At 43.1% G+C, this 119,484-nt stretch overlaps 1 protein-coding gene across 4 annotated transcripts; it reads left to right on the top strand.

Moving 5' to 3' along the window:
• The first annotated feature begins 31,510 nt into the window (after positions 1 to 31,510).
• On the top strand, positions 31,511 to 116,487 carry MOB3B (MOB kinase activator 3B). Of its 4 annotated transcripts, none has more exons than XM_083185477.1 (5): positions 31,511 to 31,712; positions 46,237 to 46,756; positions 87,878 to 88,080; positions 89,282 to 89,407; positions 115,140 to 116,487. In XM_083185477.1, exons 2-4 carry the CDS (start codon positions 46,339 to 46,341, stop codon positions 89,390 to 89,392), a joined length of 732 nt encoding a protein of 243 aa, XP_083041603.1. In that variant the 5' UTR covers positions 31,511 to 31,712; positions 46,237 to 46,338; the 3' UTR covers positions 89,393 to 89,407; positions 115,140 to 116,487. The 4 variants fall into 4 exon arrangements, with proteins under 4 accessions (XP_083041603.1, XP_083041610.1, XP_083041629.1 ...); XM_083185484.1 differs by having other exon boundaries at positions 31,511 to 31,769; XM_083185494.1 differs by lacking the exon at positions 31,511 to 31,712 and adding an exon at positions 35,704 to 35,798.
• The last annotated feature ends 2,997 nt before the right edge of the window (positions 116,488 to 119,484 follow it).

The raw sequence follows: 119,484 nt of genomic DNA, 5'->3' as shown, positions 1-119,484 counted from the left end.
CTAATTATTTTAATGGAATACTGTTGCATTTGAAAAGAAGACCTAAAGGCAACCAGCAAGCTAGGACTGGAACTTCAGATTAAAAACGAATGGTACTATAGGTCAGTTTTCACCACACTAAACCATATTTATGTATTTAAAAAGTCTTTCCAAGTAGGATAATCACACAAAATAGATATTTTTTTTTATTTGTTTATGTATTATTATTATTTTTAGCTCCTACAGGTTGAGTATCCCGTATCCGGATATCTCATATCTCAATTATTATCCCCCACCATACCCTTTTTTTATACTTACCAAGTCCACCGGCATCCACTGCAGGCCTTCAGCTTCGTCTCCAGCGGTCCCAGGAGTGCATTGCTCGAGTTCCCATGCGTGCTGGTGACGTTACCGGCACTTCTGGGACTGCCGGAGACGAAGCTGAAGGCCTGCCGTGGACGCCGGGGGACTCCCATCGACGCCGAGGGACCATTGGGGACCCACCAGGGAACAGGTAAGTATGTTAAAAAAAGTTTATTCTAAAAACTGTAAAAATCCCTTATCCGGAATGCTCGTGGTCCCGAGCATTTCATATAAGGGATAATGAACCTGTATTAGTCTATCCCTCCTGCTGTTGCTTTGGTTATGGTGGATATATCCTGTACCAAAGAGAACGTGCTGCCCTATTTTTTCACAGCCATGGTCTCGTAAATAGATGATCCTGGTTTGTTTTTTTGCATGAAAATGGGCATTGTTTGATTTGCTCAAAACAAGCCTTTTTTTGAACATTTTAAAAGTTGTTTTTTTTAAATCCACAGTGACTAATTGAATTCCTCACATACAGTAATAAAATATTATTTAATGCAGTTTCGAAATATAATACATTCACAGTAACCTGAAGATAACACAATTAAAGGAAAAAATGGAATCTTAACAAATAAATATAAAAGTGTTCCTTTTAGTGTGGTATCCAATTAGCTGCAATGAAATATCAGAGAAACTTGTAGTTTTTACAGCCGCAGCCAAAAAAAGCTGGTGCTTTGTTTAGGAATCAATTCCCTGATAAGCTAAAGCCAGGCTTGCTACAATAGCCCTGGGCACAGCAAGTACTAATAATAATGAATGGAGGTAATTTGATACCCCCTTTAGTACTTTTATTTTTTTTAATACCATGCAGGTATATAAACCTGCAATAACTTTAGTTATACTTAGGGTTGCTGCTGACTAATTGTTTTGCTTTGCAGGTTGAGTCTCTTATCCGTGTATTCCAAAAAATGTAATATTCTGAAAATCGTGGTTTTTCAGAATATTTAGTTTGGTTCACTCCTTCTGACAAATTCCTTCTTAGATGGACAAAACCATGTGCACTGCAGGTGAGGCAGATGTAACTTGTGCAGAGAGAGTTAGATTTGGGTGGGGTTTTACTTCAAAGTGAGATCTATATTGCAGTGTAAAAATAAAGCAGTCAGTATTTTCCCTGCACAGAAACAAAATAGCCCCTCCTAAATCTAATTCTCTCTGCACATTTTACATTTGCCCCCCCCTGCAGTGCACAGGATTTTGTCCATCTAAGAAGGAATTTGCCAGAAGGAGTGAACCAGAATAACCCCCATTGAAGACTTCTTCACAACTATTGAACCTCTCCCTCCTTCAAGTTTTTGATAATCTGATAAATGGTTGGTTGAGGTGCAATCTTTGTAGCTAACTTGCCTGTGAAGCCCTTTTTGTGCAAAGCAATGATGACTGCGCATGTTTCCTTGCAGATAACCATGGTTAACTGAGGAAAAACCATTATGTAAAGCACCACCCTCCTTTCAAACCTTCCAGTCTGTTATCCCAACTTAATCAGAATGACACAGTGATGTCCAACTTTGTCCTGAACTGTCTCACCTGTGTTAACAAAAGAATCACTGACCTCTCAGCTGGTCGTTTTGTGACAGGGCTGAAATGCAGTGGAAATTTTTTTGGGGGGAATTCAATTAATTGTCATGGCAAAGAGGGACTTTGCAATTCATCTGATTATTATTCATGACATGCTGCAGGATATGCAAATTGGAATCCTAAAATGTAAGGCAGCAGACTTTCTGAAAAATCTATATTAGTGTCATTCTCAAAACTTTTGGCCATGGCTGTAAAAACATTATATACAGTGACATGAAAGAGAATCTAAATATGGCACTGACAAACTTATTTTACAATATAAGATGCTGGGAACAACTGGTTATGAGGCTACAAAATACGTTGTATCAAGTTTTTATATTTTTTTCAAGTATTTTGTGTGCCAGTAATCACAAGCTATTTCAGGTGTAACAAAGACAAATGAATAATTCTCTGGATTCTACTACACCTAATATTAAATTTGGCTATTCCTTCACCCTCTCCAGCAGAAATGCACCACTGGATAGATCGTATTAACCTTGCAAAATACATTGATAACAAAATAATGTAGGGTACACACCAGGACGACCCGCTCACGTTGCACATCGCGAGCGGGTCATCAGTGGCTCGTCCGACCCGCTCACGGTGACGCGGGGGGGCACGACCCGCTCACGATGTGCACCGTGAGCGGGTCCGATCCGATGGCCACCCGCACCCGGCTGTATGGTCGTCATTGAGATCCTACCTGCAGCAGGTAGGATCTCAATAATGACCGACCCGCGGGACCGCGGATCGGTATCGGTCCACACCAGGACAGAAAAGGGCCCAATCAGCACACAATCTACATCCAATTGGTCGGAATTGATCTAGATTGAGGGGATCGGGCCCTAGTCGTCCTGGTGTGTACCCAGCATAAGACTAACTAGTAGATTTATTAGCTTAATGGAATCAAGTATTAGATTATTTAAAATGATGGGTCTTCTAGTTTTACAACATTAAGTTAGAACAAGAAATGAATGCTCTCAAAAGAAGCTGGATTCTTGTAAGAGCCAGGAAGTTTGTGAGGAAAGGGAACTATTACGTAACCAAAGGGTAGAAGAATATAAAAAAACACAGAAAGTATAAGGAAGAAATGTGTAAGAGACCAAGAAGAATATAGATGAGGGGAAGCTAGATCATATAAAAGCCCCAAGAACCTAGTCCCACCCTAGTCCAGGCTCTAAAAACACATATAAAAGCCCCAGAAAAAAACACATACTACAAACCTTTAGATCTTTTCGCACCAAAATCCTTTGACTCAAAATAGGACTGATCACTTTGAATGAATACACCCAAATCTTATTGTTTTATTTTGTTGCACACCCAAAACCTACCTCTTCCAAGCATTCTAAGAATAGAACCCATAACATTATTTTGGTAAAAAAAAAACTAAAGGTGGCCATACATCAGGATGACCTGCATACAACCTGATTATATGCAGGTCGTAAGTGCTTTAAAAGTGATCTGCTTCTGAACCCAATGAAAGCTTATGGATCATACATGCAGCTCTTATGATCTGAGGGCTGACCTCTCGACCTGCGGGACTGCGCATTGTAACGACATTATGCACAATGTGCACACGATCCGTCACAAGACCCATCAAGATTGTGTGGATTGGCCAGACATCGTTCAGGTGTATGGCCCCCTTAAGACACAATTAACTGAAGTGATTAGACTACTCCAAATGCATACCAAAATCTTGGATCCTCCATAAAGAACAAGATAAGAACATTTTGAGGATCTAGAGGTGGCAGAAAGCTGCAATATCAAAAGACTACAAATTTATTAAAGAGATATAGGGGTCAATTTACTAAGATGTCTATTGTACTTCCCATGTGCTGTTGCTATGGGAAACAAATCAGAATCTACGTCTTATTTATTTAGCACTCTCTAGAAAATAGTAGAAAGGATCTGATTGGTTGCCCCTAGCAAAATAACATGTGAAGTAGAATACACATCTTAGTAAATGTCCTCCATAGTCTGGATATTTTAATCAAAAAATGTACAAATGATCTAATCCTTTTAGGATGAGGTCTCAAATGTTCTCCTACTGAAGAGACAAATCTGTTTAGTCTTTGTGTTGAGTTTAACAAATTGCTAAGAACACTCTGCTGTAGAAGGTATTTTTCCAACAAAACTATGAAGAAAATAAGATGCGATACCCACAGTGCTTGATCAAAAAGACTCATATGCGAAGGATCCGTACAATTCTCCAAGAGGATTCCAATACCCCTAAGGATATCTCCATCTCTAGCCCTTAACACAGTGGTTCCCAAACTGTGTGCCGTGGCTCCCTGGGGTGCCGTGGGACACTTGCAGGGGTGCCACGGGTTGGTGGTCCAGGACCAATTCAAATAATTCATGATCAATTATTTACAGACAAAACCAGTGCTGGTGGCTTCCAATCATAAACTATGTACAATTAGAAGCAAATTCTGCCATTTAAAACATAACTGAACCAAATAATCACATATAAACACAATCTACTTAATTTTTTATATATTTTTTTGGGCCTAGGGGTGCCGTGGAAAAATTCTGATACTCTAGGGTGCCGTGATTCGAAAAAGATTGGGAACCCCTGCCTTAACAGGACTCTTTCACGCGCCTTTTGAATGTCAATAGAAAAGCTTTAAAAATAAATAATTTCCCCCATGTTTGCTAAAGTTTCATTAATTACTTCTATAAAGCTACAATGATACATTTTAGGAATATGTACAACAACAGGGGGACTCAACAGATATTTAATCTTAATAGATGGGGAAAAAGTGCACTAACAAACCTTAAAAAACGGCAGTTTATCGTGCAATAACTTGTACAGTATATTTTAACTACTGTGTCCTTATATGAGCACCTAATCTTTATAAATACAGAGGGGTCATTCAGGTACAATTGGATTTGCTGTACTGTAATGCAGCAGAAGGCATGTACTACATGCAGACTCCTCCTGCTAAAGTAGCGACACTTGCTACTGCAGTATCTGATCTCTCTTCCACCATCAGGTGGCTGCGCAAACTACCCATCATAGAGGTAAGGAAATCTCCACCCTGCAATGGAGATCTCTAAACTCTTCAGACCCCAACATGGAAGGGAGATACCTCCGTTTTGGCAAACAGTGGCCGTAGCTGTCCTCTGTACAGCTCAAGTAATTCAGTACTTGAAAAGGATCTAGGAGCCCGAATAGACAACAAACTGGGGTGTAGTGCTCAATGTCACATAGCAACAAAGGCCAACAGAATTCTAGCATGTATTAAAAGGGGCATGGAAACGAGGGACTCAAAAGTAATTATGCCACTGTACAAAGCATTGGATAGACCTGACCTTGAATATGGAGTACAATTCTGGGCCCCGCACAATAAAAAGGACATCATAGAATTAGAAAAAAAACAAAGAAGAGCAACAAAGCTTGTTAGGGGAATGGAGAATTTAAGCTACGAGGAGAGATTGAGCAATTTGGGACTATTTATACTAGAGAAGAGACGTTTAAGGGGGAACATGCTCAACATGTACAAATATATCAAGGGCCAATATAAGGAACTGTCAAGCACCCTTTTTACTGCAAGAAAGGAATCCAGGACACGTGGGCACAGGTTTAGATTAGAAGAAGATTTTGTTACCTTCAAAGAAAAAAATGTATATACGGTCAGAGCAGTCAAACTGTGTAACTCTCTTCCTGGAGAAGTGGTGTCAGCAGACACAATAAATACGTTTAAAATAAGGCTGGAGAAACATTTATTGGTTAAAAACATCCAAGGGTACAAATAAGAATCATAATATGTCTTTAATAATATCAGAACATATAAATATGACAAGGGATAAGCTTTTAAAACCTAGGTTGAACTCGATGGATGCAAGTCTTTATTCAACCTTATCTACTATGTAACTATGTAGCAGACTCTCAGTCACTGACAGTCTGCTGCTTCCGACATCCCATTTGTGCATGCACAGAATGGGTTTTGCTCATGTACCAAGTACAGAACATTGGTACTTTGCACCTGATATCACAGGCTCAACTGCCTCTAATTAACACCAATGGGGGAAATTTACTAAGATGGGAGTCCTATTTCAGATAAGATTCTGCTATGGCAAAGCAATCAGATACTATCTATTATCTTCTAGAAGGTGCTAAGTAAATGAGAAGCCGATTCTGATTGGTTTCCCATAGCAACATCCCATGTCAATAGAACTCCCATCTTAGTAAATTTCCCCAGTTGTGTTGTTTCTCTCTCTTGCCACCAGCCCATCTTGGTGTTTAACGGTTTTCCTCCTGACTCTTGCCATTTGTGCCTTTGTTGTTAGCTCCATTTCTCACAACTCTGCTTTGTATGGCTATCTTTTGTGCATCTATGAGGATATAGGGTTCTAAATCAATAAAGCATGGTGGTAGATGAAAAGCAATAGTGATTTATTGAACAGAATTGGTGATAAACAGCTCAACATCTTCGGTAATACAATCCAAAGTGACAGTTCCCACAATGAACTCCTGGCAGAATATCACTTCTTACTAACCTAGGAGCAAATAGTCTCTCAGCTCTATGGGTAGCTCTACTTATTCCTCTAGAAGCCTCAGGTTGTACGGGTGTGTTTTGCTTTCTTTTATGGTTCAATGCGGAGAAGTACAATACATGTTTTCTAATCATTGTGCTTAAATCAGCTAAAGAAAGCCGCCCTGTCTGTCCAGATCTGGGATAAAGAAGAGGACACTACAATAGATATAGATCTCCTGTGGTTTGTGTAAACAAAGATCGCTTCTGTTGAACATTAAGGTGGAAACAGAAGGGATAATGGTATCTTACATCACTCAAGTTTTGAGTATCCCCTGTGGTATAAGTAAGCAATATAAAACTAGGGTTAACATAAATACATTAGCTAGCGTGTAACATACCATAACACAGTTGCATATATTACCAATTTTAAGGGCTGATTCAAACACAGTGTGGGGGTGAGTAGCAACATGCTATTAAGACTGGACAAACACACAAACTGTACTTATGGATAGTTATATAAAGGGACATGGGGATACAAACTAAAGCTTTATTGAGGTGGGAATTGAGGCTATTATATGATTTTCACGGACTTCTCATTTCCTCACAGCATCTGATTAGTATCATTATGCATATTCCTATATAGGGCGGTATTCAATGAGCATTTTGGCGATGTGCAGCGAATCCTGTTTAGGATTCGCTGCACATTCGCCACTGCTCGCTGCGTTCCGGAGCCTCGCCGGCTCCAGTATTCAACAAGTTAGGGGCTCTCTGCCCCTAACTGGCGAATCTGAGCTCCTGCGGCGGACGCCGCAGGGAGCCTGAGGACGGTGGCAGGCAGGGAGATGGAAGTCTCCCTGCCTGCCCCAGAACGTTTGTGGGGGGGAGGTGGGCTCCCCGGGTGCCAGGCAGCAAAGGCTGCCCCCCAGGGGTGCCAGCAGGGGACCGGGTATATTCACTACACCCGATCATGCATATGTAATGATCGGGTGCAGTGAGTATATGAATATCTAATGAGCGGCTCGGCTCCGGCCCCCTGCTGGCTGGTCTGTGTAAAAAAAAAATAATAATAATTTTTTTCTTAAAAATTAGATATATATTCATGTGCTTACAGCACATGAATAAAAATAGCATGCCCCTCCTCAGAATAAAATTCCTGATTTTTGGACACCAAATGTAAAAAACAAAACACTTTATTTTAAAAGTTCACATTCCACTTTACCATAAAAAGATAGCGATTGCTACTCGGTGAATCATGGCGAAAAAAACCTTGAAATGTATTCGCCATCTGGTCATTGAATAGGGTGATTCACCGTTTTAGTCAAAAATTCGCCTTACAGCACAAAATCGCCATAAAAACATGGCGAATCAGCCTCATTGAATACCGCCCATAGTGTATGCCATTTCCACTGCATGTGGTATTGAATGGATAATTTATCTCAAGTAAAAAGCTCTGAAGACTGCACTTGCTGTAAACTTGTTCTATCCGCATTATGGAGGTTATTCTAATGTGTTTGCTCCCCCGCATGTTCGCACAGGGGAGCGATGTTTTGGTTCTGAACAAGCTTTTCCAATAAAACAGTTTATTAATTGTGAAACAGTGTACTGTGTCTACGTACTGGAGTGCTCGTGTAAACTCCAGTACGTGGGTCGGACAACTAGAAGCTTAAAAAGCAGATTTAGGGAACACAGGAACAACATACTTAAAAAAATGCACAATCACAGTATTCCCCGTCATTTTTCAACCAAACATGGGGGTGACCCAAGTGGACTAACAGTGACAGGAATTGAACAAATTCTAAACACCAAAAGAGGAGGCGACCGGTTCAGGAAACTCTGCTTAGCTGAATCAGCCTGGATCTTTAAACTTGATACTCTAAGCCCACAGGGACTAAATGAAGCTTTAGATTTCACTTGTCTAGATTGATTTCTTGATTTTTAACCATGTAAAGATTTTTTTGGTCTCTCACAGGTTGGAGCGATAGGGATCTACCCGGCATGCGCAAGTAATTGTGACATCCCGGGTTTGCAGACCCCCCTCGCCCCACCCCCTGAGAGATCTATACATTAAATCTAGGATTCATGAAAACAGAATTTATTACATTGGTGTTTATTATAGAGTCAAATCCCTAATACTGAATATTCTACTACAAAACATTGATTAAGAAATAATAAAGAAATTTCTTTCATGAATACTTCACCTATGTACTCTGGATATTTTTTTCACAAATGTATGGACTAATCAGATGTGGTCTAGATGGGTTATTTGAGCTATCTATTATAGTATTTGTGTTTTATGAGTGTGGTTGTCCTCGATTTGGCCGTTGGAAACGGAATCAAACTGCAATAAAATAAATAAAATAAATTAAAAGATGTAGAAAACATGTTCTCTTCATCTATATAAACTCATGCATAAATATCCCCTCCACCAACGCTTTCTCTCCCACTACCAAAAGGTTTTATTTACTATTCAAATTCATACTAGATTGAAATTATGTCCTTTGATACTTGTAAATTTATTATAAATAGAGGAACTTATCCCCATTGGACTTGTCCACAGAACAATGATTATAAAAATTTGTCTAAATAGATATATTAAGCATGTCTTTTTTGTCTAGTTGTATATTATTTGTTTATTCGACTTGTGCCCGATCTATCTCCTCGAATATAATACGAGCTATTTAAAAATTTAAAAATAAAAATAATAAAGATTAAATATACAAATCTTTATATGTCCTCCTGTTATATTAACCCCTTCCCGACGAGGCCTTTTTTGTTAATTTTTTTTTCCTCCTCGCGTTCAAATAAGCGTAACTTTTTTAATTTTCCGGCTATATAGACACATGAGGGCTTTTTTTTGCGGGACAAGTTGTACTTTTTAATGGTACCATTTACTATACCGTATAATATTCTGGGGAATCAGGAAATAATTCAATGTGGGGTAAAAAAGAAAAAAAAAACGCAATTCCACAATTTTGCGCTGGTTACGTTTTTTTTGGAGTTCATAGTTCGTTTAAAATGATGGGTTATCTTTATTCTATGGGTCGTTACGATTCCGGTGATACCAAACTTATATTGTTTTCGTTACGGTTTACCACTAAAAAAAAAATAGAAAATTTTACGGTTTTTCTAATTTGCGTCGCGTCGCCATGTTCTGCGGCTTATAACTTTTTTATTTTTCCACCTACGGACCTGGGTGAGGGCTCATTTTTTGCGGGCTGAAGTGTACTTTTTAATTAATACCATTATGGGATATGGGCGACTTTCTGATCTCTTTTAGTTATTTTTTTTGGGGTAGGCGATGCGACCAAAAAACGTAGTTTTGGCGTTGGGAATTATTTTCCGTTTACGCCTTTAACCGTGCGGGATAACTAATGTTATATTTTAATAGATCGGACTTTTAGGAACGCGGCGATACCAAATATGTTTATTTTTTTTATTTTTTATTTATTTTTATTTGTGAAATGGGGAAAGGGGGGTGATTTGAACTTTTAATATTTTTTTATTTTTTTTTTATTTTTAAACTTATTTTTTTTTTTTTTTTTACTTTTACTACAAGGCCCCCTAGTGTACTTGACCACTAGGGGGCGCGATCGCCTGTACTAGGTTCAGCCATAGAGCTCTATGGCTGAACATAGTGATTTTCAGCACTTCCTATTACATCCTGCCTCAGGCAGGATGTAATAGGAATGCTGACACGGCCAGCACAGGGGTCTACATTAGACCCCTGGCTGCCATGGCAACCGATCGGCACCCTCCGATCTCGCCGCGGGGGGCCCGATCGGCGCCGGAGGGGGGCGCCCCCCCTCCGATCAGCTATTTAAGCACTGCGGGCGCTTTGCCCGCGGTGCTTAAAGGGTTAAACGGCCACGATCGGCGAACTCGCCGCTCGTGGCCGTGAGAGCAGGTACCTGGCTGTAATATACAGCCATTACCTGCTCTCTTTCAAGCCAGCTCACTCCGTGAGCTGGCTTGATTCCCCCGCAACCGACATATGACGTAAATGTACGTCATATGTCGGGAAGGGGTTAAGAGTATATTCTCTATTTTTTATTATATTTTTTTATATACGTTTTTTCATCATTATTTTCTATGTATTCATTTGTATATATACATTATTTTGCCAAATATAAGCAGTCTAAACACAAATATTTAACTGCTGTTGAACGAATTAATTTACAAATATATTTTTATATGACATTGATTCTAGGTTCAATCTGATGCGACATATAAATTTATATCTGATCCTTAGCGCATGAATTACTAAGATTCAATTGATTCACAACATGATATATTATTCCAGATCTATATAAATAATTTTAAAATAAGATTCCTTCTCTTTTTCCTTATAAATAAATATTTATCCTTATTTTTCATATGTTTATACATCATTAATATGTGCCAGTTATGTATTCACCGGACACACTGTATGCAATATGGATAGCCGTATAAATGATTGATTTTATGTAATATTACCACCTGTTTTTTGCTACTAACTATATAGCGAAATGAAATATAAACTAATCCAATTGATTAATTGACCAATTAATGTCTGAAGCAACCTCATACCTATAAATATAGTGTGCTCAGAGAACACAGTCATTCGTCTTGAAAAAGTTCCCAGCAGACTACGGGAACGAAACGCGTTGACGTCATCAATTTACCTGAGAAGGTGATCCAGCCAGCAATACCTCAGCCGCTCCACAGAGGAAGCGTAAGCCATTTAATACGCTATCGGCAAATAGCCGCTTCACGCCTCACGCTGATCCAGCCAGCAATACCCCAGCTGCTCCACAGAGGAAGCGTAAGCCATTCAAACGCTATCGGCAATTAGCCGCTTCACGCCTCACGCTGCCCGGGCTCATTGCAGCACAAACCCTCCCTCCAGGCTCACCGCCGGTTGTGCACTCATCTTTCAGCTGAAGGGCGGCTCTCCTCCATCCCGAGCTGCCGGCCATCAGCTGTGCACAAACAAACCATCTCCCACGCTACATCTAAGGGACCTGGGTCCACCGCAAAGCGGAACACTTCGCCTATCAAGTCACTCCTTATACCGCCGCAGCCAGAACGGTGATTCTCATCTAACTGCGGGCAGGTCACACCGGCGTGCTGCCGAGAGGAGTGACTATTCCATCTCGAAGGAATCCCAATTTCCAACTACTGGGACCGCTTGTAGGAGACCCCTGTAAACCTGCCTAAAGGAAACACCATCATTTTGGGTGAGCATATATTATTGTGACTGCTTATAACCTCCACAAATAAAATCAACTGGCCAGTCCATATACAATATACCCTGTATAAATCGGACTCTTCCACTCCCCCCATTTGATACTGCAGACTACCGTCATCTGCAGATTTTTCTGCATAATTCTGCTGAGCTAAAGTATATTGCTGTGAATTTACCAAAAGCTAATTAGCTAATTAATTGGGATCCCAACTCTCGCTATATTTTATATTGTTTTTATATATTGTATGTATTTTGTATTATTATACTGTTTTCAGATAAAGATTTATATATAAAAAAAGATACAGTGTGTCCGGAACTCATCTTTATTCAGCCAATCAGTGTGTACTATTGTAAAATTATTTGTGACCAGCAGCGCAATTCACTCCAACCCCCCCTCCCAATTCTTGGTTCTGCACATGCCCATAAGCTTTTATGCGCATGTGCAGGCTCCATTTGCGAGGGGGCACGAAAAATTGATTATTTGCCGGCCCGTTCACATGGAGCAGTGCGTGGGGCTGAGGTGAGGGGTAGCTCCCATGTTAATGTGGGCATGATGCGGTGGGGGGGGGGGGGCAGCTGACATCAGCCCATACAGGGCACCGCAGATCTAAGGTCAACAGAGACTGACTTAGATCTGCGAGATCTTGCTAGACATCCAAACATCCATTCGCATGTGTGCAGGGAGATTTGCGGTGCATGCAGGCGGCTCTTAGAGGACCCACAAAGCTGCAAATTTTGCAGCTTTGCAGGTGAATCATAAGGAGGGCCTAAAGGTGCCCATACACGTTACAATTATTGTATACAATATTGTATACAATATCGCATCTCATCGCATATCGGTTTTGCGATGAGATCAGATGAGATGTGCAGCACATACTTTTTGTACTAGATCTCATCTCATCTGATCTCATCGCAAAACCGATATGCGATGAGATGCGATATTGTATACAATATTGTATACAATAATTGTAACGTGTATGGGCACCTTTAGTCCTGGAACAACAGAGTGCAAGTGAGCACCACTCTCTGGGAAAATGGCTTGCTCAGACTAAAGGCCCATACACACTCGAAGACTTTCATTTCAATAGACTTTGCCAAAATCTTTGAAAGATATATCTGTCACCAAAGTAGTGTGTACACACTGAGCTATTTTCCCCAAAGAGCAAAAGATTTTCAGGAGGCGAAAGACTTTGCAGAAAATCTTTCATATAAAAGGCAATTTACATAATGGGCGGGTTTTGACTTCCAAGGGAGGGAGCAGCGGACATTTTATTCAGTGCATTTCTGTTCTTGGGGCCTGGTTCAGAACTGAATGCTGCACTGCGTATAAAAAATCTAGCTATGGCGGCACCTTTACAGGTGCCTCAGTGACAGGGGCATGCCTTCAGCCAATATGAAAGCACATCCCTGTCATTGAAACCGATGTGATTGGGCACTGGGCAGCAGATTCAGCACTGACAGTGACTGCATCCGGCTGTCTCTGTCAGTGCTGTATAGGCATTTAGCTTAGCTGCGGGGCCACTCGTACTTGCACTCAGCCCCGCTGCAATTAACTTTTACCCGATGGCAGGGCCTGCCAAACCATCACGCTGGTCCCGGACACGTTGATCGCCACACTGGAAGGCGCAGATAAGTTTCCATGCTGCCGCATTACAATTGCCGGGAAACCAGCTGCGAGTCAAACTTTGGAAGTGTGTGGCCCGGCTCCATCTCTATGGTCTCCGGCTCCGCCCCCTGGGGGGGGGTGCCAGAGCTGGACCCGCTGATTTGCCGCAGGTGCAGGGGGGGATGCGGGTGCCTAGCCAGGTGCCTCACCAGCCGCTGACCCCACTGCACGCTACTGGTGGGCAGTGGTGCCGATAATATATACATTGCTGGACTGTGCCAGCAATGTATATATTACTGGCTAATAAATACAGTAAATAATCATTGGTGGGCAGTGGTGCCACTAGTATATACAGTGCTGGCATGTGCTAGCAATGTATATACTACTGGCTTATGACATAAGCATATCATTGGTGCCCAGTGGTGCCCGTAATATATATATTGCTGGCATGTGCCAGCAATGTATATACTACTGGCTTATGGCATAAGCATATCATTGGTGCCCAGTGGTGACAGTAATATATACATTGCTGGCACATGCCAGCAATGTATTTATTACTGGCTTAAAAAAAGAAAACATTGGTGGCCAGTGGTGCTCCGTGTAGAGCAGGACGGAGCGAAGCGGAGGGAGCAGGGCGGAGGGGGGTGGGGCGTCAGCTGCAAGCCCCAGGCGGCTGAACATGGATCCGGAGGATAGAGGAAGCAGGACGGAGGGGGGCGGGGCGTCAGCTGCAAGCCCCATGCGGCTGAACCAGCAGATGAACCACCTTACTAGCGATGATGCGGGAGCGCGCATCATCGCTAGTCGGGGATCGCTGACCCATATACACTGGGAGATTTTCAGCTGAAAATTGTCAAGTGTGTATGGCCTTAACTCATTTGTAGTACAATATAAGACAAGCCTTCTCCAATTGAAGCTCAACAGCATTTGGGTTATGAAATAAGACAATGGGCCTTATTCTGGTTGGAGCGGCCGGGCCGTACGCGTACGTCCCGGGATTTTTAATGAACACTCCACAACGCTTACGGACGGGTCTCTACGTGCGAAAAAACCTATACGCGAGTGTACGGGCATTGGGGGCGGCATAGGGGCGTGATGAGGGGAGCGGCCGAAATAATGAGGGAAAATGGGCGTAAACATGGGCGTACACGGGGGTGTGCACCAAAAATGAGCGGTGCTACTACCGCACGATCGACTGAAGCACCGTTCATTTCGGACACAAAACCGACATCTCAAACCACCCCTACAGATACCGCATGCCAGCGTGCGCCTGGGTTAGCTAATTTACGCGGATTACTACCAAACACATACACCTGAATGTAATAACCAATGCTGCAGTCTATTAAGTCCAAACCATGATTTCACTACCTGCAAGCCACACATAGCACTCTAACACATTGGAAGCTTATCTTTCTATACTTCTCTACATTTAAAGTTTTTTTTAATTTAAGGTAAGAATCTTTTTAAGACCTGCTTATATATGCTAAGGTAGGTATTTGTTAAACAGTTATACACATTCACTACGTGCTTTCATAGACTTTACACAGTAGCACACTCAATCTACACAAGTCGACATGTGTCAACGTGTTCACTCTAATACAAACATAGGTTTTGTATTTATGATACAAGAACATAAACCACATCTAACACCTACAAAGGATGTTTCAGCAATGTTTTAAGCCCATGGCCACTATTTTGCACATTAATTAATTCAATCAATTAATTAATTTTCATAATTATAGTTGAAAGGCACGATTTGCAGGTCCATATATATGAAGGGTATGTCAGCGTACACGGACGTACGCTCACTCTCACGAGCGGTGACATAAGCTGACTTTTCTATTGAAAACAATAGGGACCCGTCCGTGCAAGCTGGCGTACGCCTAGATAGCCGCAAGAAGTCGGTGGGAAGACGGCCGAGAGACGTCCGTAAACGGTGGCGTACGCTCAATTGTACGCCAGTTGTCGGAGTGTAAGGGCTGGCCCGTCCGTGTACGTTGGCGTACGCTCAATTGTACGCCACTCCCCTTTGCCGATGTTTCTGGCCGTACGAATGCGGCTGAGTTGTGGGTGGACCTAACCCCAACGGCCGCGTACGGATAGCGTACGTTAATTGCGAACGTACGCACGTTTGGCCGCTACGATCAGAATAAGGCCCATGTCCCAAAACTCTGATGTAAATCAACTAAGAAAAGGCTTCAGCAGAAAACAGTTTGCCTTCCATAGTGGACAAGTCCGAGTACCCATACTGTTTGAGATGCTGTGGCATGACCTGTAGTGTTAAGTGGTTTCACCCCAGACATCCCCTAGGATGGTCCATATTTCATGATTGTTATGCAGGTCTGATCTATAGCTGCAGGAAACATTTCACCAAGGTTATTGCTGCCAAAGGAGGGACAACCAGCTATTAAATCCAAGGGTTCACATACTTTTTCCACCATACACCTGAGAATGTTTATTAGATTAGGACAGACCGTTCTATTGTGACTGACTGTAGATGAAGATCAGATCACATTTTATGACCAATTTAGGAATACATTTAAATAATTCCAAATGATTCACATACTTGTTCTTGCCAGTGTGTTATTTAACATGAAAAAGATGCTATATCACCGAAATCTGAATTGATTATGGTTTTTATGCCATATTTATATAATAACTATAATACAGGAAACTCTGAGGTTTTAAGCTGACTTTATGTGGTATAAAAGGATTGAAGATGACGTGGTTTTTAAGAAAAATTGGAAATAAGTGAGCAGGAGGTTGGTAAGACTATCCAGACACAGTGTACAGAGATAGTGAGTGCATTATAACACATTAATACATGCCAAGCTCCTATTACACATGTCTGGCCAGGAGGTAAATGGAACATCAGTGCTTATAAAAATGCTATTTCTACACTATTACAAACACCTATGGTTCATGCATGCACATGATTAGGCATACAGCTGTATATTAATATTACCATTTCATGCAGAAGGAAAAATTGTCTGCAATCAATTTATGTCCAATATTTATTCAAGAAGCACTTTAAAAACACCACTATTCAGAATGGGTGTGCATACCTGTGGAAAAGTTTTGCACACACATCTGATACTTTTGTCAAATAAATGGAGGCACACACAATTGTTTTCACCGAACCACACTGACAGGCCTATTTAAAAAGCCGATGTTTATTTCATACTTTACAAAAATATACAACAGAGAAAACTTTTTTATTATTATTATTTTCTAGACCTCTAGCTTTTCAAAATGTAAAGTGATGGGCGGGATATAAATGGGTCGTGATATAAATAGGCCGGACGTGCAGGATGACGGGCGATCTTGGATTTTTTTCTTTTAAAGGGGTAATCATTTATAAAGCATGGTTTTGCCAAAATGATTGTCTCTTTAAAAAAAATGTCTGAAATCATCCAACATTCTGCACTTCGGGCATTCTCAGACTCCACCTACAAGCCCGCCCGATATTTCAATATTAAACCACAATATTTACAGAACCATGAAGCACTCCAACAATCCAGGTTTTGGGATTATGACTGTCTGAGGTAGTAATTAAGTCACTTATGCCTAAGCATGGCTATCCTTAAAATCTAAGGGTAGATGTATGAAGCATTGATAAGAGTGTCAGTGGCGTAAGTCCATCCCAGTTGCCCGGAGGCAAGGTAAGTACTGGTGCCCCCCCAAATAGCTCATTCAGTAAGGTTTTGTCTCCAGTAAGGTCATGGGTCTAATACGGGGTGTGACACTTGCAAAAATGATGTTAGAAGGGGGAGTAAGCCACATTAGCAATATCAACGGTACTTGTTTCCTAGAACGGCCACACCGATGTTGATCGGGTCGGTCGCATCGCATCGATCGCATCGCATGCGACCAAATCGCATGCGATGCGAGCGACGCGATGGTCCCGATTTTTACATTGATTGAAATGTGAATAGGGTCCCTGGGACCCTATTTTACATTGTATTCAATGTAAAAGTCTCCCCAGACCCCAATTTTAACCCCCTCAATGGCACCCCACGATTGACGCCAACCCGAAGCGTGGCGAGCATAGCGAGCCCGCGAGGGGCGGCGGTACGCGTCCTCCGACCTTTTCATACCCCTACTATCCACGTCGGCGTGGAGTTGAGAATATAAAGTGTGGTGAGCGCAGCGAGCAACCGAGCCCGAAGCGTGGCGAGCGCAGCGAGCCCTGCGAGGGGACGCGTATAACTTCACAGGTATACGCGTCCCCTCGCGGGGCTCGCTGCGCTCGCCACGCTTCGGGCTCGGTGGCTCGCTGCGCTCACCACACTTTATATTCTCAACTCCACGCCGACGTGGATAGTAGGGGTATGAAAAGGTCGGAGGACGCGTACCGCCGCCGTTTGCCACGCTTTGGGTTGGCGTCAATCGTGGGGTGACGTTCACAATGGGGGGGGCATATACAATGAGAAATGGGCCATATTGGCCCATTTCCCATTTTTTTCCCGATTACAATGTTAAAAATATTTTAACATTGAACCCTATGGCATTGAAACCTATGGTGCATCGCGTCGGTCGCGTCGCGTGCCATGTTAATGCACCCGACCGACGCGATGGACCCGATTTTGCCTTTTCCGGCAAAATGGACCTGATTTCAAAGGAAATCGGGTCCATCGGGAGTAATCGTGTACCTTAAGTTAAGGTACACGATTACCCCCGATGGTGGCCGTTCTAGGAAACAAGTACCATATCAACTGCTTTCAATTAACTGATTCAAACTCAAAAGGAAGGAGAGGTGCCCCCTTGGGAGCAGGAGCCCGGCGGCAGATGACTCCATTGCCTCCCAGAGTTCTGCCTCTGAAGAGTGTAGAAGTTTCCCATGGCAACCAAACATCTAACCACTCGACTGTTGGGTTGCTGTGAGTGCCGAGCTTGGGAACCACTGCCTTAAACTATAAATATAAACTGTATAGAAGATTTCCATTACTACAGATAAACAGTTACAACATTTCAGGCCAAGAATATTTTTGGTGCCTCTCAATTTAGTTAGGAAAAGGGTCAGTTTACCATTTTTCAGAGAAAGTTCTCTTTTGTTAAGAGAATAATATGGCCTTTTAAAATGAGTAACACACTATGATAATAAAACTGGGTGGGTTATTTTAGCCTTTTCTTGTCCCACTCCTTGTTTTACAGATTGCTTTCTTGGTGGCTTTTATAGAAATCAATAAGTTATTTATTAACTGTCTTGCTCAGCACTTAGCATATGCTGTTTCTTATTTGTGGGTGTTTGGCAGGAGATAAAAGCTTCTCTCTTCCATTAGGCTTGGATGTCTGTAAAGCATACCAGAACCAAACAATCAAAACCTATTTAGATATGATAATGTGGAAAGGACAATTCTGGACTCTTTCTAACCTTTTTAAACGAAATGTTTTGTAGATGATGATGGTGGAACATGTACTGCGCTTAATGCTTAATACACATCCACATTTATTTTTGCCTATTGACTAGAAACCCTATTATTTTACTGCTTCACAGTTTCCTTATAAAGTTACTGTTACAAATCAACTTTCCATGTGTTACAAAATTGTTTAAATATGTCAATTTACCTAAGCAAATCACATTACTGTGTAGGTGAAACCTGCAAGTTCCATACAATGCATACAAAGTAAAAATAAATCATAAAATAAATATCCTATATACTGCTTGTATGTTTTATGGCTAAACATTCTGGGCTTGATTTAGATCCTCATGCAATGTCAATATTCTTGTAGTTGCAGAGCCTTAACAGCAATGTAGACCTTGGGCAAAGCAATGCACTGGGGCCCCTAACCACCCATACACAGGGTCCTACTGTATTTACCTGTGGGCATCTCTCCACATGCTCCATAAAGTGAATAGTTGTCAGCACTCTCATTGGTGGATAGCTCTAGCCATCTACCAATCAGCAGGTTAGGAGGCAAGTAGGGTATGCTGCTTTGATTGTATGACCACCACGACCCCTGATCAAAGGCTCGTATAATTGTGGGGCCCCGAGCAGCTGCCCAGTGTCTCTATATGTTAAGATGACCCTGAGTAGTTGAGTAATTGTTTGCAATTGTGCATATGTGAACAGTTCTGAAATCTATGTTGCAAGCCTTACCTTGAATGTACGCACAAAATTGCTGTTGTGATTGGGACAGACAGTATAAGAAGTGTGTCAAAAAAGGGATAGGAATTCCTAGGCAGTTGCTACTATGTTCAGTTTGGAAATTATGGGAGTGTCGCTAGTTTGTCAGTACAAGCATAGGAGGTCATGGTCAGCCATAGGACTGATGCAAGCATTGATGATGCTACCATAGGTGGAGTATATGAATGCACTCATCAGCATTAACAGCGAGCATGGGCGATAAAAGTGGGTGTCTCTGTCCTTGTACATTCAGCCGAATGGCTGTACACAAGGAAAGGAGTTTGAAGTCAATTTGCAAATGGGTAACCACCAATTAGGTGCTGCTGTGTGTGACTTTGCCCCCTCTGTGTCCAATGAAATATATTCCTCTTTGTCACAATATTTTATTTTGTGCTTTAATCTACTTTGTGCAACAGTTGCTATCATTGGCTTTAAGACTTTACCTGTGGTGGTGGTGGTGGTGGTGGTGGTGGTGGTGGTGGTGGTGGAGATAATAAATAACATTGTAAATCTTACTCTTGTAGTATTTTATCTGTTACCATCTTGTACAGTAGTGTTGGGCAAGTACCTTTTCTGAGCAGACATAACAATATAAAGTTGAATATGGGACTGTAAAAATAAAAATTACATTCAAAATTTGTAATATCCAACCGACCATTGATGTGTTAAGTTGCACACACTGTCAGTTCATGGATAACAGATGCTGGACTAAGTTTTAGGTGTGTAAGTAATATGTCACACTTACAGTACCTCTAGAATCACAGATTTTTGCTTGCAGTCCCATAGGGCTTAGCGTGATGCACCCAGTGCTAAGGAAAAGAGCATTGGTATTGCACTCTATGCCATTGATGGCCATACCTAGTTCACTGTGCCCACCATACGCATTTTAGTCAGTTTACAATTGCGTTGATTCAATTACCCGTGAAGAGTGTGATTTGTTCTAGCAGGTGATTGAATCAACATCATTGTACACTATGCTATGACTGACACACACATGATGAACACAGTACATTTGGGGAAATCTTTTTTCTTCTTGTCCAGATTAAGATTTGTGAGAGACCAGGGCCCCTGCCAATAAATTATGCTGGTAATGTTATTAAACATGTGTTAATGTGTTATAGTTCCCCCAATTCACTGTACTGCCTTACTGATAATCCTGCTCTTCATTTCCTTCTATCAGAAGTAAAAAGTTGCCTCCTCCTGCTGACACCCACGTGTCATACCAGCTCTCTCAGAAATGTACCCCACTCTCCCTCCCAGCCTTCCATTGGGGATAGTCAGTCTCTTGGCACCACCCTTACTACACTGGAGTCAGCGTCTGGAAGGTTTGACAAGGCCATTTGGATTGACATAGGTCATGCTAGCCCTGTCCTTTGATGTAAAGAAAACAAATTGCAATTTTGAACAGTAGGAGATGGGACTATAATGATGTGTGGCCTCATCCACACAGTAAACAGCCACAAACATGAACATTAATTAGCAGGATCGACACATCTATCTAGCTTGGATACAAAGATTTGTGAGGGGGTAACCAGTGCTAATATCAGACAGTATTAAAAGCTATTTGTGAGAAAACGGTGTTATTTCCCTTTAAATACTCCACAGAGTTTCACACCAGCATAGAAGGATCCCACTGCGCTTGGAAACCAAATGAAAGTGGACTCACATTATTATTCTATTCAGGTGTTCACATAATGGTTTCTTTACCACGACTTCTGTATATAATTTTTTTATCACCACTTCAATAATGACATGGGCTGAACTTACATTATGGTTCTTTCACGTGTTCCCATAAAGGTATCTTTTTCCATAAACAGCAGCCAAGTGATAAAGAAAGCTTTCACAATTTATTCCAATATAAAACACAGGTAAAATGACATGCAGGTTAGAAAGTTCTTAGTGTGTGGAGGGAGAGGGGAAATGGCCCGGTATAATTTCAGACGGCTCCAAGCTGATTGCCGGTGGGGCGTGCTGCAGAAACAGCCGGGACCGGAGTTGCGAGTAAGCGTCAGCGTCTGTGCATATGGATGCCGATAGCTCTCTCCTTCTCCCTCTGTTCGCCAGCAGTCCAAATCATCGCGTTTCGGATACTAAGTATATCCTTTTTCTTGAAAAAGGATATACTTAGTATCCGAAACGTGTTGAAATGATAAAGAAAACCATTATGTGCACACCTGAATAGAATATTATTGTGAGTCCACTTTCATTTGGTTTCCAAGCGCAGAGGGATCCTTCTATGCTGGTGTGAAACGCCGTGGAGTATTTAAAGGGAAATAACACCGTTTCTCACAGATAGCTTTTAATACTGTCTGATATTAGCGCTGGTTATCCCTTCGCAAATCTTTGTATCCAAGTATTGTTAGGTTGGGCGTTCACCTGTCTGGGGAGACCAGCTGCTGTTGTTAGCATGAGGCTTTGATAAACATTATTTACATCTATCTAGCTAGCTAGCTAGCTATTCCTATAAAGATTGAAAATAACACACAAAAAGTCAATATCCAAACATGATTATATTTAGTCAAAATGCTATGCAAACCTGTGTGTGTGTGTGTGTGTGTGTGTGTGTGTGTGTGTGTAAAAGACCGTCGTTTTGCGCTACTTATAGCAGCTACTCTATAAGACCTCCCTGTTAGTGAAGGTCAAAAATGGAAATGTGTACAGGTATTGGATATAGAGAGCGCTAGATAAAAACCTCCACCTTACTGTGACATTCAATAGTGGATTCACAATTTGCGATTTGTATATGTGTGTGTATACAGTATATTTGAATAAAGCATATTTCAGTTATTCTATAAGAGTTTTGTATTATTATCATGGCTGTAATATTACAACCAGAAAATGTGTTCCCAAAAGTGACAGCTGCAAAGCCTTCAGCCACTGATAAATATCTAGAATCTGTGCTATACAAATTCAATTGGCCCTTTAAGCAGCAATATCCATCTCCTTGCTCAGCAAGATAGAACTAAACGGTAGAGCAAGCAGCAGCCATCCCATGTATGAGCAGCATCCCAGTGCTGGCTGTAATTGACTCAAAACACTGCAGCATGTACAACGCAACCGTTCCAGGCTATTGAAGCGTATAATAGGTTTTGGTTAGGATCAACATCATCTTAGACTATGGACAACAGACACTTTACCCACCCAGCAAGCTGAGTAGCTGTGCCTGTGTTATCATTTTAGTCTGTCTTGTCGCAGGTGCACTCAGTCTGTTTGCTTCCTCTGGAGATGTAGGTGTACAAGTTATTATAATATAATGTTATAGGCATTATGATACTATTTATTTAATGCTAAACACTGTCTGCTTAAATTATCTTGTTCAGCCAAGTGCCCTCAAGGGATTACGACAGCAAAATAAACCCACTGACATCATATTAAATTGATTTTTGTGTCAAGACTATAGTGGGAAGAAAAGTTAAAACTTGCTTTTAATTTTTACAAGAACAGAATGTAGCTTTTTTTTTGCCTAAGAAGAAAAACAACACAAAGCAACATAAGACCAATACTAGTTGCAACTATAAGATCATATACTGTACAGTACGTAATAAAACAAAAAATTATGGTAGAATAGACTCAAACTAAAAGGGTTGGGCTTAGTTCATACATTTTAATACTAGATATAAAATCAGCAGCAACAACATCGTAAAAAAAATCGTAGTTACAGTATGTGTTCAAATAATTAGAACTGAAATATATATGCTCCCATCAGTTTGTCCCCACCCCCTGAGGAAGTCCTTTGCGACGAAACGTCGGGTAACTTCTAAGTCCTTATCTCCTGCACAAAGCTAAGCCACTCCATTTATTCTTCATATTTGTTGTTTTATATCCAGGGCATAAAGTGGTCATGCAGAGGTGGGGGAACTCATTTCTCTATGCCACCTAATTACACCCCCTCCCTCCCCCCATTAGGCAGAGACAGGGCCAGTGGTAGGGTTTTTGGCATCCCCCTGCGAACTAGAATGCTGTTCTGTGAAAATAACTGTGCAGGGCCAATGTGGAGGTTAAAATGTTCCACCTCACCATTAGAGGTGGTGGAACTCAGTTCCACCCCGTTCCTCCTCACTTTAACCCCTGTTTATATCTCACCAATAGCTTGCTTTTAGCAATTCACTGCATCTCACCAATACCTTACTTTTAACTGTACATTTTTGTATCTCTTCTGTACTCAATAGCATTTTTTTTTGTATCAACATTTTTTGTTTTTGTTTACAATTCCGGTTTTGAAACTTATGAGGATTGTTCCTATCCCCATATATTGTATTTGTATAGGTTTAATTTATATAAAATAAATATCTTTCAATCTTTATATATATACTAGTCTCTTTATATTTATTACTATAGTCGCCGGGTTCTAAATACTTTTTACAAATATATATATATATATATGTATATATATATATATATATATATATATATATATATATGCATGCATATATTATATAAATAATGTGACAGTACTGTATATTAATTTTATTAACAGTTATTTATATAGCGCACACATATTCTGTAGCGCTTTACAGAGGATATCTTGAACATTCACAAAAGTCCCTGCCCCAGTTCAGCTTACAATCTATATTCCCTATGCATGCACATACTGTATATTCATTCTAGGGTTAATTTTTAGGGAGCCAAAATTATATTTTTGGATTGTAGGAGGAAACCAGAGTACCCGGTGGAACCCCAGACAAGTATGGAGACAATTTACAAACTCTGCACAGTTAGGGCCATGGTGGGAATCAAACCCATGACCTCAGTGCTGTGAGGCAGTAATGGTAACCATAACACCGTCCTGCTGCCCTTCATCAGGACAAATTAGTTTCTATAATAGTTACTGTAAGCAGGGCCAGAGTAACAATGGGGCGGATGGAGCTGCAGCTCCGGGACTTCAAATAAAAATGGTTGGCCATACATCTTAAGTTTCAAATTTAGTTTTTATTTTCCGACACTGGGGCTTAGGACCTTATTCAGGTCCGTACACTCGCATGCAAATTCGCAAGTGAGCACCATGTTTTTGGAAGGCGCATTTCTGCGCATGTGCATGCGGCCGGATGCATGTGTCCACGGCAAACAGATTGTTTGCCGGGTGCACGCACCCAACATTGCGGCCTTTGGCTGGCTGGGGGACACGCCCATGGGAACGCCCAGCATTTCATGGATGTTCCCATGAAGATGCTGGGCGTTCCCATGAAAATCGGCCGGTGACGTGGGCGCCAGGGGCGGGTAGCTAACATTACAGCGGGGGGGGGGGGGGGGGATCCAGAGAGGAGACCGACGTGAATTGGTATATACCTGGCTCACTGCGCTCGCCGCAGGTTCTATTCTGCCTCTATTATTCTGCCGCCATTTTTGTACTTGATATATTTAAAGAGACACTAGGGCTTGGGAGCACAATGTTTTTGAAATGCATGCACCCAACATTGCGCCAGGGGGGGTGTCTGGCCTGGAGACATGCCCATGGGAACACCCAGCATTTAATGGGCGTCCCCATGAAACCGCTGGGCGTTCCCATGGAATTCACCCCGACGTGGGCACCAGGGCCGGGTAGATGACATCACCGGATGTCAGCTGCCCACCCACTTCCTTCAGAATGTTGGTCTGAGCAACCTTAGATGTGCATGTGCCTTCCACATCATTCGATGGTCGGCGACCATCGAATGATGTAGGTGTTCCTCCGCACGTTGTGAATGGATATTTAGCCAGTGGGTGCGAACACACACTGCGAATGGGTGGCGGCCAGGCCACCATTCGCAAGGCAAAGTTTGGTGGACTTGCAAGGTTGCTAATTCACAGTCTTGCAAATCAACCAAAATAACCCCCTTATAGTGTATGGGTCATACATGTCTATGTCCCCTTATCCAGCCCTGATTGTAAGTAGTAAATAAAGGTGCCCATACACGTTACAATTATTGTATACAATATTGTATACAATATCGCATCTAATCCGATCTCGGTTTTGCGATGACATCAGATGAGATGAGATCTAGTACAAAAAGTATGTGCAGCACGTACTTTTTGTACTAGATCTCATCTCATTTGATGTCATCGCAAAACCCAGATCGGATGAGATGCGATATTGTATACAATATTGTATACAATAATTGTAACGTGTATGGGCACCTTTAGGCTTTGCATTATACAGTATATGTTACTTTCCAAAAGAAGACAATTTACTTTCCAAAAGAAGACAACTTTTTTTAGCAGGGCCATATAGAGCCACCCAGGCCTCACTAGCTGGGCCGCCAACAGGGGGTGCCATGGGTACAGCTGTCCGGGCCCTGGCCTCTGGAGGGGCCTGGACAGCTGCCCAGAGTGGCATGGCACCACCCCCGCACCTGTCCACTCGGCGGCCCTCCAGCCAGGCACGCACAATACACAGTGCAGCCTGCAGAGCCTAGGATACAGAGGGGTTCGGCGCTCTGCAAGCTGCACTGTGCAGTGTGTGCTCCCAAATGTCCATGAAAGAAGAAGATGCCGCGCCACCGCTGCTGCTGGTAAGTAATAATAATTGGGGCAGTAGGGGGAGGCGGGGTGCGTGCATGCGGATGGGGGGTGCCGCAGTGCCGCTGGGGGCCCGGACTGAAGGTCAGTCCCGGGCCCCAACATTTCTAGTGGTGGCCCTGCTCACCAGGGGCATGAGGGTGTCGCCTGGAAGGGGGCATGTCCAGGCTCCTTAAAAATAAATGACATAAAAAAACAACATTAATTATGGCCCTGCACACTCCTCAGAGAGGGGGGGGGGGGGGGGGGGTCTGCTTCATACCTTGGATGCTTCTAGAAGTGGATCCCCTCCATAGTGCATGTGTACTGGAAAGCAAACACTCTCCTGAAGATGTTACTGGAAAGATGACACATTTGTGGTATGTAGTCTGGCATACTGTAAACATGCTCTATCACTAATTCTCAATCCTACTCTATTAGACAATACTTTATAATCCAAACACTATCCATGAAAAGAATATACAATTTGATTTGATTTAAATAAAATATATTTAATGTTTGCCTAACATGACTAAAAGCAAGTTACAAGTATATTCCAAGTAAATCCTCTGTTGAAATACATAATAAAATAATATTCATGATCAGTGCATAGTATAAAATACAATGGGATTACTCTTGTAAACACATTGCAACATCCTGAGGACGTATAAGGATGTAATGTGAAATGTGTAGGCTGAGGTAATGCACCATATGAGAATGTTTCACATACCAGTGAGTGGTATGACAAACATTTGCATTAATATTACCCACATTAATGCAACTATGCCAATCTCCACTCTGACCAACACGCGTCTTATTGTCTCAGCTGCCCTTCTCCAGTTATAATGTCAGCTCTGAAGCAGATCATTCCTACCTTTTGTTTTTATGCCTGTATTTATTCTGCTTATTTTATATGCCCCTATTTTACTGCAAGTATTATATATCCTGTGTTTCCTCCAGTGCTGTAGTGCACTGTGGCAACTTTGTCGATGATAGCAATAATGTGCCATGCTTTTTCAAAGGATCAATGACTTGGTCATACTCTGTTATTAGCCATTTTCCCACAATGGGCCAGATGCACTAAGCTTCAAAAGTGATAAAATGAAGAGTGATAAACAGCCAGCCAATCGGCTCCTACCTGCCATGTCACAGGCTGTGTTTGAAGAATGTCCGACAGGAGCTGATTGGCTGAATGTTTATCACTCTCCATTTTATCACTTTTGAAGCTTAGTGCTTTTGGTCCAATGTGCTTCATTCTGAAAGAAATTAGACAAAAAATAAGTGTGAGAAAGCAGTTTTTTGTTATTCACAATTAAGAAAAACTAACGTCTACGTCTTTCAGCAGACCTAAACATGCCCGTGCATGCTGTGATTCTACTGGCCTGCTAGGAATTACTTCAGTCACCATTAGATTGTATTGATGGCAGCATCAAACACCCTAGGGGCTTATGTAGAGTCGGTTGCAATTTTGTGTAAAAACATAAGGACATATGTATCAAAGCTTGGAGAGTGGAAAGAGAAGAGAGATAAAGTAGCAGCCAATTGGTTCCTAACTGCCATATTACAACTAGTGGGGCAGATGTATTAAGCCTCAACAAGAGATACTGTAAATGCAAGTGTGATACAGAGCAGGGCCGCCATCAAGGGGGGACCATGGGGACAAGTGTCCCAGGCCCTGCCACTCTGAAGAGAGAGGAGGGCCCGGTCCACTCTGCCAGCCTGGCCGCTAGTCTAGTGGTGGGCCTCCCACTGTTGTATGCAGTGATCACTGCTGCCGGATCGGGTCTCCGCTCATACATATGTAATGAGTGGGTCTCCGCTTGTGCATATGTAATGAGCGGGGACCCAGTGCAGCCCATATTGAATGAGCGGGTCCCGTGAATATGTAATGAGCGGGAACACGTGCAGCTCATTCATATTCTGTGCTGGGTCCCCGCTCATTACATATGCAGGAGCGGAGACACTCATTAAATATGCATGAGCGGAGACAGGCATCACTGCAGTCAATAATCGAGGAGCCGGTGGGAGACGCTGCGCTGCAGCCTAGTCCACTGGCCGTTGATGCCGCCCGCTGCGGTCCGCTAACACGCAGCTGCAGGAGTCAGGACACAAGTCACAACACAGAGCTTGACAAGGAAGCGCAGAGCACCCAGTGCTACCCGGAAGTGCCGGTTCTGGGAGCGCTGGCCTGCAGTGCACACCCTTGGCAACAAGCAAGTAACACCCCCAGACAATGAGCATGTATTCCTCCATGGCAACAACCATGTAACTACCCCTTAGCAGTAAGCATGTAACTCCCCAATGCCAACAAACAAGAAACTACCCCTGTGCAACTAGCATGTATTCCCCCATGGCAACAAACATGTAACTCCCCATGTCAGTGAGAATTGAATCCCCCCTACCTTGACAATGAGCAGAAAAACCCTGGCAAGAATCATTAACCCCCAGGCAAGGAGATCTAACCCCTGGCAACAAGCATGTAATTGCTGGCATCAAGCAAGAATCCCCTGGCAACTAGCATGTAACTCCTGGCAACGAGCATGTAGGTAAGCAGAAGTTATGTGGCATAACATGTTATAGGCATTACGGTGTGTGGCATAATGTGTAAAAGGCATTACGGGGTGTGGTATAATGTGTAAAAGGCATTACGGTATGTTGTATAATATATAATAGGCATTACAGTGTATGGTGTAAAATGTAAGGGCATTATGGTGTGTGACATAATATGTAATGGTTATTATGGTGTGTGTGTGACTTAATATGTAATGGACACTATGGTGAACGGAATCCGGGTGCAGTGTCTAAGGGAATCCGGGTGCAGTGCAGTGTCAACCAGGCTGTAAAAATATTGCGTAACAGTGCAGGTTCAGCAAGGCTGTAATTATTGGTGCAAGTAAGGGGGTATGTCATGCCAATAAAAAAATATGTGGCAGGTCTTGTGCCCCCAATTGCCCACTGTAGTGCTGCTTCATAATGCCCCCTGCTGTGCCCAGGGCCGGCAACAGAAATCTTGGAGCCCCATACACTAATATTTTGGGGGCCCCCACCTTCTCAAGCTAGTAGTGGTGTGGAGCAGGGCGCAGGGTGGGAGTATTGGTGGCAAGAAGGACCATATAATGGCTGCCCCCAGTGCAGACAGCCTCACCTCTGGGGACATCGGGCAGAGCTCAGAGAGAAGGCATGGAGGATCAGAGGGGGATGGGGTAGACTTCATAGAGAAGGGGACATTGAGGATCAGAGAGATTGGGGCAGGGGTGAGAATGAATGGGCCATGGAGTATCAGAAAGAGGGGGCATGGGGCAGGGCTCAGAGATAAGTGTGCATGGAGGATCAGAGAGAGTGGGGCGGGGGCAGACAGAAGGGGCCATGGAGGATCAGAGAGAGGGAGCATGGGGCAGGGCTCAGAGGGAAGTGTGCATGGAGGATCAGAGAGAGGGGGCATGGGGCAGGGCTCAGAAAGAAGGGGGCAAGGAGGATCAGAGAGAGTGGGGCAGGGGTCAGACATAAGTGTGCATGGAGGATCAGAGAGAGGGGGCATGGGGCAGGGCTCAGAGAGAAGTGTGCTTGGAGGATCAGAGAGAATAGGGCAGGGCTCAGAGAGAAGTGTGCATGGAGGATCAGAAAGAATGGGGCAGGGGCCAGAGGGAAAGATAGGAGGGACACAAAGCTCTGTTTCTGGACAAGGTGATAGTAATAGTAAATTAAGAGGGAAGTCCAGAAACAGAGCATTGTGTCCCTCCTGGAGAGGGTCACGTTGGGAGGTACGGGTGCACCTGCTGCAAGATGTGATGGCCAGATGATCCTGCAGTTTGCTGGCAGTGCTGATTCCAGGCTTCATCAGCCTGGGAGCCCTGGTAAGTGCAGAGTCTCTGCCATACAGGCCAGAGCCAACAATCATAGAGCCGATGTTGTGCTGCTTTTATGAACATAACAATCGGTAATTGATTTCTTTGGCCTGGAATAAGATGAGAACTAGTGGGGGCTGCGGAGAAGGAGCTGGAGCTTTACTGTCCAGCCGGCCCTGGCGGTGTGTATAGACTTCTTCCAGAGCCACCCTCCCCTCCCTACACCCCTGTCTGCCTCTGGGGCCCCTCAGAATCGTGAAGCCCATCACAGTTGTCCCCATAGACCCCCCCTTGTCGCCAGGCCTGGCTGTGCCACTTATACATAATGCCCCCTGTAGTGCCACTTCATAATGCCTCTAGTAGTGCCGCAGAATAATGCTCCCTGTAGTGCCGCTGCTTAATGTCCCCTTTGGTGCTGACTCACCCGTGTAGTCACAGGCCTCCTCCGTTGCTTCAAGTATTAGAGCGCAACGCACAGGCTTCCCTCACCCCTCCGGTGGCTCTTGGTCATTTCAAATATGGCGCCAACACGTGACCCAATTGGAGCTGGCGGCCCAGCAGCCAATCACCGTGGCTGCTAGTACTCAAGCTCTGATTAGCTCAGGAGCCGCTGGAGGGGTGGGGGAGCCTTCGGCACTGCTCTCGTCCTCCTCTCATTAGCGGCGGGCACCAGAGGGGTGGGGGAAGTATCGAATGTGGCAGCGCACAGCAGGGGATGCGGGGTGGTACGGTGTACCGGCCACATATTTTTTAAAGGTATACCGTACCACGCCCCTACCCACTTACTTGCACCACTGTTCTTAACAATATTGAAACTCACTGTTTGCCGCACAAGGGACGGAGCTTCCAGATCTGTCTCACTTAAGCTGGATATTCACTATATATACAATTACAGTATGTGGCAGACCATCTGTCTAGTTGGAATGAAAATCTGGTACTGTATGGGAGCAAATGACAATCAACTATTTGCTCCCTAAAACAAAAAAATGACAAAATGGTGTTTCAGACAAATGATTCTGAATCCCAAGCGCTGCACAGCAGAATGATGAAGCACGCACAGTATATTAAACACATGAAAACATGTTTTTTATATGTGCTGAGCAAGGCATGGACAAACTATGGCCCTCCAGCTGTTGTGAATCTACAACTCCCATCATGGGATGTGTAGAGTCACAACAGCTGGAGGGCCATATATTGGCCATCCCTTTGCTAAGCGTTCCTCTCCAGCACTGTATGGTCAGCGTGCAGCCACAGCTGGAAGTGTGTCAGAAAGATCCTCATTGCAACAACTCTGTGGATATTATATACAGTATATTCCAGTTATTTTATGTATATCTCATGTGCAATATTATGTTATTACTGTCTTTTTAATATGATAGTATTCAGAATAATTTAATTAAATATTATATGTTGTAAGTGTCCATGGGCCTAATTCATTCTGGATTGCAGATTTTGGGTGTTTTCATGACAGTGTTGCTAAATTCTACACTATAGTATGTTATTTATTTATTCGGTGTTTGTATATAAAACATTTGGCCACAAATTTACTATAGAAGCTCTTGATAGAAGTTTATTATATTGTTTTAGTTTCACGTTAACATAAATATAGATTATTATATGCAAATAAATTATCTCATATCCTAAACTCCAATATGTTGTTAACAAAGTGTAACTGTACATTGTGTTCTGCAATGAATGAGTTAATCGATACAAGGATATGAATCAGCCCCTATCCCAGAGCTCTGGCAGTGAACAAGTTACACGAGATGCCTGAGCCTGTTCTGTTGTGATACAATCATCACTAGAGGGCGTGGAATGCCAGCAGTCGCCAGCAGGGGGAGCAGCGCTGTACAGTATGTGAATGGAGGAACAGCCAGTGGCATGATGGTATTACTCAGGCTGCCGCTGCTGATCACTGGCTGCATCATCTGCTGCCTGCCGGGGTTATTATGTGCAACTCGCATCACGGGGCTCCTCAGTGAACTTTCCTCTCCACTATTAGTTTGGATTTGCGGAATCGTCACGGGAAACTGGCGTGAGATCCATGGACAGGAGGTAATAGAGAGGGGGCAGCACCGCATGTGCCAGTAGGATTGCCCAGGAAAGTTCATTGTGAGTCTGCTGCTGCTGTGGTGTAGCACGACCTTGCCTGTCATTAGCTTCTCTGTTTACTTTGCTGGTTGTGTTGCAATCACACCTGTGTTCATAGTGTGTGCTACAGATTCTTAATGGCTGTGAGTGCTGGAGAGTTTACACAAACTCTTGTAGACATTAACAAAGTGCCCATTTAAATGATCTTAAGTATATGAGTGAATATATTATACCAGTGATGGGCAACAGGCTGCCATGTGACTACATATGGCCCTCACTTGTGGTCTCCAGATCTCTCCTGTTTTGTTGTATGTATTTGTTTAGTATAGTTTTAAGACTGTTTAAATAGCCTATTACACAGGGGGTAATTTTCTGTAATTAAATATACAATTTCTTTGTAATTAATGCACTCACATTTACTTTAGTTTACTACTGAGACCAAAATATGTCAGGTTCCTTTCAAGATTAGCGGCCCACCCCATGTAGCCCCCAAGGTGTGTCAGGTTGCCTATCACTGTACTCAGGGCTATTTTTGTGCAGGCTCCAGCAGGAACTGTGGCCCTTATTCTAGTTCACTCTTTCTGACAAAATATTTCTTAGATGGACAAAACCATGTGCACTGCAGGTGAGGCATGTGTAAAACCCCACCCAAATCTAATTATTTCTGCACAAGTAACACCTGCCCCACCTGCAGTGCACATGGTTTTGTCCATCTAAGAAATATTTTGTCAGAAAGAGTGAACTAGAATAAGGGCCACAGTTCCTGCTGGAGCCTGCACAAAAATAGCCCTGACTGTACTGTACATGTGCATATTCTACATGTCTCCCGGTAAAACTTAATTGGGGTATGGGTAAAATCCGGAATCGGATAAGACACCGGAATGCCGGACTGGACATCAAACTCTGCATTCCGGAGCTTGTAGTATCCGGTCCGGGGGTGTCCTGTCCGGGGGTGCTCCATCTGATGAGGCTGCTCTCGCACCTGTCACCTGGGAGAGGAGAGGGGGGAGAATACAGCCTCACCGCATGGTCCGGGGGTGTAATAAAAACTGGAACGGTCCAGACCACACGGGGAGGCTGTAATCTCCCCTTCCCCATGTCCCTGGTGTGAGCAATCACAGGCATCCCCCCGGACAAGACACCCCCCGCATGGGACACCCCTCGGACCAGACACTATAAGCTCCGGAATGCAGAGTTTGATGTCTGGTCCGGCGTTCCGGTGTCTTATCCGGGTCCGGTTTTTACTTAGTCCCACTTAATTGTAACTTAACTTTAAGGAAAAAGCCCACGTGAGGTAAGCCCATATGTAAGAAGTGAGGACTCCATAACATGCATGTGTGTGTGTGTGATAGCCAATGGTAAGATACATATTGCCAAGGGCTGCAGGCAGCCTGCTCCTAATGGCATTATAGAGTTGTTTCCAGTCTCCAGATGGGCTGTGGGGCGTAAGGGTCACTACGAAGGCACTGCGCAGCGAGGACATCTGTAGGGTGGAGGGCTGCGTCTGCAGGGAGCACAAGCAGCTAATGTGCTTAGCAGTGCTCACTACAGTGTTATTAAGGATGAAGAGTCCAAGAAAATTATTATATACTGTATAAAGCTGCCTGCATTGTCTATGCTGTCATGGGACTAGATGTGTCAGGGAGAATTCCAGATACAAGTCATGAAAAGTTCACTGAAAAGTTTAGCAGATTTGTAATATTTGATTGCACTTACTGTATGTTTACTATAGAACTGTTTATTATGAACAGTCATCCTAGGTGAGCTTAACCTACACTCCCATATGAATTGCTACAATAGCTAACATAACCTCTGTATTACAAAGCAATGCCCTCCTCCACTGTAGTACAAAGGTGGGTCTGTGACCCCTGCTGTTACCTATAAACTGCTTGCGCCCATCCCCAAATTGTCCAGCTCTCTACTAATGGAGGATGTTACACATCTCTAGAGTGCTATTATAGTCCCTGAGGACATTATTAGAAGTAAGTAAGTAAGCAGGTTTAATTAGTATAGCGCACTTTCTCCAACAGGACTCAAGGCGCTTTACTGACATTAATAAACTGCACATAATACAGAGGATATAGATAATACAGTCACAGACAAAAAAAAACAAAAAAAAAAATCGCTTGAGCACACAATAATGCAGGATTGGTGCAGCATTTTGGATAATAACTTCCATGGGTTGTGTACTCCACTCTGACAAGGTACCAGGTGCGGCAGCAGTTTAAGGTGCTCTGCGTAGGATTACCCTGGTGGAATAGATTACCCCTAAAAGAAATTACCCAAAATTAAGTGCACCAGATGAGGCAGCCATGGTGGGCGCACTACGAAGGTTACACTGTAGGACACGAACCATACAAGGACCCAATGCATATATTGCATACCTCCCAACTGTCACGATTCCGTCGGGACAGTCCCGATTTTCGGGTCCTGTCCCGACGTCCCACCCGCGGCAGGCATTGTCCCGCTGCGGGGGGGTGGCAGTTGGGAGACCCCCCAATGTAGTAGAATAGACGCTGTGCACATGCGCACAGCGTCTATTCTCGTATGAAAATGAGGTCGCGGCTAATTAGCATAAGCCGCGCCCTCATTTGCATACGCCACGCCCCCTTTTCGGGCGCTAGTGTCCCTATTTCTTCCAATGAAAAGTTGGGAGGTATGATATTGGAAAGCAAATACTTGTGTGGTAGTATGATAATCCCTGCACAAAAACATCCACGTGATCCACATCCTGCCCGCAGAGAAACCATCTGAGGCAATCAGCTTGGTGCACTGCATAGGTCAGCGCTGGCAGGGGTGTGCAATCTGTGGAGGTACACATTACAGGAAAAGCACATGGTGGGGTATATGTGTGCTGCAGGGGTGGGGTGGGGTGGGGTGGGGGGGAGAAAAAAGTCAAGAACACACCTGACAACAGGGAAATATTAGAAATCATTTTCAGAGTCATCAATGTCCTGGACTCATGAGAGCAGTAAGAGCGGTTATTAGAAAGTGGGGAGCACATAACAGTATGGGTGAAGTGTTGGTACATAGGCTGGGTCTGGTGCTTCCCCTCACAGCTCCATGCTCACCATGAGGGGTACGCCTGGGGGCAGTCCTGGTGTTCTCAGCCATAGGGGTGGTGGTCCTGGTCCAGGTTTTCTCATGGCAAAGGTGAGTTGAGGCCACATGATGTTCCTGAGTTTTGTGGTAATAATGCCGTCCTTCAGAAGTAATATTGGTGTGTTGTTTGCCTTCTGGTTTCCTTCGGTTTAACGCTGGTATAACGCTGCTATTAATTTAAAACTGACCCTTTATAACTAGACCTTTCAGACACTAGACCCCTAACGTCCCAAGGACTATATATAACTATATTGAATATATTAGAAGTAGCAATATGGTCATAGATGTGGTAAAAGTAAACTAATCGTTGTCATTATTCAGCCTATCAATTCAACGTACACTGGTAATTTACTGAGGCATATAGTGCCTTATGCTGCTGTCTCATAACTATTGATTTAGCTATGTATTGGTAACAGGGAACTTATACTGCTTTCAGACCGCACTCTAGACCCCGGTAATGACCAGGGTTGAACACGGCTCTGACCCGTGTAAAGTGCAGTGTGAACGGGGCATGGTTCAAGCGACCTGGGTCCCGTTCACAGTATGGAGGTGGCAGCCCTGTCAGCTCCAAGTGCTGCCTCATCCCAAGCCCCCGGTGGCGCGCTGCCACTCAGCTCCGCCCCGTGTGAAGTCACCGACACAGCAATATGCCGGGTCGGTGTCGGAGCTTTCAGACCACATATGCCGTGTCGGTCTAGGGCAGGCATTCCCAACCACGGTTCTCAAGGCACACCAACAGTGCAGGTTTTAGTGATATCCAGGCTTCAGCACAGATGGATTAATCAGAATCACTCAGGTACTAATTAAGTCACCTGTGCTCAGGCCTGGATTTCACTAAAACCTGTATTGTTGGTGTGCCTTGAGGACAGTGGTTGGGAATGCCTGCTCTAGGAGATGGGATCCGTATCCTAATCTCGGGTGCCACCCGGCATTTGCGGTCTGAAAACGGTATTAGTGGAAGGGTGTTACTGTTAGTCTATGCTTTTTTGTGGCTATTTAGTTGCCCAAAGAGAATTTAATTTGTATACAGTGTGTTGTAGTATTGAATAGTTTAGTGTCTCACACTTGCTTGGATATTACACTTTACTTTACAGCATATATGACCCAGCCACTTCTGTACTTGGTGCCATAGACATTTGTTACTACACAGACGAGGTAATATATACAATTACAGTAGTTTACAACTACCATTGAAAAAGGGATTAACAGCAACCCTCTGGTTTCCCGGAAACAGCTTTGTTATCAATGGATATTACTGCTTTGTTTAAGGTGCATTATATCAGTGGGGCTGCAGGTGTCAGTGGGCAAAATTTTGGGATGGCAAGCATCAGTGTGGCTTTGTTCTGGGACCCCAAAAGAGGTATACAAGTATTGTATATCTGATCATCAGGAGACCCTAAACACAGTGATTCTGGGATCCCATAAGATGCAAACCTTTAATCTACAGGGCACCCACCCAATAACACCCCTTTTAAACCAGAAGCGAATTACATGGTTAAAGATTCTCAACCTGAGAATATGCTGAAAAACCGGGTATTTCTTTGGTGTGAAAGGGTCAAAACCAGGATTTAAGACCCGTGTCCACCCTTTCACACCACAGAAAAACCCGGGGGGTTTTCAGGTTAACAGTCAATAGATCGACACCAAAAACTCAACATGTACAAGGTCCTTATTGACAAAAGTTGACACAAGTAAAAGGTTGACACTTAACAGGTTGACACATGAAAACATCAACAGGAGTTTATTGTGATTTTTTTTCTCTTTATTTTTTATAATCTTTGTCATATTTTACTGTCCATGTGGACTCTGATTGGGACTGGTAAAGTGTGCCAGTTGTAGCAGAACGAGGCACCTGTTGACCAGGGCTGACCACAATGGGGGTGATACATGTAGTGGAATATTAATAGAGGCTGTGACAGAACAATAATGGATGTGCTGAAGATGGAATCCCATACTTTACCTACAAGCTAATTGTGTACAAAGAACATGTATCATTGTAAATATAGTAACAAAAGGTGTTAATTTCTTTATTTGTATTTAACCTTTGGGTTTTTAGGACCACAATAGCAGATATTGAGGTGTCCCAGGTCTAATAAACTAGTATGTATTTCTATAACATTACTAGTGCAAGTTCACAGTGAATCTGGTATCTCATCCAAGGTTTATTTAAGTAAAATTCTACAGTCAGGCACTTTTAGAATGCACTTGTCTGCTCACCTGGGTGAATAGTGTGATTTGTATAATAGTTATCTCTTGACACTACAGGCATGAGGAGCCATATATGATTATCCTAGCTGTATACATTCACTGATCCGCAGCTGTGGGTGTATAATGTGTAACCGTTGTCTGTGGCATCAGGCTGGGCTATTCTGCATGACTGTTATTCTTAAGGGACTGATACATTAGTCAGGGTTTTTGTTATGACGCTGCCATTGTGCTGAGGACTGCCAGCAGTACTAATCAGGTCAGGAATTTAAAGCCACATCTGTCTCCTTGTGCAGTATGACCAGCGTAAGGCAATACTTGTCCACAAGTCATCACAAACATTGTTGGACAGCGTCATGTATTACGTTACACAGTTCATTAAAGAAAAAGGTTCTAGTATAGCGGATCGACACCGTCATTGAGCACTAATGGTCGAAAGCATCTAGTTAGTCGCCTAAAAAAGTCGGTAGCGTCTAGATTGACAGTAACAGAAGATTGACGCAAGCTTAAAGGTCGAAGGGAACATTGTTGACAGTGACAAGGTTGATACAAGTTGTTCATGTTTATTGGTGTCTAGGTCGACATGACACTGTATAATTGTACCTCGTCCCCTTACGTGGCTCACCATGCTTCGGGCACAGTGCCTGGCTGCGCACTATTTTATACTCCCTCTATGTCCACTTTGATGGTAAAGTATGAATAAGTCGGTTAAAGCAAAACAATCCTGAAAAACTTGTGTCAACCATATCATTGTCAACCACATTCCCGTCGACCTGGAGCTTGCATCGCTCTTCTGTTACTGTTGATCTAGGCACCTTATTAGATGCGTTCAACCATTAGACTGTCGATCTATACAGTGTTGATCCATCGACCGGATACGAAAGGAAGTAGTATACAATAAAGCCTTTGTTTTCTATTACCCCTTTCACACCGCAGCTATAACACGGTATATTGCGTATTTTTTAGGTGTTTCAAAACGGTTTGAAAATGGGATAGAAGAAGAATCCTACACAGTTCTGAGGCGTTTCATTGTGCAGTGTGAAAGGCTCAGACCCAGTATTTAAAGCACATGACTGCAAATGAAGGTGATAGGCTGTTTCCCTGCCTGATGACACAATCCTGAATCAAGAAACAAGACAAATAGCATATGAAGTAGTGGAGAAGCATTGCGGCCATTTTTCATCACTACAGAACATACAGTTATGGCAGCATGGACTGATGAGAGAATAAGAGGGGAGGTAGACATTGCCAGGCAAATCTCTGGCACTGTATAGGATTCTCTAATATATAAAAAAAACATTTGTGAATGGTCCAGTGCATAATCATCAACAAACAGGTTTATTTTTAGCTATAACACATTTATGTGAGCCATAAAAGTCCATTACAAATGACATTTACACTGTTTTCTATGGGTGAACCGTTTTCAGTGTGAAAGGCACCAACCCAGTAATAACCCAGTAATAAACCAGGTCCACCATGCGATGTGAAAGGGGTTTAGCGTGCTCAGACCCATTTCAGAAATGTTTCAAATACCGGGTCAGAGCAGGGTTTGCGATGTGAAAGCAGTATATGTTTACTATATCACATTCAATTCTAGTATTGTTTTATTGCTTACTCTCTAATTAATTTATTTTCTCTTCTTCCCAACTGCTGATATTAGCAAGTGAAACTGCCACCTGGGAATGAAGAGATGCCCACTGAAGCCATTGCAAGCTCATTTGCAACTCCTGACTCATTCACTGCCTACATATGTGTCCACTTACATACATGCATATGCACACCTCCCATTCACGTCAGTGGCATAGCGGGAGTCACACTTGCTCGGCTTGTTGCAGTGTATAAATAAAGCAGCCAGTATTTACTCTGCACAGAAACAAAATTGCGCCCAAATCTATCTCTCTCTGCACATGTTACATATGTGCTACCTGCAGTGCGCATGGTTTTGTCCATTAGAGAGAGAATTTGCTTTTGCGAGTAAACCAGAATCAGGCCCATAATACTAATATTAAAATGTATCACATCCACATTTTCCGCATTAAAATGCGGATTGCGATAGACGTGCCTCTATGTCTCTTTGCCCTCTGGCTTTCACTGTCACTTTATGGTGCATTGCGGACTCCCTTCTCTGCAGATTCACATATAGGTGCCCTTGGGTGACTTGGTTACCATGTTGTTAATCTGGTACTGACAAGAGTTTACATCCCTAATGTCAGCAGAAATATTTCAGATTTATGAGGAGATTGCAAAATCTTGGAGACAGATACAGTGGCCAAGCACCAATTGTTAGCGCAGTGTACCCCCTTGTGTTTCTTTTGTACCCAGAAGGAGGTTGACTACCTCCTATCCACACTGCAGCTTGGCGAAGCACCCCATATCCACTGCACCCCCTACACGAGTCGGTAACCAGTTACCCACTCTCCCCCCAGCCAGTGGCCAAGCACAGCCTGTAGAATAATAGTAACAAGCTGATTGGTTGGTGTTTGCAACTATCTTGACAACATTTGACAAATATCCCCTTGCTGTCAAGTTTTAACTATTTCTGTGTCAGAGATTTGAGCTTACCGGTATGTACTGACTCATGAGTCTGTTTCCCAACATCTCCTAGGAGACCTGTACATGCACAGTAGACTATGGCACAGCACCAGTCTACGAGTGCTCAGAGCTAGAGAAGGCCCAGACCAGGACTGCACACAGGCCTCCTCCACTCTTAATACACCCCTGAGGCAAAACATAATGTTTATTTTTTTCAAAATGTCTAACTAGTCACCCATTCATGTGTATGTGCTCACACATAAAACATTCTTATCTTGAATAAACAATGGCTGACTTTACAATACTAATGTGACTTTATGAAGCTGTGCAAGTTCTGTCATTTCTTGTCAGTAATCCAACTACCCGTAGAATGAGATGTGAGTTAGATCCCTACTGTGTGATTAATTGGTCACGGTATTGAGTTATCTGAAATATGACTTGAAGATGAAGGCTGGTATAATGTGATGTGCTGAGATGCTTGTATAAATCATTACTTGTCTAGTTACTCTTTAACTTGTGATGACCTCTGTTCCACCTGGAAGAGTACATACTGCAGGTATAGGTAAAAGAGTTGAAGACCGGTGAGAGGACAGATTGCTGTGTAACTACCATAGGTACATAGGGTGCAGCTGTTTAAGGGCTTGGAGTTGAAGGGGGGCCCACTTTCCATGTGTTATACCCCTCTTACACCAAAACGCCGGGTCGCACCCGGCTTTTTTAGACCCAGGTTCAAGCCGGGTGCGACCCGGCGTTTAGTGCCATTTACACCGGGCGGACAGCCCGACCCGCACCCGCGCCCGCCCCCCCCGGAGCTTGGAGATGACAGCGCGATGTCATCTCCAAGCGCCAATCACCGCCGTGTGCCGCCGCCGGACCGGAACGCTGCTGGGGGCAGCCCAGCAGCTTACCTTAGTGCTGGGCTGCCCCCCCAGTCCCCGCGCACACTCCCCCCGCCGGCGCACAGGAGGTGAATGGATGCCGCACACAGGCATCCGTTCACCTCCCTCCCCCGCCGCCGCTGCTGCTGCTGTCTGCAGGGTATAGCAGACAGAAGCGCCGGCTGTCAGTGACTGTCAGGCTGACAACCCGTCCAACCTGCGGACGCTGTGGTCCGCAGGTTGGACGTTCCCCATTCATGTAAATGGGAGCCGGGTCATTCGACCCGGCGTTCCCATTTACACCGCCCTCTACCCAGGTCCTAGCCATGTTTTACCCAGGTCAGGACCTGGGTAGAAGTCCCGTGTAAAGGGACACGGCGTTAGGGATTTACACCGCCGAAGATCCGGGTCTGACCCGCCGCTGACCCGGATTTTTCGGCGGTGTAAAAGGGGTATTAGTTACCTGTGTAATTTTATCACTGGTTAGCATACATTTGCCCTTTAAAACTTCTGCTATGGGGCCTACAAATTTCTAGTCACACACTTGCAACTATATGTTATAGTGCCCCTCGAAAGTTTTACTGGCATGGAGTCAAGTGTATATAAGTGCATTCCTATTTTCAGTCCCTATCCTAATTATTGTATTTTGTAATACTATCTCAGAAGTTGACTAGATCTGACTAAAGGTCCATACACACTGGGCGATTTTACCCAGCTTGTATGCTGACTGATTATGGTGAAATTCGCTGAGCTGACAAACGCTCATTGCATACACACTGAATGATTTTCACCCGTTTTAGCGCCTTTCCCCCAAGGGTGAACGACTACACTATGGAAAGCTGTCCATACTGTCGCTCATCTGCTGGTAATATCAGCAGATGAGTGGCCAGGCCAGTGAGGATGCGGATTGTGCAACAGTGCTCACTGCTCATCGCTGCCCCATACACACTGGCAGGCTTTCGAGCTGAAAGCAGCTCAACTGAGTAAACTGAGCTCATTTCAGCTCAATGTCGCCCAGTGTGTATGGACCTTTAGAAATGCACAATTAAAAAAAAAATGAGCCCACGGAAGTAATGTTCCCTTTGCTAAAATTGATAAGCCATAGTCCATTTACAATGATCAGCACAATGCAGCACCAGTGCTAGCTTTGACCCAGAATGGAATTTAGCTGCCTGTCCAAAGCAGTAATCCGGGATTTCTTCCTGGCAATAAATGTGGGTTTTAATTAACTTCAGAGTTCAAAATATGTAACAGAAGAGCGCCGACTAATAATGTCAGCACTTATTGCTTTTTAAAAACGCTTTTTCCAAGGAATGCTGCACGGTAATATATTTCTTCAGTAGTGATTGTCATTTTGTTTCAATCATCATATCCGTTTAATTTTATATTGCCAAATTTGAGTCAAGATGATCTTTTGACTAATAAGGCCTATATGAAGTCAGACCTTGGTGTACATGCAGCATGTGGTGTACATGCCTTATTAAGGACCTTATTCAGGTTTGCATGAGGACCGATGTTTTGTTACTGTGCATGTGCATTCCTGCGAATGTGCATATGCAGGGTGCGTGCACCCACTGCGAATAGTCAGATTGCTGGTTGCATGCATCCAGGACAGTGGGCGGGGGACGGAGAGGGGCAGCGGGCAGCCCCATTAGCATATGTGAATGCCCAGCATTTTGTGGGCGTTCCCATGCTAGTGAGGCTGTGATGTGGGCGCTGGGGGCGGGCAGCTGACATCACCGAAATAATTCTGAACGTGCACGCACATGTAAGGGTGCCTCAGAGCACCCTTACATATGCGAGCACGTTCCACATCATTCGATGGTTGCCGACTATCAAATGATGTGTGTGTTCCCCTGCACACTGCTTATTTAAAACACAGCCAGTGTGAAGGAACGTGCCTTGCGAATGGTGGGCCGGTGTACCACCATTCACAAGGCGGGGTTAGGTTGACTTGCAAGGATGCGAATAAGCATCCGAGTGAATCACCAGAATAAGCCCCTAAGTGCATTGTACATGCCTATACTGTGAGAGCATGTTTTCTTCCATACTGGTTTTGTGTGTAAGTGTGTGCATAGGTAACCCTCATAGATTACTTCTGTTGTTTGACCTCTATTACATAATAGCAGATGGTCAAAGTCACCGCTTTTGCCATCTGTTTACTTTACGTTTCCTATCATGTAATTTGGAAAACATAGCATAGCCACTAGTGTTACACTGGCCAAAAGCTGTAATATTGCAGTAAGTATGTGACAATTGGACCAACATCACTACCTGATATTAGTCTCATCTAAATGATTATACATCACATAAGCAACATATTGTACAACTGAGCATCTTGGGATTTGACACTGTATCGTCTTTCCATTCTTCTCCCCTCTTTGCAATAGCATAATTCCTCGGCACAAACATGGGCCCTTATTCAGAGCTGATCTCAGTACAAATTTGTTCTCAAAATGGGCGAAATCATGTGCACTGCAGGTGGGGCAGATGTAACATGTGCAGAGAGAGTTAGATTTGTGTAAGTTGCTTTGTTTTTGTGCAGGGTAAATACTGGCTGCATTATTTTTACACTGCAATTTGGATTTTAGTTTCAACACACCCCACCCAAATTTATCTCTCTCTGCACATGTTACATCTGCCCCAGCTGCAGTGCACATGGTTTTGCCCATTTTGAGAACAAATTTGTACTGCGATCAGATCTGAATAAGGGCCATGGTGCGGTGGGGACAGGGCACAGTGAGGCTCCAGTGTGGGTCATTTTAGACCCCATTCCCAAGCTTCGGTTTATTTTTCATGTCGCTATATTGAGAGATAGAGATATACAGGAGTGAAATTTGGATTGTATAATTATAAGTGCACATTGAATTTTCAACTAGCTGATATTGTTTTCAGTAAAGGCCCCTAATACTTTATAAGATTTTGGCATGATTTCATCTGATTCTAACGAGCCAGGCTGAGAAATCAGGAGAAGTTGGGCCAAATCGCATGTGTATGACAACCAATCCGATGCACAGTCCCAGAGCTCGGAGGGGCAGAACTTAAGATGATTTTTCATTAGACTACCCTCACCACTTCCCAGGGAGTTCTTTTACATATGACAAATTGTATGTGATTTATCGTATATATATAAATTGTGGCATATCAAGTTCCAAATCCTAAGTGAGCCCTCCCGGGGAGCTGCCAGGGAAGCTCAAGTGTATGGGGGCCTTAAGATAGATGATGTCACATACCTGAACAAATAAGCCAGAAGGAGTTGAAACATGTTGGTGTGTGTTGGCGCGTGAACTGCATCCTTTGTTCAGAAGCTCATTACATATGCAGTGGTTAAATTACCAGTGTTCCATGCTTTCCGTGTGGTAATTGTGATGTGATTACCTGAAGAACTATCTGAAGTGGATTTTGTAAACTATTGATGTTTTCATTAAGTGTTTTATCTGGCAGCTGCCATTAGATGGTGCCGGGTGGAGCAATTCAACTGTGGCTTAGTTCGGGCAGGAATAGCTCCGGGGTAGGGGACATTGGCAACTGAAATGTGCAAAAAGTGTCACTTTTGGGTGGCCAAATGAGACTTCATGCTGCAAGCTGCATTTTTGTTGGGTTACGCTGCCTTACACGGCTAAACCCAGTGCTTTTGGGTGTGTTAAAATCAGTGGGTGACCAACTGGATCAATAACTAAATTCCTCTGACAAGCGCTTATTACTTTGTGTGCCCCAAAAATCAATTGAATCATCTCCAAAAGATACTTTACATATATTTTAGGAACACAGGGGCAGATGTATTAAGCCTTAACATGAGATAAATGCAAGGGTGATAAGGAGAGATAAACGCCCAGCCAATCACCTGCTAACTGCCATGTTACAGGCTGTGTTTGAAAAAAAGTCAGTAAGGAGCTGATTGGCTGGACGTTTATCTCTCCTTATCACCCTTGCATTTATCTCTTGTTAAGGCTTAATACATCTGCCCCAATGTAAGCATTCATGTGAGCTTTGATTATGATTACTTCCTGGAAAACAGTTGTTACGGACTGAGGTAAGCCCCCTACCCATGAGGCCACACCTCATTTTTAGGAAAGCCTGATGAACCAAATGTCGAGGTCACTGGTAGTCTATATTACCAGTAATTATTACTTGCAGTATAAAGACAATGACCATCGCGTCATCATAGCCCTCCCCCCCCCCCCCCCCCCCGCTGTGCAATTCCTGTATCACTGGCATTGCATGTCAGGGGACGTGGCCATGATGATGCAATCTTACTGGCCACACTCCATGCTGAGGTCTTCCCCATAAGCTCCGCCCCCACCACCTCTTTCATGAAACCCCTGGTGGCCCCGCCCAAGGCTGCTCAGAGCTAGCTGCCCTTTCCCAGGAGAAGGTAGCCTAAAAGTAGCCAAAGCAGGTGTAACTTAAAGGTATATAAAGTACTAGTTAAAAGCCTTTCAAAATTACAGACACCAGGGCTGTATTACATTGGGGCATCTTCATTCACACAGGAGCTGCCGGTTTTCTGGATCTCCTGCTACTGGTATACAGGGCTCTGTCATGCTGGGTAGGTGTGCATGAAAAAGTAGTAGTAGTGAAAAAGAAGGTACTTGTTTCCTAGCACGGCGCCAGCGATTTTAATTGCAGGCCTTGGGTCCTAATAAATCGCGTTGATCGCATCGCATGCAACCAAATCGCATGCGATGCGATCAACGAGATTTTTACATTGGAAGCAATGTAAAATGGTCCCTGGGACCAATGTAAAATGCACCCGAGACCCCAATTTTTATTGCATACCCCCCTCATGGGTGAAATGGCCCCCCATAGTTAACGCCACCCCAGTATTGACGCCAACCCGAAGTGTGGCGTGCGCAGCGGTACGCGTCCTCCGACCTTTTCATACCCCCACTATCCACGTCATCGTGGAGTTGACTTTATAAAGGACGTGCATTACTTCACAGGTATTACGCGTCCCCTCGCGGGGCTCGCTGCGCTCGCCACACTTTGGACTCGGTGGCTCGCTGTGCTCGTCACACTTTATAGAAATCAACTCCACGTCGACGTGGATAGTGGGGTTATGAAAAGGTCGGAGGACGCGTACTGCCGCCCCTCGCGGGCTCGCTGCGCTTGCCACGCTTCGGGTTAGTGTCAATACTGGGGTGGCGTTAACAATGGGGGGGCCATTTCACATGTAAAATACCCATTAGGGTGCCTATACAATAATAAATCGGGGCCATTGGCCCTTTTAACATTGTCCCCTATGTAAAATCGCGTTGGTCGCATCGCATGCCATTATAATGGCATGCAATGGCCGCGATCAACGCGATTTTGTCATTGACGGCTAATTTAACATTACTCCCTATGTAAAATCGCATTGATCGCGTCGGTCGCATCGCAAGCCATTATAATGGCATGCAATGGTCGCGATCAACACGATTTTTGCATTGACGGGGAAAAAAGGCTAAAAATACCAAAATATCGGGTCGGTCGCGTCAATCGCATACCTTAAATCACCTTAACTTAAGGTATGCGATTACCCACGACGGGCGCCGTGCTAGGAAACAAGTACTAAAAAGAACAATATATGTAATCACTGCCAGTCTCTTGAGCGACGTTTTTTTTAATCTGGATTATTACATGCTTTTTTTTAAATGAGCTCCAGAGCAGCTGTATTGTTTTAACCTACTGAGTGTTCTGACTGCTCTTTTATTTGTGTGTGTGTGTGTGTGTGTGCGTGTGTTTATTTTGAGCATCCTGCATGCTTTTACTCAACTTTTTTTTCCCCCTAGAAAATGAAGTCTTCCAGGAAGTAGACAGACAATTGTCACTCCATCTTTTACAAGACTAGCTCACTGGCGTCACCACGAGGATATAGCATACGTACAAAAGACATGTCAATAGGTCTAAAGCAAGTATTTAACAAGGACAGGACATTTAGACCTAAAAGAAAATTTGACCCTGGCACACAGAGGTTTGAATTACATAAACGTGCCCAAGCATCTTTGAGTTCTGGCGTTGATTTGAAAGCCACAGTTCAGCTGCCCAATGGAGAAGACCTCAATGACTGGGTAGCTGTTCATGTGGTGGACTTTTTCAATAGGATTAACCTAATCTACGGTACTATGTGTGACTTCTGCACTGAGAGGACATGCCCTGTTATGTCTGGAGGGCCAAAATATGAGTATAGATGGCAAGACGATATGAAATACAAGAAACCCACTGCCTTACCAGCACCTCAGTACATGAACTTGCTCATGGACTGGATTGAGGTGCAAATTAACAATGAAGATATTTTCCCTACAAGTGTGGGTAAGTCTGAACATTTACAGGTTTTTTTTCTGTTTGTTTGTTTGTTTGTTTTATCAGATTTGCATTTAACAAAAGAGCATTTTTAGTTTTTAGAAATTTCTCATGGCATAGATTCTTGATGACATATGTCAGCATTTATTGGTTGGCGTGCCCGATTCAATAAAGTATAAGTTATTGATGTTATTGTATCTGAATAAATAAGAGATTGTTTAATAACTGAGATGTGTAATAATAATACTGCTTATACACTTGTGAGATATTGCATGCAATCATTCAATTTCTACCACATCTGTTCAATAAATTGAATGATTGTATGCAAATTTTAGGGACCATGCGACTCAAGGCGCAGGCCCACCGTCGAATGCCGCGTCGATACATAGTATGTGCTGCTCATAATATCTATCAAATTGCAGGAGCAATCACATGGTTAAAAATGCAATCCACGGGAGGGGGTAGAGGGAACTCTGCAGTGTCCGTCCGGGTACTTTAGCGCTGTGAAGAAGCGATAGCGGGGGGGTCAGCGGTGGCAGCAGAATTGTTTAAAACACTGGGCAGCCCTCTAATTGGCTAAGCTCTCAGCCAATCAGAGGGCAGGCAAGTGTTTTCAATTTATTTTAAAATTCTGCCGCCACGCTGACTCTTGCCACCTGCTAGTGCTACCGCATAGCAATATGCTACTTTACCGCCCTCTGCCCGCACCCAAATGTGTCATCACAAGATGGCATGCAACATCGGGTGCTGAAAGGCACCATAAGATGTGATCGGATGCGATGGACATTGCACTTCAATGTTGCATCGAATCCAATCGCATAAGTGATAAGTGGATAAGAAAGGTGCTTCAGCACAGGTGATATTAATCATAAATGAAGGTGAAGTCCAGGAATAGAGCATTGTGTCCCTCCTGGAGAGGGTCATGTTGGGAGGTATGCCTATAGCTGTCAGTTATCAAGGTATCATTAACCTGTACTTCTAGAGTTAATCACTTGTGCAGATCTTGCAAACGTTTTCTTTTTAAATTTCACATTTTTGGCATAATTCAAATACCCTTATGTGGGGTGTTTCAAGACTAAGGGGTTTATTCTAGTTCATTCTTTCTGACAAAATCCTTCTTAGATGGACAAAACCATGTGCGCTGCAGGGGGGCAGATGTAACATGTGCAAAGAGAATTAGATTTGGGTGAGTTATTTTGTTTCTGTGCAGGGTAAATACTGACTGCATGATTTTACACTTCAATATAGATCTCACTTTGAAGAAAAACCCCACCCAAATCTAATTCTCTCTGCACAAGTTACATCTGCCCCACCCGCAGTGCACATGGTTTTGTCCATCTAAGAAGGATTTTGCCAGAAAGAATGGACTAGAATAACCCCCTAAAAGAGATCAGATTATTTAACAATCAGTGCAATATTTGTATTGCTTTAGCTTGGTTATTTAGCTATAGTGGGCTCTGATTCAGTAAGTTATACAACATCACTGTAAACAAAAAACCTTTGTTCTGTCTTCTATCTTTTTTTAGCAACATTTAGTTCTCTAATATTAAAAGTTGAATGGAACTATATACAAACTTTGTAATAGAACTAGATATCATGCAAAAGGACAATGTGCCTAATTCAGACCTGTTCGCATGGCACATTTTGCTAGCAAATGGACAAAACCACGTGCAGAGAGAGTAAAATTTGGGTGAGTTATTTTGTTTCTGTGCAGGGTAAATACTGGCTGATTTATTTTTACACTGCAATGTAGAATTCAGTTTCAACACACCCCAGAGCCCACCCAAATCTAACGCTCTCTGCACATGTTACATCAGCCCCATCTGCAGTGCAGCATGGTTTTGCCCATTTGCTAACAAAATGTGCTGTGCAATGAAGTCAAATGTAATAGGGTGTGTGTGAATCAGAAAGTGAGAGATTTTGGAAGAGTTTTCCCTTTTTTTTTTTAAAGCGGCAATCCTTTACAATGCAAAATCAATCAGTTTTTTTCAGTGTAAATAATTGTCGCTTTAAAATAATGGGAAAACTTTCCCAAAACCTCTCACTTTCTGATTCACACACACCCTATTACATTTGGCCCCAGGACTGAATTAGGCCAAATAGCAGTCATTTATTATAATATTGAGATTTAATAAGGGAAGGATTTGTCAGTGTGCATAGTTTTTCATGTTTTGATATGTGCATTTTATAACCCATGCACTATACCACAGATCACGCCAGCCATCATAGCATGAATTAAAAATTTCTTATACTGCAGTCCAGATTTTAATATATGGAAGCTTCACAATGGGATGCAGTTACAATCCCGGCGGTCGGGATCTCGGCGTTCAGAATCCCGACGCCAGAATCCCGACCGCCGGGATGCCGACACATTCTCCCTCCAGGGGTGTCCACGACACCCCTGGAGGGAAAATAAATTAGTGTGCCGAGCGTAGCGAGGCACCGGGCCCGCTGCGTGGCGAGCGCAGCGAGCCCGCAAGGGGGGGCGATCCACGTCCCCCCTTTGTCGGCATTTCGGCTGTCGGGATTCCGGCGTCGGGATTCTGAACGCCGGGATCCCGACCGCCGGGATTCAATACTGAATCCTTCACAATATATCCCAGATTTTGCCATTACTTGGAGATAGCCCTTTAAATTGGGATTAAAACTGTGATACCTCCTGGCCTCTCGGTGTCAGGGTTAAAATATCAAAATATTGTGCAATTTACCTCCCACAATTATTCCTGCATGCTGTTTGAAGAACTATACCCTCATTTGTAGCAGCACAAGCATCCCGGACATTCCAGGAGAGCAGGCATGTATGATCTAAGCATGGGGCTGTCTAGACAGGCCTTTCTGTACTAGAATACACATCATATTTTACTTTAGTTATAATATAGTTATGCCATTTTTAAATACTCATACACAGTCATACTGGTAAAGCACACAGAATAATGATGCAGAATATGAGAAATTATGATGGCACTTGGTCAAAAACAGAGATAACTCCATGGGCACATTTTTAAAACTAGCAAAAGTCCTAAATTCGGGTCAGTTGACAACTATGGTTTCACAGTGTCTGTGGCTGCCCTGCATCTTGCAGTTGTTATTCATCCTTTGTATTCCTGGCCGTCTGGAAAACCAATGGCATACTCTGCTTCCACTTGACACAGCTATCTTTCTAAGCTATTGTTAAGCAGTTTACAAGCTGGTCATCCCAGCCAGACATCATCCGTTTGCCCTAATTTCTCATCTAACCTCGCCTGTAAATCAGATGCTTAGCCCTCATTCTCATGGTTCCTTGGGTGATTGTTGCTGCTATTGTTCAAAAATAATGTAACAGATGTCTTTGCCACACAACAGCTAAGCAGCCTTGAAAGACAAAAAGGGTAATTGTAGTAGTGGAAAGCAGATATCCCGACATCCAGGCCTGGGCAAATGCTAATTATTGTGAATTCTGTTGCTTCAAATGAGTTAACCATTTCACTGATATCATCATGACGTGTGGCAGCGCGTCATCGGCTGTGGGGGAGGAGGCAGCGCTTGGAGCTGACGGTTCCTCATCCCTATAGTGTGAATGGGACCAAGGTCGCATGACCCGGGTTACCCGTTTACACTTCACAGCAACCCAGACCGACCCAGGTTTCTGGACCTGGGTATTTTCAGAAGGCCCTTTCACACCACACGTCAACCCGAGTCGGACCCGGATTATTTGTGTGGTGCGAAAGGGGTATTTGTGATTCAAAGCACACTTTATTTTATTTTGTCTTCATGAATAACACTTGGTTAATTTTATTTATTTATAATTTATTAAAAGTTATTTATATAGCGCACACATATCCCGAAGCGGTTTACAAAGAAAAGTTAAACACTCACATCAGTCCCTGCCCCAGTGGAGCTTACAATCTATATTCCCTACCACATATACACGCACACACCAACATTCTAGGGTTTTTGTTAGGAGCCAATTAGCCTACCAGTATATTTTTGGATTGTTGGAGGAAACCAGAGTACCCGGAGGAAACCCACAGAAGCACGGTGAGAATATACAAACTCTGCACAGTTAGGGCCATTGTGGGAGTCAAACCCATGTCCTCAGTGCTGTGAGGCAGTAATGCTAACCAGTACACCGTCTGTGCGGCCGTAATTTCCCAGTTATCTTAGTTAAAAAAACAAAACTGTCAATTTGATTGTTTATTGTCATTTATTCACATAAATTGCTCCTACAAGGGGTTTATTTACTAAGATGTTGCCATTAGCAATCAATCTACTTCTAAATTATTTAGCACCTTTTACAAGATAATATAATCTGGTTGGTTGCCCATAGCAACATTAGCATCAGTTCCCAACTGCTCATTTCACAGAACAGACAGAACATTTAAACCTGTAGAACACAGGATTCTGCTGCTAGGATTGAGAGGTTAGGGTTAAACATGTAGCCTTTAAGGAATACTGGTTGCCTCTGCGCTCCTATAATGTGAAAAGGTAATGCTGCTGTAACTACTAAATTACCATGCTTTGCAAACGGAGACAGATGAACACCTAAGGCTAACATAGTAGTTTAGATAGGGGTATAGGTCATGCTATTCCTTAAGTAAATGCAAGCAGGAAAATATGAACAGCATTTTATAGCATGCCCTATAACACTTAGGTGGAAGCTCTCTTGTTAAATTGCCATTGGCATGGTGAACGCTTGCATTTTCAGTGATGATTTGTCATCACTTGGGTAGCCGTGCAGTCAGCAGTATACTTTAGTTGTATGTTTTATCTGGAAAAAAAAAGGGAATGTGATTATACAATGGTGAACATTGAGATACTTCTGCACACAAAAGGGCTGATGCATAGTGGAGTGAACGCCTGTTTGCTGAGCATATCTGGAGTTGTCCGCATTTCATTCACATTTACATTTACTACTGAAGGTGGTAGAGGGCATAATGGGGCGTTACCAATACGCATAGGTCTGTGAGGGTGTGTCCCCACAACTGCAGGCCGAACAGTGTTACATGGAAGTGAAATTATACCTGTTATAAAGTTATAGCTTTCATACCGCAATATGCATACAATTCTGTATGTGCATTTTGTTAAACTCATGGCTATCAGCAGTGCCGGTTGCAGTCCATGATTTCCTATACCATTTCGTAGCCAACAAACTTCAATTGACCAGCTAAGTATCGGCCCTTTCTATGTATGCCACATGAGTCTGCGGGCAGGCAGATAGTTGCTATTAGGTAGTTGTTGGCTAAGAAGGCAGAGAAGCAGGCTGATGGGTCAACATCCTCTCCATTGCTACTGCTGCAATACCCAGGTCAAGATGGCTTCAAGCGGTCAGTGAGTCCTGGAGGGTGATTTTTCTCAGGTGTTGGGGGTGGCAGTAGGTGTGGATGCCATATTTAAACTTTGGATTGTGCGACAGATCAACATCTGGAGCGCCACTGACTATAAGGTATTCACAATTAAGGCTAAATTGATCAAAGATTAGAGTGAGAGATAGTACCAACCAATAGGCTCCTAAATGTTATTGTACATGCTTTGCTTGAAATGATTGGCTTGTACATTATCTCTTTCAAGTTTCTCTCTCCCAAAGATTTGATAAATCTCGCACCAAATTTAAGTGAATTTATTTATTACAACTGAGGGAACAAAGGGGTTTATTCTAGTTCATTCTTTCTGACAAAATCCTTCTTAGATGGCCAAAACCATATGCACTGCAGGGGGGCAGATGTAACATGCAGAGAGAATTAGATTTGGGTGAGTTATTTGGTTTCTGTGCAGGGAAAATACTATCTGCATGATTTTACACTTCAATATAGATCTCACTTTGAAGAAAAAAACCCCACCCAAATCTAATTCTCTCTGCACAAGTTACATCTGCCCCACCCGCAGTGCACATGGTTTTGTCCATCTAAGAAGGATTTTGTCAGAAAGAATGGACTAGAATAACCCCCAAAGTTTTGGCTACAAACATAAAGAAGGGAAGTACAGTAATGGCAAAAAGAAAGGATATATTCCAAAATACAGTGGGGCAAAAAAGTATTTGGACAGCCTCTGATTGTACAAGTTCACCCACTTAAAAAAGATGAGAGAGGTCTGTAATTTCCACCATAGGTACACTTCAACTGTGAGACGGAATGTGGGGGAAAAAAAAGGAAATCACATTGTATGATTTGTAATCAATTTATTTGTTTATTCTTGTGGAATATAAATATTTGGACACCTACAGATGGAGCACCTCTCATACAGCTCCAGCCCTCTCCAGATCCCCTCCGATGGGGAGAGCTGGTGGAGAGGCGCTCCATCTGATGGGGACGCGCAACCATCTCACACGCGCATGCGTCCCCGGCGGTGGGCGGTGGAATCCCTGCCCGTCTCTGCTTCAGGTAATCCAGGCTCATCTTTAACTTGGGACAAAACGACAGGCAAGGTCATGCAATTACCTCTTAATTGTAGAACCATTGATACTGTTGTCACGCATCAGATCACCACGCAGAGCCTGAGTTCCTCTGTAGACACGCAGACTGAGCTGATATCCTGAGAACCACAGGCCTCTAAAGTGGCAAGTGTGATCGCAGCTGCTAATGTCTGCACACCCAGAAAACACTGTCTGATCGGCCATGACATGCCTGTGTTCACCTGAGCATTCCATTACCACTCCCATAGCTGACTTTCTGTCAACCACTTTGTGACTAAAACTTGTTGCGACCCCAGAATGCTGCACATGCGCGATGAAGCTTACACGACACTGAGGCCGGTGGCAGCTGCAGCTCCTCTTCCATGTCCCGCAGTTCTGCCAAGAATAAGAGGATGTTGAAATGGCGCCTGTCGACAGTTTGTACCATGTCAATCTTCTGGGGTTGACATTATGAAAATTGACATGGTTACTACTGACCATTTGACCGGACACCAGTGGTATATGATCACTAGGTCGAATGTCAAAATGTTGACCTGCATTAGATCAACCACTCAAGGTCGACATGGCTTTAGGTTGACACAAGCATTAGGTTGACATTGGGAAGGTCGACAGTCATTGCTGCGATAAAGCTGCTCATGTGCGTTTGATTCGCCAAAGTCACACCCAAGTCACAGAAGTGCCTTTCTGCGACATTGCCGCTCAATGCCTTTCTATGAGCCGTGGGAGCTAAATTAATGGGAAAGCACCAATCACCATATGTATGTTGCTGGAGCGTGAGGACAATCCTGCCCAGTGTTATAGTTTCTGGCCACTATCTGACCCCCCCAATGCAGTGCATTAAGCATATATTAAGGTTGGAGCTGGTTTTGCCTTGTAAATAATGATTGCCGCTTTAAAAATACAGGTATAATTGGTGGAATTCCAGCAGAGCCTGTATTACATAACCTTCCCTTTATAGAGACCATACCAACTAAACTTCCATGGTAATAACAAGAGTAATTGTTCATAATTTTAATATTCAGAATATAGAATGAATCGAATGCTGACATTTATGGTGTGTATACTGTGAGTATGCCGATAGTCAATTTTAGGATCAGTCTGTGTTTAGCCTTATGATTAAGTTGGATTTACACTTATCCAAATGTCTTATATATTAAATGTTTAAGAACCTCTTGGAGAGCTATTGTAAGAGTGTGTATTCACTCACGATCATAATTTACAGTATGTCAAGAACACCATCACATTTGGGTTTATGGAGCTTCTAAAACGTATGCAGTGTAATATCACAATATTGGTCAAATCTGGAAGTGTGTATGCGCAACATTCATTCTGTCCAACACTTCTACTGATGCTCCTCCAGTCACAATATTTCCAGTAGATGTCTTTAATAGATAAGCATCACAGGTGGCATGGTACTGTAAATAGTGTGCAAGTACATTGGGAAGTTTAATTGTTGCATCTCAAGTATGATTGTAAAAGTATGCTCCTAGCATTAGATTTAAGGTTAGTGCACAATTGTATTAAACAAAACCATTGTCTATATGCCAACTGTCGGCATTCACAATGTCGACATCCTGGCAATGTTGACATACTGTCCATGTTGACAAAGGGAATATCAACTTTTTGTACCACACCTATAATAAGGACATTTTCTCATGTGGAAATTGCTATCTTAAAAAGCTTATAAGAAACGTATTACTATAAATACTTAAAAGAAGAATAGATTAATTGACTGAACACAAGATTTATTAATATGACATATTCTAGGTTAGTCAAATAGCACATAATAAAGAGAAGATTTTTATATTCATAGAATAGAATAAGAAAATATTTGTTCTGATAAATGAATTTTAAAAAGATTTTCTAGTAAGAGCCTTATTACAAAATTAAAAAGTTAAAACCAATAAAAGTTTTGATTGAAAAACTTTCACAAAAAATTGAAAAATGTCAAAATCCTTCACCAAGACCTTTCAGAGGGGGAGATTCTCAAAACCTTTTTTTACCGCATTTTGGGATGCTGCAAACATCCCCCTCAGTGTTACCGTGACGACGGGCATCACCAGATGGGCTTCTACCGCGCCCGGCCGCCGCCCCGCACCAAAACACACCCCCCCCCCCCCTCCCTCACCTGTGTCCCGGCAGCACAGAGTTGTGATCCTCTTCCGGGTGCAGCGAGGAGGAGGAGAGCCAGCCCCCCACAGCAGCAGCACCAGCGCCAGGTAAGTGAGGGAGGTGGGAGCCGCCAGGACCTGCTGGGACCCGCTGACTCACCGCAAAGGACAGCTCTTAACGCAAGAGCTGTCCTTTGCCTTAATTATTGCATATGATAGAGCATATGCGATAATTATGTCAGCGAAGGGCGGCGGAGGGCAGGCTGCGGATGTTAGAACATCCCGCCCAGAGACAGTAGAACCTAAAGGATAAATGCAATCACTTTACTTCTCCTTCAGGCGCTACGACTCTCCTGCCTATACACTTTGCTGAAAGTAGCCCATAAGCTACAGCGGCTAACTCCATCTGCAGATGGCATTGCCTACTGGGTGCCAAGCTTCAAATTGCTTTGCATTCCACAACCGACTACAGTGAATTCTGCAAACAAAATACAGTAGAAGATCTGCTGCAGTCTCACATAGATACATTCAGTGGATACTTATTATTTGCGGTTGTTTTCAGAGGATGTCCCACAAATATAAACTGATTAATAGAAGGTATAGTTCGCAATCCTTCTCAATCCTATTAGCAATGTTACTACTTTGCAACTCCATTTTGCAAGCTTAAAAACTCAATTACACCCTATGGGGTTATTCTGGTTCACTCACAATGGCAATTCCTTCTCAAATGGGCAATGTACACTGCAGGTGGTGCAGATGTAATTTGTGCAGAAAGAATTAGATTTGGGTGGGGTTTTACGTCAAAGTGAGATCTACTGTGTGTTGCAGTGTAAAAATAAAGCAGTCAGTACTGTATGTTCCCTGCACAGAAACAAAATAACTCACCCAAATTTAACACTCTCTGCACGTTACATCTGCAACCCTGCAGTGCACATGGTTTTGTCCATTTGAGAAGGATTTTGTCTTTGCGAGTGAACCAGAATAATCTCCTATGTGCATTATAAAAGTAAATCATTAAAGTTGTGGGGCAGTTAATTAAACTTTTAGGGTGATCAAAATACATAACAATTTTGTTATACTGTTTGCGAATTTGCACATAGTATCCACATTTAACTTGCTTATGTATACTACATTCTGAAGTAAGGTTCATTTACAGACATTGGAACAGGTATAAAAAGGTTCTCGATGTTAAAGCCCTATGACAACGATTCCCTTATTGTATTGATATGGTTTACAGCATATATATATATATATATATATATATATATACGCTCTTCTGGAATTTGTGGGAGACTCGTAGTTCCTTGTAGTCTCCTGCACCCCTGGAATAGTGGTCGCCTGCCCAACATTTTGCCCACTTTTTCGTCAAAAATTACACCCAATGCTAGTGGAGTTCCGTGGGACTTTTCAGCTCACTTGCGCCAGGCGTCTCCTGCTGTGTGAGAGTAGATGTATGCGGGGACATCTGTGCTTAGCTTCAATTACTCACAAATTCTGAAGAGCGGAACTATACAAATTCCAGTTTCAGCATTCCTCTTTGTACTTCTGTGTGATGGACACCTGTGACCCCGCTGTTTTTATTTGAGCATTGCTCAATTGAACTAGTGGATCCGATAAATACACCATCAATGCACTATTGGTCACAACATTGGCTCCCTGACGTGGCCCTGCCTAGCACAGAGCCTCTTTTGTAGTTCTCCTAATAAATGGCCACTGTTGCAGTGGTGCTGTGAAAGAGATTGCAGCCACATGCCGATACATGCCAATCATACACCCATACATGCCCATGACTCATAGAATCATAGATGCTGTCTCATTTAATAGCAATGTCCTGCACAGATAAGTACGCCATTGCACACATTTCGAAGTAAAGGCCCCCCATACACTAGGGCGACTTGTCCAAAGGACAAGTCAGCCCCGATTTCCCCTGAGCTTCCCCGGCAGCTCCCCAGGGCAGCTTGATAAGATTTGGCACTTGATGTGCCATTTTTTACATGTGATAAATCGGCTCGGGGAGCAGCAGGAGAGCAGGGTCTGGGGGGGGGGGGGGGGTGGCTGCAGGAGAGGGTCCGTGGCAGGGGGCACCACCGGGACCGGAGAGTCAGCAGCGGCGGGAGCATAGTAAAAAAAAATCCTATTCAAAATCTGGGCGGCCGCTGACTGAGCTCTCAGGCAATCAGCGGCCGCCCAGTATTTTGAATAGGATTTTTTCTATTCTCCCGCTCGCCGCATGGTCCGGTGTAGCGGCGAGTGGTGGGAGAAAATCCTGTTTAAAACGTTGAGCTGCTGGGCTGCTGGTGGGGTGCGCTGCTAGAAGGGCAGAGGCAGCGTGCAGGGGACGCTGTGGGGACAGTGACCGTGACAGAGAGCCGGGAAGGGGGAGGCGGGAGCTGTCAGTGCTGAGAAAAAAAGCCCATACAATGAATGGGCAGCCTGTGATTGGCTGAGCGCTCTCAGCCAATTGCTGACAGGCTAAGAGAGTGCTCAGCCAATCACAGGCTGCCCATTCATTGTATGGGCTTTTTTTCCAAGCACTGACAGCTCTCGGCTCCCCCTGCCTGGCTCTTCGTTACTGCCGCTTCTGTCCCTCGCAGCGTCCGCTGCCTTTGCCCTACTAGCAGCGCCCCCCTCCATCCGCCCGCAGCGTCCCAGCCACCCTGCTCCCTCCACCTTCCCGAAGCACAGCTCCCTGCTCCGGCGTCCCCTGCCCAGCTGCACATAAGATTTAGCAAATCTTATGTGCAGCCGGTCCGACCTCCCGACTCTGATCCGATGCGCACGGGACCGCGCAACGGGTCGGACCGGGTGTCTGGACATGCAATTTGGCCCGATTTCACTGCCCGATCCATCTGAATCGGGTGAAATCGGGGCCAAATCGCATAGTGTATGGCGGCCTTTAGGGTTTCCAGTACCCTGGACAGTAGCAGATTGTGGGCCAGATGCACTAAGCTTCAAAAGTGATCAAATGGAGAGTGATAAACAATCAGCCAATCCGCTCCTACCTGTCATTTTTCAAACACAGCCTGTGACATGGCAGGTAGGAGCTGATTGGCTGGCTGTTTATCACTTCATTTTATCTCTTTTGAAGCTTAGTGCATCTGGCACTATCACTTAACTGAGCAAACATCTGTACTGCGTCCCCCTGTGAATTAGGCCCAGAGAGTTTATATTATATGAAATCTGGCATATTATTCTCTAACCGCACTTCACATGCTGTAGCAGAGTGCTGATACACTGCACAGGAAAAACAGTCTTCTTTGTAGCATTGGATTTACAGTGATTTAAGGGTAATAAGCAGGTGAAAATTGACGTTTAACACCATTACCATTAAACTGTTTTATTTCCAACCACAGAGTGAAAGATGTGGGTGGATATAAGATGTGACTTCACCAGGTTTAAGGTTATAATCATAAGGGCTTGAATGCATTTTAAAATTGCTACATGATGTGTGTAAATTGGGGCTAATGGCACTTATTATATCAGTAGTAATAGAAAGTTATGAGGTATGAGTGTATAGGGGAGCACCTTGTAATAAGTTTCCAATAGTTATATTCTCTTTGGTAAGTCAGCTTGTAAGCAACAGCTCATGACTAAACTATATAATCATGTTCAAGGGAGTTGCTTTAACTCTATTTAAACCTCAGTTTCCAGTGCCTCAAGCGAAGTAAAGTGGAAACAAATCTAGAGAGCACTTAGGAAAATGTCTGTAAGGTCAGGCCTGTGGCATATTGTGTAGGTGAAAGACTGACTCTTACTTGTGCTTTCTGGAGAGTACAGTAAGAGGACAAGCAGCGTTTGTTACTTGTAATGCAGCAAACCATTAGGGATAGATGTCCGCTTTCTGGTTGCCCCCTCTAGGAGGCAGCCACCAGGTTGGCATAGCAGGAAGTGGATTGGGGATGGGGCACCAATGCTGGAGTTTAAGTCCACAAGAGGGGCTTGGACAGGGAATGTGGCCATGTGATTGTGTTTTTGTGGCCACTGGCCTCACACCCTTACTGTGCAATACTGTTATTACCGGCATCACACAGCAGGGGGGGAAGGGGGCAATCTTAGGTTGTGCATTTGTGCCGCTTACACGTTGTGATACTTACAATTGGGTTGTGGAGGCAGGGCCGGCTGGAATTAACTAGAGAATAACCCCTGGCAAAGTGAATCCATATTATCCACTACTGTTTGCTCAATTAAAAGTATAGTAGGATCCTCTAACCTCACCCTCCCAGATACACTGTCACCTGGTGCTGATGCACTTCATCATTTTAATCATTGCTACAATTAATGTGTACAGTGCATAACTTTTGGGAACTGCAAGAAAAAGTGGGGAAATCACCCTGAATCCAAAAAATGTGTTATAGAACAAACAATGACAGTATTGAAGGCTATTAGATGGAATAAACATGGACTTTAAAGGTGCCCACACACTAGAAAGATCGGCGATCGTAAGATGTGCGCATAAATTAGCCTTGAAATCTTTTGTCTGTCCTGGACAAAAGATTTCAGGCAAGCGCACATCTTTACCAAAGATTTTTCTTAAGATCCCGTGTTCGTTCCTATGGATCTTTTGTTAAATCTTCTGATCTTTCGTGCAGCACGTAAGATCAGAAGATTCAGCTAAAGATCCACGGGAGCGCGCATCGGACCGATATCGGCCGATTTTCGACCGATTATCTGTAAACATCGGACGATATATCGCCCGATTTACCGAAAATCAGCCAATCGGCCCAAAAATCGTTCTAGTGTGTGGGCACCTTAAGGTCTCCAAAAGGTGTCAGATTACTGAATTTTACTACTTTTTACAGTTGTGAAATTATGGTAAGCAAGCAGTACTATTTTTTGGGAAAAATAGGTCCAGGAACTCCGGGTCTGGTGGTGGGTCAATGAAATAAAAATATATAAATATATATATATATACAGTGCGGGGAGGACGCGGCACTCGGGACTCCAATAAATCACTTTAGCGAGTAGCCATGTATATGGTTGACGTTTCAGTCTTTATTAAGACTTTTTTCAAAACAGCTTGTAAGCTGTGCCGACAGGCGGCATTTCATGCCCTCTCATCCATTAGGGCATAGCAGAAGAGTAAAATAGTGTGCCGAGCGTAGAGAGGCACCGTGCCCGAAGCATGACGAGTGCAGTGAGCGCAATGTAATCCTACATTACCAGGGAAGTCCAGGAACAGAGCATTTTCTCCCTGAAGGAGAGGGTCAGGTAGGCAACCATGTGATACGTGGGTGCACGGAAGCTGTATGCATGGCACCTGATTCCTGGGGAAACCATCCAGCACATGTATTACATTCATGACAACATGTGCTAAGTGGGCCTCCCCTGGCACTATATGACTGGCACTACAGCTTCCACTGCAAGATAGAAAAAATAAAGCAGACGTACTGTAGTATTTTATTTATGAAGCAAAATGGCGCCTCTTATATTTAAAAAGGCAGTGGATTTTTAGGCAAAACATTGCTAGTAAGAGCATTGGTTTTTAAATTTTCAGGCATAAACATGATCAGAAGCACTTGGCACTCCATAAATAAACCAGATAAATACAAAGTTTACGGTGGGCCTTTGCTTACAGTGTAGTGCAACATCATACCCTCCAACTGTAGCGTTTTTGCTGGTACAGTATGGTTTTTTAACGGTCTCTGCCGGCTATATAAAAGTGTACCGAATCTACCATTTTTTGGCGCTCAGAGATACACAGTTAATCAGTGGTGTTGTTATTGGAGGCGGCACCGGGAAAGGGGCTGGCTGCAGAGTGAGGCTTGCACCACATCCACCTGCGCACTCTCCATAACAAGCCCACAGGCACCTGGGACCCGACGGCGGCGTCCTCCAGTGCTCATCTGGGGTGAGCGGCAGCCGGAGCCCTGAAGCCAGAGCCCTGAAGAACCAGCAGCACTGGCTGCCCATGACACCCATAGAAGTTAGGTGCACAGATAATAACACCTTTGGTTTTCAAACTGCCTTTCAGCTAGCCTGACTGACGGCACCAATCAGCACCCACCAAATCCATCCCCCTCATTTTTCTCCTGACTGACAATGGCGCCAACCAATCAAAACATGGCACTGCAACCAATACCAGAGGATGGTACTAAACTACATTCATGAAACCTAAGCTCTGCTACAATTGACATAAATACCCAATTCTGTTATTCTCTCCCCGTAGGTGTCTTCTCCACAAGTCTGACAGCTTATTCAATATTTATTTAAGTGTATTATTATTATTCCTGTCACAATTGATGACACGCCCCTTTTACACATGGCCACTCCCTTTTGCCAGTGGCCACGCCCCACTGTGTACCGATTTCTGCCCAGATGTTGGAGGGTATGCAACATTACAGCTATAGAAATGCTTATGATTGCAGCTTGAAAAATAACTGGGTAAAATGATGGTGTGTGTGTGTGCCCATGGGTTAAACTTCTTTTCCTAAAAGTACTTTCTGTTATGTCCTCAGGAAGCCCATTTGTCTGGGTCTGTATGAAACCAGCAGCTTACAGCTATGCTTTGTACTTACGTGTGCCCTATGACCGCAGAATTTTTGTTCATATAGCCACAACTGTTATTGTAGAACAGTCAGTATGAATCTATACACGTCAGCTTTTGTTTGGCTTCTGTTGATAAAAATGAGTGGCTTCAAACACAGAAGCCTACTGTAACAGCTTGGCTCGTGATTTCATAGTCTTTACAGTTTTTATATGTAGACAGCAAAAAAAAAAAAAAACTGGGAAAAAGCAGTTCTGCTTGGTGTCTGTTTATATAACAGGTATCCATTTGTAACATGGCGATTGGTGCAAGCAGATTACTTAATTTACACATACCTCCCAACATTTGGGATTTTGGAAGCTGTTTGGGTGTGTGTCTGTGGCACAGTTAACTGATCTAAACTTGCAGGGGAGGAGAGGTGCCCCCTTAGGAGCAGGAGCCTGGCGGCAGAAGACTCCATTGCCTCCCAGAGTTCTGCCTCTGATTAGGGGGAACATACTGAAAGTGTGATGACCATTTATTTCAAAGTGAAAAGCCTTTGCACTTGGACAAAAAAAGAGAATATGGAAGTTTGATAAATGAACTGGGTCTCCCTGCGCACCCCTAAATGCAGCCCTGGAAAGATTCTGGGTGTTTTCCAGGACACCCCAATAAAAACTGGTAGGAAAGAAATTGAATAATTCCTTGGGCGCAAATAGGTAATTTATTGGAACAAAGATAAAATCATCACATAAAAAGCATCAAGGTAAAGTGCAATAAGAACAAATTACATAAATATTCCCAGAGAATCGAAACGCGTTGGCCCAGGACTGCTGCTACTACCTAAGGACCCAGCCCAGTGCTAAGCCTGTGGAGCCTGCAGGGTGGATCTTTTTTTGGGGACACTCTGCCTTTGCCATCTGTGGCTCCACCACCGACACTGGGTGAGAGGGATTCATTTATGTCATTTGTTCTTATTGCACTTTACCTTGATGCTTTTTATGTGATGATTTTATCTTTGTTCCAATAAATTACCTATTTGCGCCCAAGGAATTATTCAATTTCTTTCCTACAAAAAAAAGAATAGTAGGGTTTTATATATATTATAACGTTTTTTCCTTATTCCAGAATTACATTTTATGCCACCAATCCAAAGAGTGGACAGGCCTCTTGCATTGCATGTTTGTCTAATTCTCACATTTGGCTTGCCTGAATAGCTCTTTTACCTCCATGGGCCCAGAGTTATATTTATACCTATACTTATATACAGGTCAGAAATTAGGATATGCGATTATTGTTTGTTTTATTTTGTTCTGCCAACATGTTTTTACCATCAGGGGATAGGATACAATATATAACATGAAAAGGTAACAATGCTCAGGAAATAGAATAGCAAGGACTAGTACAGTATAGTGACTTTTTAACTAAGTATTTTGTATAATAGCGTTCAGCTATGAGTATGTTGTTTCCTTGGTTAGGTGGTTGTGGATAGGATAGGGTGGTTATCCTGTATGTAATTTTCCATTTCTTGTATATGCAAAATTGTGGTGTTTCAATCTTGTAATTAAAACCTCTGTGGTGTTCCATGGGATTGATCCTGGGACTCTGAACAGCAAACGAACAATCATTTGAGCAGTTGCTGTAGGTTCAGACTTGTGTGTAGTATTTTTGAACATCCTGTATTGTACTGACACTCCACCCAGTTCATGACCAAAGACAATTCGCTATAAGCTGTGGGTATTTAGGCAGGAACTCAGGATGTACAGTGCTGGTTATATTGCCTCATGGTCTATGAGATTTAGGGCCAGATTCTCTATGCTTCAAAAGTGATAAAATAGAGAGTGATAAACAGCCAGCCAATCAGCTCCTGCCTGACATTTTTCTAACACAGTCTGTGACATGGCAGGTAGGAGCTGATTGGCTGGCTGTTTATCACTCTCTATTTTATCACTTTTGAAGCTCAGAGAATCTGGCCCATATTCCTGTTGCCAACCTGGACTGGTTTGGCCTTTACTTGGTCTACAGTACTTGCTGCCCTTGAACTTAAGCTGTAATGAGTTTCATCTATGAGAGACGACATCACAATAATCATCTGATTGCATTTGTAACCGTCATTACAAGGGTGTAAGAGTACTATTTATCTACAATATAGAAAAATAGAGACAAATTATATTACTGTTTACTGTAGATAGTGTTTATGGTGGGTACACACTGGAAAATATACCGTTACCAATAGGCACAACACCAACACTGTTAATGTTACATTGTGAACGTTGGTCAATGAGTAAGCTCAATATCATTAACGATGCACGCTCCTGCGCATAGTTACTGAATAGTCAGTACCACTTGAAATAGTTTATTGAAGAATCGTAGTATGGCATCAGTACAAACATGTCTGGTACATCATGTGATATATCAATACACTGTATGGAAATAGTTAAGAACGGTTTCCCTTACCTGCTATACTCCTGTTATGGAGTGCACACTGACATCAGAGTCAGTCAGTCTGTCAGTCACTATCAGCTATTTTTCCCTATGACTAAAGGGATAGTTCGGCATGCCACCATGCCTTGTCAGGGACACCTCACGTGTATCTTGTCAAGGTACAGTATGCCCTAAGAGACATTGAAATTTTAAACATGCCAAAATCAGCTGCAACCTAACAGCGGCTTAATAAAATAGTTGTGTACTACTGTGTTCGGGTGTGAGATCATAAACAAAGTGACGCTTATTGGTAAATACATGTATACATTGCCAACACCAGTGATACTGCATGGATATCAGGGATGAGTTTTGGGTTCCTTGGAGGGAAAATATAATGAGAAATAGCTAAATATGGAAGATGCTGTACTATGCTGAAGTTAGTCTTTTTCTTTTCTTTTTTTTTACAGTTTACATATTATTTCATCAATAATATTTAATAGCTATTTTGTTCATTTTAATTGTGTAATAAAATAATAAACTCCCATAAGATTACAATTTATAAAGAATCTTGTGTGTTTTGTCAGACTTTTCATCCAAGCACCAATGAGTGGGTCTCCTGAATAACTGCAATGTCAGCTGCTGATCTTTTCAAATGAGAGGATACAGTCTTTTTTTGTTTGTGGCAGAGTTAAGCCCCCATGTTCAGTAAAGCTGTAGTGAATTGTAGAGACATCAGCAGTGACATAGTGGTTTATTCTATCAATAATTTATTATGTGGCAGAGACAGCATCTCTCCACTTGAGTGTAATGATGAAGATCCAGACCAGGTTTTGGAGCAGTAGCAGAAGCCAGGTGTGTAATCGTCAGCACCTGTAATTTCCTGATATATGTATTTCCAGGGCAGAGTGCAAATGCTCTTGGTGGTGGATTAGCTGCCCAAGCGATAGGCTGGGATGTGGGGTATGGTAGGGACCACTGGAGCATTTGCAAGAGTCTGTTTGTGCTGCGATTACCTGTGATCAACTGTATACTGCTGTCTGTAACTACACTTGCCTATGGAAATTATCTGGTATGCTGTGACCTGCTTTATAGAATTAAGATCAAATTCTTCATTTGAATCTCCATGTATGCGATCCTTGTCACAATTACATATTGTACAGTGGTACTATAGTTTTTGCACTAGTGGGAAACCAGGGTGCATGTGCATGGAGGGACAGGAATGAACACATGTTCCCCATTAGAGAGAAACCATCATAGAATTTCTAATACAAACCTTACAAAATAGCATATATATAATTTTTATTTTTCTTGCGACCCACAATTATTAAGCCGCTGTAAGGTTGCAGCTGAGTTTGGCATGTTTTAAATTTCAATGTCTCTTAGGGCATACTGTACCTTGACAAGATACATGTGAGGTGTCCCTGACAAGGCATGATGGCATGCAGAGCCAGCCGTTTAGTCATCGGGAAATATAGCTTATAGTGACTGACTGACTCTGATGTCAGTGTGCATACTGCATAACAGGAGTATAGCAGGTAAGGGAAACAGTTCTTAACATGCAGCTCAATCTGACAATATAATCAGATCCTGCAATTGGCCCATTTGGGGGTTTTACGTTTAACACGTCTGGTCTAGAATTACCAAGTATTCAGAATGTTTATGAAAAGAGGATTCTAAGGAATGGTAGGAAATATTTCTGGTAGATCACATCCAAACTTTGGCTCATTTAAGAAGTTGTCCATAAATAGATATAAAAGCCGATATTACTGTATGTCGTACCAGATGATTAAATAAATATTTTTTTTTCCAAATGTTATACTTAGGTTAAATAATAAGTCGTCTAGTGCTTGAGTTTTTTGGTATGATGTCCCTGGTGGGTGGTGGGTTGATAGTTTTGTAAGTGTAAACATTAGAATTACTAAGAATTACTAAATAAAATTGGGTCCTGTTGTGGAACCATAAGTCCCAGCAAGACTTTCCTTGAAGAATCTCAAGTACCTGCATGCGGAACATAAAAAGGTCCCGCAGTTTCACAGCAGGACCAATACATACATGCACACAACATACATAAATACATATTTACTTATCTTGACACATAGGCCAGTCCCCTTGTCCATGCAGAAATCTATTAGCTACCTGTGAAAAAAAAAATCCAGTACTCGCCTACACATAATGTCCACCGACTGTGGCATTAACCTGCTGGCTGTCGGAGCTGTGTTGGTTTGAAAAATATGGGGGACATGGGGGACCCCTACTCTCATATATATATATATATATATATATATATATATATATATATATATATATATATATATTTGGAACCAGGAATGATCCAATAGCCCAGGGCTGGTTTTTGAAATAGGGGAACCCCTATTTAATTTCTTCCCCATATTTGGAAGCGGAGCCGGTTTCAAATAGCCTGGGGCTGGTTACGTTTGTAGGGGAAACCCAATGTCTTTTTTCTTTCTCATTCTGATCTGTACAGGCTTCATCAAGAATGCATGGAAAATTATTAGCATTTCCCATTCATATTTTGAGCTGAACTTGCAGCCAGATTCGCTCATTGTAAATTTGGCGATCTCATAGAACTGTATGGCCATATGCGGCCGAGTTCTATCGATGGTCTATTCATTCACAAATTCAGCAGAACTTGCCATTCGTAAAAACGGCAACTTGGCCGAATTCGGCACTTTGTAAATTTGCCTACTAGTGGGTCCCGAACGCAAATAGGATCCAATGGGTGTATTTATTCCCATTTGATCTTAGTAAATTTCCCTAGATAAAGCTAGGATTTACACTGAGCACAGAATTGTACCATACTTGCCTATGAGACTACACAATCAATCCAGCATTAAAACAATTCAGCACATTTTTGAGGCAGCTTTGAGACCTTTACATCTCACACTACCAGCACTCTATTGCCTTAATTGCAGAAAACAAAATTAAAGGATTGACTTGAAGGCCGCAATTTTGTGTTTTTGTTTTGGGTATTTTTCCTTTGTAAGTTACACTGTTTTACAGATCCCAGCATGCCTGTAATTATCATCAACTCAAACCAGAAACGTTCCTTTCATTCCTTTGACACATGTAATGATGCTTGCATTGTGTTTTCCACATTACACTACCAGGTTCATACTTGTTCCCCTGGTATGATACATGCAAAATGTACTTACCATAATTTTTAATGGCTTAGCTCACTGCCTAACATACTTCTTTTTAAATTCTTTTAAAATAACTAAGAGTAGTACTTTCAGCTACATTAAAAACCTCCTGTATATTGCCGCGGACAGACATGATAAAGGCAGTGGATCACTATGGACCAGTGAGTCTCATGTTAGTAGTAGGGCAATGAATGGAATGTAAACAGAAAGAATGGCTGACTAGTTAGAGAAGGTATGTAGTCAGTGGATAGACAATGTCAACACACTCTTATGGTTGACTTGGACAAGGTCGACAGCCCAAAGGTGAACATTAGTTTTTTCATGATTTTTTTTAGTCACTGTCGACCTAGTGGCTGTTGACCTGGACATTGTCTATCATCTATACCGTAACCCTTTGGAGAAATACCATACACAGGATCCATGGCATATATATATATATATATATATATATATATATATTTATATATATATATATATATATATATATATATATATATATACACAGAAGTACCAACACACTCGCCATTCCTACGAATAGGGTGCGAACAGCACCCACACTTCCCAGGTTGTGGTGCAGTGGCCTGTGACCACACAATCTAGTAATTACAAATACAGGGGGCCCAGCACTCACTACAACAAACTAGCTCACCTTACCAAAGGTGAGTTAGTTTGTTGTAGTGAGTGCTGGTAATGTATGATTGCCAGCACCTGTGGTGAAATACTTTTACCTAGCTCCCCACAGGTGATGGCAATCATACATTACCAGGGAAGTCCAGGAACAGAGCATTTTCTTCCACATGGAGAGGGTCAGCTAGGCAAGTACATGGTTGCCTACCTGACCCTCTCCGTGAGGGAGAAAATGCTCTGTTCTGGACTTCCCTGGTAATATATGATTGCCATCACCTGTGGTGAAACACCTTTCCTATCAATTAACTAGCTCCCCACAGGTGATGGCAATCATACATTACCAGGGAAGTCCAGGAACAAAGCATTTTCTCCCTCATGGTGAGGGTCAGGTAGGCAAGTATGTATATATATAATATAATATAATTTATCTATTTTTACATTTTATTTAGATATTCGTAAAGTATTTGATAATTCAGACCTGATCACAATTTTTTTCTCAAAATGGGCAAAACCATGTGCACTGCAGGTGGGGCAAATTTATCATGTGCAGAGATTGTTAGATTTTTCCCAAACAGTTTGTATATTGACTCTGATGACCCTCATAGAAAGGGCTTTGTGTACTAAAAGTGGAATATTACGGATGTGGATCAATATGTCAACAATGTCTAGGTCAACAGTAAATAAGTTGAGACCAGGAAAAGGTCGATGCCAGAGGTGCCATTGCAATGGGACCCACTGGGTGAAACTTAATAGGATGTGAGATTCAGTGAATTGAGAGATTTGGTGAGAAATCTCCAGTTTTTGTAATTGATTGCTGCCTTAAGAAAACTGGAGATTTTTCACCAAATCTCTCACTTTCTGAATCTCTCATCTTATTAAATCTCACCCAGAGGTTTAAGCTGGGTACACACTATGCTATTCACGTTAATAATATTGGCGGTGCAATCAGATAAACGATCGAGCGCTAAAACACTTACTGAAATAGTTAACGATGATATTTAGTGCTATCAGATTTGACTGCATGTTCAGGCAACAGGGGGATCATTAACACACCACGAGAGTGCACATCAACGATATACATGTTACACACTGGACGATGTGCACGGTAATATCGATATCCTTGTGCATATTGTTTACAAATATCTTATAGTGTGTACCCAGCTTTGTGGTATACTTATATATTTATGAGGCATCAGCTATCACTGTATTCATGAATGTATATGTATTAAAATTAACTTGTAAGCCTGGCTGGGCAGAGATGGCCCTTATTTCTTCTCAAATGGACAAAACCATGTGCATTGCAGGTGGGGCAGATGTAACTTGTGCAGAGAAAATTAGATTTGGGTGGGAATTTACTTCAAAGGGAGAGCTATATTGCAGTGTAAAAATAAAACAGCCAGTATTTACAATGCACAGAAACAATATAACACCCACATTTAACTCTCCCTGCACATGTTACTGTACATCCCCCCCCCCCCCCCCCCCCCCCCCCCCCCCGCTGCAGTGCACATGGTTTTGTTCATTTTAGAAGGAACTTGCCTTTGTGATTGTACCGGAATATGGGCCAATATATGTACTAATCTGTAACCTCAAAGCTATGCTGCAGTAGATGCTTATGCTGAAACAAATTTATGAAAGAAGACAATTGATAGCATATTGCCTCGTTTTCTGATAAAGTAACATAACATAGTTTATTGCTTCAGTTGAGTTTATAGTGACTGAATGTACTTAATCCACTCCTAATAGATTTATACACATACCAAACCAAATCACAATACTATTAAAAACTTCCGAAAGAAGTATAAAATGGTTATGGAAGATATGTAAATTGGCTAGAGTGAAGGATTAAAGGAGTCATGGTTAAATGGTTACACTTACAATTCTGCTTCTGGTATCATTTTAAACTTTCAGAAAATGTTACACTGACACATTCAGGTCACATCACAAGCTGTCTCATTCTAGTTTTGTCATCAAAACTGTGTACTCTGCTTTGCTGCTAGTTAATTAACAACAGTTAAAATAAGTTGATGCACCAATCTTTTTTACCTCACTTAAGATGCCCATACACGGTACAATTATTGTATGCAATTTGGACTAGATTGCATCACATTGCATTGCAAAACATATGTTCGATGCAATGTAATCTAGTCCAAATTGCATACAATAATTGTACCGTGCATGAGCACCTTTATACTTATTATCATTCCTACATTACCATAAACAGGAGATCACACCTTCAATAGCTCAAAATCCCCTTCTACAAACGGCTTGGCACCACACAAGAAACAAACATAATAGAAATAGTCACCATTCATTATTTTTATCATTAACGGAAAATCCAGAATTTCAAGACGGTCAGGCAATACATCCTTTTTAATCATGGAAAAACAAAGGAATTAGATATGTTAAGCCCCTAGTAAATGATGGAGCATCAGCTCCCTTAAGGGTCCAAGATATGGCTGAAAAATATACGTTACCCCGTTCGCAGGCTTTGGCCCTGTATCAACTCAACACTACGCGAGCTCAGTCCTAAAATATCTTTCGCCTACTGATAAGACAATGCCTTAGATACGCTCCTATTTAGACCTACATCGGGAAGATTTCGACCTACTACCAAATACTACACACCCCAGTTGCCCTAGACTCTATACGAACAGGCATATCTACGTGGATGCAGATCTTTCCTCAATACTCAATACATTTGCTATGCTCATTCTATTATTCTTGGAAGACACTGCTCTCCTCCATGTACAGGGAAATGTTTTACAATATTTACCATAACGACTACCTCTCCCCACATAGACGCTATGTCATAGGTCTTTCCGACACCTGCCCAAAATGCAGCAGTCCGGGAGCAACATTTAAACATTGCATGTGGGACTGTCCTCTCATATCACGATTTTGGAAACAGGTGCGGGGATTCTCAATGACCTACCTATTAAATAGCCTTCCCTTGACAGCAGAATGGGCCTTGCTGGGCGCATCCCCTCCCAACACACCGATATTACCTGATAGAAAGAAAATGCTGCTTATAATCTCAGCAGTGGCCCGCAAATCAGTGGATTCACGCGGACCCTCCAATCATTCCGCTGTTCAGGGCGAAACTTTTCCATATCTTTCACATGGAGTGGGTAGAGACATCCCTTCAGAAGGAAGAACGCACAGAATTTTTTTTCCAAATGTGGGGGGGTTTTATTGATTCCTTATCAAGTGATCTTAAAATACAGATCGATAAATGTTTTAGGTCCACACAATGGTATGAAACTAGGAATCTATTGGGCGATGCTCCGATAGACCTCTCACCACACCAAAAGCTGCCTTATACTTTTGAGGTCCTCGGGCCGTGTTTCGTCCGGATCTCTGATATCTTGTCTGTACGAGAAAGACTGAATAGGAATCACAGTGTACCCTAATGTACTTTGTATTTATATTGTATCTCTCTGCTGTAACAAATACAACTGCATCTTGTTGATTATATTACTATAATGCTCAATCCTTAATAAAAATTATTTTTGAAAAAAAAAAATAAGTTGACGCTGTGTGAAAATGGCCTTTGTTTCCATTTTCCTCCTTTAACTGCATCATTTTTTATTATTTATTGTTGTGAACTTGTCACTATTGTGTCCTTCTCTGATTGGATATCTGTGTTGTCAGAGCTATTTGTGTACCCAATATTATTTTGGTTGTCCCTTCTACTCTGTCTAATAGAATTGTTGAATTTTTTGCAGTCACCATTCATTTTCTCTTACCTATTCTTTTAATAAATAGCTCAGAAAACCCCTGAAAACATATGTAAATCACTGTGTGTGTGGACCACACAGCGATTTAAATGCGCGTCCCCGCTGGTCTGAATCCAGCAGTGTTTAATCAGTCGGAGCCAGTTTTCTCAATGGAGAACACTGCCCCTGACACCTCGCTGTGCACACAGAGCGCTGCTGCACTGTGGGGGTTATTTTGGTTCACTCTTTCTGCCAAACTCTTCTTAGATGGACAAAACCATGTGCACTGCAGGTGGGGTAGATGTAAAATGTGCAGAGAGAATTAGATATGGGTGAGTTATTTTGTTTCTGTGTAGGGAAAATACTGACTGCGTTATTTCTACACTGCAATATAGATCTCACTTTGAAGTAAAACCCCACCCAAATCTAACTCTCTCTGCACAAGTAACATCTACCCCACCTGCAGTGCACATGGTTTTGTCCATCTAAGAAGGAATTTGTCAGAAAGAGTGAACCAAAATAACCCCCTGTGTGCTGAGAGAGACCGGGCGTTCTGAGTAAAGTAGCTTTACTCAGCACGCTCGTTGGACAGTGTGCAGGTCCCATAAGAGTACTGTAACTTTTGTCCTCAACTCAAACTATGTAACATGACATTTTTCTTTTATTGCAACCATGTGTTCTTACCCTCCACATCACTCTTATACATGTATTATTGTTGGCACTATTGTCCTTCTCTCCTCCCTATAATATATCTATATATATGTTTCAACATACACTTATCCTCAGATCTTGCCAAACAGCCCCATTTAGTGGCATGGACTTTGCTACTTAGCCACGACAAAACAATAATCCTAAATACCAAGTACACTATAAGCAGGGCCATAACTAGGATGGCGCAGGGCACCGCAAGGCAAGTATTACTGTTTTGCAGCAACTGTAAATTTTCTGGTTTAATCAAGTATAGGTGTTCAATGTGGAAATGGACATCATAGCTTTCACTGGGTGACTCGCATTATGGAGATTATACTGGTTGCCTCACAAGGTCCGCCAGGCGCAACCCGTCTGCTGCCTCCCCCCTTGCACAGCGCAGTCCCCTGCATGGCTGCAAATGGATGTTTACAGATTTCATTCAGTGGGCGGCTTACATCAAATAATTTCTCCAGCGCTCGCAACTCTAAAACACCTTTGTGGTGTCTATGGGCGCTGATATCAACTGCCCATCCCCCGCACCCACGTCAGAGAATTACTGTACCAGTTTCTTGATTATGGGGAAACTACTCATATGCAGAGCGGGTCCTGCGATCACATCTCAGAAATGTGAACAACTCTGCTTCATTGTCGCTGCTGTTAACTGTCTGTGGTGAGGCCAAGGACTGTGCCGCCTATGCAGTTTCTTTGGACTTGCAATTATTATTATTATAATTTTATTTATAAGGAGCCACAAGTGTTCCGCAGTACCATGCAAAGGAACAGTCCAGGGAGACAAAACTTAGCATTACAATGAATAAATAAGAAAAATACAGTACAAATAAAGAGCGCCACAGTTCAATACACATTACAGCTTAAATGTAAGTAGGGAGGACTCAATTAATATACAACTAGAGGCTTGAGGCCAATGAAGGAGATGAATATGCGGACAAAGATGGTCACTGAGGGCCTTATTCTAGTTCACTCTCTTCAACCATGTGCACTGCAGGTGGGGCAGATGTTACTTGTGCAGAGATAATTAGATTTGGGTGGGGTTTTACTTCAAAGTGAGATCTATATTGCAGTGTAAAAATAAAGCAGTCAGTATTTACCCTGCACAGAAACAAAATAACTCCCCAAATCAAACTCTCTCTGCATGTTACATCTGCCCCACCTGCAATGCACATGGTTTTGTCCATCTAAGAAGGATTTTGTCAGAAAGAGTGAACTAGAATAAGGCCCTGAGTGTTTGAGTATGGGAAAGTTGTGAGTGAAATGTGAAGCGAAGAGGGCTTTGACAACAGGAGGGAAGAGGGCCCTGCTCGGAGGAGCTTACAATCTAGTAGGAAGGGGAGACAGACAGATTACAAGAGGTGCAAACAAGTGGGTGGTGGCTTGATAGCAGGATGTAAGCAGGTAGGGGGTTGGCGAACCAGCCTCAGGACTAGTTTATGCAGCGGAAGGGTACGCTTTGATGAATAGGTGAGTTTTCAGTGCCCGTTTGAAGCTTTGCAGTGACTGCTAGCCTGCTTGAGGCCCAACTTACCCAGGCTTGCAGTTGCAGATGAACATTGTGACCGATGATCGCGCTGTTCATCCTAAATTGTGACGGCATTGCAGTTTTAACAACTGTAAATGAAGAAAGTGGGTTGTATGTACATCCTCCTGCATTTGCTTTGCTAAGCATCACATATGCTAAGCTACTGTGAGCAAAGTGTACAGTCCATATAAAAAGGTAAAGACAGGTCCAATATGACTGACCTGTACCATCATTATTATGATTTATCTGTGACTTTATACTAATACTACCATTGTGAAAAATTCTCAAATCCTGAGTAACTACTGTAGTTCAAAAAACTATTGATCAGTGAATTGCATACTGAATTATCTCATTACAATTGCACGTGTCAATAAGTGTATATTAGTCTGCACAGGGCCGGTGCTAGGGTGTCCGGCGCCCTCCTGCAAACCATAAATTTTGCGCTCTTTCACATTGCCATTGCAACAAGCTGCAGCCCGATTGTGAGAGCTTATGCAACATGCGATCTTATGGAGGATCTCGGGTGCATGTACATGTATGCATACACCATCTCAGTGCTGTGTCCGCAAAATGTTGCAGGCACTAAAGGTGCCCATACACACTGCGAGAATCGCGTACGTTATGGGCTAGATTGCATTGCACGGCATGCATGCAATGTGTGTGCGATGCGATCCGAAAGCAGTACAAAGAGTATGTGCAGCACATACTTTTTGTACTGTGCGATGCAATGCCCGCAGGTGTGCACATCGCATCACACGCTGCTATTACAGCGTGTATGACCACCCCTCATGACTGAGGGGGAAAGGAGGGGAGAGATGGAAGAAGAGGGGAGGAGATAGAGGGGGCAGAGTGTTGAGGACTGGCAGTGGCACTGGCACAGCACACTGAGAAGAGGGAAGAAAGGGGAGGTGGCGCTGCTGCCTGTTCGTCATTTGATTGACAGCTGACAGCAATGGGTAGGGGGCGGATCCGGACATGACATGTCATCCAGTCATTCACAGACAGCGCTACATGCCTCAGTGTAAGTGTCCGTGAGGAAGAGGGGGGCAGGTAGCAGGAGGAACACAGTATGCGCGGTGCAGGGAGCTGCTCAGCCTCTCCAAACTGCCACCCGCTGTCAGACAGGCACTGCGGGCGGCATGCAGGCTGTGTGCACTCGCGGTGCAGGGAGCAGCTGTTTATACTGACGTCCGCCCGCAGTCAGACAGGCACTGCAGGCGGCGTGCAGGAGGCAGTGACAGTGAGGGCTGAGGCAGCTTTAGCAGATCAGGGAGAGAGACAGTGCCTTTTCAGCATGGCGCCTCTCTGCTTTGCAGGAGCTGCTGAGTGGGTAGCGCCGGCCCTGAGTCTGCAAGTGAGTGCTTAAAGGTGCTGTGCTGGAAACAGGAAAAATGGGCAAATGGAAGCATCTGAGCAACTGGACTAGAGCCAAATTGTGATGGCTAGACTACTCTGTCCAAGCGTCGCCAAGACAGCAGGACTTGTTGGGTGTTTCCAGTATGCAGTGGATAATACATACTAAAAGTGTTCCAAGGAAGAACATCTGGAGACACAGTTATGGGTGATGTGAGTGGGGAGAGAAGTCTGGCCTGTCTAGTCTGATCCCACAGAATGCTACTGTTGCACAAATTGCTGGAATGTTCATGCTGGTTATGATAGCAAGGTGTCAGAACACGCAGTGCATCACAGCTTGCTGCTTATGGGGCTCTGCAGCCACAGACTGGTCAGAGTGCACATGCTGAGCTGATCCCTTTCCACTGCTGAAAGCACCTCACACACATAAATTAAGGACTGGACAATGGAGAAATAGAAGAGGATGTCCTGGTCTGATGAATTGCATTTCCTTTTAAATCATGTGAAGTGTCAGGTGCATGTACATTATTTACCTGGGGAAGCAATAGCACCATGATGCAATATGGGAAGAAGGCAAACCAGCAGAGTTAGTGTTACGCTCTGGGCAATGTTCTACAGGGAGTCCGAACCACCTCATAACTAATTACAGTACTTCTGGGATCTGCTGCTAACGCCTTGGTGCCAGATACCACTAGACGCATTCAGGTGGGGCAGATGTAACATGTATGGAGACAGTTAGATTTTGAGTTATTTTGTTTCCATGCAGGGTAAATACTGGCTGCATTATTTTTACACTGCAATGTAGATTTCAGTTTCAATACACCCCACCCAAATCTAACTCTCTCTGCACATGTTACATCTGCCCCACCTGCAGTGCACATGGTTTTGCCCATTTTGAGAACAAATTTGTTCTGCGATCAGATCCGGATAAGGGCCAGATTCCATACCTTGACTGGTGACTGTAAAAGCTGCAGATTGTGGGCATGGGGCATGTCAAGGTGTTGCTAAATAGTCTATGTATTTCCAATCTAAACATGAGCAATGCCCTGTAGAGCATAGCCAATTTGCAACACTTTTCCTAGTTGCACAGTGCTTGCAAGCTTTTACAAAAGCTGCAACTGTGAACATAAACACAGTTCATATGGATAAGCTGCCGCCTGTCTCACACTGTGTTTGCTCTTGTAGTTTGAAAGACAAAACAATTCATGCATCTATTTGTCGTTTCTCAGAATACTCTGTGCTAAGTGATGTTTAGGAAAAAAAGAATATCTATTTTTCAACACCTGTCTGTGTTTTCAGACTGAGCGTAATATTTGGCACCAATGCCTTCAGTGATAGAATACCAATGTCTTCTTTAATTGAAAGAACACATTTGCCAAATGTTTGCTACTGAATAAAATAAAGCACTTTGAGAGTGCTTCTCATTACAAGCTGTACTGTCAAAGAATGGCTGCTTTAAAAAAGAGAAAATAGTATTACCAATGTTTTCTATAGATACCCAGTGATAGCGAAATGCAAAAGATCAACCTTGACAAAAGGAAAGTCAACATGAGTTTACAAAACAAATTCAGTGTAAATGTTGACATCTATCGACGTGGACCTCTAAATAGTGTAGTGCTTACCCTCCCATGAGTCACCTCTCTAAATACATTGGGCACTTTATTGTTCCAATCAGAGTCCATGTGGATGTTTAAGTATGAATAAATCCCCAAAATTAAGGAAAAAAAGGGGCAAAAAAATCATGTTGACCTTTTCAGGTGTCGACTTTTGCTTGGGACGACCTTTGCAAATGTTGAACTATTGACTCTTGACCTTTTGTTAATATCAACCTTTTGCATGTCGACATTTTCTCAATGTTGACCTTTTGTATGTCAACATTTTGGTGTCAACATAGGCACTGTAGACTTATCAACCGGATACCACTGCACTTTATGTGTTTAATGTAAATTTATAGACCTCTAAACATTTCTAATTACTAATACCGATTTTATACCAAATAGCCATGTCACACTCAGGATTTTGTACTCGCTTCTAACCTGGTTGTGAGCCAGCTTGTGACCCTTATCCACTGCAATCCCTACCATGGGTGTGACATCAGTGGAGGCAGCGCTTGAGATCATCTTCCAGCGCCAGCCCACAGACCATTGTATAACAAATAGCTTTGTGAAAGCAGCTGTTCAGCGGGATGTTGTGCCTCCAGTAATAGCAAAGAAATCAGGAAATAACACAAGTTTATAATAACTATTCAAAAAAAGAAACCAGCGTACATTTCTAATTCAAATGTATTAATATTTATTTTCATTTATATCAAAGATGCAAAAAAACAACTAAAGAAACCAGGAGCAAAAATAAACAGATTGCGTTTAATCATATGCAGAGGCAAGCAGGCTATTTTTCTACTAGTACAGCAATCCAGCATATGTCAGGTCACCTCAGCCTGCCAGCTGCTCTGCCAGTGCTGCGACAAGGGGAATCCAGACTCACATGGGGCTATTTTTCCTTGTGGGGGTCCACGACCCCCATAGAGGGAGAATAGAACCTGTAGCGAGCCCCGGGCCTGTAGCATGGCTAACGCAGCAAGCCTGCAAGGGGCTTCTTTGTGCTCTCCCCACTGTTGGAGCACTGGCAGTCGGGATCCAAATGTCGGGATACTGACTGTCAGGATCCCCACTGACAGAGCCCCATACCACACCCCTTGGTAGATCTTTCTTAGGAGACTATTATTCATCTGGGTGTGGTATAGGACCCAGACAGTCAGGATCCTGACTGCCCGGACTCATACAGCGGGGGGAGCACATCGAAGCCCCTTGCAGGCTCGCTGCGCTCGCCACGCTGCGGGCACAGTGGCTCGCTATGCTCACCACCTATTCTATTCTCCCTCTATGGGGGTCATAGGGGGGTCATAGCCACGTCAACCCTTTGATTGTGTCGACATGGATATTGGAGGTCATTCAGACCTGATCATTGGCTGCTAATTTGTAGAGCCTGTGATCAGGTAATTGCCAACCAGCCAGAATGAAATCCTGCACCGTGTGATGCAGCAAATTGCTGTGCAAGGCTTATGAATGGGTTTAAAAAATTACACAGATCGGCAATCAGCAGCAAATCCATATGCAAGCCGCTCACCATTGATTGAGTTTTCCAGTGCGTGCAGTCAGTGCGTAGCCCAGGACTTTCTTGGCAGGTGTGATAGAAACAGGCTGATCGTGGCCTGGAGCTGGTGTCACATGACTTCCCTTCAAATGCTTGTGCACACCTGCATTTTCCCGGAAAGTCCTAGAAATATACGGTTATCATCCTCAAACCTCAGGGCCTTGCTAGCTACATCACTAAACCTAGTACACCCTAGAGTTCATCACATTTTTATGATGGATTGGGTTAAAATGCCAATTCAGAATGACAAATGACAAGTTTTATAGAGTACGGATGCCTTATGTTCATATTTGTTCAATAACAATTAAAGAAGCATTGAAAAGATTATTCCAACTGACAACGTGGTATAATTTTGAAGTTCTTACTAATGGTGCTCCATTTTAATACCATTTTCTCTTCTAGATAGTGTAAGTTGTGTATATCTTTGAAAATAACTACAGGTTGAGTATCCCTTATCCAAATATTTGTTATCCAAATTATTCTGAAAACCATAGTCTCCAAAATGTACTTTTATTTTTTTATTTTTTGCTAAAAACCTACTAGTTACATCTGTAACAACACCACTGGGGAAATAACATGTAACTGGCACTACTGGGGAAATAATATGTAACTGGCACTACTGGGGAAATAACATGTAACTGGCACTACTGGGGAAATAACATGTAACTGGCACTACTAGGGCAATAATATGTAACTGGCACTACTGGGGAAATAACATGTAACTGGCACTAAATATGTGTGAGAAAATGATTTCTTGGCATTCAAATTCAGTGTCTGAGATTGTACACAAACTTTGTTTAATGATTTTAAACCTTGTTTAATGCACAAATAAAATATATTTGTGTGCATTTCATGTGTTTGATGTGCTATACAACATAAATGCAAGATACCTCATTCAAATATAAAATATTCCAAAATATTGAATAATCCGTTATCCAAAATTCTTCTGGTCCCAAGCATTTTGGATAAGGGATACTGAAGCTGTATTAAATCCTGGCAGTTTTCAGCCCACACTCGCCACTGCAGATTCGGCTCTTTGAAAAGCCTAAATTTAGAGTCCAGAAACAGATGCTAAATGTGCAAATTAACACCCAGTTCCCTGGAAAAAGATGTAAATTTGCACATCCATTTCTTTTTCGACTTTGCATGTTTCTGAAAGTCAGAAAAAAAAAGAACGTTGAATAGATCGATTGGAAATAACGGCCGGGATTGAATCCCTCTCTATGGGCCTTATTCTAGTTTACTCTTTCTGACAAAATCCTTCTTATACCCCTTTTACACCGCCGAAAAACCCGGGTCAGCGGCGGGTTAGACCCGGATCATCGGCGGTGTAAATGGGACACGCCGTGTCCCTTTACATGGGACTTCTACCGCAGGTTGGACGGGGGGAGGGGGGGGTCACACACAGCCTGCGCTGCTGTCTTCTGTACTCTGCAGACAGAAGCGGAAGCAGCTGAGGAGGTGAATGGATGCCTGTGTGCAGCATCCATTTACCTCCTGGACGGCGGCTGGGGGGTGCAGGGGACTGGGGGCAGCCCAGCAGATTACCTTAGTGCTGAGTTTGCCGCCAGCGCAGCGGTCCGGGTCCCGGCGGCGGCGATCGGAGCTTGGAGATGATGTCATCTCCAAGCGGCGGCGGGAGGGGGCACCGTTGCAAAAGTGACAAAACGCCGGGTCGCACCCGGCTTGATCCTGGGTCTCAAAAGCTGGGTGCGACCCGGCGTTTTTGTGTAAAAGGGGTATTAGATGGACAAAACCATGTGCACTGCAGGGGGGCAGCTGTAAAATGTGCAGAGATAATTAGATTTGGGTGAGTTATTTTGTTTCTGTGCAGGGTAAATACTGGCTGCTTCATTTTTACACTGCAATATAGATCTCACTTTGAAGTAAAACCGCACCCAAATCTAATGCTCTCTGCACAAGTTACATCTGCCCCACCTGCAGTGCACATGGTTTTGTCCATCTAAGAAGGATGTAGTCAGAAAGAGTAAACTAGAATAAGGCCCTATGTGTTTATGTCATATGTTCCAATACGATGTTCTTGGTTACTGTAATTGGAACACCACCTATATTAACATCGGTCTGTATGTACAGTATATTAATATATTGCTTTATATAATATTACAGTCAACATATCTATCTGCATGCTGTTGTTTCATTAAAATGTAAAAAGAAAGTAGCAGGATATAATCGGGGGATGAAGAGCCGTGTGCATGCATAGTCTACGATTATCGCCTGGCCTGCAAATTCTCAATTGTGTGATCAAGTCTGAATAACCCCAATTGTTTGTCAGACATCCGGATACCTTTTTGAAGTTATTTAATTTCTGAAATACTCTTTGAACCATATGTTTTGCCTTAATATTATGAACCCAACACTCTAGCCCTGTCATCTACGGCATAACTACAACCTTGTTTATTCCTTTTGAATGTCTCCGAGTGAGGATTCCTTGTATATTTTTTGTAACCATACAGTGATATATTTATTGTATATTATATACCATCAATTTGACCTCTGTGAACATCTTTCAGTCTGCTGTACAACCATTTCTAGACTGCAGAATGTTTGTGTTCTTGCACTGACTCAGTTGGAGTACTAAGAAGCTGTAGACAATGTATAATCGCAGATTAACCTTCTTTATTTTGCCAGGCACACGCTAAGCACAAAGCATCTCAGCATTACTTTTAATGTGTTCGTGGAGCCCCCACTTGTGTCCTCAGATTATGTATGTTGTCTTGCTCAGCAGGTGCAGCAATACAGTCAGATGCAAGTTACTGTGGCCTGATCCCATATTATGGATCTCATTTCTATGCTAACAACAATCTAACAGGTTGACAACATTGTGTGTTTCTACCTGTGTATAATGGCTTTTGTGACCTATTTATTGCCGGTTCTGCACAGTTGTGAGCTATATAGACTTTTATTTTGTCAATACATTTGTGTAAAAATATTATTTTGACTTTTGAAACCTACAGAATACATAAAAGATATACATTTTATAACACTAAAGTACAAAGTATACCGCAAATGACCAACATAATGAAAGTATCTTGTGAGTATAAAGAATGGCAAATGGCGTTTTTGTGGCTTTAGCACTGTGCCCCAGTGAGTGTGTGTGCTTTCTTCCTGTATAAGCATAGCAGTAACATGTGGATGTCATATTTGTATGTGGTTAGGAACACAATAAAACACTAAGGGATCTCTTTAACAATATACAGTGATAGTAAGTTTTCCTATCAAACTTTGCCAGGACAGCAGAGCGAAGCTCAACCTGCAGGTGGTACCTGCTGGCAGCTATACAATGACCTGTACAACTTCCCCACTCAAACCAGACACTTTCTAGCAGGCTTGCACATGTGCATTGAGGGTGGAAGACCAGACTTGGGGCTCCGAATTCTACTTTTGTGAAAAATAAATTATACCCATTTTCACCGCTGCAAAACCCCGGGTCTTCGGCAGGTCAGACCCGGGTCAGCTGCAGTGTAAATGGGACACGCCGTGTCCCTTTACACGGGACTTCTACCCAGGTCCTGACCTGGGTAGAACACGGCTAGGACCTGGGTAGAGGGTGGTGTAAATGGGTACGCTGGGTCATCCGACCCTGCTCCCATTTACATCAATGGGGGACGTACAACCTGCTGATCGCAGCATCTGCAGGGGGGGGGGGGGGGGCACAGACAGCCTGCGCTGCTGTCTGCTATACTCTGCAGACAGCAGCGGCTGCAGCGGAGGAGGTGAATGGATGCCTGTGTGCAGCATCCATTCACCTCCCAGACAAGGGCTGGGGGGGCTGGGGGCAGCCCAGCAGATTACCTTAGTGCTGGGGGGTGTAAAAGGGATCAAACGCTGGGTTTCACCCGGCTTGAAGCTGGGTACAAAAACCTGAGTGCGACCAGGCGTTCTGGTATAAAAGGGGTATTGATAGTCATTATTAGTAGATATTAATTTTCATTTGTGTGGCTGCACACGGTGCCCAGTGACAAAGGGGTCCCCAATTCTTATAGTTGTCTATCATGTTCCCGTAATTGCCTGTAAAGCAGTGGGGCAGTACACTATACAGTGGTATTATATAACGCCACTTGTCTGCTGGTCAAGACACAATTCTCTTAAAGTTTAACCCTTTGGGTGCCAAGTGAATTTGTCAAAATTGGTGTGAAAATTGGCAAGCAATCATTTCTATTCATCATAATTACCACCATTTACACAACATTTTGTATTTGAATTTATATAACAAATGTGAGCGCCGTTGGCATTTTCAACGGATATTTTGCCCATTTTTCACAGACATGTTGGCACTCAAAGGGTTAAACTGCCACCAGATCTGCCCTAGCACTGGGACCCGATCAGAGATGTGCCACCACGTGGAGAGAGGTGGAGAGGGTATAAGAGCTACAGAGGAAGAAGGTAGTGAGAGATACAGGAGGTGACAGAAGCAAGCAAGCAGGGAGTGGAATGGAAGCAGTGGTGCCAAGTGGTAGGGTGGAGTGGTGGGTATTAATTGCCAAGGACTGGTGGAGGATGACTCTTGGTCAGGACATCCTCCCCCGCTTTTCCAGTAGCTGTAGAATGCTACAGTACTTAAAAAGCTATTTGTGGAGGCATGTGGCTACCATAGGCGAATCTAGGGGGTGGTCCGGGGGTGCACAGGACCACCCATTAGACCCATTTTGTAGCTGAGGGGTGGAGCTTTCCAACGAGCCCAGCCCCGTGTCTCTAGCCCCCTGGGAACCGTAGATACTGCCAGGCAAAGCTGGAACGTTTTCCCTATAGAATAACATGGGACCCGCTAATTCCGACCCCCACCCAGTTCAAAGGCTGCCAGTTCCCCCTTCGGCATCACTGAAGCTCGATGTTGATCTCAGTCGAACCCAAATCGCTGGGCCTTCAATTTGATACCAGGCTGGATCCATATGGGTTAATTGGTTCCAGGGATATTGAGGTTAAACCGTTTTTTTTTTTTTTTTTTTTTAATTTCTTAAATGTAATTTCATGACTGTTTATGCTCTTTGAGGGCAGATTTCTCTGGAACCAAACAGCCCAGTGTTTCACGGGACCAAAATCATTCGAAGCCAACTCAAAAGTTCTTCAATATGATACTGGTCTCATGTAAATGGGTCAGTTGGTTCCGAAGATATAGCTGGTTGGTGAAAGGGGGGTAGGTGGTTGTCTCTCCCCCTCACAACAGAAAATGCAGGGACTAGGCTGGTGTATAAGGGGTCAGCCTGGGAATGTCCCTGCATGATCCTGGGACCATATTCTTGGGTAAATCCCTGCATTTTCTGTTGTGAAAGGGATATTATTTCAAACAGCCGTGACCTGCAGTGCTCTGAATACAGCCGGGCAGCCCCCTGCTCTCTGCCCAGCTGTCAATGACTGTCACCCCTGCAGCTTCCGCTCCAATTCTTCTCCCCGCTTTTACCTCAGCCCGCCCCCCCCTTTAATCATGTGGTTCCGGCGCCCGGCGTGCTCCCCCGACGTCACGCACAACAACAGCGCGCACAATATTTCAAATGTCCACTCGGCTAGAGGGAACACCAGGAGGGGAGTGGGAGCGTGCTCTGCGCTGCGCTCTGCTCCTCTCCCCATAGAAGCAGCTGCACTGCTCTCTATCTCTCCCTGCAGCAGCAGCAAAGGCTCATATAAAAATTTGGTACTCTTTACTTAGAAGGGCGCCCATCTCGGCCATCTCGGGCATTGAATGCACTAAAAAATCAGGTGCGATGCGACAGACGAGATGCCCCAGATTTCCCATAGGGAACAATGTTAAATGTCTCAATTGACCCGATTTTCCTGTTCAATGCCTCAATTGACCCAATTTTTCCATAGGAAACAATGTTAAATGGGCCACAGAGGCCAAATAGGCACCCTGAAGTGAATAATGGCCACCCGAATTGTTAACGCCACCCCACGATCAACGTCAACCCGAAGCGTGGCGAGCGCAGCGGTACGCGTCCTACGACCTTTTCATACCCCCACTATCCACGTCGGCGTGGAGTTGAGAATAGAAAGTGTGGCGAGCGCAGCGAGCCACCGAGCCCGAAGCGTGGCGAGCGGACGTGGATACCTTCACAGGCTTCACAGCTGTCCGCGTACCCTCGCGGGGCTCGCTGCGCTCGCCACGCTTCGGGCTCGGTGGCTCGCTGCGCTCGCCACACTTTCTATTCTCAACTCCACGCCGACGTGGATAGTGGGGGTATGAAAAGGTCGTAGGACGCGTACCGCCGCCCCTCGCGGGCTCGCTGCGCTCGCCACGCATCGGGTTGACGTTGATCGTGGGGTGGCGTTAACAATTCGGGTGGCCATTATACACTTCAGGGTGCCTATTTGGCCTCTGTGGCCCATTTAACATTGTTTCCTATGGAAAAATCGGGTCAATTGAGGCATTGAACAGGAAAATTGGGTCAATTGAGACATTTAACATTGTTCCCTATGGGAAATCTCGGGCATCTCGTCGGTTGATCGCACCCGATTTTTTAGTGCATTCAATGCCCGAGATTTTTTACTAACGATGCCCACGATCAAAATCGTGGGCGCCCTTCTAAGTAAAGAGTACCAAAAATTTACAGTAAGTGGCACTTTTGGGGGCATTGCTTAAGGGACGCTACAAGTGACGGTATGTGGGGGCATTACGCATAATGTGTGGCTTAATGTGTAAGGGGCATTACGGTGTGCAGCATCATGTGTAAGCGGCATTATGTGTGCAGCATCATGTGTAATGGGTACTATGGTGTGCGGCATCATGTGTAATAGGTACTATGGTGTGCGGCATCATGTGTAATGGGTACTATGGTGTGCGGCATCATGTGTAATGGGTACAATGGTGTGCGGCATCATGTGTAATGGGTACTATGGTGGCATCATGTGTAATGGGTACTATGGTGGCATCAAGCAAGAACCCACTAGCAATGAGCACGTAGGTAAGCAGCACTTATGTGGCAAATATGTAATGGCATTACGGTTTGTTATATAGTATGTAATGGGCATCATGATGTGTGGCACAATGTGTAATGGGCATTATGGTGTGTGGCCTTATGTGTAATTGGCATTACGGCGTGTGGCTTGATGTGTAATGGGTATTACGGAGTTTGCTAAAATGTGTAATGGGCATTACTGTGTATGGTCTAAAGTGTAATACCACACCCCTTTTTGTGATGCCACGCCTCCTTTTTGGCACGCGGCTACGCGCGCAAAGGTCCCCCTCCTATTATGTCTAGATCTGGGACCACCCATTACCATAATTCTAGATTTGCCTATGGTGGCTACTGTATTTAACCAGTATGTTTGTGGAGGTATATGGCTACCTGCTGTATGTAATCAGTTTGTGAAGTCTATGTCCATACAGAACATAGGCCCGGATACAGATCTGTACGCAGCGTATATTCGTGATTAACGATCAGGTAAACTCGTCAAAGCCAATCACTCTGGCGGTTTGCACATGCACATAGTCACGCATGCCCAACCCCCGGCCATTGGGGACGGGGACAAATAATAAAGTGGCTTTAATGCAAACCAAGTGCAAAATTGGAATTGTCAGTATTGTCATTTCCCAATTTTAGAAGGGGATACTGGAGTGCTACCAACTTTATTTCTAACGTCAGTTATCCAACACATTGGAATACATTTATTATTTACGTCAATATATTAGCAAGTAAATTACAAGCAAAATGCTTTTTGCATTGAAAAAAAAAAAACCCAGCAGTGACACCTCTACGTGGACACTTTTTTAGTTTAGAGGAAAGATCGAATTGTTGCCATATATAATTTTTATAGTCAGCATTATTCCATTGCATCCTAACCAAGTTTGAATTGAACTGTTTTATGATTTATGGAGTAAGTCAGTGAAAGTAATAGCTGTGTTGGAACCTGTCTTGTTTCTTTTTGCTCTTATTTTTTCTGCTGACTTCATCATTTTTGCCGTAACATTCACAATCCTGTTAGTACTCTTAGCTCATTACTTACACAGAGACGTTTCATGTTTCATAAAATTGTTTTCTGACAAGTAACTAATTCTGTATTGACTTCTACTGAAAACGAGCACGTGATAAGCGTGTGCATTGCCCCGTATTATTAATGCTTTTTATCCAGTCCAGTTGTTTGCTGCAGAAAAGGGATAGAAAAAAAATGGTGGGAGCGAGGGTGAGGAAGTAAACCGTGTACAAAGACAGCTGAAACTGTTAAAGATTTTATATTAACGGTGTTCATTTAATTATCAAAGGAGTTTTTGCTTGTACAGCAAAGTTTAGCAAGCCAAGCAGACAATATGTAGTTCTCAGTGTAGGAAATGTGTGTTTTGTCTCAGGCTATTGTTCCTCTTTTGGAACCAATCCCATTGTAACTCGGATAAAGTGATGACAGGACATGGATGAAGATTTATTAGATTTGTTTAGATTGTTGTCTTTTGTAAAGCTTAATCATCCTCTCAACAAAAGATACATAGGTATCGCTAAAGTATCAGTTCATTATACTAGTAATCTCTTCATTCATCCATATAAAGCCCTCGTATCCTATTTCTTACTAAATACTAAAATGACTGCTCAGCGTGTTTCAGATTACTCACTTGCACACAACACCAGAAAGGGAGGTATCGTAAAAAAAAAAGCATCCATGGAATAAATGTTTAGGATTATCTAAAGCAAGACGGGTCATTTTGAAGTACAGTACTTGGATCTTTTGCTTCAAGGGAGTTTGCTGAAATTACTGGGGATATTCTGGCTGATTTGCTCAGATGCGTATTTGCATCCTTGCAAGTCAACCTAACCCTGCCTTGCGAATGGTGGTACACCGGCCCAACATTCTCAAGGCGCATTTCCTCGCACTGGCTGCAAAATGGATGTATTGCATAACATCCATTCACAGCATGCAGGGGAACGCCCACATCATTCAAACGTCCACGCATATGTAAGGGTGGTCTAAGGCACTCTTACAGTATGTATGCATGCACGTTCAGAAGGAAATGGGCGGGCAGCTGACATCTGGTGAGCGGTCTGCCCCGTTGGCCACGTCTTGGCCTCATTAGCATGAGAACGCACAGGGCCATAAATTCACATATGCTATTGCCCCCCCCCCCGCTTGCTGTACTGGGTGCGTGCACCCAGCGACCCGACTATTCGCAGTGGGTGCACGCACCCTGCGTATGCACATGCACAGAAATGAGCAGTAACAAAACATCGGACCCCGTGCGAACGGACCAGAATAAGGTCCTATATTTGTTGTGTGAGTTTGTTAATTAACAATAAAGATCTAAATGTTGACTACAATCCGTAACTGATGTTTATATAATTGTATCTTTATATAATATGTATCTTTATATAAATATATCTTACTAATAAACAATAGAAAGAGATCAAACATATTAATATACAGCTGTGTCATCTAATAGTCTGTGAAAGGCTGACTGACCTTTGCGTTGTTTATTTATGTTTCTGTAATGTTGCTGGAAGGATCGGCGAACTGAAGGTATTTTTGGTGTAATAATTGTGTCATTGTATCTGCTTGCATTGATAGGAGTCCCTTTCCCAAAGAACTTCCTTCAGATCTGTAAGAAGATCCTGTGCAGGCTATTCCGTGTGTTTGTTCATGTATACATCCATCACTTTGACCGCATCATTATCATGGGAGCAGAAGCACATGTCAATACCTGCTACAAGCACTTTTACTACTTTGTGACTGAACTGAATCTGATAGACCGCAAGGAACTGGAACCATTGGTAAGTGAGAGAACATACATTATGTCTTTTTTATATCCTTACACCACTATTATAATGATTGCTGCACAGTAATCTCAAAGATTACTCTCTATAATAGCAAAATGGGATTGCAAATCTATATGTGTCTTGGGGAGGAATTCAGGTTATGGGGCATGTATACTAAAGGTGCCCACACACTAGAAAGATCTGCGATCATAAATTAGCCTTCAAATCTTTTGTCCGATCTGGACAAAAGATTTCAGGCAAGCGCACATCTTTACCAAAGATTTTTCTTAAGATCCCGTGTGCGTTCCTATGGATCTTTTGTTAAATCTTCTGATCTTTTGTGCAGCACGTAAGATCAGAAGATTTAGCAAAAGATCCACGGGAGCGAGCATCGGCCGATTTTCGACCGATTATCGGTAAATATCGTCCGATATATCGGCCGATTTATCGAAAATCGGCCAATCGGCCCAAAAATCGTTCTAGTGTGTGGGCACCTTAAGCCTTGGAGAGAGAAAGTGAACAGATACATGGGCCAATTCAATCCATTTTCAAAGGTGGAGGTCTAATATGCACATGTGCAAACCCCCTTTGTGAACGCCTTTGGCGAGTATCACACTCACTAAAAGGTTCGAGCTGTGAGGAAAGGGGGCGGGCAGTGGCCTGGAGCCCACCCCCTTCCCCTGTGAACTTAGGCATGTCGATCCCTGCTCGGGGTGGGTGGCTGATGTCCCCGAGCAGGCGTCAACACGCCTGCTATATAAATGGATGGAGCAAGGTACCAGTAGTCTCACCTCCTACCATAAACAGATAATCAATATAAAACAATAGAACCAGCGCTTCCTATTAAGATAAGTGTACATTTGATGTCCCAGGAGAGATATCCTTGATAATTGCAATTCTTCCTTGCTTTTATTTCCTGGGTTCACCTCAAAAACAGAGAAGAATGGAATTCATGGTGCAGATCGTACCAACAAAGATATTACTGTGCAATATAAGTGATGAGATTAGCTTTCGTACCCTTCTTTGGCCTCACTCAGGCCAAGTTCAATCGTATAGTCAGGGGGTCACATAGAATGGATTCTCCTCAGGTTCTCCAATTTTCCTCAGATATGTGAATATAAAATATACAAACTCATCGTGCAAACTTGACAATTTATTCAAACAATCAATGACTCAATAAAAATGAAAAGCCTGGTACCGTGTTTGGCCCTTTTAGATTATACCCGGGTTTACCACCGTCAGATCCTCACATCCAAGTCCAATAGTTCATAGGTCCAAAACGCCATGTAGCAGGGGACTCCACAACCACCAACGCGTTTCAACCTAGCAGATCTTCCTCAAGGTGTGTCCTTTTTTACACGTGCGGCCGCATGCAAGGGGATGTGTATATCTTGTAGTAAATAGAGCAAACATATTAATATGCAGCTGTGTCATCTAATAGTCTGTGAAAGCCCAATGCAGTTGTAGAGTATGCATGGCAATTTCATGCTTCTGTATGACCACTACAGGCTAAGTATAAACCATACTTGCTTACCATATCGACCCCAGAAAGTTGGGCAAGTCCAGCACAGTCCACAGCAAACCACTCTCGGCAGGAGAGTCTGAGGAAACCAGATGCAGGATTGCGGCATTGTGGCCCCACCTGTTACATTGGCATTGTGCAGCCTGGGTGTGGCCACGATGATGCAATCATTGTTACCATGCCCCCTAAAGAACCTCCCAAAATGAGCCTCATCCCTATACACATCACACCCTGGCCTGCCCCCTACATCGCCCTGCTAGAAAGCAACCTTGGTATAAACCCTCTAGTCAACACACAATCTCAAATTACTTTTGAGAGTGAGAAAGGCCCGGATTGTGAAAATCTGTGCATGTACATGAGACAATTAAAATAGTAAATAGCATTTTAGGATGACTTGGAATAAAACCTGTTATCTCATGGTCAACTCTTTATTCCACTGTTATTTCTTGCAGAGCTTGTCATCAGAAATTGTAGCTCAGATCTTTTTTTCTAGTGTGTTCTACTCCATTGAACCACATTCTGCCATTTATTAAGCTGGTGATTCTGATCATTGTTTCTTCTGGTTGGCTGGGGAACCTGTGTAAATTAAGCTGTACAATGGACACGTCTCCTTGTACCCTATTCTTTATTGGAAGGAGGAGGGTTTGTGCCTCTGTCTGTGTTCAGAACCAGTAGCTTTTGCCAGAATACTGTATGGATAAGGAGATTGCTATCAACCTCAATGAGATAAAACTAGTCTGTATGGAGTTTTAGTTACAATAAGCATACAGTATAACCTAGTGTACAGATTAAGGAGGTTATTCTGGTTTGCGGCCCCCCCTGTACGTGCGCACGGGGGAGTGATGTTTAGCGACTGTGCATAAGCATTTATATGCATGTGCAGCTGCTTGGTGCGAGCAGGCATGGGGAACTGCTAGTTCACCATCCTGTTCACACCTAGCAGTGTGTGTGTGTGGGGGGTGGCAGTGAGGAGTCACGCCCATGGAAACGCCCCACGTTTCATGGGCGGTCCCATGAACACACTAGGCGTTCCCATGCTAATGCGCATGTGACGCGGGTCTGGGGGGTGGGCAGCTGACATCAGCGGATGTCAGCTGCCCACCTGCTTCCCACACAGGGCGTTCATAGATATAATGCCGTGTACACATGGCAGCGATATGGGCTGATATCGCTGGTGATATGGTCTCTGGCGACCATATTGCCAGTGATGGGAGTGTGCCCCGGCTCACATTTTCAGCCCCGTTATAATCGCTCTCCTGTGACCAGCTGATTCCCTCTGCAGCTCCCCCGGCAGAGGTTCCCTTTCATCAGCGACCATCTCAGGTCACTGATGAAAAGGAGACACTGAGCAATATATAGCCTCCATGTGTACACAGCTTAAGACACCTGAGAGGTGTCGTACGTCTGCGAGCACTGTAGAAATAATTTGATGGTCGGCGACCATTGAATGATATCGACCCCGCATGCAAGCTGCAAATCACTCGTGTGGGGTAACTCTGCATGCAAGGGGGGGGTGCCGTTCGTGCGGGCGGTGTTTAAACAGCATTACGTGTACCAGAATAAGGTCCTAAGTTCAGAAGCATGGGAGACAATTGTATTATTCACTTATAGTCTGTAACCACATAAAGAGGGTTTCCATAACCTATTTATCTTGATTCCCTTGTTCACTGATTGCCTCATGGCAGAGCTTCTAATCCATTGTCTCTAATGATATACACCAGGCTTAATTGCTGTTGTCATACACACGGGAAATTAAAACAGATATGCAGCATTAGGCCCCCCTTCTATTTCCCATGCAGACAGTACAGCACAGCTATAACAGGCAGCCGCCTTACAATCAAATAATTCCATACAACCTGCTTTATTAATAATATAATATAACAGAAAAAAGCACATTATCCATGTTTGTTTCTTCCTTTCACATTTTCTATAACTGGAATTCCTTTCTTAAAATAGGGAAATCAAAAATAAATATTTCATGACGGAGTTTCCTGACATGAAATAAGAGTATCTAAAGTTCTTTTTAAGACAGGGGAAGATGTTTTCTTTTGTGAGCAAAGCATTGTATCATCATTAAGTTCCACCTCAGGCTACAAATGTGACAGGCGATGGCTTAATCAGTCATAAAGCAGAGCAGTACATAATTATTAATGATAGAAGTTCAGTCCCAGGTGTAGAGCAGAGCCTGCAGTAACTGCTGTTGTCTTGCTTTCCTGCACTTTCATGTGTTCTCACTGAGTGCCAGATGTACTAAGCTTGAAAAGTGATAAAAAGGAGAGTGATAAACATCCAGCCAATCAGCTTGTAGCTGCAATGTCAAAAGCTGGGTTTGAAAAATGACAGGTAGGAGCTGATTGGCTGGTGGTTTATCACTCTCCATTTTATCACAAAGCTTAGTACCTCTCGCCCTCACTGCTGTTTGTGTATAGTGTTACACATGGTTCTGCTCTCAGAATGCAGGCCATCTATGTGCACACAGGCCTACTGTATTGGTAAGTAGTAGGTTAAGAAAAGATGCAGAGGCACAACCTAAGCACTAACATGCAGCTAGTCAATATTATTTTGTCTTACAATTAACATGGAGTATAAGTGAAGTTCTTAGTGAATGTTTAGCCAAAAATGAGGCCCATCCACCTCGTCCAGGTGACCTTCATCATATGGGTCCATTATATCCCTAATACTAAAAAATTATGTTAATGTATCCAAGTCGGTGTGTATACTTGACTATATAGTCAAAATCTCATCTGGATCTAATGCAGAAAGTCTTGGCTGCATAGACTATATCGTGCAGATCTGCACTATATGTATGCAGATAGTTTAAATTGTATACATAGTCTAAGGTGCCCACAGACGCTACAATTGTACTGTGCTATGCATTGTTGTCTGTACAATGGTTCTATACAATTTTTCTTCCAGCTTGCTATGAGATGTGCACTTGGATGCATAAGATGTGATTGTATGAACCCATGTTTGTAATGTTAAATTTCAGATGTAGTCTAAAAAGTACGTGCAGCACATACTTTTTTAGACATACAATATCGGGCTCCCGGGAACGCGCATCGCATCGCATCGCACAAGCACATAAACACCATCCAATAATTGTACATAAGATGCAATTTGTGCTTAAAAAGTACAAAACGCATTCGATAATTGATGCGTCTGTGGGCACCTTTATATGTAGAAAGCAATGCAGGAATCTGTATTGATTAAAACACCTAAAATTAGATGAGAGTGATGTTAATACCAAAAGGAAGGAACCTCAGCCTAAATTGTATACATAGTCAAAATCGCACCTGGATCTCATGCAGATTATTCTTAAGGTGCCCACAGACGCTACAATTATCGAATGCGTTTTGTACTTTTTAAGCACAAATTGCATCTTATGTACAATTATTGGATGGTGTTTATGGGCTTGTGCGATGCGATGCGCGTTCCCGGGAGCCGATATTGTATGTCTAAAAAAGTACGTGCTGCACATACTTTTTAGACTACATCTGAAATTTAACATTACAAACATGGGTTCATCAGATCACATCGCATGCATCCAAGTGCACATTGCATCGCAAGCTGGAAGAAAAATTGTATAGAACCATTGTACAGACAAAAACGCATAGCACAGTACAATTGTAGCGTCAGTGGGCACCTTTATATGTAGAAAGCAATGCAGGAATCTGTATTGATTAAAACACCTAAAATTAGATGAGAGTGATGTTAATACCAAAAGGAAGGAACCTCAGCCTTCATGTGTACATTATGTACACAAAAATATAATAAAAGGACTAGGACAACCACAGATGAGATCTCTGATCTGCCCCTTTTATATACAACATTGGTTGCAGTAGTAGTCCTCTGAGCAACTAAAGTGTCCATCGCAAGTAAGCCACTGGAGCCTTTACAGCTGTGTACAGATTCACAGTTGAAGGCTGAGAAGCACCCCCAAAATGGTCGCAGCATGTTTGTATTTTTTAAACCACCCCCATGTTACCACCTATAAACGATCAGTATTATAATATACAGTATGATGATGATGGAAATGGGGATCATTTTGTTGTGTGGTTTGACTGAGGTATGACAAGGAATACTTTGGGCTAAATAACAAAACACGGGGAGAATATTTAGCTGAACTGTACTTGAAATTTCACTGAAATATAGACACTGTGGGGGAAATTTACTAAGATTACCAATCATGGGCAATCCTGAGTATGACCGGGATATGCCCGAAAATACAATGTGAGGCTAATTTAATAAGCTGCCAAATTCTCGGATTTGTATTTTCAGATGGTGAAATCATTGATATTTGGGTGCTGAGGTGGGGTGGGTGGGGGCCCCACACAGGAGTATAACCAGCCATGGGCTCTTTGAGTCGGTGCTGGTTCCAGAAATGCAAGGGAAACAAGACCTGGGGTCCCTCTTTATTTCAAGAATCATCACGGTCTCTATTGGGGGGGGGGGGGGGGGGGGGGGCATCACACATAGGTTTTTCTATTATGTATTTAAATTTAAATTTCTTTACATAGAGAAGCCTGCACGTGGAAAATGTGTCACATTTTTCATTCGTATTTTCTGCTGAATTCATGGCCGAATTCAGCAGTTCGTATGATTGTAAATTGGCCAATTGGATAGAACTCTATGGCCATATACACCTGAGTTCTATCGATGATGTATTCATTTATACAGTTGAATTTGGCTGAGCTTGCTGTGCATAAATCAGGCAAATCAGCCATATTCGGCTGATTGCAATTTAGTGCGGCACTGGGTCCCAGACGTATTAAAGATCGAATGGGTGAATTCAGACCCATTCGATCTTAGTAAATTCCCCCGTGTGTGTGTTGTTCCCTCACTGTCATGCATTTTTTTATACTAAAGAAGGGTGAAACTAGCATTAGTTTATAAAAAGATTGTAAAATAAATATTAATGACTGTGATACTAGGCACTGCTGCGTGGTGTGTTTTTCATTTCTCTGTGCAATGTGCATAGAAAAAGTCAATATAGTCACTGATACCCCTTTTACACCACCGAAAAATCCGGGTCAGCTGCTGGTCAGACACGGATCATCGGCGGTGTAAATGGGCTATATCCGTGTCCATTTACACGGGTCCTCTACCCAGGTCCTGACCTGGGTAGAACCCAGATAGGACCCGTGTAAATGGCGGTGTAAATGGTCCCGCTGCGGAAGATGTGCCCAGCTGCTGCGGGAGGAGGGGGGTCCCTGCGGCTGCTGAGGGGAGGGGGGGTACCTGTCCTGTCAGCCTGCGGTCGGAGCTCAGCGGAGGGGATGATGTGCGCCGCTGCTGTACCATCCCCCGGCAGCCGGTCCCTGCGGCGAATGGACAGTCAGTGTCGGCGGTCCCTCCAGCGCATAGGAACTAGTACTAGTTCTCATGCGCCAGAGGGACCCCCGCCGCAGGAACTTCGCGGCTGCGGGGAGTGGTACAGCAGCGGCGCACATCATCTCCTCCGCTGAGTGAGCTCCGACCTCAGGCTGACAGGTACCCCCCTCCCCTCAGCAGCGGCAGGGACCCCCCTCCTCCTAGCACCCGGGGACAGCACTCCCCATCTACCCCCTAAAAAACACTGAACCTGGGTCAGCCCTGCCTTAAATATTATATATATATATATTATTTATAAATATATATATTATATATTTTTATAAATATATATATATATATATATATATATAGAAATATTATATATATATTTATATATATATATATATATATATTTAAATAAATATAATATATATATTATATTTATATAAATATAATATATATTATATATATATATATATATATATTATTTAAGGCAGGGCTGAACCAGGTTCAGTGTAAATGGTGCAGACCCAGGTCCAACCCAGGTCAAAGCGCTGTGTAAATGCTGTATAAAGCAAGGTCAGACCCTGGATACTCCAGCATTCAAAGACCAGGGTCCGACCAGGGTTTTTCGTGTAAAAGGGGTATTAATCACACCCTGGAGTCCCAGCGGCAGCTTGTTTTAGTGCATACGCTAAGCTGTCTGTGCAAAGTGAACGGTTTTATACATGTCCTGCTCTTCTGGTTAGGTAATGTCTCATGTCTGAGAGGTATTTAGTTGGAATGTTATTATTACTGGATAAGCCCAAGCAAGCATCCGCCATTATTCATGGTTATTTGGTAGCAGCTCTACAGCTAGAACATCTCTTACAGCTGGCGGTACATCAGAACAACCTGCATACAAACTAATTGTATGCAGGTTGTAAGAGCGGTGAAACGAGCGATTGTATGGGCTTTAATAGCACATACAATCTGCTTACAACTGCAAGCCATCCTGACTGATCATATGTGCAGCACATATGATCAGTAGAGCGATCACTGGACCCGCGGGACCGTGCATCGTATCGATATTCCTCACAATGTGCACACAATCGATCGCACGCCCGGTTGAAATTGGCCTCAGATCGCTCGAGTGTATGGCCAGCTTTAGTAATATCCATAACTATATGCTTTTCACCATCCCATTTGAACACTTAACTTATACAACTGATAAGCAGGAGCAGGTCTGCTTTGCTGCCCATATATACAGTATATGTGGCTAAATATTATATATATATATATATATATATATATATATATATATATATATATATATATATATATATACAGTCCAAGCTCCGGCACTCCCCAGTAATTTGCAGCTCCTTAATTCCTTAACCCGGTGCCTTCCTTAGGCCAATGCGGGTCCTTACTGTACAGGTGCAAGCAAAGGCGTCACTCGGGGATTAGTGATAAAGCTCAAATCATCATTTTATTCCGTCCGACATGTTTCGAGTGCACAGGCTCGTCCTCAGGGAACCGGGGTTGGAAACAAACCCAGAGTGCCTTTTAAAGATATACCCGTGTGGGTCAGAGACTCTTATATCTGTGGACATTTAAAAATATTTTTTTTGCGCACTTCATTATATATATATATACTGTTTCAGCTAGTATATTGCAGTCCTCATTTTTCAGTGTCACAGCCCAATCAGTGTAATACATGTGCCAGGCTTAACCGCTGCTTTAAAGCAGTTTTACAAAACATATATTTAGTATACAAATGCTGGTTAGTCATTGGGATAATTGCAGTTTCTGTTTCACATCTGGTGGTTTAATGAGTAACCAGCTGTAAGTGTAGGGCAGGCGTGGCAGGCCAGTTTTTCCCACAGCTGGTTTCCTTTCAGAGTCATTGAGTTTGAAATAATGGACACTAAACATTATTGGGCTTTCAAGTAACTCTGTTGTGTGTGTGTGCAGCGTTACACAATAGCAGTGGCTTTTTTATGGCATGGGTCAGTCATTTTCTGTGTTAAAATAAATAAGAGGAAACAAACGACATATGCTCATCGGCTACATCAAAAATCCTTTCTGCACAGATTGGATGGTCAATGACCAGCAGATGTCGGCGAGTGCGAATGTGTGTCTGGAGAATTATTACTTTGCATTCAAGTATAACGTGTGAGCTCAGTACAAGTGTATGCTCTTTTCTGCTGTGGATGGAAAAGTTGCCGTTTAAAAATAGTAACAAATGTTATGTCATGCTAACAGGTCCAGGAACTGGATAAATCTGTATCAACAATATATAATGCCATGCAAAACACAGAGAAAACAACTTTAGCTCTGTGTCTGAAATGTAAGCAAATGAAACAAATGTGCTATTGAGAAATTCATAGGAGCACAGGTTATGCCATCTCCATGCTGCTCGAGTGTTGACGGAAAAGACATCATCCCTTTACAATTATCTCATTCTGGCAGATGGACAGGTAATGCTTAGCCCCAGGAGAGGAGGAGTGTGACCTCTGCTGGCAATGCAGACATGTAAATAGAGACTAGAACCCCAACACGTTTGCAGTTGGCATTGGATAATGAATAAAGCAGAACCAGGAAAGGAGCTAGAAAGTGGAAGAAGCAAGATTCCCAATAGCACAAGGTTTTTTTATAATAATAATAATAATGCAGGATGAATGAGTGAGTGTGAATGTGCATCTGGAGAGCAGGGACAGTGTAATGGTTAGCATTACTGCCTTACAGTGCTGAGGTCATGGGTTCGATCCCCACCATGGCCCTAACTGTGCAGAGTTTGTATATTCTCCACGTGCTTGTGTGGGTTTACTCCGGGTACTCCAGTTTCCTCCCACAATTCAAAAATATACTGGTAGGTTAATTGGCTTTCAACAAATTAACCCTAGAATGTCTGTGTGTGCGTGTACATGTGGTAAAGAACATAGATTGTAAACTCCACTGGGGCAGGGACTGTTCAAATATTCTCTGTAAAGCGCTGCGGAATATGTGCGCTATATAAATAACTTAATAAATAATAAGATTATGGTGTCAAACTAAACCTCTATATAAATACCGTTCTTAATATCTACATTGTGCAACAATGTTTTAATGAATTTGTAATCTGCAAACAAGAAATCCAGTTAACTGAGATAGGGAGAGAGTTTTTTGTTAATATGAAGCATAAAGAAGGGTCATTCTATCTAACCTTTTTTTTCCATACATTTTTGTAGAAACTATACATTTTGCATAATTTTATGTATCCCCATTATTATCAATGAGGACTACAGTCTAATCCCTGTTTACCAAACTCCAAAAGCAAAGCTTTTTGGAATTTGGCTGCATTGTTGACGAAATCCTCAGTTGGCATAAACCGTTTATGCCTATAGAGGCATTCTCGTAGGTGAGGGATCTTATGATCCCTCTCCCTCAGCCTGCAGCCAGCTCCCACAGTGCACACGTGCTGTCCATGGTGGCTTCTGTATATTTGAAGACACATTTTAAGTCTCTGATGCATGTACATATTTATGGAGGGACACATAGTGCTATATGCAGGTCAGCAGAATTATCTCATCATGTTACATATTTTTCTCAACCACAATTTGTGAATTGTCTTTTTTAGATGTTTGAATTCATGACTTTTTTATGCTGATGCATTGGGTTGAGGATAAGACCTCATCATTTTACATGGCCTTTTATAGAGTTTGGAAAATAGTTTTGTAGCCTATCCTAGATTTGTGCATACTGTACAATATACTGAACAGCAGCGAAGGGGAAGGACAAGGTGACACACAGAGCTCAGAGGAGAAGACATAAGCTCCCCACTTGGGCCAAAAAATCAGATTCATCTATGCTCCCAGCCTGGCATTCTAGAGTTCTAAATCTGAAATGGAAGTTGGAAATGATTAGGTCCTGGGTGAAATATGAGAAGAAGAGGGAATAAAATAATGTTGTTAGAAAAAGCTGGTAAATGATTGCATGCAGATCCAAATGAAATGTGCTGAGCTTCTGTAAAAATGTCTAGCGGGTTCAGAAATGTAAGTCACCATCTGCAGAATAACTGGCAGGTTATAATTCATTCAGTTGGCCATAATCAATCCTGTGTACTTATTTATGTTTGACAGAAGTCCTACAGTGTCTGTGGAATGCAGGAGAGCTGCCCACAGTGCGGTAGGAAGGAAAATGAAACGTTTATTGTTACATAATTGTGTGAGTGGGAACATGTCAGGGAGCTCATTGTGAGCTTCCCTTATCATCACAATGTATTCAGCGCCCAATTTAAATAAATGTACTGAATGCCTACCCACACATTTAGGCAGTGTCAGTGTCAAACACCAGGGGCCAAATGTAATAGGGTGAGAGTTTCAGAAAGTGAGAGATTTTGGGAGGGTTTCCCCATGTTTTTTAAAGGAGCAATCGGTACTTGTGGAGTATCACGGCTCCCACGACCTGCATCGTATGCAGATCGTATGCTAAAAATCGCATCGCATCGCATGTGGCATACGATGGCATACGATGCGATGCGATGTTTTACCGATTTTTGACTATTTTAGCTCAAAAATCGTATGCCATCGCATAACATCGTATGCCATATGTAGTGGCATACGATGCGATACGATGTTTTACCGATTTTTGTGCAAAAATGGTCAAAAATCGGTAAAACATCGGATAACATCGTATGCCATATGTAGTGGCATACGATGTCATACAATGCGATACGATGTTTTACCGATTTTTGCGCAAAAATGGTGAAAAATCGGTAAAACATCGGATAACATTGTATGCCATATGTAGTGGCATACGATGTCATATGATGCGATACGATGTTTTACCGATTTTTGAGCAAAAATGGTGAAAAATCGGTAAAACATCGCATGGCATCGTATGCCATCGATGCGATACGATGTTTTACCGATTTTTGAGCCATTTTAGCTCAAAAATCGTATGCGATCGCATCGGATGCCATACGATGGCATCCGATGCGATGCGATGGCACCCGATTTTGCGCTGAAATGCATCAGAATGCATTGAAATGTGTATTAAAGTAGTGAAATGCCCCCAAATGCCATTTTTCATAGTGCACCACCCCCACTATCAACGTCAACCCGAAGCGTGGCGAGCGCAGCGAGCCCGCGAGGGGCGGCGGTACGCGTCCTACGACCTTTTCATACCCCCACTATCCACGTCGGCGTGGAGTTGAGAATAGAATAGTGTGGCGAGCGCAGCGAGCCACCGAGCCCGAAGCGTGGCGAGGGGACGCGGATACCTTCACAGCTATACGCGTCTCCTCGCGGGCTTTACAGGTATCCGCGTCCCCTCGCGGGGCTCGCTGCGCTCGCCACGCTTCGGGCTCGGTGGCTCGCTGCGCTCGCCACACTATTCTATTCTCAACTCCACGCCGACGTGGATAGTGGGGGTATGAAAAGGTCGTAGGACGCGTACCGCCGCCCCTCGCGGGCTCGCTGCGCTCGCCACGCTTCGGGTTGACGTTGATAGTGGGGGTGGTGCACTATGAAAAATGGCATTTGGGGGCATTTCACTACTTTAATACACATTTCAATGCATTGTGATGCATTTCAGTGCAAAATCGGGTGCCATCGCATCGCATCCGATGCGATCGCATACGATTTTTGAGCTAAAATGGCTCAAAAATCGGTAAAACATCGTATCGCATCGATGGCATACAATGCCATGCGATGTTTTACCGATTTTTCACCATTTTTGCTCAAAAATCGGTAAAACATCGTATCGCATCGTATGCCACTACATATGGCATACGATGTTATCCGATGTTTTACCGATTTTTGACCATTTTTGCTCAAAAATCGGTAAAACATCGTATCGCATCGTATAACATCGTATGCCACTACATATGGCATACGATGTTATCCGATGTTTTACCGATTTTTGACCATTTTTGCTCAAAAATCGGTAAAACATCGTATCGCATCGTATGCCACTACATATGGCATACGATGCCATGCGATGGCATACGATTTTTGAGCAAAAATGCTCAAAAATCGGTAAAACATCGCATCGCATCGTATGCCATCGTATGCCACTACATATGGCATACGATGCCATACGATGGGAGCCATGATACTCCACAAGTACCGAGCAATCAATTACACTGCTAAACCAGGTTGATTTTGCCATGTAATTGATTGTTCCTTAAAAAAACATGGGAAAACTCTCCCAAAATCTCTCACTTTCTGAAACTCTCACCCTATTACATTTGGCCCCAGATCTCACATGTTTATATTTTGTAATAGATTGAAAATTTGGAATCCAGCTCTTGGTTCTAGGATTATAGACGCAGTTGTTCAGGTTGAATTATACAATAGAATTTTTACCATTGCTTCAGAAGGAACAAACATCCTTATTGTAATGTATCCATTAGAAATAAACAAAGTTCTAATCAGTGGGTGAGTCAAGCAAAAATAATAGACCAGAAAACACCAATCATTTAGAAGATAATACAATCGTTGCCTAAACTGCATACAGTAGGTTATGATTTGGCAATCTTCTTCATCAGCTCTACCACCTACATTAACCAGCATCAATGCTATAGTCTGGGCTACCAACTGCTTAAGCAGAGGAATAATGAGTATGGAGTCCCCCCTGCAAAACAAACATCCAGCACAATGTTCTCACTTTAACAAAGAGGTTCATATTGCAGTGTCCCCTGTAAAATAGAGATGCAAACCCCAGGCTGGTCATCATCGGTGGAATCTCCTAAATACAGTTAAGTCAGATCTGCAAAAAATGTGTAGTACCCAATAGAAAACCAGTCATGTATTCAATAGGGGATGCAGTCAATCATAATGTCAACAGTTCTAATGATGACAGGCAACATGTCGATATTCTCAGACATATCTGCAATGTCGACATGTGAATTCTCAACATTGCCTGAATGGTGACATGATGGTCAGGCTCCGGGGGTTAGGGATATGCACTAAGGAGAGGATAGGTTTAGGCAATGTAGGTGGGGTTAGTGTTAGGCAGTAGGTGGTGTATGGATTAGCCAAAATGGGTATTGTAAAGGCCAAGACAAATATTGTAGAGCAAAATCCAAACATTGAAGGATTAGGCCCATACACACTGGGCGACTTTGAGCTGAAAGTCGATCAAAGCAGCAGGTTTGATCGGCTTTCAGCTCAAAGCCGCCCAGTGTGTATGGTCCGGCGATGAGCGCTGCTGCGCGCTCCCACAACATCGCCGGGGAAAGCCGTTCATCTGCTGGTTATACCAGCAGATGAGCGGCTTTCAGGACGGCTTTGCATAGCGCTGCGCTATGCAACACCGTCCTCCCCCTTCCATCGGCACCGGGCAGGGGGAAAGCCGCTCAGTGTGTATGCACTAAGCGGCTTTCCCCGCAGTGATGATAGTGATCATCTGTCCATACACGCTGGGCATAGTCGCCCAGTGTGTATGGACCTGTTTCAAACACAGAGATATTCCTCATGCTCAATAAAAAATATGAAACAATAAGAGTCAGAACATGGAGCACGGGCAGAAAGGCACAACGCCTCACACAAATATTAAACCAACCCCACCAAACCAGAATGTCATGTGTAACTGGACTGAAACCCAAGGAGAAGTGTGCCAAAATAGCCAATTAAATTACCCTGACCATATAATAGAGATTATCAGCAAAAGATTAGAAATTAAAAACTCAACACCAAAGTGCCCCCTCCCCTGTATATACCTTAACTACAATACAGATGGAACCCTAACAACAAGCTACAACCAACTGTAGAAATAGTAAATGTTCAATATATATTTCTATGTATAACTAATACCAAAGCTTGATTTTAAAATGTAGATTTACATTTATGAAGTGTACAGAAAGGACAACTCTGTTATAGATACGTGGCATGATGGTCTCATTGGGGCAAAGAAATCCCTATTCCATGTAAAGTTGCAGTATGTCCAAGTAATTATATTTAATTGGGGAAAAAATAGGATCAAACAGGCTTTAAATCAAGCTTTGGAAAACAGGCTTATGGTACTCCCTACTGTGAAAGACAAATCCTAACACTCCAAAACATACTCATTTGTCATTTAAAATGCCAAATTGCCCTCTGCTGGAAGAAACGTGATCCTCCATCTCCCCTCAGTAATAAAAAATATAAGGTGGGTATACAAAAACATATTTTCCTGTATAATCTCTGGCTCTTCAGCCATATTTTCAGCCATTTGATCTTTCTAGCTCCATGATCATGGTGTACCCACCACTGCGTATAGCTATACTTGTGATATGTACCTGGAGACAGGAGAATTCCTAATAACATTTGTGCAGTAGGTGTAATTGACTTATCTCTAATTGATCATGATGTGGCCATTTTTTTATTATATTTTTGTTATTTCTATTTATAATACTCAGCTTGTTTTCTTTGATGCTTCATAATGTTGGAATGTCAAATGTCTTTAACAGTCATTTCAAAATTGTACTTGCACTTCTATGTCAGTCATTCAAATGTTTTTGTTTTTAAAAAAAAAAAAAAAAAAAAAAAAAGAAACAGATTTACGGAAAAGTAATACTGCTTAGTTTCTCAGCACATCTAAAATTGGTAACAAGATATTTTTCTGACTAGCCCAAAAAAAAACACTTTTTAATCACGTATGACCAAAGACATTTCCATACTCTCTTTCCCCATATTTTCGCAAATAGGCAATTTCTGAGGCTGTAAATGAAAGTATAATGGCACCATGCCGCTTTAAGTTATGTGTTGCGCAGAACAGTCACTCAGTTCTGTGTTAAGTGCTTATCACTGCAGTCATAATTCATTGCATGCTTGAAGAAACTAGAGATCAAAGAGAGAGCTCTAAAACACCACAGCCGGCTGCAGAACTATTGGGCTTATATCAGTCAATTTAATGAGGAATAAAAAGCAGCATGCGAGATGGGGTGGGAATAAGAGATTTGGAACATCTGAAAGTGTGGGTGTAAACTGGCGGATGAGTATGCTAGAGATTGATTATTTATTAAGGCAAGTGCATAAGAGTTTTACCTCCCATTAAGTTTGATTGTTATAGTGAATTCATTTAGAATCACGCTTTCAGAAACACAGGGTTTTCAAGCTTTATCCATCAGCTTAGATGTAGTGACCAGAGGCTGTTCTGTAGACTCCTGTCTCTGTAAGAATTATTTGTCAGCTATGATATAGGAGTGGTTCATATATGATATTAATTGTGGCAGGCTGAGCATTAGGACACTTTACGTAACTGAGAAATGGGATGAAACCCCCCCAACATAATAATGTATGATTTGTTTTCCACTTAAACAGAAATTAAGCTATTAATTAATATCCTAATCAGAGGTGTGAAATGGCAACTTGAAAATATGCAAAGCTCAACTTTAATTATTTGTGTTTATTGATGATAACAAATGACACTGGCAATGCGCTGCCCCAACGCTATACTCATGAAGAGATCCGTGCTTACTTTCTAAGCCATCTAGACAGATCGCTTAGAACAAAAATCGCTATGTGTGTATGGGCCTTGAGTCACAATTGTCCTGCACAAACAGACTTAGGGGGGTATTCAATCCCAAGTCCTAACTTTCAGTACATCCTGACAGTCGGGACCCTGGCACATTTTAGGTCCGCTCGCCGCGGTTATTGGCAGATGGGATTTACTGTCCCGGCTGCAGATCAGCGATAAGGGGCGTGTCTGTGAAAACGGCTTTGAATTGTCGAGTTCTGGGCGTAATCTTGACAATCCATGCCCGTTTTCGGCAAAACGGCCCAACTGCTCTTAAAGTTGGGTCCATTCTCACGAGCTGCCGACAGCATTGAATTGGCACCCATCGCTATTTTCTCTTTCGAAAATAGCAGTGGGGATTAAATACCCCCCTTAATATAAAGATGGCTAATTCAGAGATAATGACCAAAGAGGGGGATTGTTAATTTAAATTATTTTTAGTAAATGGCATAACAATCAATCACACAACAAAATCAATATATTTAGAGATATCTTGGTTTATCCTAATCATAAGAGTCATCATCTCTAACTGAGAGAGAAAGAGAGAGAGAGCTCTCTTTAGCTCATCCTGTTTGTAACCTTATTAATTTGTAGCTTCAATGTGCACCAGTCTGACATGTGCTGGCTGCTGTTGAACAGGAGGGACATTATATTACTTATCTGCCATCACTAATCTGGTAGGGATTCAAACTAATGCTTGAGAATCCTATTTAGCATGGGCCTACAACCACCCACAGAACTTGATTCCTTATGTCACTAACCTGAGGACAAGCAGATTACTATTTCTAATCAATGTGCACATGACGAAAAGTAGCATTTGTCTCATAGCACTGAGGTTATGGTTCAGTTCCCACCATCATCCTAACTGTGTGTGGTTTGTATATTCTCCTGGTGCTTGTGTGGTTTTCCTCCAGGTACTACAAGTTTCTCCCACACTTAGGGGCCGATCAGCCCAATCGCACGGCTGAGTCTTCACGATGGCTAGCCAGCACAGGCTGCCCGCAGGGTGATTGGAAGCAGTAATGCAGCATTATCAGGAAATGTCCTGGAAAACGCAGGCATTCCACGGCCGTTGGGAGGGAGATCGCATTTGCAGCTGTGCACATGGGTGGGGGAATATGGATGCTGCAACAACGGGGCAGCGTTTACATGAATCAGGCCCTTATTCCCCTATTTCCATTTAGAAAAAGATCATAAACTAAAAGATCCCACAAAGAAGATTCAAGTACCATCATCTTCGGGGTTTGATACTAACAGTATATCTACTCTGCTGTATGTAATCCTTAACACACTTTCTGGTACTCTTTACCTAGCACGGCGCCCACGATGTCCATCGCGGTCATCGGGTGTAAAAAATCGCGGGCATCGCGTCCATCGTATGCACTAAAGTAACGGGTGCGACGCGACCGACGCGATGCCCGCGATTTCCCATAGGGATCAATGTTACATTTTTCAATGGACCCGATTTTTCAGTTCAATGCCTCAATGCCCGCGATTTTGCCATAGGAAACAATGTTAAATGGGCCACAGAGCCCAAATAGGCACCATTAGCAGTGAAATGTCCCCCACAATTGTTAACGACACCCCACGATCCACGCGAACCCGAAGCGTGGCAAGCGCAGCGAGCCTGCGAGGGGCGGTGGTACGCGTCCTCCGACCTTTTCATACCCCCACTATCCACGTCGGCGTGGAGTTGAGAATAGAATAGTGTGGCGAGCCCGAAGCGTGGCGAGCGGACGCGGATACCTTCACAGGTAAACGCGGCCCTACGCGGGCTTCACAGGTAAACGCTTCGGGTTTGCGTGGATCGTGGGGTGTCGTTAACAATTGTGGGGGACATTTCACTGCTAAGGGTGCCTATTTGGGCTCTGTGGCCCATTTAACATTGTTTCCTATGGCAAAATCGCGGGCATTGAGGCATTGAACTGAAAAATCGGGTCCATCGTATGCACTAAAGTAACGGGTGCGACGCGACCGACGCGATGCCCGCGATTTCCCATAGGGATCAATGTTACATTTTTCAATGGACCCGATTTTTCAGTTCAATGCCTCAATGCCCGCGATTTTGCCATAGGAAACAATGTTAAATGGGCCACAGAGCCCAAATAGGCACCATTAGCAGTGAAATGTCCCCCACAATTGTTAACGACACCCCACGATCCACGCGAACCCGAAGCGTGGCAAGCGCAGCGAGCCTGCGAGGGGCGGTGGTACGCGTCCTCCGACCTTTTCATACCCCCACTATCCACGTCGGCGTGGAGTTGAGAATAGAATAGTGTGGCGAGCCCGAAGCGTGGCGAGCGGACGCGGATACCTTCACAGGTAAACGCGGCCCTACGCGGGCTTCACAGGTATCCGCGTCCGCTCGCCACGCTTCGGGCTCGGTGGCTCGCTGCGCTCGCCACACTATTCTATTCTCAACTCCACGCCGACGTGGATAATGGGGGTATGAAAAGGTCGGAGGACGCGTACCGCCGCCCCTCGCGGGCTCTCTGCGCTCGCCACGCTTCGGGTTTGCGTGGATCGTGGGGTGTCGTTAACAATTGTGGGGGACATTTCACTGCTAAGGGTGCCTATTTGGGCTCTGTGGCCCATTTAACATTGTTTCCTATGGCAAAATCGCGGGCATTGAGGCATTGAACTGAAAAATCGGGTCCATTGAAAAATTTAACATTAACATTTAAGCATCGCGTCGGTCGCGTCGCACCCGTTACTTTAGTGCATACGATGGACGCGATGCCCGCGATGGGCGCCATCCTAGGTAAAGAGTACCCACTTTCTTTGTGAGAATACAGAATGTCTCATATGTGCTACTGTTTCCTTGAATATTCAGACGCATCTCTACGCATGTACAGATGAAGAGTGCGTGCAGCCACGGCGAACAGGGTGTTTGCCAAGTGCATGCACCCAACACTGCCAGCGGGGGGGCAGCGGTGGATAGTCGTGCCCATGGGAACGAACGCCCACTGTTTCATGGGCATTCCCATGAAAATGCTGGGCGTTCACAAGGTAACCAGCCATCGAATGATGTTGGTGTTCCCAACAGCCTGCGAATGGATGTTTATATTAAATATCCATTCGCAGCCCATCCAAACGTATGCAGCATGTGATTCTGGGGCAGGCATACCGACATTAGGCGGGTAGCGCCTGGGGACTCGCAAGGCTGTGAATTTGCAGCCTTACGAATCAGCCAGAATAACCCCCATAGTGTCCTCCTTCCAAGGTCATATAATTCCCAAGCCCCAGGAGGAGTAACTACTGTCCTTATGTGCCCCAACAGATTATCCAGCTCGGCCCCCATTAATAAGGGCAAGGAGATAAGCTGTGAAAACAAGTGAGGAAGAACAGGGATAAAAAGAAAAATAGACAGTTTACTTGAGAACTTTCATTTATTACTTTGTACTTGCCTTACTAAAACTTTTAATACAATTTTATGATTCCACATATATATGTATTAATATACTGTATGAACTTTACTAGACATCATTCGGTTATGCTCCATTGGAATAGAAAATGATATAAATAGTAATGCTGCCCATACACTTGTGAGATATTGCATACAATCATTCGATTTCGACCACATGTTCGATAAATCAAATGATTGTATGCACATTTTGTATATAATAATATACACATAATATTTATCGAATTGTACGTGCGTTCGAATGCTGTTTTGTGGGCATACGATTTTTCTAAATGTGATGATTCCTGAAGATTTCTGGTTACTTCATGGCCACTCCTCTTTCACCCACTGTGCACAGATCTGTTCGATAATTTGGTGTGTTTTTTACAGCATTCAATGCAATCGCATTCGATCCTGCTCAATTTTTTTATTTTAAGGGGCATTCGATAAATCGCATGATTGTATGTACAATTGTACGTCAAAAAAAGCATTTTCGATGTGATTTATCGAAAAGTGAGCTTCAAGGGAAATCGAACCTGATTTCGCGTCAAATGCAATGCATTACATTTTCTATGTAAAATCTGCCAGTCTACCCCCGGTTATAGAGATGTAAAGTAAGGCAACATGGGTTACACACAGCTGGCCCTCTCCAATTTGATGCCCTAGGCAAGATTTTTTATGCAAATATGTGTTTAATAAATATTCTGTGGAATGTAAGAAAATAAATAAATAAAAACATTAAACCTGTCATAAAACAATCTACTCTACAAGCTTAATTGTAAAATAAAGTTATATTGTGCCTTGTAGCTCACAGAAATTAGATGTTTGTGGACACATAATCAGTAGATGGATATAGATAGATGTAAAAGTAGATATAGATATACAATATTTAAAGCTAATGACTAGTTTCTTAAAGTCATAATTTTCTACCCTCCTGCATTCTGCTGGAGACTCCATGAAATAGTAGCAATCTCCCTCTCTCCCTCATTAGTCTAGCAATCTCCTTCATGTCACCTAGCCCACATTACACTGTTACATTTTTTTGGGAAAAAGGAATGAGAATCATTTACATTGAATCATCAGCACCATTTCCCAGCACTTTACCAAGTATAGTAGCTCTTACTTACTGCTTTGGGGCTCATCTACATTTGTATAGAAGTCATATTAAAAGACTCACACTTCTAGGTGCCACGTTCACAATCTCTCCATATATGGAACTAGATATGCCCTTTGGGAGGAGCATGATATGCCCCCTCAATGGGGCACTTTGCAAAATTCTACTACCAACTATAATCTCCCTGAAACTACAGTAGTTTTCAAAAGTAGGCAAGTATGCTTAAAGTTTGTTTGTTACTGATATATTTCAGCATAGGGATTTAAAAAAATGTGCATAATCTAAAGGGCAGTGCTATGTGATGGATACTTACCCACTCTCATGCAAGCTGCAGGAGATTCAAAATTGGCTCTCCCGCATCCTACCCAAATCACAGGAGTTCCTCCATTTTAGGGCTGGGATAGACTATCATATTATCAGGCCCTGTCCCCAAAGCCACTTGCTGCATTACCTCTCAATGCTTCTCATTATGATGTAATGTTTATTTATATACAGTAGGTGCAAAATATTCTGCTTTGAATATGAATTTTAACAATAAATAAATCATGTAGCAGTTAACAGTCTACAGCTATCTCCTCACTTTCCTTCTGTCTCTATCAACTTCCCCAGAGATACATTACAGAATATCAACCAGCACTGGGGTGTGATGACTTCAGTCATATGTTTAGTATACTACTTAAATCATTTGAAAAGATTAACAGTGAGAAAGTGGCACTTGTCCAAAACCAAATTGATTTACTAAACCACACGATTCCTGTAACCTGTTGGCTGTCAGACACGCTTTTGGAGTTGATCTTGGTGCTGTGATTTACACATACAATTGCTGTCTAGTCCTTTCTGGCTTACATTAATGCATAAAGAGGTCTTAAATCAAGAAAAATGAAACGCCTCTCAGTGTGGGAAAAAAAAGACTTATGAAGCTATTTCAAAGTCATTCTAATATATATGATATATGGACATATCTATATATATAATAAAACTGTAATGGTTGTGTCTGTACATAGATTTTTTTAGTCTGTTTGACTGTTCGTTCTGGCATCACACAAAAAACTGCTGGTTGAATTTGGATGCCATTTTAACTGTTGGATAGCTTAGTGACGCTGAAAGAAACTGCCTGTCATGCTAGGGTTACCTTGTGGAACTGCCTCGGGCCCGGAGAGTAGGGTGTCATGGTCTGGAGGAGACTGAAGAGTAGCAGGTTTGATATAAGTCTTTTTCATAGAAGAAGCACCGGAAGATAAGGCCAGCTAGGCAAGCTGCGGAGCAGAGAACCCAGCAGGACAACTGGGATGTAGTTCACAGAGAACGAGTCCAGGAATCTTTACCAGGTGACTGGACTGGACCAGGAAGAAGACTTGTCCGAGAAGCTTTACCAGATGACTGGACCGGATCGTGAAGAAGAAAGAAGACTTGTCCGGGAACCTTTACCAGATGACTGGACCAGATCGTGAAGAAGAAAGAAGACTTGTCCGGGAACCTTTACCAGATGACTGGACCGGATCGTGAAGAAGAAGACGAATCTGGGAACCGTTACCAGTTGACTGCCAGCAGGCACAGATGACAGACAGCGGGTGCCGATGACTGTCAGCGGGTGTCGATGACTGTCAGCAGGTACTGATGACTGGCAGCAGGTACTGAGGGCTGGTAGCAGGTACAGATGGCTGGCAGCAAGTGTTGGTAACTGTCAGCAGGTACTGATGACTGTCAGCAGGTACTGATGGTTGGCAGCGGGTACAGGTGACTGACAGCAGGAGTAGAACTTCAGGGAATGGTGCAAGGTACAAGTGCAGGATTTCAGGTAATAGGTGCTGAACTGTGAGTAATGAGTGCAGGATGCAAATGCAGGATTTCAGGTAACAGGTGCTGAACTTGGAGATAACGGGTGCAGGATTTCAGGTAAAAAATGCTGGGAAACAGGAACACCAAAGAGCATAAGTTGGAGCACAGGTTGAAGCTTCCTCCCAAGGGATTGACAACAAAGCACTGGCGTCTGTATGCCCCAGGAGGCCCGGCTTTATCCCCCTGGGCAGATCCTGATTGGTGGGGCAGAACTGAGGACCGGCGCTATTGGCCGGCCACATCAAGATGGCGGCGCCCAGGCTGGAGACAAACACTTACTACAGGTTCCCCCGCCGGGAGCGCACACTGGAGACCCCAGAAAAATGGTCGCGGCCGGGAGAAATGGACGCTGCGCTCCCCGCCCTGCACCCGGACGGACAGCCAGCAGATCCCGCCGCCGGAGGTAAACAGGTGAGCGGCACGCCCCAGCACTGGCCGTGACACTGCCATATGTATTATCTTGATGTGATATCAGAATGAAGTGTCCAGTTAGCTGGTCTGTACCAGTTGAGAGGAGAGTTAGTCCAAGTGGGGCAGTAAATAAAGAGTACCAGAGTCCAACAAAGGAGTGTGGCTTGGACTCTGGAACATTCTGGGACACCACCACCTGCTTATTCTTGGAGCCTATCCCGACTGTGAGTTAAAATATCCTTTCTTCACGAGTGGAAGCAAATTACAAGGCATCCAGCCAGGTTTATGGACACCCACCACACCAGTTTATTATGGACTCTAACGTAATACATCACGCATAATAATTGGAGGAGAGTAATGAACAAGCGGGACTTACCTAAGTATAATTTCCATTGTCCTTCTACATTACACCAGAGTGCATTTTTATTGTGTATTTTATATTGTCGGTACTTGTTTCCTAGCACGGCCACAATCGCGGGCATCGGTGTCATTTTTAGTGGTATACGACGCGACCGACGCGATGCCCCCCGATTTTCCCATTGAAATGCATTGAAAAAAGTCAATATCGCGTCGGTCACGTCGTATGCGGCTAAAAAAGGCTTAAATGGTCCAGACGCGATGCCCCCGATTTCCCCATAGGGAACAATGTTAAATGCCTCAATTTACTCGCGATGCCCCCGATTTCCCATAGGAATCAATGTTAAATGGCTCAATTGACCCAAATCATCATAGGGAACAATGGTAAATGGGCCAGAAAACCCAAAAAACACCCCTGAACAGTGAAATGTCCCCCCAAAAGTAGTTGACGCCACCCCAAAGCGTGGCGAGCGCAGCGGTACGCGTCCTCCGACCTTTTCATACCCCCACTATCCACGTCGGCGTGGAGTTGAGATTAGATTAGTGTGGCGAGCGCAGCGAGCCACCGAGCCCGAAGCGTGGCGAGCGCAGCCAGATACCTTCACCTTCGCGGGCTTCACAGGTATCCGCGTCCCCTCGCGGGGCTCGCTGCGCTCGCCACGCTTCGGCCTCGGTGGCTCGCTACGCTCGCCACACTATTCTATTCTCAACTCCACGCCGACGTGGATAGTGGGGGTATGAAAAGGTCGGAGGACGCGTACCGCTGCGCTCGCCACGCTTCGGGTTCGCGTTGATCGTGGGGTGGCGTCAACTACTTTTGGGGGGACATTTCAGTGTTCAGCGGTTTTCTGGCCCATTTCCCATTGTTCCCTATGATGATTTGGGTCAATTGAGCCATTTAACATTGATTCCTATGGGAAAATCTCGTCGGTACCATTGCACCCGATTTTTTAGTGCATGCGATGGCCGCGATGCCCCCGATTTTTCCTCACGATGCCCACGATCAACATCTTTGTGGCCGTGCTAGGAAACAAGTACCATATTGTCTTTTATCAATTATTTTAAAAAAAACTATTATATACTAGATTAAATAAGTATTAATGTGATACCCAATTGATCATAATATTTTTTATACTGCTAATGCTGTACATCTGAGCGCTCCACCACCACTCTTTTCATTTTGTGTTATTCTCTGGAAAACAGTAAAATATTGTTTATAAAGACATTTGTGATCAATGCGTATAATATAACTATACATCACAATATTATATGGCACAACTTTAAAATTAGTTCAGCTGAGCAATAACAGACATCCATACGAGCGAAGCTGCAAGCAAAATGCTAAAATATATATACAGATTGCGTTAACCTTATCCAAAATACTCAGGACCAGAAGAATTTTGGATAATGGCTTATTACGTATTTTGTAATATTTTTATATTTGAATGAGGTATCTTGAAATATCTTACATTTATGTTGTCTAAGCACATCAAACACAAGAAATACACACAAATGTATTTTATTTGTGCAGGAAACAAGGTTTGTGTACAATCTTGGGCACTGAATTTGAATGCAAAGCAATCACGCCCTTGCACATATTTAGTGCCAGTTATACAGTATGTTATTTCCATAGTAGTGCCAGTTACAAATGTCCCCAGTAGGTTTTTAGCAAAAAATAAAAGTACATTTTGAAAGACTAATTTGGATAACGGATACTCAACCTGTATATATATACTTTATGACACTGTGCCGGATTATCAGTTTTGCAAGATTATCTGTGATATCGGGCAGCCCCTTTGCAGTGAAACCGCCCCCGCAGCAAGCCTTCTCCAGCCGTGTGTGTCCCGCACAGCAGAGCTGCTCACGTCCTGTACTGCAGAGCTACTTACCCCCCCCCCTGCACCACTTACCTCCCACATTGCAGAATGACTCCTACCCCTCTCTTCCTGTTGGCCCTCTAAAACGTCCCACAGCCTACATCCCACCAGCACCTCATGTGTCCAGATTAAAAACTGTTTAGGACCTTCGGTGGTATACCTGTATACGAAACTAGGACCTTGTACATTATACATATGTGAGAAAATGTCAGTTTATGGCATTCGTTTATGCATTATAAAGTTTATGGTCTAACTTAATAAATGATGTGAAAGACTAACACTGAATACATATTCTCAATGAGAACATCATTATATAATCATTAAAGGGTTTTTCTACATGAAATTATATTTTGTTTTCCCCTACCCCTTGTGTGTTTTTGTGGCATTCTCTCCTCTTGAACTGTGAATCCCAGGATTCAGGATTGAAAAAACACTAAAACCTGGGATTTAAGGATTCACTCTACCGGTACTTTATTGCATCTAATATCCCTTTCAGACAGAAAAGTCTGGGTCATTTTTCAGAGAGCAGCCTGACCCCCCCTTCACACAGAAGAACAAATTACAGTGTCGGGTGAAGCAGTTCTACCCGGTATTTTGCTGAATAACACAGGTATTTCATCTGTATGAAAGGGTCAACCCGGGTCATAAATCCTGTGTCCTCGACCCTGGTCAATTCCAGGGTCGGAGACACAGGATATACGACATGGGTGTGCCCTTTCACACAGAAAAGGGACCCGTGTTACTCACAAAATTACCGGGTAGAACTGCTTCACCCGAAAATTTTGTTTTCTGTCTAAAAGGGGTATAATTCTGACATACACCAGAGAACAAGCAAAACATTTGTCTGTGTCAAAAATGGAGAATACTTGGACAAAAATCTTTTTTTATTGAGAACTTTAACTCACATTGAAGATTTTTATTTAACATACAGTATATTACATATTTGAAACTAGATTGTTATGAAAAGGGTTATAAATGTAATAACAGATCTCATGTGCATGTGTCACCAAACTAAATGTCAGTCACAGGTATTGCTCATTTAAACATCATCTGCCTTTTTTTTTTTTTCTCTGTCCTATCTATAAATGATCTAGCTTTAGATGGTTAAACTTACAGACTTTCTCAGCCCAGTGTCATCCATAGTTTGTGCACATCCATACAGTTGTTACAGGACAGTTGGGAGTGGATGGCTATAACAGATCCTTACTGGAGCCTGTAAAGGTTTTGTGGCACAAGAAAACAGGTCAGGTTGATCTTTTGTTTTCAAAACAGCAGAAGCCCTAATCTTGTGCTTAAATTGCTTATAAGCTTTCCTACCAAAATCATAATTTTTAAACAACATATTTTGGAAAATCTTCAAAATAGATTTTCAAAAATCGGTGTTCCAACATAACCTGTAGGATGACAGATATATTGTTCATTGGTTTCCACCTTGTGGCTGTTCTTGAGAATGCATTGCAAAACTCAACTGACAAAAAAAAAAAAGCAAAATCTCCAATAGATAATTGGACAAATTAAATAATAATAATAATAAATAAGTGAACTAAATATTATATAAACCACAACTATTAAATGTTGTTAATCCAGCAGTTAATGAATTTGAGAGAGACACACCAGAAAAATATATTAATAGAAAGACTGTTCCACCCACGCTTTATTTATTTGGATGACACTGATAAGATTATGTGATAGGGCCCTGTAAATATGTAAATAGGGCACTAACAATGTTATCGTACTTATAATAATTGTTTCCATTTCTTCTCACCACTTTTTCAGAAAGAGATGACAATGCGAATGTGTCAGTGAAGGAATGCTCCTTGAAGATCAAAGGAAACACTAATTACTTTCTGGCCATGTCTGATTTACCCGTGGAGACATGAATGTGTGTGACTGACCACTTGGACCCTGAAGCAGACAGTTTCTATGTGTTTCAGATCTATCATTGCCCAGGCCCTGACAATGCTGCTAGCACAATCCAGAGGATAGTGTAACTGGAGACGAGACAAGTGCAAGTCTCCTTATGGATGTCATATTGTATTAATACTCATTAGGAGAGATAAACAATACTAAGTCCTAATACGTTTTGCATAGCATCACTGGATTCAGGGTTCTTGTCAGATTGTCTTATATTTTTTATTGGACTGATTTCTACTAATACTAAATCCAAATTGTCCTCTATATTTTCTACAGAGCTTCTTTTTCACCTCACCTTGTACTTGATAACATCACATGACCTATGGGTTGTCTGTTTTTATAAATACACATGTAAATATTCAGTTTGTATAGATAGGTCCACCAATATTGGTCTACAGGCAAATGGTCGACACATAAAAAAGGTCGACATACATTACAACAACATTGTCAAAAGGTCAACACAAGCAAAAGGTCAACATGAGTTTTTTTGTGTTTTTTGTGTCCATGTTGACGTGAACACCATATTAGCCTTTTTTTATTTAAAAAAATCATGTTAACCTTTTGCTTGTGTCGACATTTTGATCATGTCTAATGCATGTCAACCCTATTCATGTGTCGACCTTCAAATTCGACCAATAGTGGTCAACCTTTTGACTGTCCACATAGAAACTGTCGACCTAATGACGCATACCCCCCTATAGGTGGGGATATTATTGATGTACAATGGAGACAAAGAAACTAATTGTAAAAGAGGATGAATAGAAGGTGAATTAATTAGGAGCTATATATATAGACACCCATTATCAAATCTGACTGCATATTATTATCTTCCTGTAACTAATTGATATTACTTGCTTGTCCTCCTCCAATCCACTGTATTTACAGATGGATATATTACGATAAATGGAGTTATACTACTATTTCTTGAGTCACATATGTGGCAGGGAAATATGTTTTCTAGGATAAAGCCATCACTGTTTGTCATCAAGCTTGTCAATTTTAAGATGTGTTCTAGCCCCAAGCTAAGGATTATGGCTGTATTATGTAGCATGTTCACCTTAGCCCACAGGTTCTCAAAGTTGGTCCTCAGGACCCCATACAGTTTGGTTTTGCAGGTCTTGTCACAGAATTTAGGGGGAGGGGCCCTAAACTGCACACCCTGGACATATGAGGTGCTACCTGCTGAGACTTGTAGTGCAGGAGGAGGAGTTTGCAGGTGCACACTAAATATATATGCTAGACCTTTTAATATCTTGCTATATTGCATTTGAGGTTATTAGCATAGTAATGGCCATTAGTATCGGCTTGTCCACCGCGTCCAGGTTACCTCAATAGGACAAGTCCCTAACACTACTCTGGGACAGGTCCAGGGCACAGGGCCCCCCAGGCCAGCCCAGCAGAACCACCCCATGGCATCACATTAGTGTGAAATTAAAGTGATAGTAAAAGGGATAGGGGAAATTATATGTGATAGGACTTACCTAGGTAAGAAGTAATAATAAATGTGAAGGGTGCTACATATATATTAAACAAACTAAAGGGGTGATGGAAAGTGTACGATATGATGCCATGGAGCAGCCCAGCAACAGCAGCCCAAAGAGCCCAGCGCCCCAAACACAGTCCCACAGACCAACACTCAGCATATATGTACAGTAGGACTTACCCTCATAGTGCCAAGCTGAGGTGTGCAGTCTTGAATGTTGGGACTCCAACCTAGTTAAAATCAATCTGGGACAGGTGGGTGGGGTGCTAGTTAAGGAGGAAGGCGTCTCTAGTTCCTTCCAGTGTGTATGAATACACAATATATAGTACATAGGGGGAGGGGCCCTAAACTGCACACCCTGGACATATGAGGTGCTACCTGCTGAGACTTGTAGTGCAGCAAGCAGGTGGACAAGCCCATACTAATGGCCATTACTATGCTAATAACCTCAAATGCAATATAGCAAGATATTAAAAGGTCTAGCATATATATTTAGTGTGCACCTGCAAACTCCTCCTCCTGGTTGTCACAGAATCACAGGTGAAATAATTAGCTCCACCTGTGAATTTTTTAAAATGTGTCAGTGAGTAATGATTGCACCTGTGCACCTGCCGGGTGACCTGGAAAACGTGAACTGTGTGGGGTCCCGAGGACTGAGTTTGAGAACCACTGCCTTAGCCTAACAAATATTTCCTATAATAACACTCTCATCTACCTCCTTACTTGTTATATGAAAGGTACTGATGGGTAACTGCCTATAAGGAAGCAATCCTATGCAATAGCATTACCTTCTCCACCACCAGAAAAGTCAGCAAATTACATTGTATTTGGCAGCTATGATTATTAGACATACATTTCTATCCTTTCCCAGCTTTAAGGTTTAATTTCTAAATCTGAACAGTGATGTAAGTTTACTTAATGGGTCCCTGCATTAGGTAGCTATCAGAGGAATTATTTGTTCTGTCCATGCCTGGGTCAGGTCATTGGCAAAATCCAACATGTTGGAAATACGTGATTTACCAATTCTCACCCCCAAATTATACTGATCCCCGAGTCGAGAGGTTTTAATATGGAGTCACCGATCATCAGAGTCTGACGGTCAATGGTTTGGATCAACATCAGTGAGTCAGAGAATTGCTTGAGTAGATGTATGGTAGAGTTGCCACTTAGTTCTCCAAAAATCTGAATCCACCTTAATTTTGTGGCTGTGATTCAAAATGGTAAGGATCTCCCAAGGAGATCTGATCTGAACTGTGGACCTTATTCTGGTGCACACGCAATGCTGCCTCCCCCCTCGCATGCCACGATCCCCGGCATGGCTGCTAATGGGTTATTGCATACTCATCCATTCGCAGCCTTGGGTACGGGGAAGAAATCATCTGATGGTTAGCGACCATCAAATGATTTCTACAGTGCTTGCAGAGATCTGCAGTCGTCCTTTCCAGGAAGCGGGCGGGCAGCTGACATCCGCTTACATCAGCTGCCCGAACCCCGCACACACCTCATTGGACCATCTAAATGGGAACGCCCAGCGTTTTCCTGGGAACGCCCATGAAATGCTGGGTGTTGCTATGGGCTGCGCCCCCCACCACTGCCCCACACCCACCACCCTCACTGCTGGGTGCCAACGGGATGGCAAACATGTAGTTCACTGTGCCTCCTCGCTCCCTGCGTCTATGCAGACGCAAAATAACAGTGAATTAGAATAACCCACCAAGTCCCATTTTAGAACTTGCTGCGGTTCAGAATTTCGATTTTAAGTCCCAAATTTCAGGTTTAGTATTGCAAAAAATTACATGATTTTAGCTATTATTGATTTATCATTGATTATTTATTTTAAAGAAATTTTTAAGTGAAATGAATCTGGGCCAAAACACGTGAGGGTGGTTTTGCCAAAACCAAAACACAATAATGAATTAAAACAAAAACCCCTAAGACCATCATGTTGTTTCAGCTATTTACTGTAGTTTCTACATTCACTTTGGACAGAACAAGTGGTTACAGGCTCTGAAATAGTGAAATAGTGCAACATGCACCAAAACATTGCAAGTGGATTTTTTTTTGACTGGATATTAATGTATGTAGCTGCCTGTATAATAAGAATAAATGAGAGCGTTCAGATGAGCATTAATACTCAGGTTAAACCACTGTCTTCCTAGCACATTTGATTATCTTTGCTGCCCTATCACATGGAAACAGATATGTATGACAGCTGTACAGCTGTATGACTCAGACTGCTTGTGATATAGTAGAGGCATTATAGTACATGAAGGCTGTGTAACAAAGCATGTCATCTTTCTTTATGATTCTGGAACAGATCTACATGTGTCTGATGTGATGTAAATGATTAAACAGTCTCAGTAAAAACCTGTGTAACATGCTGTCGCTCTATAAAAAATAAGGTTAATAATAATTTCTCAAAGTCCTGCAAATATAAAGCCACAAAATACAAGTGCACTAGGACCCAGTCGGCTTTACTGCACGCAGAGATTGCTGCAGGTATTTAATACAACATATATCTCTTGCAAAGGAAGCTATTGTACGTTGATATCCTTTACATTGAACAAACAATATAATTGTTGTAATGCATAATCAATGCTTCCTTACTTGGTAATTACACAGGCACCACATGGCCCCCAACTGCCTGCTAATGGGTAATTGACATGTAATATGAGCTGCAGTGTTCTCCTGCCCCCATTCGTCATTCCAATGCACTCTGCCCAC

This window comes from Crinia signifera, chromosome 1, assembly GCF_055691185.1.
Source record: "Crinia signifera chromosome 1, ASM5569118v1, whole genome shotgun sequence".
Classification (NCBI taxonomy): Eukaryota; Metazoa; Chordata; class Amphibia; order Anura; family Myobatrachidae; genus Crinia; species Crinia signifera.
The sequence above is the reverse complement of the archived record's forward strand: the minus strand, read 5'-3'. Positions and strand labels throughout refer to the sequence as shown.

Bases quoted from the DNA above. Each gene is read 5' to 3' on its own strand.
- MOB3B (XM_083185477.1), top strand. From the start codon at position 46,339: ATGTCAATAGGTCTAAAGCAAGTATTTAACAAGGACAGGACATTTAGA. The intron at 46,757-87,877 runs GTAAGTCTGAAC...TTGCATTGATAG, and splicing joins TATTTTCCCTACAAGTGTGG to GAGTCCCTTTCCCAAAGAAC. The intron at 88,081-89,281 runs GTAAGTGAGAGA...TGGCCCTTTTAG, and splicing joins GCAAGGAACTGGAACCATTG to ATTATACCCGGGTTTACCAC.